General features: G+C 46.6%; 2 protein-coding genes and 2 long non-coding RNA genes across 5 annotated transcripts; 2 read left to right on the top strand and 2 right to left on the bottom strand.

Annotated features, from left to right (window-relative positions):
- Window positions 1-8,455: 8,455 nt before the first annotated feature.
- Window positions 8,456-15,293, top strand: LOC116942680 (tribbles homolog 3-like). Its single transcript, XM_032954903.2, has 3 exons — window positions 8,456-9,541; window positions 11,977-12,269; window positions 13,836-15,293. The coding sequence occupies exons 1-3, from the start codon at window positions 9,278-9,280 to the stop codon at window positions 14,383-14,385; spliced, it is 1,107 nt and encodes a 368-aa protein (XP_032810794.2). The 5' UTR covers window positions 8,456-9,277; the 3' UTR covers window positions 14,386-15,293.
- A 2,850-nt stretch (window positions 15,294-18,143) lies between these two features.
- On the bottom strand, window positions 18,144-33,330 carry LOC116942679 (uncharacterized). Of its 2 annotated transcripts, none has more exons than XR_012941765.1 (5): window positions 32,963-33,330; window positions 30,148-30,251; window positions 27,796-27,871; window positions 24,882-24,939; window positions 18,144-19,536 (listed from the first exon to the last, which is right to left on the bottom strand). It is a non-coding gene; the product is annotated as an uncharacterized LOC116942679 (long non-coding RNA). The 2 variants fall into 2 exon arrangements; XR_012941764.1 differs by having other exon boundaries at window positions 33,046-33,314.
- Window positions 33,331-34,053: 723 nt separating this feature from the next.
- LOC116942678 (arf-GAP with SH3 domain, ANK repeat and PH domain-containing protein 2-like) lies at window positions 34,054-121,372 on the top strand. The gene is made up of 28 exons (XM_032954901.2): window positions 34,054-34,423; window positions 76,607-76,679; window positions 77,462-77,607; window positions 79,235-79,309; window positions 81,517-81,566; window positions 82,623-82,752; window positions 86,627-86,712; window positions 86,940-87,015; window positions 91,650-91,736; window positions 92,786-92,886; window positions 94,845-94,914; window positions 95,708-95,795; window positions 96,435-96,483; window positions 97,218-97,402; window positions 101,998-102,131; window positions 104,872-104,966; window positions 105,830-106,019; window positions 106,164-106,249; window positions 107,208-107,323; window positions 108,011-108,078; window positions 109,542-109,649; window positions 110,441-110,756; window positions 111,237-111,422; window positions 112,632-112,713; window positions 113,232-113,314; window positions 114,260-115,005; window positions 115,386-115,511; window positions 116,453-121,372. Exons 1-28 carry the CDS (start codon window positions 34,301-34,303, stop codon window positions 116,525-116,527), a joined length of 3,750 nt encoding a protein of 1,249 aa, XP_032810792.2. The 5' UTR covers window positions 34,054-34,300; the 3' UTR covers window positions 116,528-121,372.
- LOC142924650 (uncharacterized) lies at window positions 104,100-104,872 on the bottom strand. Its single transcript, XR_012941763.1, has 2 exons — window positions 104,209-104,872; window positions 104,100-104,133 (listed from the first exon to the last, which is right to left on the bottom strand). It is a non-coding gene; the product is annotated as an uncharacterized LOC142924650 (long non-coding RNA).
- Window positions 121,373-121,639: the final 267 nt, after the last annotated feature.

The raw sequence follows: 121,639 nt of genomic DNA, 5'->3' as shown, positions 1-121,639 counted from the left end.
CTGTCGTTTTATTAATAGTCAGGCAGACATGGCAATTTCCTACTCGTGTTATAATGATTACGGAGCATTGCTGCAATAGGGCCCTGCAAGGTTCCTGCAATAAGTAGTGCTTTTGTATTAAAAAAACAGCCCTGCGGTGAGATCACCATAACAGTTGACATCGACAAGGGTCAAACGAATTTTGACGAGGGTTAACATCTTCTCCTGCACACCACGTCATCGTTTCCCGTAGTTGTTACACAGATGGCACTAATACGGTGGGGATGGGGGGGGCAGTTGCTGGAAGATTTGCTGATTTATCCCAGGATGTTTCTGTTGCACGTCGTCGCTTTAAGATGTTTCTCTGTTCATATTTTTGTTTGTTGCGGTTGCACCCGACTCGAGAGCCGCATGGCTCACAGGGCTATACCTAATACATGAAACTTGAAACCTGTGGCGAGCCTGCTCCTAGAGTACGTGCCACATGCGTCGTTGGGACCTGTGCTTGGTGGCCGGCCTCTGGATTCCGCTAATAATGCCAGATCTGGACCACATGCTGCCCTCTCCCATGATGTACAACGTGTTCCGCCCATGGGATCCGCCTCTTCCTGAAAAATATCCGGAACATTTTCTTGACACGTGTGAGGCCTGGACCTCCAAATTGCGAAACGTAAATTCTGCAAATAAATTCCTGGGGTACTCTTTATGTTGGACCGTAGTTGCTTTGTTAAAAGTCTAACTTCCTTACTGAGAGTGCCACGAACACACATTTTAACACTAAAGTCAGTGAATGCTGTAGCTTTACTCATCCATAGTGGTTTATTTAGCCCATCAAAAACCCATATTCCTACTCACAATTCCTGTATTATTACTATATGCACGTTACTAACTACGAAGGTGGTTCAAGTTATTCTCTGACTTTTGTCTCGAGAAGAGGGTTTTAATTCCAGTATGACAGCTCGCAAATTTCTCAAGACGGTCTCCATTTAAACCACAGTACTTCTGCCACAATTGCATAAGTAACCTGAATGCATTTAGCTGAGAAGTGCCAAAATCCGTCACTACCATTCTTATCTTCCCACTGAAACTCCTCAAAAGAGAACGTGCATGGGGCTCTTACCTAACTACTGCTGTTAAATAATATATGCAGTACTGTATATACAATGTAACTGGTATTGGGCAAACATCCCAATGTTGAAAAACTTCAGTACAGTACGGTACTTGAAAATTATTTAATTGGTATTACACGTGGCAACATCGCCCCCTGCTGCAAACACCTTGGCAGGATCCTCCTTGAAAAAGTTTCTGAAGACTAAGGCTTTTCCGGATAAACAAGCGTATTAACAAATCCATTGTTGACAGTACCTATGAACTGAAACCATGTCATCACCATCAGCCTGAGTCGTGTTGGTCGTTGGTTCAGCAGTGATGCTGTGATAACTCAATTCTCTCCACCTCTTGCAGTCTTTTGCCATCTGCACGTCTGCTGCTTACCTCCCTGTTCACTATCCAGCTAGTTCTTGGCTTGCCTCTATTGCTCGCCCCTTTGACTAGGCCCTCCCTGTAGAATGGCCGTCGGAATATTTATGGAGGGCCAAGACAAAACAGCATGGAATGTACTGTAAAGCGCACTGACAGTGAGATACACGAACTGTTATATTGCAAGGCATCGTGAAGAACCACCACGTGGCCCTCCCTGCATGCCCTCTGTTGGGCGCGTATTCGTGGGTGCAACATTGTGCACAACCAAATTATTTTCCACCGATTTAGCGAAGGTGAAAGAGTAACCAACTTTTTAAATTCATGGGCGTAAAAGCAACATGTCAGCTCTATAGCTGTCTCACACTTTCAGACACTACAAATGTAATCTAAGTCGAGGTTATTCCATGCTTCGAGTTGTGCCGAGATTACTGTGCGCATCCTTCTAAGAAACGGGTGAGCCATCTGTGCAAAAAAGGTGCTCAGTCGAAAGGCTAACGTCCTTCTCAGCCCTTGACAATCCCCATCACATGAGAAAATGTATCTGTGGAGGCCACCATCATCAGCCATGATCAATTCACTGCTGGATTAAGGCCTCCCCATGCCACCGCCACCTTTTCACGATCTTGCAATACACAAACCAACCAGTACCTACGGTCGACCTCCTTTCGGAAAGCACTTATTAAATAGTTTGGCTGCAACACACCAGCAGCAAGAAATACAGAGTGCTTTAAAAAAATGTAACACTTATATGGGACTATCGTTTTTTAAAGGAAAAAGAACGGATAATACACAGTAAAATAACAAATGTATGTTAATAGCTTCAGAAGGTCAAAGTCTCCACTTGTTCGCCATCAATGTCAACACGTGCCTGGAATATTCTCCAGGTGGTCTCCAGAGCCCGGAGGCAGCACATTTATTGTGGTATTGTTGTAAATTCTCAGAAGTGTGAACATTTTGTTGAAACAACCTGTATATAACAAGAGGTGGGATAGACATGCCCTCTTCTGGTGCGTGCATGCATCGCAGTCTGATCTCGAACCATCTCTTCCAATACGATGCAGCTGTTACCACGACATGACAATACTACGACATACAAGCCAACAACACAATAGTCTTTTTTAAATACATTAATATCGTGATTATTGTTGCTCTTGTTGTTTTTCTAAAGTATTCCAATTCCCAAGTATATAATTGACCAAATAACCAATGCCCCGAGTTTCCTGGCTGGCTGCTGGCTGGGATCCTCGCCACTGCCACGTGGCGTCAGGCGAGCCCGGTGACTGAGCGGGAAGCACGTGGAGTTTACGGATCATGAGGATACCGGATACAAATCTCATTTTTTATTTTAATAATGTGTTTTGTTTGTAATTGAATCATGAAAACATTAGTAAAATCTGACAATTATTTTAAGAGAATATCATATTTATGTATTGTCCTTCCCGGCACCTCCGATTAGCACGGTTGGCTACGTATCCGTGCGAAAGAAATTCAACATACGTACATATCAGACGACTGTATATATCACACAACTAGCTGGATAAACGGGATGTTCCGTGTAACAAATACACGTTCAATCGAATTAAAACGGCGGAAGAACTTCGGAATAGATAATAGATAGCGACACCGAAAAGGTGGGAGTAAGTAAATGATACAAAAGGCTGGAATGGTTCACTTAAAATTGTGGCACCTGCGATTTAGCACGGTTGGCGAAATACACAAAAAAAATGCTCTAAAGTTAAAATTTGTGCTCTTAAAAGTAATTATTTCGACAGAATATTCTTTAAATCCTAGAGAATATTAGTTTTGTTCAAACCTCACAATTCGTATTATATTGGCTTTTTATTACATTACATCAGCTGATTACTTTTAGTGCTCTCAGTACAGGATTGTATGGCAACAGCTGTTTATATTATAATTACATTGGCATGCATATGCGTTTAATGCCTCAGCAAATCCAAGCGCCTTACAACATCTCGTTTCAAACAATTCGCAGGGCACCCCCAGTGGCAGCTGTACCCTATGCGACGCAAAGTGACTTCAGCAACAGGGCATTAGTCTTACCAATGGGTGGGGGAGGGCGATTGTTGCTGCTTTGTACGTGTACATTACAACTGAATAATTGTGTATGTGGCGATGTTGATGCGAGAAACGGGATGCGATTCTATCTAGGGTTATCGATTGCATCATTATCGACACACCATTGCGCCGTTATTGCAACATGCAAATGGGTCGCTATGCGGTTGAAGAGTGGCGACCCATCCAGCATGCGCAATTGCAAAACAACATTCGTCCACTTGAGTGAGCAATTTCACGGAAGCTCCCCAGTAAACATGCCAACGTTGTGTTCACGTAATGAGTACGAGTGTATGATTGTACGAGTATGTGTGAACGTGTGTATGTATGTATGGTGGGTGAATAAGAGCGTTGTGTTTATCTTGTAATCTTAACGTAATGGTACGGGAGTGCCAAGATTCCGGCTGTCACCAGATCACCCGGAGTGCACCAGATCACGGAAGCTCCCCATTAAACAAGCCAACATTCGTTCAACCTTGACGTGTGGTTTGGAACCTTTGGACGAACGTTGGCCCAGAGTCCGATTATTTACTGGATAATCATGAATGAGCCTTGGTAGTGCTTGGATGGGCGACCACCACGCATTAACGCGTTGCTATCGGCTGTTTCGGGGATACATCGTGAACAGCATGGGGCAAGGACACATTGCTCCTCCACCTCGACCAACCTGCACCTTTCAGAGTGGTAAAGTATGGCCAAATAACCCCCATGGTCCGCACGGCGTAGTGACAGCTCCTTACTCAGCAGGTAATTTGACAACAGGCCTGTAAATGTACGTTTACGATTCCAGTTTTAACAGTAAAGTTGTACTACACAGTATCGCGTTGACTTGTTTACTAAACTGATTTTACGATGTTCAGTGATGCGCCTCAACTTCGCTTTGTGTTCACTAAAAGGGACACGGATTAATCATCACAGTCACAATGACCTGGAGGTGTTCCAGCCTCCACAGCTGACGACACTCGCCAAGTGATTTCTGGCCATGTGGCCTCCCCTCTGACGTGTGGTGGCTGTTGTGCCTTGTGGGGAGCGGTGGCGCAGTGATTAGCGCACTGCGCTAATAAGATTCCCGCTCACGGCCAATACCCGTAACGATTATCCGAACCGGTCCCGGGACTCGCCAAGGTCTACTCAGCCTCAAATGAGTAACTGGTGCGGTGTGTAGTAAACATCGCCACTGGGGAGACAAAGGCGGCCGGGCGTGGTGCTGGCCACCCACCACCACGTGTGCCGTGCCGGCCTTTATAGGTGCTGCTCGCTAACAGCACTTGCCCCTACAGTCTGTTACAGGCTACACGGGGGATCTTTGTCTGAGTGAGTATCTGAGTGTCTCTCAGTGTGTGTATGAACGAGTGTGTGTCTGAGTGGGTGAGCGAGTGTCTGAGTGGGTGAGCGAGTGAGTGTCTGAGTGAATGCGTGTCTGAGTGAATGCGTGTCTGAGTGGCACTGTGTTTGAGCGATACTGTGTCTGAGTGAGACTGTGAGTGTCTGAGTTGAGTGTCTGAGTGGGTGAGCGAGTGTCTGAGTGAATGCGTGTCTGAGTGACACTGTGTTTGAACGATACTGTGTCTGAGTGAGACTGTGAGTGTCTGAGTTGAGTGTCTGAGTGGGTGAGTGAGTGAATGCGTGTCTGAGTGACACTGTTTGAGCGATACTGTGTCTGAGTGAGACTGTGAGTGTCTGAGTTGAGTGTCTGAGTGGGTGAGTGAGTGAGTGAATGCGTGTCTGAGTGGCACTGTGAGCGATACTGTGTCTAAGTGAGACTGTGAGTGTCTGAGTTGAGTGTCTGAGTGGGTGAGTGAGTGTCTGAGTGAATGCGTGTCTGAGTGACACTGTGTTTGAGCGATACTGTGTCTGAGTGAGACTGTGAGTGTCTGAGTTGAGTGTCTGAGTGGGTGAGTGAGTGTCTGAGTGAATGCGTGTCTGAGTGACACTGTGTTTGAGCGATACTGTGTCTGAGTGATTGAGCGAGTGAATGTCTGAGCGAATGTGTGTCTGAGCGAGACTGTCTGAGCGAGTGTCTGAGTGGGTGAGCGAGTGTGTGTCTGAGTGTGTCTAAGTGAGTGTCTGAGTGAGGCTGTGTCTGAGTGAGACTGCGAGTGTCTGAGTGTCTGAGTGAGATTGCGAGTGTCTGAGTGAGACTGCGAGTGTCTGAGTGAGTGTCTGAGTGAGACTGCGAGTGTCTGAGTGAGTGTCTGAGTGAGTGAATGAGTGAGTGTCTGTGTGAGACTGTGTCTGAGTGAGACTGCGAGTGTCTGAGTAAGTGATTGAGTGAGTGTCTGAGTGAGACTGTGTCTGAGTGAGACTGCGAGTGTCTGAGTGAGGCTGTGTCTGAGTGAGGCTGTGTCTGAGTGAGGTTGTGTCTGAGTGAGACTGTGAGTGTCTGAGTGAGGCTGTCTGAGTGAGGCTGTGTCTGAGTGTCTGAGTGAGTGTCTGAGTGAGACTGTGAGTGTCTGAGTGAGTGTCTGAGTGAGGCTGTGTCTGAGTGAGACTTGAGTGTCTGAGTGAGTGAATGAGTGAGTGTCTGAGTGAGACTGCGAGTGTCTGAGTGAGTGAATGAGTGAGTGAGCGAGGCTGTGGCTGAGTGAAACTGTGAGTGTCTGAGTGAGGCTGTGTCTGAGTGAGGCTGTGTCTGAGTGAGACTACGAGTGTCTGAGTGAGTGTCTGAGTGAGTGAATGAGTGTCTGCGCGAGTGTCTGAGTGAGGCTGTGTCTGAATGAGACTACGAGTGTCTGAGTGAGTGTCTGAGTGAGACTTCGAGTGTCTGAGTGAGGCTCTGAGTGAGGCTGTCTGAGTGAGACTGTGAGTGTCTGAGTGAGACTGTGAGTGTCTGAGTGTGGCTGTGTCTGAGTGAGACTGTGAGTGTCTGAGTGAGTGTCTGAGTGAGACTGTGTCTGAGTGAGACTGCGAGTGTCTGAGTGAGTGTCTGAGTGAGTGAATGAGTGAGTGTCTGAGTGAGACTGCGAGTGTCTGAGTGAGTGAATGAGTGAGTGTCTGAGTGAGGCTGTGTCTGAGCGAGACTGTGTCTGAGTGAGTGAATGAGTGTCTGAGTGAGACTGTGTCTGTGTGAGACTGCGAGTGTCTGAGTGAGGCTCTGAGTGAGGCTCTGAGTGTCTGAGTGAGTGAATGAGTGTCTGAGTGAGACTGTGTCTGAGTGAGGCTGTGTCTGAGTGAGTGTCTGAGTGAGACTGTGTCTGAGTGAGACTGTGAGTGTCTGAGTGAGTGTCTGAATGAGACTGTGAGTGTCTGAGTGAGTGTCTGAGTGTCTGAGTGAGTGTCTGAGTGAGACTATGAGTGTCTGAGTGAGACTGTCTGAGTGAGTGTCTGAGTAAGACTGTGAGTGTCTGAGTGAGTGTCTGAGTGTCTGAGTGAATGTCTGAGTGAGACTATGAGTGTCTGAGTGAGTGTCTGAGTGAGACTGTGAGTGTCTGAGTGAGACTGTGAGTGTCTGAGTGAGTGAGTGAATGAGTGTCTGAGTGAGACTGTGAGTGTCTGAGTGAGTGAATGAGTGTCTGAGTGAGACTGCGAGTGTCTGAGTGAGACTGTGTCTGAGTGAGACTGCGAGTGTCTGAGTGAGACTATGAGTGTCTGAGTGAGACTATGAATGTCTGAGTGAGACTATGAGTGTCTGAGTGAGTGTCTGAGTGAGACTGCGAGTGTCTGAGTGAGACTATGAGTGTCTGAGTGAGACTATGAATGTCTGAGTGAGACTATGAGTGTCTGAGTGAGTGTCTGAGTGAGACTGTGAGTGTCTGAGTGAGTGTCTGAGTGAGACTGTGAGTGTCTGAGTGAGACTATGAGTGTCCGAGTGAGTGTCTGAGTGAGACTGTGAATGTCTGAGTGAGTGTCTGAGTGAGACTATGAGTGTCTGAGTGAGACCATGAGTGTCTGAGTGAGACTGAGTGTCTGAGTGAGACTATGAGTGTCTGAGTGAGTGTCTGAGTGAGACTGTGAGTGTCTGAGTGAGACTGTGTCTGAGTGAGACTGTGAGTGTCTGAGTGAGACTGTGTCTGAGTGAGACTGCGAGTGTCTGAGTGAGACTATGAGTGTCTGAGTGAGACTATGAATGTCTGAGTGGGACTATGAGTGTCTGAGTGAGTGTCTGAGTGAGACTGTGAGTGTCTGAGTGAGTGTCTGAGACTGTGAGTGTCTGAGTGAGACTATGAGTGTCTGAGTGAGTGCCTGAGTGAGACTGTGAGTGTCTGAGTGAGTGTCTGAGTGAGACTATGAGTGTCTGAGTGAGACTATGAGTGTCTGAGTGAGACTATGAGTGTCTGAGTGAGTGTCTGAGTGAGACTGTGAGTGTCTGAGTGAGACTGTGTCTGAGTGAGACTGTGAGTGTCTGAGTGAGACTGTGAGTGTCTGAGTGAGACTGCGAGTGTCTGAGTGAGACTATGAGTGTCTGAGTGAGACTATGAATGTCTGAGTGAGACTATGAGTGTCTGAGTGAGTGTCTGAGTGAGACTGTGAGTGTCTGAGTGAGTGTCTGAGTGAGACTATGAGTGTCTGAGTGAGACTATGAGTGTCTGAGTGAGACTATGAGTGTCTGAGTGAGTGTCTGAGTGAGACTGTGAGTGTCTGAGTGAGACTGTGTCTGAGTGAGACTGTGTCTGAGTGAGACTGCGAGTGTCTGAGTGAGACTGCGAGTGTCTGAGTGAGACTGAGTGATTGAGCGAGCGAGCACTCTGACGTCACTTCTCGTCCACAGAGGCTGTTTACCTCTTGACTTATTACGTCACCGCCGCACCAGTTCTGCTTTCATTTTGCGCGCCCGAGGGGGGGCTCGAGTGCGGGGGGGGGCGCGAGTGCGGGGAGGGGGGCGCGAGTGCGGGGGGGGGGCGAGTGCGGGGGGGGCGAGTACGAGGGGGGGGGCAAGGGCGGGGAAGCCGAGGGCTGGGCGCCGAGGGGTGGGGGCGAGACGGGCTGACTCAATCGCTGCCTCGCGTTTCACGATGTGGCCAACGAGAGAGAGCGAGGCGAGTGCGTGGTGGTGGTGGTGGTGATGATGTTACACACTCCCTCCTTGCTCCTCTCTTCCTCTATATCTCACTCGTTACACAGGAGGTTGCAGCTCAGCCTCGCCGTGTGCGTGGTGGGGATGGGAGCCGCAGCTCATGTTGTTTGTTGATTTTAAGTCACGAAGTTAAGAGACTTCGTCGTTTTGTGGTAAACGGCGTTCTTTTTTTTTGTGTGTGTTTCGATAACGCTGTGCAACCGGAGTGCAATACCTCGCAAACGTCACTTGTCTTAACTTATTCAGAAAACCTCGACGTTCGGAGTAGCGTTTCAGTTAAAAAAAGAAAGTCTCATGAAATAGAAACGTAGGATACAAAATATAAGGTAGTAACGGTGTAAGTCTATGTGCCACGTGCCTTTGTGTGGTCCAAAGAGTTTGGAACTCGCTCCTGTCGCGGACGCAATTAATGCGCAATTAAAATTAGGGGCTGATGCAAGGGCCGCGTTTGACCTGCCGGGGGTCGTGAAGGTCAACTCGACGATTACTTCACCACCGTTGGGTCAGTGTGTGCGCGTGTGTGTGTGTTTGGTAGCTCAGACGTGGCGTGGCGAAACCACCAAGCCAGCCGCAGATTGACAAAGCTTTTGCGAGGGGGGCGGGGAGGAGAGCTGTTTACAAAGAGGCGCTCGCTCGGCCTGGCGGTCAGAGTGTCCCCCGGGCATCACACGTAGCACATCGACACGGGCACCGCGCCGCATTTCCTTCGGCGACATTCACTGCGACCCGATGGAAGGGACTCGCCGTCTCCAGGAGGCCCGGCCGACTTCCCTGCTCGGCAAGAGGGCCCGGCCAAGCTGCGGTGGTGACGGGGCCCTCCACCAGACCCCTCGGCACCACCCGGACCGCGAGGGCCTCCCGCCGGCTTTGGCCGCCGTGGAGCCGCGTAGCCACTGCCCGGCCAGGGTCGGCGAGTACCTGCTGGTGGCCCCGCTCGACGTCGGAGGCTACAGGGCGGTGCACGAGGCCACGGGAAAGGAATTCATCTGCAAGGTGGGTTGTGGGTTTGAGAGAGGAGAGACGCATGAGTGGTGGTGGATGGGAGCCACAGACACCCGGTTCAAGCCTCTACTGTGGTTGAGACGTAGCTGGGTAGCTTTAAAGGACACCCATTGGGTTTTTTAATATATAATCAAAGACATGTGTAAAAAAGCTGAGTTCAAGTGCTGAGCCCGGGTGGATTTCGCAAATCAGATTGCTGTCGGGACGACGTTTCAGTCCGAGTGCGTTTTGGTGAAAATCGAATAATTATTTAGGTCATGAGCTGATTTCACGTATTTTAAATGGAATGCACTGACTCTTTATCGGTTATAGATTATATCTCCTGTTCTTTTCAACTTCAATTCTTGACTTCCTTTACAATGCAACGATGATTTGTGATTCAGTGCTGGGCGGGTAAGGGAGTTTCCACGTTGATTATTGGAACCAGCAATAAAATATTTAACCTTGATGGGCACGATCTGTTTTGATGCCTGGAGACTGTTGTGCTGAACGGCTTGAAAAAAAACGCGTTTTAAATAATCCACCATTAAATAGACACCACCATCATTAGCTTTATTTTATTCACTGGTGGATGAATACCTCCCCCCTGAGCTCTTGTTAGCTCTCAACAACCTCGTGATGCAACAATACTGCAACACGTACGTCTGCAAATATTTGGTGGTGCTGCTGATGCTGCGTTGGTAGTGGGTGTCTCACTCAGCACGTCGCACAATAACAACCCCAAACACATTCGTCAATAGCACTGCCATACAAAGGAAAACAAATACGTAATAGGCAACGTTTCGGTCAATGCCTCTTAAAGCAAATCGATGTAATACATTTGACTCTTGCATACAAGCTGATTTAATCGCTTCGTATTTGAGACGGGGAAGGGGGTGGGGGGTCGTTTCGGGCGTGTTGATTTGGCTCCACTCCCACGTTAATATGGACCACCGGCTATCACCAATATAAGTGTCCTGCCCAAGCCCAATTACTTTCTTATCAGCCATGGACTTGTGTAACGTTTGTAACTTGTGTATGTTATCTGATCCATTGTGTTCCTCTTGAGACGAACGTGCATATTTTGCCACCAAAAAAATCCGTGGCACAATAATATACGCGTGAATTATACTGTTAAGGAAACAATAATTACCAGTCTTTTGTTACTTTTTAACTCAAGTAAAAAATATTGGAAGTTTTGTAGGAATTTTTATACCTTGCAAATATATTGCTTTATTCTCTGAAATAACCCTGCGCATTCTTAGTATTGAAGTAATTATGGGAAAGAATAACCATAAGTGCAGTACTGAACAGAACTTTATTCATATGTCTGTGGTTATACGAAAACATGAGACTCAGATGGTACAAGTGGACACGATAATGTAAAACTATGGACGCCCTCACCAACCCAGAATATTGCAACAGGGTTACGCGACTCACGGAATGGGTGAGTGAACACACGGGGACAGTTTTGTAAAGCGAAACAACAAAGTGTCAAGCGCAAGTCAGCGTTGCACTGCAGATTGCGTACTCGACGTAGCCCACCACAATGTGGTCGGGTTTTTCTCGAACAGAAACTATAGTATGATATTACACTTGCATACATTTCACCCTGTGAGGAGAGGGGGTAGGCATTTGACAGCGGGTAGTTAGGTAGGCGGAGTGCAGAGTTTTGTCAGGATCTAATTGATTCAGCCGAGACAATATATTTACACGAGTGCGTGTTTATAATGTTGCGTCGATTGGTGGTATACACGATAGAATTATTTGGAAGAGGGGTGATCGTTATATCCTTCAACCAGAAATACCCTTGACTCAAGACTCATTTTCAAGTCTCACTTGAGTTATTTAGCTAGTTATTAATTTGATATTAGTGATGACAATCATTTAAATGGTAGTGAAAATGAAAATAAGTTAGTAGGGGTTTTTTTTTTATTTATAAGCAACGCCACTCAGTCTCAAGTTTATTATCCAAGAGACGCAATGTTTTACTACTTACTGTTTTATTGATGATGAAAATAACGAGTGATAGTGATGGCGAGAATTGATAGTGCACATCAGCGATCAATTAAGTGCTTTTGAGGCATGGATTGGTAGATCTCATCGATATATCCTCAATTCACTACCTTCCTGAAAGAGTTTTAAAACTCATTGAAGCTTTCGTTGATACGTGCTTGACATCATTATTATTATCATCAAAATGATGATCATGACATTGCTGGTGATCGTGACAATAATGACGATAGTAATGGTGATGTTGATGACATTGATGGTGATCACAAAAATGGTGATCGTGAAAACAATAACAATCATGGTGATGATCGTGACTGTTGAGATGATCGTGATCATAATAACAGTGATGGCGATGATTGTGCCAATGGAGGTGATCGCGACAACAGTAACACCAATGACGATGACACACTCCCCGTCGCCTGTGTCGCGCGCAGGTGGTGGAGGCGGCCCGCTGGCCGACCCTGCTGGAGGCGTACCGCCGCGTGTGCCCGCACGAGCTTGTATCCTCGCCCGTGGAGCTGCTCGTGGGCTCACGGCACACGTACGCGCTGCATGCCCACGCGCACAGCGACGCGCACGCGCTGGTACGGGCGCGGGGCCGCCTGCCGGAGCCCGAGGCGGCGCGACTCTTCCGCCACATGGCGGAGGCGGTGGCGCGGTGTCACGAGCGGGGCCTGGTGCTCCGCGACCTCAAGCTGCGTCGCTTCGTCTTCAGGGACCCCGAAAGGTGAGTGTGTGTGTGTGTGCGCGCGCACACACACTCACGCCTGCGTAGATGCAGCAGGGCAGGTGGCACGGCTGGATTTACTATGGGGTACATTGGGGGTTTCAGGTTTCAAGTTAGGTTTGTTTAACCAGGTGTGGAACTCTCTAGGGAGACAGGAAAGTTTCTCATTTGCAAAGGTTACCTGGGTCACCGATATGACAAGAGCAACAATGCCAAGACAAATACAAGAATGAAAGGAATATAAATCGGAGCAAAAACAACCAAATAGAAATTATAATTTAAATGCTTCAAATCTGCTCCCAATTAGTGAAATAGACTCAATTAATGTTGCTATTTAAGCAGTACATTTTCCTTTAAATGCTTGGAGATATGTGGTCTACCAACGAACCAGACAATATCTAGGATACCAAATATGATGATGGTGGTGAATACATGCGAGTTAATGTTTACAGCAATTTGCGTTTTTTTCTGTTCTCGTTGTTACAATACCTAGGGAGGATGGGACCATATCATGTGTGCTCATGCCATGTGTTGTGAGTCATGTGTATAAGGGTCAAAGTTTCTTGGCTTTTGGAAAGCGAGTTGGAGTGAGGGCAGTTTGCCTGGCAGGCTGTCTTAACAGTGCATGCCAAAGCCAGCATGAGGGGGGGAGGTCCTGGGGTGGGTCCTGGGGTGGGTCCTGTCCCACTATATATCCATTTGGCCCACCAAAATTATTTCCCTTAGCAGTATATTACTGTTCTGGTTGTCCTCCCGGACAACTGCGCTATGCTCCCCCCAATCCTCGATGAGCTGGAGCTGGGCCCGGTACGTGAGGGGGCACAGGGCTGGATATAGTGCAACTCTTCTGGCCCTTTACCCCGTATGCTTCTTGCTAAGCTCAATAATGTTGGTAATTTCTGCCTTCGACTAAACACCTTTGATCGGGGACAAAGTGCGAAAATTACAGCTTTAGCTGTAATTTGACACGTTCACTTACATACATTCATAGCCTAGAGGCACTACGTTACGCACACACCCTTGTTTTCAGTTTGAAATAATACCTTGAAATTATTAAAACATTAAAATAAAACGTGAACTCACGCGCTCATTTGCAAACATGACTCATTACTTGAACTCGTGCTTGTTATTGATCACAGAAACTTGGGGGAAATGTTGAAGTCAACGCGTAATGGGTTAAAACCCCTAAAAAAGTTCCGGACAGTCTTAAAGTTGTCCAAACCCATTTTTAATACTCTGTATTTGTTTTGAGTAAACTGTAGTGTAAAGTTGAGCTTCTATAAGGGCTTTATCCTATTAAAACTAGGCAAAGTGATCAGAGGATTGACCAAACTTTGACAATACAAACCAGAGCAAAGAAGACTTATTTGCAAATATTCAAACGCTTACTGCATTGACTACTACCCATCGATTTCCGCACTGCTATTTCAGTACTTTCAAAGACAAACCCACATTGGAAACCATTACATATTAAACACACATTTATGATTTTCCATAACTTTTTTCTATAACAGTGGAGCATTTGTAGAATAATGAAAGTTGTAATGATCCATGTCCACGCTGCAGGACGCAGCTGGTGCTGGACGGGCTGGAGGACGCGCTGCTGCTGCAGGGCATGGACGACTCTCTGACCGACCGTCGCGCGTGCCCGGCTTACGTGAGCCCCGAGTTACTGCGCTCGTCGCCATCCGCATCCGCCGGCGCTCCACGGCCCGTGCCGTACTCCGGACGTGCGGCTGACGTGTGGGGGCTGGGTGTCGCGCTGTATGCCATGCTCGTGGGCCGCTACCCATTCCATGACCCCGCACCCTCGGCCCTCTTCCGCAAGATCCGCCACGGCCGCTACGCGCTACCCGAGTGGCTCTCGCCGGCGGCACGGTGCCTCATCGGGGGCCTGCTGCGACACGAGCCGTCTGAGAGGGCCACAGCGTGGGATGCCCTCCAGCACCCCTGGCTAAGAGTTGGCGACACAGGGTCAGCCACGGCCACCGCCACAAATTCCAGAACTATGCCCGTGAACCCAAGTGTGAATACAGGCTGTGTCTGGTCAAGGAATGACGACCAGACGGTGCCTGATGTGGAGGTTGAAGAGGCTGGCGACTTGTTCTTTAGCTAAATTCATGGAATGTTTATTTATCCAGCAAAGCCCGAGTCTCAGGATACTTGACAGGAAAGTCCTGGATTGTGATGTGGCCAGTTCTAGACTGGGTACTGTTACCTGTGGGATTAAACCAAAGTACCTTGATAAAACCCACATGCATGACACTCAGTCCGTATATAAACGTCGGAAACTCATTTGTGGACTGCCATTTAGCACGCTTGGATGGATGTCTTGCACACAAGTCTGCATGAATCTCCAAGCTGCCAACTTGTATCATCGTGCTGTGTGTGCATATGCAGTATACGATACGTGATGAGCAGTGGTGTAATATGACTTGGCATCCGGAGGCACTAAGCATTAAGCACTGTCTTCAAAACCTCTGGAATTGACAGTCAAACCAAGTGCGCTCAAGGAGGCAGACACCATCCCATTTCGCATTAAATATAGAACGCTGCTCCACCCTCCCATGGAGGGTTCATTGCACAGCAATATTACGCAAACTTGCAGAATGTGATATGGTGTCTGAAACGGACCATGGTTGTAACAGTTCCGAGGGTGAGGTTGTTTTTACTTGTTTTTATAGCAGCAGGTTTTGGAAGAGGCAATATTACGATGTGCCCATGTTTTAAATGCATGTGTACCTGCTTTTTATCGCCATGTTATTTGCTTTATCAACGTATGTATGTTGAAATTCTTTCGCACTGTGCGTAGCCAAATGTGCTAATCGGAGGTACGCAGCCAACCGTGCTGCACTTGACATATACGTTTTTAACGGTTAAGAGATTGGTTTTTAAATTCTTTATAAAATGTAAACTCAAATGGTGCAAGCAGTGTTGTTTACTACTTTGAATGGATTGTTTTATCCATTTTGCATTCATGTACAGGAATTGATTGTGTTTTATAATAAAACACGTTGACTCAAATTACTCGGTGGTATTGATGTGTAAAGTGAACTCAACATGCGCTGGAAGGCCCGTACATTTGTCTACTTAGTAACACATCCACGTTAAATAGGGTTGTTGCGTGATGGCTGTGGTATATCAGCTCTTCTTAAGTATGAGAAGCATAAGAGTTAAAACGGGGTGGACCGGTAGTGCAATGGATAGCGCACTGCAGTGAACCGGGAGATGTGAGTTGAGTTCTGAACTGATCCTGGGCATCTCCTTCACCAACCCACACTGACCAGCATGGTCAAGTATGGTCAAACAACTGCTTTGACTAATATGACAAGGGGACGCTTTCATTGTCCCAACGGGCTTTACATTCACTATGTAACACGATTTTTGTTCCTGGGTAGTAAGTGTTATTTTCTAATTGCTTATGCCTCAAAAGTATAGAAACTGGCTTTTATTCCACACAAACTTTGCTTTTGTGACCAGGACTTTACGTGAAGGAATTACACAAATTCGCCCGTTTTCTCATTGAAAATAGGTCATTTTTTATAATATCACTGTCCTGATCACAAAAGCAAAGTTTGTGGGGAATAATAGCCATTTTCTGTACTTTTGAGGCATAAGCAATTAGGAAATAACACTTACTACCCAGGAACAAAAAATATATGTTGTTACACAATGAATTATTAACAGTTAAAAGCTATACATGATGTGTATTTCCATACCATGAAATGATTAAGCAAATATTGCGCACCGTAAATATCACATTGCACATTGTTAAATTACAGGCGGTATGACATTTCATATCCTGATGAATGTAAGAATACATTTATGAGTGTGAAATCCATTTACACATTAAATATATTTGTTCACTGGAAGGCCTTTATTTATGAAGGTCAAAGTGCAATAATAAACATTTTCTCTTTAGCAACGGAGACCAGTAAAAATAACTGCGTAAATTGTGTATTTTGTACTCAATTTTATTCAAATTATCGTATAATGCAACACGTCCATGTGGTATGTCTATGTGGTATGCGTACAGCTAGCAGTGCACCACCCTGTGTCAGAATAGACCTAGAAAATGTCAGCTATTACAGGTCACCGCGATAACAACACAACAACAACCGCCATTAACTTTAAAGTTGCGGTGATGTCACCATAGCACTTGTGCCAGGATAGATGTACATTGAGACCACGTGAAGTGGCTCCTGTATTCACGCCCAGTATACCATACCATTTATATAAACTGAAAAGTTGTCATCGCATGTCAGTCAAATAAAAATAGAAATCCTCAAAATAAGAATGCATGTATTTATAATTAAGTGAAAATACAAATTAATTAATATTTGTGTTGTTATTTGTTTACCAGGCTTAAACCATTAAGTCGCTTCACTTGAGGACTCACTTTAATCACAGGTGGGTACCCAGATTTAAACCAAAGATTTCATCTGTGCCAGCTCAGTGCTAGCAACCCAGCCACCCAGCCAATTAGTAATGTCTGTAACGTTTATTGCATGGTCTTTTAAACTGTAGCCGTTTGGGCAACAGCACTGGCAAATACATTAATTTATATTGTGATTATGTTATACGGCAGACGGCAAGATCTGGAAATTTAATCAAATATTTTTTTCTCCCCTAAAAAATACCGAAATACTGTAGACATTTAACCTACTAGTCCAGGCAAAAAGAAGTGTTATTTTACCAGGTAAGGCCCAATGAGCTATATAGCTCTTTTTCAGAAGCGACCTGGTCACAAATGATAGCTCAACGAAGTGGAACTTTAAAGAAGCCAAATACTCTAAAAACATGTTTTTAAAAGTGGACGGTTTTGAACCTGGTGAAAAATCCACGTGACCACTAGGAGAGACATGAAAACTCCAAATATACAAGCTTCAGGGTCGGGATCGAACCCATGACCTGTATACTATGCGAGGTAGTCAACGTGGTGACCATGAACCCAATAGGAACCAGGTTAACTGGGCTAGGCTTCTAGACTGAAGAGCAGTCATGTAGGGCAAGCCTCAATTTTGAGCTCCACACTGTCTGGACAGAAGCCCCAATCCGTGTAATTAGACCCACTTTTGAGACAATCAATTAGGGGTTTGTCATTGTGGGTCAGCTTTACGCGCGCTGCATGTCCTGTTCTCGAGACCTGACCCCATTTCTCTGCGCTTCCCAAGGATGGTGATTTGCTTTGTGGTCAAACTGCAGATCCCCATTAGCATGGTGGCTTTTAGTTTACATCATTAGACCTCTTTTGCCAGTACCAAAATATAATAATAAGGTTTTTCCCCTTTTTTTATGTACTCACCCCGAGCCCTCATTACTTTGATAGTGCATTGTCTTTGAGCTGTACGCCTTTTGGCGTCATCTGGTCGAGCACCAATTGGGTCGAGGCTTAAAAGAAAGCCGTCCCTTGGTGTGGACCAGTTTCAAGGACAATGCATATATTATCATAGTATGTTTTTTGTTTGCATTTTGACTGCAGGTATTATGGTTAATGCAGACATGAATCCTTGTAAAAAGGTTTCAGTTTTCTTGCTATAAAAAAGGGGAAAAACCTTATTATATTAGGCTTTTAATCTACCCATCTGCCCTGTGTGAAGTTTAATGATTGGAATCTAATCTCCAGACGGACCACTGCCGAAATGTTGACTTTGAATATGTATAATTTGGTAGTGAAATATAAAAACATGACTACTTTTAATGTTAAATACTGCCTGAAAATTGAATATTTTTTAAGATGTTTCATGAAATTGCATTATTTGATAAGTAGAGAAAATTAGGCAGTCTTCTTTATTTTATATGTGAGCTGCAATTGTATATTGCAGTTGTACAACATAACCAGATATATGTAGTGGTTGATTTCACTCGGACAACTTTTGTCTTTCTTCCAACACCACTTTATTTACAGTTCTCCACATGTCCTCAATGCTCCACAGTTCCCTTGTTGTCACGGCTCGCTCGCCGTGCATCACTCGACTCGCTCGCCGCCTTTGTCTCTCCAATCTCCACTTCTCCGTCAGCTCCGATGTCTCTGTGCTCTCTCCACTGCTGGCTGCTTTATCTCTGCTGCCCGCTCTCCGCTATCACTGTGCTCTCTCCACTGCTAACTGCTTCGTCTCTGCTCTCCGCTATCACTGTGCTCTCTCCACTGCTGGCTGCTTCATCTCCGCTCTCCGCTATCACTGTGCTCTCTCCACTGCTAACTGCTACGTCTCTGCTCTTCGCTCTCCGCTATCACTGTGCTCTCTCCACTGCTAACTGCTTCGTCTCCGCTCTCCGCTATCACTGTGCTCTCTCCACTGCTAACTGCTTCGTCTCTGCTCTTCGCTCTCCGCTATCACTGTGCTCTCTCCACTGCTAACTGCTTCGTCTCTGCTCTCCGCTATCACTGTGCTCTCTCCACTGCTAACTGCTTCGTCTCCGCTCTCCGCTATCACTGTGCTCTCTCCACTGCTAACTGCTTCGTCTCTGCTCTCCGCTATCACTGTTCTCTCTCCACTGCTAACTGCTTCGTCTCTTCAGCTGCTCCACGTCTTGCCTCGTCCAGCCCCCCGACTCCAACTCCCCGTTTCTCCTCACGTCTCCCCAATTTATCCCCGCTCTCATTACACCCCAATTAATTAACCCGCGTCCCAACGACGCTCCGCGTGCCCGTGCGCCTGTTACCTCGCCAGACTTCAAGACGCCACTCCAGCACTGACAACAACACCAGCCAATCACTGCCGTCCCTGGCTCCCCCGGCTTAATTGGCCCAATCGTTACCTCATCGTCCCAATATGACCCCCTACTGTCCTGCTCCCGCGCAAACTCACCAATTACCCCCATGCGCCTATTTATTCCACTACATCACCCCCCCCCCCCCCCCGATGAAAAAATCTAGCCGTCCCGGCTACGACCATACTTCGACTTCCGGGTAGTGGAGCACAACAAGGACATAACAATAACAACAATGCATCACAGAACTTTGTACAACAACCATAAGAGATGTAGAGTCAACGGAAGGTTCTTCCTTGAGAGCGAGTTCCAGCTGCCGGCCCATTTCCCCTGAACGGGACACTGTGGGGCAAGCGCGGGGAATGCTCCCCTGTTAATTCAGGGCTGCGTCCGGTCCTCGACGCACGCCCATCCCTGTCACAGCGACCATCCGCCGGCGGGACCGCCCATCGCCCCTGTGCGTTCCGGACAGTATCCCGAGGTTGCGGCCGGTCAGCCGGCTTCCGGCCAGTAAATCTGCCAGAACCCCCTCTCCGAGTCACTAGGGATGGTCCTGCAGGCACACGGGAGGCAGACTTCTGAGACGCGTTCACATGTGACCGCGTCACAGGTTCGTCGGATACATCCAATACAGGCCGCTCTGGGATGGGAGATGACGCGTCATAGGGCGATACAAATTACTTAAGGCGCGATGGATGAACATACCATATTTGACGACCAAACCGAATCCGTACATTCTGGTCCCGGAGCCCTGACAACAACACCAGCCAATCACAGCCGTCCCTGGCTCTCCCAGCTTAATTGGCCCAATCGTTACCTCATCGTCCCAATATGACCCCCTACTGTCCTGCTCCCGCGCAAACTCACCAATTACCCCCATGCGCCTATTTATTCTACTACATCTACAAAAGCGCATGAGGACACGTCGAGCAATAGTAGTGACTTTTCTCGTGAACACTGGATGTCATCATCATTCACCATGATCTGCTGGATCAATGCGTTCCCACACTAACCCCATTTCTCATCGTGTGATGATGCTACAATCCTGTCCTTTCTGAGCTCATTGTTCCGTTAGAAATAAATATCGATTCGTGCATATTGCCTGCTATGACATGGATAAAAAAAATAAAGAAAATGGAACAAAAACGGAAGTACATAAAGAAGCGTGGGAAAGAAATGTGCTGAGAATTACTACGATGAAAAGAAGAACACATGGGTCAGTAGAAAAATGCATATTCGAGACATCATATTGACTGTTAATTTCAATATATAAAATTGGGCTTTGGTAGAACACATCCCTCGAAGGGATGAAGATCAATTAATCCGATTGGGGGTGGAATGGCAGCCAAAGTAAGAAGCAAACTGGACAGGACGACTGTGTGATGTGGTGATGGTTAAACTAACAACATTGAAATGCTAAGCATAAGGCAAGATAAGGTCTTTCGGTGTCATACAAGGGGAACCGAATTCCATGCACCACCTTCCCATGCACACAAGCAGCTCAGCGAGGGGGGGGGGGAAACCCCTACCAGTCGAAGTCACATTCGCGTCTAATATTGTGGCGCTATCGTGCTCAGCCCCAAGCATTAACGACCGCCGCCGGCAGACGACCCTTCAGATCATTTTGCAAGACTAAAGCGGCGTGGTGCCGGCGCTCGTCAAGTCAAGCCCCAACTGTGTAGCGACATGTGTTAGATTAGGGATAACAAGCGAGTGCGGGATTAGCTACAGGGCGCGACAGCCGCATTGAAATCCGCAAGTAGTGGTCCCCCGCCCCGCACCACCAGACAATCTCCATCACCCTCCCCTGCACGTGCAGTCACCATCACGCAGCAGGGCTGGCCCCAGGTGTGCTGTATCACCCGTACATGATCCAATTTCACTGCAATTGTGAAGCTAAATATGACCCTGCCTGCATGACGAGATGTTAACTACCTCGCGTGGTATACAGGAGGTCGTGGGTTCGACCCTGACGCCTGCTGCTGTATATTTGGAGTTTGCGATGTCTCTCTCTCTCTCTCATCATCATCACGGTGGCTAGAAGATGTTAACTACCTCGCCTGGTGTACAGGAGGTCGTGGGTTCGATCCCGACCCTGACGCCTGCTGCTGCTGTATGTTTGGAGTTTGCGGTGTCTCTCTCTCTCTCATCATCACGGTGGCTAGGAGATGTTAACTACCTCGCCTGGAATACAGTAGGTCGTGGGTTCGACCCTGACGCCTGCTGCTGTATATTTGGAGTTTGCGGTGTCTTTCTCTCTCATCATCATCACGGTGGCTAGGAGATGTTAACTACCTCGCCTGGTATACAGGAGGTCGTGGGTTCGACCCTGACGCCTGCTGCTGCTGTATATTTGGAGTTTTCGTGTCTCTCTCTCTCGCACCGTGGTCGAATGGACTTTTCTCGGGGTCCTCTGGTTTTTCCCTCCACATTTAAAATCAACGTGCGTTTCGAGTATATGGCTGCTATAAATTTACACGCGATAAGCCACTTCCTTCAGCTATAATTTGTGGCCAGGTCGCTTCTGAAAAAAAGCTAGATAGCTCAGTGGGCCTTACCTGGTAAAATAAAAAATAGTTTAGTTTATGTACAGATCTTCCCATTCATTACCTGCTTCAATCTGCTCGTGAAACACAAGTTTCACGAACAGATCCAATATACTGGTTGGCAGAATTCTCACCCAGATCCGTAAACAAGACCACTTCACACCACTATTCCAATCCCATTGAATTCCGCCTAATAAAAACCTGGATCACTCATCTTCGTCAAGATCCTCAATAGCCTAGCCTCTGCCCACTTCTCCAGACTGCTCCATGCAGCAGCGTCCATACCCTCATGTAGCCTCCTGCTATCCACATCTCTCCTGCCCCTTTGGTCCCGTTATGCCGTTCTTTTTCCACGCTTATCCCCCTATTTCCCATTCTTTCTCTTCTTCAATTTCTCGTTCCTCTTTCTTTTTCCCAAACATTATCTCTTTGATACTCTTTGGCTCTTTCGGTAAAGTCACGTAGGTAAAGAAATTATTTTATATTTTCTTTACCTACGTGACTGCAAGGATCCATACTCTTTGGTTCTTTCGGTAAAGTGTTAAGATGTTAAAACACCAAACTGAAACCTTTTGCAAGGAATCATGTCTGCATTAACCACAATACTTGTGGTATATATACATGTCAGAGCATGTTTTTTGTTTGTATTTACACAAGTACGTAGCTGTGGTTAATGCAGACATGACTCCTTGCAAAAGGTTTCAGTTTGGTGTTTTAACATTTTAACACAGCTGTTTTGTGGCCAGAATAAGTAATATTAAAAAAACTTTTTTTAAAACACGCTTTTATGAAATGTACTAATAACGGCAAAACTCCATGACTCCAGGAAGTGGCCCCGAAGCTTGCCACAACGTAAGGGGACCCGTGGTGATTTACAGCCAACGTGAGTTGACCCTGCACAATTAGATCCAAGCCGAAACATAACATATAACAAATAATGTTTAAAAATATATATATTTTTATGATACAATATAGTATCGTCATCAGTATGACATAAGTATACCAAGTTTGCAGTCGATACCACATTGGGAAGTGGGTTAAAATTGAGTTACAAGATTTGAGGATACAACAACAACAGACAGAGTGAGTTAAAAGAAAGCGTGTAAAAACGGGGAAAACCATATTCTTAAACCACTTGCTTACTTATCAAATTCAACGGAGAGGAAGAAGCCAAGTTGTTTAAACAGTTGAGTCACCGACCATTGTGATAAAATACACAGGCCACGTAATTTGAATTGCACTGCATCAGTGGTGCCAACTTCACGGTCAGCCGAAGTCAGCGGTGGTTGCCGATGTCGCAACACATGCCCACGCGCAGGCGATTCGTACTGGGTGGGAACAGGCACAGATTATCCTGACGTGTCGTGTAATTACAGAGCGCGCTACGCAGATTAAGAAGTAGCGGTTATTTTACCCCCGGAGTGCCTGCATGAAACGGGAGAGTTTTTGGTTCTATTCGCTAAAGTCACGTAGGTAAAAAAATAAAACAACAAAAATCACGACGTTTCGGCCACAACCACAAGTGGCCTTAATCAGGTGAAGGGACCAGACTGTCTCGAGGACAGCGCTGGAGTGAACACAGCCAAGCTCAGACCGCGACCTTTAAGCTTGTGTGAGAGGAATTAAGGTGCCTTGACAAAGGAATTAGCATAAAAAATAGCATTCAATTGGCGGACTCTACACTGTTCACTATGCTAAGTCTGCCAATTGAATGCTAATTTTTATGCTAATTCCTTTGTCAAGGCACATTAATTCCTCTCACACAAGCTTAAAGGTCGCGATCTGAGCTTGGCTGTGTTCACTCCAGCGCTGTCCTCGAGACAGTCTGGTCCCTTCACCTGATGAAGGCCACTTGTGTTGTGGCCGAAACGTCGTGATTTTTGTTGTTTTATTTTTTTAACTACGTGACTTTACCGAATAGAACCAAAGAGTATGGATCCTTGCAGTCACGAAAGCTTCAAATCTAGAATGGGAGAGTTTTGTTTGTATGCCTGTCGTGTGCACATGTGGGTGGGTGGGGGCGGGGAGTGTTAAAGTGGTCTCTGTGTTTATGAGAGCCCAGGCGACGTGAGGACGTCACCATCATTTAGGTGTGAATTATGTCGTGGGGTTTTTCTGTTGTGTGATGTGGTTTGCAACCCCACACTTTTATCACAGTGGCCTGGGGTTGATTCCTGATCATAACTCAGACACAAGTGCAAATTGATACAACGGAACCAGGTCAAATCGACTCAGTCTAAACTAAATATAACATGAGGGATCCTTTAGCACAGGGGTGGGGAAACTTTTTTCTGCCAAGGGCCATTTGGAAATTTATAACATCATTCGCGGGCCATACAAAATTATCAACTTAAAAATAAGCCCGTTATATTTGGTCAAACATTAAATTAACTCACCCCTAATGCGATGGCTGGAACTGCATCTCTTTGGTGAGGCGTGTGATGATGTTAGCTGGTATTGATGATGTTAGCTGGTATTGATGATGTTAGCTGGTATTGATGATGTTATCTGGTATTGATGATGTTAGCTGTCATTGATGATGCTAGCTGGTGTTGATGATGTTAGCTGGTATTGATGATGTTAGCTGGTATTGACGATGTTAGCTGGTATTGACGATGTTAGCTGGTATTGACGATGTTAGCTGGTATTGATGATGTTAGCTGGTATTGATGATGTTATCTGGTATTGATGTTAGCTGGTATTGATGATGTTAGCTGGTATTGACGATGCTAGCTGTTATTGATGATGTTAGCTGGTATTGATGATGTTAGTTTATGGTAGCGGGTAGTTTGTGATAAACTACCTCTGGGCGTGACGACCCTGCCTTACGCGAGTCCCAGGCACAGCTGGCCCGGCTGTCAGTACCTGGTAAGGGCCCCTCCCAGGGTTACACGGTTTTCTCACTGCCTTGTGAGTGTCTCGGGAGAGTCAATGGCTAAGGGAGTGAACCCCGACAGAAAATCAGGAGTGGGGCCCCTCAGGCGGTTTTGTGACACACTGCGGCACATTCCCGGCAGCCCCTGCAGCCAAACTGGACATCACCAGCAAGGCCGAGGGGGGGATCCTGACGCATGGGCAACCCAGGATTTCCAGAATAAACCTGCCCGGGCTTTGCACTAACAAGAGGTGCAAAAATGGGGGGAGGACACTCTTCGGCCACCTAATCGTGGCCAAGAAACACGGATGGCAGTAGTCACAGGTTATGAGCTCATTTTAGATTGGCGTAAAAAATGGGCGCCACGGGTTGCCATCGTCGGTGGGAGGGGTCATTGCACCCCAATGGATAGCTACCGCCACCCGCCTCAAGCTGGGTAGCCCCCAGCCAATAAGGTGCTTTCCCGCCACGGCTCACCTGCTCCAATGGGTGCTTGGAGCTTATGGTTCATCACCAGACAAGTGGGCTGCAACACCTGCACCAGACAAAAGCAAAACAAAACGAAAGAAGGTTCCAGCCCTTCATTTTGCAAGCTGGAATGTATGCACAATGTGTTCTAGACTCTCCGAAAGATCTATTGCAGATTGAGGACATCCGCAAGACTGCAGTTATCGACAGGGAGTTGGCGAGACTCCATGTTGATATTGCAGCACTGCAGGAGACCCGGCTTGCTGGCAGTGGCTCACTACGAGAGAGTGACTACACTTTCTACTGGCAAGGAAAACAGCAGAACGAACCAAGGCAACGCGGTGTTGGGTTCGCCGTCAAAAACACTCCTTGGCATGATAGAACCACCGACTGCAGGCTCGAAGCGGATTCTGCTCATGAGACTGCTCACTGCTTCTGGCCATGTAAACATCCTGAGTGTCTACGCCCCAACACTCTACTCACATCCGGAGATTCATGACCAGTTCTATGAAGAGCTTCACAATATTATTCGCAAAATCCCCAGCTCTGAGCACATGTTTCTGTTGGGAGACTTCAATGCAAGGGTTGGGGCTGACCACGATGCGTGGCCCGCATGCCTTGGCTATCATGGCATTGGAAAGATGAATGCCAGTGGCCAAAGACTACTGGAGCTTTGTTCATACCACAATCTCTGTATTACAAACTCATTCTTTCCCACAAAACCATGCCATAAAATATCATGGAGACATCCAAGGTCTCTTAATTGGCACCAACTGGACCTCGTCATCACCCGACGAGCCCTCCTCAACTCGGTACTCATCACACGCAGCTACCACAGTGCAGTCTGTGACACCGATCACTCGCTGGTATCCAGCAAGGTCAGACTACGCCCCAAAAAGATACACGGACTCAAACAAAAGCGCTACCTACGCATCGACTCTGCCAAGACCTCCCTCCCAGAGCTCATTCAATTATTCCAACACAGCCTTGAGCAGTCCCTACACGACACACCAGATGGAAGCGTGGAGACAAAGTGGGCATACATCAGAGACGCCATCTTCAATGCAGCCATCAATACCTTCGGCAAGCAGACAAGGCGGAACACAGACTGGATTGAGGAACACCTGGCTATATTGGAACCCATCCTCCAAGCCAAGCGCATGGCGCTCCGGAAGTACAAGCAAGTCCCAAGTACAGAATCATTAAGGGCTCTGAAACCTGCTCGCAGTGCAGCTCAAACGACTACCAGATGCTCCGCCAACAACTACCGGGTGAATCTCAGTAGTAGGATCCAACTCGCCTCTGACACTGGCAATATCCGTGCCATGTATGAAGGCATCAAGACAGCCTTTGGTCCAAACATCAGGAGGACTGCCCCCCTTAAATCCAGCACAGGGGCCATCATCACTGATAAACAAGAGCAAATGAGCAGGTGGGTAGAACACTACTCAGAGCTCCACTCGCGAGACAACGGTGTGTCAGAAGCTGCCCTTGCTGCTGTACAGCCCCTACCAACGATACACGAACTGGACAATGTTCCAACCTTGAAGGAAATTGACAACGCCATCAACTCACTAGCCAGCGGCAAGTCACCGGGACAGGACGGCATCACACTTGAGGTACTGAAATGTGCAAAACCCGCCGTCCTCACAAAACTCCATGAACTTCTCTGCCAGTGCTGGGAAGAAGGAGCAGTGCCTCAAGACATGAGAGACTCCAACATCATCATCCTATATAAAAACAAGGGTGACCGTGGGGACTGCAATAACTACCGCGGCATCTCCCTTCTGAGCATCGTGGGGAAAACCTTTGCCCGTGTGGCCCTCAGCAAGTTACAGATACTATCTGAGAGGACGTATCCTGAGGCTCAGTGTGGCTTCAGAGCAGAAAGGTCTACAATTGGCATGCTCTTCTCCTTGCGTCAGCTACAGGAGAAATGTCGAGAACAGAGAATGCCCCTGTACTTGGCATTCATTGATCTTACAAAAGCCTTTGACCTCATCAGTAGGGGATGCCTTTTCAAACTCCTCAAAGTGATCGGCTGCCCACCGAAGCTGCTGGCAGTCCTCTCCTCTTTCCATGACAACATGAAAGGAACAATACAGCACAGCGGCACCACCTCAGAGGAATTTCCCATACTCAGCGGTGTAAAGCAGGGGTGTGTGCTTGCCCCAACACTACTTGGCATCTTTTTCTCACTTATGCTCACACATGCCTTTGGGACAGCAGAAGAGGGAGTCTTCCTTCATGCAAGATCTGATGGCAAACTCTTCAACCTTGGCCGTTTCAGATCCAAAACCAAAGTCCGCAAAGTCCTCATCAGAGAACTCCTATTTATCTGATGATGCTGCGCTGACAGCTCACACAGAACAAGGTTTGTAGACACTCATCGACGACCTTGTCAATGCCTGCAACAACTTTGGCCTGACAATCAGTCTGAAAAAGACCAATGTCATGGGCCAGGATGTCAGAGACACCCCTTCCATAAACATTGTCAGCTACACCCAGGAAGTCGTTCAGGACTTCACCTACTTGGGTTCTACCATCACCTGCAATTTGTCCCTTCTCACAGAGATTGACAAGTGCATTGGGAAGGTGTCTACAGCTATGTTCAGGTTGACTAAAAGAGTGTGGAAGAACAAATCCCTAACGCTCAACACCAAAGTACAAGTGTACCGGGCCTGTGTCCTTAGCACCCTCCTCTATGGGTCTGAGTCCTGGACAACATAAACCCATCAAGAACATCGACTAAACACATTCCACCTCCGATGTCTCAGGCGCATCCTCGATATCAGATGGCAAGATCGCATTCCCAACACCTCAGTTCTCAACTTGGCCAACATTCCCAGCATGTACTCTCTACTCAGTCATAGGCGCCTGAGATGGCTTGGACATGTGCGCCACATGAAGGATGGCAGAATACCCAAGGATGTCTTGTACGGCGAGCTGGCATCAGGCACACGGGTCACTGGTCGCCCGGTCCTGCGCTTCAAAGATGTCTGTGAACGGGACACGAAGAGCTGCGACATCAACCCCAATGACTGGGAGGAAACTGCCGGCGACCGACTCGGCTGGCAGCAGGCTGTGAAAACAGGCCTCAGGAGAGGCGAGGAGAAAAGACGCACCGCTTGGCAGACCAAGAGGGAGCGACGTCAAGAAAAAGCAACAAACACCTCTGGAGCTGCCACCGCATTCACTTGCAATTGCTGTGGCAAGGATTGTCACTCAAGGATTGGCCTACTAAGTCATTCTAGGCGCTGCGAAACCTACAGCTGACCTCGTAAGGCGCAAAAAGAATTGTCTCTCGAGACACAAAGGCCGATGTGAGTGACGAATGTGTTGAGTTTTTGCAATCTAAACTACTGTATAGTACAGTACTCCTGTGGCGTAATAAACATATTGACTAGCAGAGGCAAACCACACCGCACACGTGTTATTTTATCCTGCATATGTGCACACTAAACTGGACGTGCCCTGGCGATCTTACCAGCGCAAAATAAAAAATAAGTCCATGGGCCAGATCTTTATTTGGTACCATGGGTAGTGGCAAAATATTGTGAAACCAGTTTCTGTATATGACTAATACAAGCGAATTATGTAATTATTGTTCAATGAAATAATTGCATCATTTCACTTCAATTGGCAATGTAATGATGCTGTTGTTGGTACAACTCAAGTGTTGCCAGATCGGGTGGTACCAAAACAGTAGAATATTTGGCCTGGGCTCATGGTCCATTGTCTTTTTTTAATGTGTTCAGTGTGTGCATGCACGTGATACTGATATGTGCAATGTATGAATGTACAGTACAATGCTTAATAAGGGTATGAGCACGGATAGCTACGCACGGTGCAAAAGAAGTTCGAAATACATGAGATTAATTCGATTCTGCTTACAATGCATGCATAGAATTGTGTTGAGAATTGTAAAAAAAAATGTCTTCGTATGTTTTATGCAAATACTTGACGTGACCTGTGAAGCCACTAGCAGAGCTGAAATGCATCGCGATAAAATATTTTATTTTTAGACACAATCATAACCCCCAAATCATGACAATTCATCTAAACTCAAGGGGGACGTTTCAATCCTTACAGACGTAATGCTCAATGTGTGTGTAACCCAAGCACAAACTATGTGGACACGTCATGTTGGGCTGTTGCTGTGCTTGGCTGTGATTCATCAGAGCAAACATTTAGGATTTATTGAGATTTCAAAATCCTCCAAGTGTCATCTTACCACAAATATTTACCACGAAATGGTTGCGTAAATTTCAAAGGTGCTCAATGAAAAGCGATATAATTTTATGTGTTGAATGAAGATGGTATTTTACGGTAATAACAGTAATTGTTAATTCACACAGTTTCAAAGTGGCAAACTTACCCGATGTGTGAATTGCGTACAAATAAACTTGGAAACACTACGGTACTGTATATATATCTGTTTTACTTCAAATTAAGTTAAAATAAGATAACATTGATCATGGAGCTGAACACCGAGGTGTTTGACATTTAAGTTTTGGCATTTGAGCATTGGTGTCTGAGATGGATGCTTGGAATTTCATGGCAAGATATGATAAGCAACGCGAAAGTTCGGAAGAGAACATGGAGGGTAAGTGTTGTAGGCATGATATTGGCAAACACATTCTGCTGGGTAGGATAGCTGTACAGGATTGAGGAAAGCAGTGTTAACGAGGCAGATGTTGGAATAGTCTACACGAGTCTAGCAATCAAGAGGAACACTTCAGAGCAACTGGTGGGATACTGTGACGGCAAATCTTGAAGGTCGCGTGTCTACTGTGCAGCAGATGTGAGATATAGGAGAAGGCAGAACGCATTGGATGTGCGGTTGTTATCAACGGTTTTGGCCATGACAACGTCTTGATATTGTAAATGCAATATATCTGTAAAGTATGTGAAAATAGATTGGTCGAACAAACGCCGTACATTAATACTATGTAGGTTATGAATAGCATTGGTGAATGTTTACAGTCGTAGCAATGAATCTTGATGATGCTGACATGAAAGTGTTAAAGCCCCATCCACAGGCATTGGGCGTGCAATTCAGTGTGTGTGTTGCTGTGCCCCCTAGCGGAATGTAGCCGAGAATCCGGCAAACTGATGAATGCCTTGAGCAGCGTTATCCCCTGCGAATCTCAAGGTCTTCTATCTGCTCTTCTTATCTTACAAGTTACAACACGCAATTTTGCTTTCTGTACATGACATCGCATTTTATTATGGGCGACATTCGTATAAAACTGTGGCTTAGAAATGTACACACCCGGTGTTCGCCACAGGAAGTGGCCATATCTCAGCACACCGCTCAGTACGGGTTTAAAGGCGGGGAACCCAGGATAGGGGCCGTCCATAAATGACGTCACGCACCTAGGGTGGGGGGGGGGGTCAGACATTTGTGACGATGTGTGACGAGGGGGGGGGGTGTTTGAGAAATGTGACGTCACGTAAAAATGCGCAACGTTTAATTAATATATAGAATTGTTATAACAACACTAATTGTTATAACACTCCTACAACATCAGAGTGTAGCGCCACATTAAACACGCACTACAATGACAATAGTTTAAAGCGATTTGTGAGCATGTTTTATTTTCAAAATGGAAATATGGTTTTGGGGGGGGGGGCAGAGCTTTGTGACGTCATATTTGAGGGGGGGGGGGGGTCTGACTTTTTATGACGCCGTGTGACGAGGGAGGGGGGGTCAAAAATCGTCCAAAATCGCGTGACGTCATTTATGGACGGCCCCAAAGGTTCAGATATAATTTCGCCACTGATGTTAGCCGTGACTGAGAATTAAAACTTAGGTTGCTCGCCTTATAACGGAGTTCACTATTACCCGATAAATATGCAACGTTGGCCCAACTTTCCATGTTTACTGAGTCATGCCTTGCGTCCCTGCATGGAAACGTGCGTTTTGTGTTCTATTATTGGTTTTCATTTGTCTGTATTTAGAGGCCGTCCATAGATGACGTCACGCACCTGGGGGGGGAGGGGGTCAGACATGTGTGACAATGTGTGACGAGGGGGGGGGGGTTGAGAAATGTGACGTCACATCAAAATGCGCAACTTTAAATAAATATAGACAACACGTTCCACTTAATTTAAATAGACTTTTTAATAAATGTTTTCTCCTACAACATCAGAGTGCAGCGCCACATTAAATACGCACTACAATAGTTTAAAGCGATTTGAAGCATGTTTTATTTTGGGGGGGGGGGGGGGGGGCAGAGCATTGTGACGTCATATTTGAGGGGGGGTCTGATTTTTTGTGACGCCGTGTGACGAGGGGGTCAAAAATCGTCCAAAATCGCGTGACGTCATTTATGGACGGCCCTTACTCTCTCCCTTTCTCTCTCCCTGGTCATATTGTTCATCTAGGATGATTGTGTAACACGCTCGGAGATACTCTTTATATTTAAGTGCTGCATAAATGCAAGTCCTAATCACCATCCCAATCAACCGTGCTCCTTTTATATAAGCACCCCGTCTATACTTTATTAAATACAACCAGTTTTGTTTATCTCTAAACATTTATACCTGGAACATCTCTTGTTATATTACTGAACTTAGTTTGTCCTTATCCAACAACCACTGTTGACGAAGTGATAGAATGTCCCACGTTCCTATTGTTGCGCTCAATCAAGTACAGCGTATCTTTAAGTAAACTAAACGAAAACTGCTCATCATGGTATGTGTCGCACCTTGCTTTGGCAAGACTCATCGTCTTTGTGAGGACGGCATACGTGAACTGCACTTATTGCTATATATCAGCAGGGGGTGCTCGTTCATGCCTACAGAATTTGGTTTTAGGGGCCGTCCATAAATGACGTCACGCTATTTTGAACGATTTTTGACCCCCCCCCCTCGTCACACGGCATCACAAAATGTCAGACCCTCCCCTCAAATATGACGTCACAAAGCTCTGCCCCCCCCCCCCCCCAAAAAATATATAAAACATGCTTAAAATCGCTTTAAACTATTGTCATTGTAGTGCGTATTTAATGTGGCGCTGCACTGATGGTGTAGGGGTGTTGTTATAACAATTAGTGTTGTTATAACAATTCTATATTTATATTCTTGGTTCTTTCGGTAAAGTCACGTAGAAGGGAAACAATAAAATAATAAATATATAAAACAATACAATTCTCACGACGTTTCGACTGCAACACAAGCAATCATCATCAGGTGTGAAAACCACAGCAAGAAAATTTGAAGTGGCGTTTTTTTAACGTTAGCACCACGGAGAGCGATTTGGCAGTTTGTTAAGATGGACGAGTCCATCTATGTTCGGAAAAGAGGAGGGGAGAGACGAAAATAATGGATGCGGTCTGAAAGCCACCGTAAGCGTGAACAATCAATTAAGACCCGAAATGGTTTATCAAATCCTTCCAATGATTACTAAGCCAGAATCCATCTTCTCGGTTGAAATTGTCTCTGTGTTTGTATATGTGGATAGCCTCATGAACGAATCTCTCATGGTAGCCAGATGGCTTGCAGAGAACATGTCTTAGAGAAGTCAATGTTATGTGAGCCTACTGAATTATAACAGTGATCTGCCACGGCTGAGGTGTTGGTCCTACCGTGTTTTAGGTCTGCTTTGTGTTCACGAATTCGGTCCGAGAAGATGGATTCTGGCTTAGCAATCATTGGAATGATTTGATAAACCATTTCGGGTCTTAATTGATTGATCACGCTTACGGTGGCTTTCAGACCGCATACATAATTTTTTCGTCTCCCCCCTCCTCTTTTCCGAACATAGATGGACTCGTCCATCTGAACAAACTGTCAAATCGCTCTCCGTGGTGCTAACATTAAAAAAACCGCCACTTTTTTCAAAATGTTCTTGCTGTGGTTTTCACACCTGATAATAATTGCTTGTGTTGCAGTCGAAACGTCGTGAAAATTGTATTGTTTTATATTTTATTATTTTATTGTTTCCCTTCTACGTGACTTTACCGAAAGAACCAAGAATATGAATCCCTGCAGTCACGAAAGCTTTAATTACAAAGCAAAGCTTTAAAAAATCGACGGCGTCTCATCATATTGTGATTTATACGGGGAGAGTAGAAAGAGGACACCTTTGCAGCGACGAAATTCTCGGTAGTTAGAGGTCTTAAAGGGAGAGAGAGAGAAGGCGTGGTAACTCCAGTATTTAACTCACACCGGGACAGGGAGAACGCGGCACCTCTCGCACAGAGGCCGACATCACTCGGCAGCCATCTTGCTCAGGGAAAGCAATGCAACTTCCGCCTTGGCCGACCCATGCGTGCTGACGTCACCCACCCCTGCGTGGTGACGTCACCCACCCTGCGTGGGAATGTGAACCACACCCCCCGTCCTGCGTGCCGACGTCAACCCACCCTGCGTGCCGACGTCACCCCACCCCCTGCGTGGTAACGTCACCCAACCTGCGTGGGAACGTCACCCATCCTGCGTGGTGACGTCACCCAACCTGCGTGGGAACGTCACCCATCCTGCGTGGTGACGTCACCCAACCTGCGTGGAAACGTCACCCATCCTGCGTGGTGACGTCACTCAACCTGCGTGGGAACGTCACCCATCCTGCGTGGTGACGTCACCCAACCTGCGTGGAAACGCCACTCAACCTGCGTGGGAACGTCACCCATCCTGCGTGGTGACGTCACCCGACCTGCGTGGAAACGTCACCTACCCTGCGTGGGAATGTGAACAACACCCCCCACCCTGCGTACCGTCATCGCCCCAGCCCTGCGTGGTAACGTCACCCAACCTGCGTGGAAACGTCACCAAACCTGCGTGGGAACGTCAACCCATCGTGCGTGGTGACGTCATCCAACCTGCGTGGAACCGTTACCCAACCTGCGTGGTGACCTCCCCAACCCTGCGCGATGACGTCACCCCCCTCCCTTCCGACCAACCTTGCGCGCCGACGTCGCCCTTTCAGCGCGCCCACATCACCCCGCCTCCTGCGTTGTGACGTCACAAACCCTGCGTGATGACATCACCCACCCTCCGCGTTTTACGTCACCCCACCCCCTTGCGTGGTGACGTCACCCCACCCCCTGCGCGCCGACGTCGCAACTCGGGCCCCCGTAACCAGGGCGACGACGGACGCGCCCTGCCCACCCCTCCCCTGCCTCCTTTCCCGCTCAAAGCGAGGCGTGACGTCACACCGCGCGGGTATGACGTCACGCGCCGCGCTGACACTGCGAGGTTCACAACTCAAGAGGAGGTGGTGGTGGTGAGGTGGTGGTGGTGGGGGGGTAACGATGGTCCGGGCCGGCCGCCGCTGCCGCTGGTGTCCCTGTTGCCGCTGAACCTCTTGCCGCCGGGAACCCCCCACCCCACGCTGCTCCCGACTCCCCCACCACCCCATCCCACCCCCCTCCCCACTCCTGCGTTCCCTACCGCCAGAGCAGCGAAGAGGTGGCCACACAATGACGCTCATAGGAGCGAGCGATTTCGTGGCGGAGGCGATGGATGATTACAGCGCGCCCACGGCCTCGGACTTCGGCAGCCGGATCGCGAGCTGCCGTCACACCGTGAGCACGCTTGAAGAGGTGCGCGCGTGGGTTCAGTGGTGTGGGTTCAGTGGTGTGGTGGTTGTGGTGTGCGTTCAGTGGTGGTGGTTGTGGTGTGGGTTCAGTGGTGGTTGTGGTGTGGGTTGTGGTGTGGGTTCAGTGGTGGTGGTTCAGTGGTGGTTGTGGTGTGGGTTCAGTGGTGGTGGTTGTGGAGTTGGTTGAGTGGTGGTTGTGGTGTGGGTTGAGTGGTGGTGGTTGAGTGGTGGTTGTGTCTTTGTAGAGAAGTCTGTCGTGAGGGTTTGTGATATTGTTGGGATCGCGCTGTTCGGTGGTGGTGGGTGGTTTGGGTTGTCGTGGTTACTGGGTTGGTGGTTGGAGGTAGTTCGTATCAGTGGAGTACTCTTACGACAGCTGTGATTTTGTTTTTGGGATCGCGTTTTTCGGTCGTGGTAGGAGAAGGTGGTGATGGTGGTGGTGGTGGAAGGAGGAGGTTATCAGTGAAGTCAATGGAGAAGTTGCTCTGTTGTGATGGTTGTGATTTTTGGAGTCTCTAGTGGTGATGGTGGTGGTGGAAGGAGGAGGAGGTTATCAGTGAAGTCAATGGAGAAGTTGCTCTGCTGTTGTGAGAGTTGTGATTTTTGGAGTCTCTAGTGGTGATGGTGGTGGTGGAAGGAGGAGGAGGTTATCAGTGAAGTCAATGGAGAAGTTGCTCTGCTGTTGTGAGAGTTGTGATTTTTGGAGTCTCTAGTGGTGATGGTGGTGGTGGAAGGAGGAGGAGGTTATCAGTGAAGTCAATGGAGAAGTTGCTCTGTTGTGAGGGTTGTGATTTTTGGAGTCTCTAGTGGTGATGGTGGTGGTGGAAGGAGGAGGAGGTTATCAGTGAAGTCAATGGAGAAGTTGCTCTGCTGTTGTGAGAGTTGTGATTTTTGGAGTCTCTAGTGGTGGTGGTGTTGGTGGAAGGAGGAGGAGGTTATCAGTGAAGTCAATGGAGAAGTTGCTCTCTGTTGTGAGGGTTGTGATTTTTTGAGTCTCTAGTGGTGATGGTGGTGTTGGGGCGTGCGCGCGGACCCCGTAGCGAGATGTCAACAACGCGAGCGCGCGCGTGTCCGTGACGCCTGTTAACACGTGCGGTTATACACAATGATTGTGGTATACACAATGATAGTGTTATAACACGTATTATACACTCATTGTGTTTTAACAGTAGTACACACACAGTAGTACACAGTAGTACACACACAGTACACAATGTTGCCCCACGTCCGACCGCATAGTCGCCCGCATACGAGTGAATTCAAACCACAGCAAATTTAGGGTAGAAATAGGTGAGCCGCATCTACGCGAAATCGCAAAAACCCAACCCGCATAAAGCTAGGGAAACCTGCATTGAAGGTATGGAGCAGTGGCGTAGTGGTTAGCACATTGCGCTATGAACCCGGCCACCAGAGTTCTAACTATTTTTTTTATTTTACCAGGTAAGACCCAATGATAGCTCAGCGAAGTGGCTTATGTGGAAATTTATAGCAGCGAAATGCTCGAAACGCATGTTTCTAAGTGTGGAGGGGAAAACTCAAAGAGGATCCAGAGAAAAATCCACGCGACCACGAGGAGAGCATGCAAACACCAAATATACAGCAGGCGTCAGGGTCGGGATCGAACCCACGACCTCCTACATACCAGGCGCGGCAGTTCACATATCCTAGCCACCGTGGCACACCCGTTCGGTGTCCGGCTGCCACTAAAATCAGTGACGAGTGATATCTGAACCAGCCCTGGGTACCCCTTCACTGACCAGCGTGGTAAAGTATGGTTAAACAGCCCATGTGGCGACACGGAATGGGAAGGGCTATCATGCTATTTATTATATGAATATATTAAACTGCGCACGAATACTTGTGTGCACAGTCAGGTCTCCATTTGAAAAGTGTCAATGAAACTGTGTGTGTTCTAGCTTGTGGTTGCACAACCATGAAACAACTTGGACTTCAACATGCCTGGCCTTCAACAGCTACAGCTACTTCCAGTAAATGCATTACGCCAATGAAATTGTTACCTCGGACATGTATACCAATAATATCGCCGCAGGATAATTGCTCGGCAGCAGCTACACGAGTTTTGGCTCGTAAGTAAAGTAACCAAATCAGAGTGCTTGTCATGTCTACCCTTTGGCAGTCGCAGAGTCCACCGCGGTTAACCCGAGGGTATAGGTGGAGCCCTGAAATTCTCTATGCTGTTCCAGTGGTCGGGTCTGGAAGCAGTAATGCATATTTTCTCAGAGAATATAGCTTATTCATCCCTTTATGCAACGATGTGTTACATGTCTTGAATAGGGTCATACACGAGCCTAGAACATGTATACCAAAGACATCATGGCCAGGTCTTTTGAATGCCAGGCATGCTTGCATCCTAGGGTTAAAAGGTTAACATGTCATACTGTGTGTTAGTAATAGTTGCAATTTATTTTCACTTGCGTGTTATGAGGAGGGTGCCTTGGCTTGGCTCTCTCAAGAAAAAAATCATAGATTCTGAACCCTAATAGCATATTATATTACTCCTTGCAGCGTGTGTTTATATGTGTGTGGACTGTGTGGTGTCTTGGGTGACGTGGTAGTGAAGTGATATGCCCAATATCCGACGAACTTGCCAACCTGAGTTCAATTCTTGGCGATTTGCAAACATCATTGGTGGACATTTGAACTGGTCCTGATCCTTCGCTAGGTCGACTCGGTCTGAAATGAGTACTTGGCAATGTGGTGTACCACTTGACCATGCACACACAGACCATGGTGTTTTCAACATTGCAGCGTTGAAGCATGTGCACGTGTCGTCTTGTATTACGTAGCCATGGGTGGTGTCAGATTGGGGTGTGTTGGTTTTCATGTATTACTTAGCAGTGAGCAATAATGGTGTTGTCATACTGTTATTAAGTAGGGTGTGCGCCTATAAAATAGTGCTTATTACAAAAGAGGGATGGCCCATCACCAGCTCTTTGGCCCTGAAGCTGTTTGCCATTCTGAAACGTAATATCACAGGAACTAATTAATGCGTTGGTGGAAGCTGCTTTTCAACAGAATGGTGGACAATGTTGCTTTTATCACCAGCAGTAGCAACCATGATCTCTCTATTGCTCAATTAATGTCTCCTTAAGCATCACCTTCTGCCTCACGAAGCAACAATCATCCATTTGGCTCCTTCACACGAGTCGAGTAAATTGTTCCATCTCCATGGTTCTCCATCTCCATCATCTCGGGCATGTTTCCCTGTTTGACGTCCCCCAATGACGGTGCCTTTCCTGTAATAACAGGAGTTTGGGACGAAGTGTCCCCCAAATAAGCATTCGGTCGCTGTTCAGTTACAATGTTAGTTTTGTGCCACTGGTGTGAATTCTGCACTGCGTGGAACCATGTAGGTCTGACCTCTCGCTCAGCGGAGATTGCCTTAGGGTCTTTCCCAATGGTTTTTGGCGCTGGAGAGGAGAGCATGTGAATGAGAGCAAGACAAAAGGGTTAGAGATAGACGGGGTCCAGTCCATGGAGGACCTTCAAAACACTGATCTTGTAGTTCACTCAGTAATGAATGTGGGAGCCAGTGGAGTTATCCGAAGATTGGGGTGGTGAGTCTTCTTTACGTGTTAAGGTGTCTCTGATCCAAGTACTCATCAGGGTTGACCTGGCTTAACCTCGAGATATGACCGGTGTATTCAGGGTGATTTTTCTATAAGGCAAATTGAAACGTCTTATTTGCACAAAAGTCTAATTGTTATCGAATAGCCTTTGAAGGGCACAAACACACCATGCTCGTGCCATTTATATTTGTTCGTCTGCTTGTTTTTATTTCAATTGGAGCTTCTGACTTTAGATAATGTAAGCATGTGTATCAGTTAATATTTTTCATACCAGACAATACGTCTTTTAACTTATAAGAGGGCTTTAGGTATTTCGTGGCACATATTTTGAATGACTGACAAAGGCATGCAACGATCCGGACATATTTCTCATATCCGAACCTAATGCTCTGTCATTGACATGGAAAACGAGTAGTGTGGGTGCGGACAAGCTGTTCTCAAAAAAAATGACGGTATGTGAAGAGTGGTGTTTCATTATCTCGGTTCTGGAAAGGCGTATTGTAGCACTCAGGTTACTGGTCACACTGGACTATTATATAATAACCCGGGGGCTCTCCCTACAGGTGCGATAATTGATCAGCAGGGTATCTGTCATTGGAAATCTTGCGTAAGCTTAAGCTGTGCGTTGATTCTATATCATCTAGGTATCATCAAACATTTACCGATGTCTCATTGACATGTCCGGTCGTGTCCCTTAAGGAGAGCCACGATTTAATTATTTTGTGCAAAAACACTTTACAGAGATGCATCAGACCTCGGGGTTGCTGCTGAGCGTGACTAAGGTACTGCACCGTTATAATCTCTGACAAGTAGAGCTGGAATCGCATAACAAAGGCTCGTAGTGGAGGCATTTCGAGTGCCATTAAGCATTGGCGCTTGTAATATCGCGCTGCGCATATGCTGTTAAGATAGCGCGTGCGGCACACACACGCTGCAAGTGCTCTTCCTGGCTGGTTTATTCGCCGTGGCACACATTCCGTTTTGCAGCGGAATGATGAGTGCAGCCGTTAACATTTCACTCTGCTAACCGCAAGCACGTTACCAACTCCGATAAAAAAAAATTACCCTCAAGATAGTGTGAGAGAGCTCCAAAACAGGATAACATCTGCAGTTTCTTTTAAATTGTGCACTGTAAACCGTTTTCTTATGGTGTCACGCTGGGCTTTTTTGATTGGAGAGTAACTGCAAGGCCATTGGTGTCATGACAATATTTGTAGAAATGTTAGCTCATTTTAAATTTAAAGCACTGCTTCAGGACGTTAATATGCAACGTTGCATTGAAGCACTCAAACCAAGCTGAAAAGCAAAGGAGGATTTGCTGCGACGACCAGTCTCCAAATGCTTACACCCAAGCCCCACATTCAGCTGGTCACGCATTCCACAGGCGCAAGGATTCGGTCCGTCCATTCTTTACACAAGCGCCGAATCAATCGTGCAGCATCTCTTGTCGCATTCACCGCAGATTCATATGCTCCAGAAGCAGTCCATTTCATCCTTGTCCAGTCTGCCTCTGTTTATACATATTCACACGCTCCAATGTGTTTGCGTATTTATCCATTCACCACAGTGAGTTTGTTAGAATACAGCACAGCGGTGTTTCCCACCGCAAAGTGACATTAGCACTTAGCCTGGGTGGCACGATGTTCATCCTCCTGCGAAACGGATGTAAATAAAAACACTAGTGTTCGGTCTAATACAGCCCTAATGCATTCACTCTTCAACGTTCATAAGTATAAATTGGTTTCCTCGTTTTTGGGGTGAAGTAGGCTTGTTTGGGCTGGTCTGGCGAGTCCCAAGTCGGTAAATAAGGTCTACGATGTCGATGTTGCTGATGGTGGTTGCATGCATTCCTTAGCTGCTTTCAGCAAAAGTGTTTAATTTCATTTGGTTTTATTTACTCTGCTATAATTTGAAATGTTAACCCAGGAAATCCCCACTGAGTGTTCACTTGTGTTTTAGGAGGGCTTCTGCTAAGGAGTTTTAAGCCAATTTCTTTCTGGGTACATTTTTTATGCTATTTGAGCCTTAGCAGGCATTTCCGCAGAATCCAAAAAAATTATTGCATTTCATTTTGGTTCTGTACGAATTTTGTTGAATATAGTTTTTTTTTCCAAAGGCCACTTCCTGCGACCCACCACAGCGTGAGTGTAGGTTCCCTCTGCCTATTTCCAATGCGGACATTATGGAACGAATCTATTTAAATTACGTTAAGAAGATGTGAAAACTTGGAGGGACGGGCGGCAAGGTTGAGGGAAGAGTTCGTTTTCAACCCCCCCCCCCCCCCCCCCAGTTAATATTCTTTGGGCATTTCTTTTTGATCTTTAATATGTTTATAATATGACTGCGTGTCGGGTAGCAGAGGGAAGTGAAGCACTCATTGCATTCTAATTTTAAGCTCAAACATCTATGCTGTCTTCACCGACCCGCAACTGACTGACCCATTTCCTGAACTGTAGTAACAAAAAAAAACCCGACGATCCGCATGGTGTGGAAAGGTCCTCATCCAGCAGCAGATTGACGGGGCCCTACGCGGACATGGGCACTGAAGGGGATGATGGTGGTGTTGGCTGTTGTCCTCGGCTAAACATGGGAGACTGGTTGCACCCTCGCTGGGAGCAGCTCCCTGTATTAGTACCCTGTTCCATTGTGACGTGGTTCACCACGCTCGTGGACCCCGTGGCCCCCCGCCCGACACGTGCGCACCTCTTTGTGCCCGCGGTCGTTGAAGCACGGCGTCTGCTGTGCCGAATGACGAGAGGAAATAACTTAAATTAGACATTTTGATAGTAATGCTCACTGCTGACGGGGGATGTATTTTGTGGGCAGTGATGATGGGCCATGCAGTCAATTTGAATGAAAAAAATGTGTTCATCCATGAAAGCCTCACTGGGGCGTAGGAATAAATTGGGCACATTCCTCCGCTGCTTTTTCTTATGAATTGAGATTTCTAAAAGCGCTCCAAACTTATATTCTTAGTTCTTTCGGTAAAGTCACGTTGAAGGGAAACAATAAAATATATATAAAACAATAAAAATAAATAAAAATATATGGGCACTGCTCTCGTTCGCCTCTTTACTTGCTATCACGTATCAATCAGAACTTTGACGTTAATAAAAAAAATGGAATCAAAGCTGAAAAAGTGCTCAAAGAAGCAGGGCAGAGATGAATCTCGAGAGTTCCACTGAGAGACGGGGAAGAGGCTCACACGGATTCGATGGATCATTTGGGAGCAAAACTCACGCATGCTTTGTGATGACACTCAAAGTTTTACACAGATTGGTTTCCTGACCCACTTGCTGTGCTGCCAGCTCCCAGCATGTTTGGAGTCATATTATTTACGGGTCTCTGTGATTCACTAACTCCAGGCTCCAGAGTTCTGGATCACAGGCATGCCAACAATCATGCCCAAAACTTGCATTGAGTGGGGCAGACATCCTCCTGCAGGAATGGACAGCAGAAGAGGGACGTTGCTTTGATGCAGGACCGTCATTTAATTCGGAGTTTGAATGTTTGAGGTTTGCTTGATCGCCTTGCCTGTCGGCTAACAGCTGCACTGAGCTCGGTAGATTGGCTCTGGTTGCCCCTTCCAACTGTTACACAAGTACCAACGTCAAATGCAGCCGCTGCTTTTAATTAATGTCGATTTCACGGGAAACTATAAATAATTATTAAGCTGAGAGCGATGCTGCAAGGAGATTAAAGTGGAGAAACTCATATCTCATCCCAAGCTGAGAACGAGCAATGGGATTGTCTTTACACGGACGCCTTGTGCTATGATTGATTCGATTTTTATTATATCCTGTCTTGTTTATATATGTATAGCCCTTTGTCACATCATGCAGGTTTTGGAGTGTTATTTGACTAAGCTTCACCACACTGGTTAGCACGGGTTTGTGAATGCTGGAGAGCACACGTGTGGATCTTGCTGCACAGCCTTCTGCTACCCACAACGTAGCCCCAAAATCGATAACACCTGTTTATTAAACAATTTTATTTTATTTTACCAGGTAAGGCCCACTGAGCTCTATAGCTCTTTTTTCAGAAGCGACCTTGGCCACAAATGATAGCTCAATGCAGCGGCGTATCATGTGGAAATTGTTAGCAGCCGAATACTCTAAACGCAAGTTGATTCTAAATGCGGAGAGAAAAACCAGAGGGCCCAAGCAAGGTAGGTAAGTTAACATCTCGCCACCGTGGCGCCCAATGCATGATGGGTGCAATTTGCAACACCTATGTAAACACTGTCCAGGTTGAAATTTGCTTAGCCTGCGAGATCTTATGAGATTGGATGTGTTTCCTGGTGATTTGGTCACAGGATATACACCACTGTGTTACAAAACGTTCATTCTTTTCGAGTAATATTTCCGGCTTTGCTTTCTTCCTCTCGATCTGGCGCAGAGGGGACAAATGGAAACATTGTTCTTAAGGGACGGGGTGACATGTTTTTGCTCTGTGTAGCAATTCCACGCTGGCCTCCCGGGGCCGCTGATGGTGCGGGCGGTAAGAGCTCGCGATTGATGCAGGTGATCTCTTTCGGCTCGCCACAGCTTGAGTGGAAGCCAGAGCAGGCGCTGGGTTCGAAAAATCCACAGCCGTCGGGAGATTTACCACTGCGCATTGGCGCTGCACGGTTAATGCCCAAAGCAGGGAGTAATGGGAGTCAATAATCGATGGAACGTTTCGTGATTCGGATAATCGGATCATGCGCCCTCTTACAATTGATGTGGGTCACGTGACCCCTCTCTCTGCCTTGTTGCTGTTATCTCATTCAGCTAAACTGAGCGATGTGTAAATTCACTGCTCTTCAAAAGGGATTTTCAGATTCATCTGAAGATGGAATCCAAAGAACCATACAGCTCTTACCTTGTAGATATGAACCCAGGCTTTTGTGTGCCCAGGCTCTGGGTTTCGACTTTGAAGTTCTCTGATAAGGTATTAGACTTTAAAATCACGGCCAAGCAGGTAAGCATAGCTTACTCTCATAATGTCACTGCATTGCCGAATCAAGAAGTACAGGACTGACGTCACTAAAATGCCGTAAAGGTTGTGCCTGACCATGATTTTAAAGTCCGTGTCGTTATTAATGCTGCTTCAAACCAACGTTAGGCACCCCAGGACACGCAGACGAAGTGCGTAGCTACAGAATATGTGTTGTGTGCTGCGTCTTCCTTCAAGCATTACATTGACTGTTTTTCTGCTTCCTCTACGGTTATATTTGCAGTTTTAACCATTAAACCCCGGTCCATGGATATCCCCGTGGTCAGCACAGTTGTCACTGCGCCAGTTTTCACCTGATGAAGGCCGCTTGTGTTGTGGCCGAAACGTCGTGATTTTTTGTTGTTTTATTTTTTACCTACGAGACTTTACCGAATAGAACCAAAGAGTATGGATCCTTGCAGTCACGAAAGCTTTAAATCTAGAATTGCATGAAGCTGTCAGTTTGATTTCTGCATTGGCCGCCAGATAACTTCTGCACACAATGAATACAGTTGCTGAGGGTAACAAGTGTGGGTTGAAACCGCGCACTCTTTTGCTTGACATGATCCATTTCTCGTCTTCCCTTTTAAACTTCCTCTTTGCAATCATCTTCGCAATCGTCTTCTTCTCTCATTGTGCTTTCTTCTGGCATTCCCCTTGCATAGCTCTTTAGATCCCCGCGAGTTTCCATACATCATGACCAAGGATTACACGGAAATATCTCTCGTATATACTTTCTACTCGTATTAATGTACTGTATTACACCGGCCTTTTGTTTGTCGTTGTTACTGACCGACCTAAATAAAAATGTAACAGCGTGATTCATGAATATACTCTTGAAAACTGTTAGTCTGCAGTTTTGAAGCTGAGCGGTTTCATATCTATTTTTTTAAAAAATCAGCAGCCAATGACAAATTGATGATTATGATAATGGTCAGCGGCTGCCCTGGTGCAAAATAAATCGTCTAGGAGGGCAATGATTCACTTTGGTGCTGTGCTGTCCGTGGGCTCCACACTGCCGCCCAGTAAATGATGGTTGTTGTGTGTGCGGAACCCCGTGACCAACTGTACTGTATGGAAAGGACGGCATCCTTCCCGCACGTCACCCATGTTTATTGTTCAAAACATTTTTTTTTCCGGGCTTGTGCCCAATCGCTCGACCACAGGGGGCTCAGAGAGGCGGGCACTTTCCGAAAATGCGTGCAGCCCCCAGCCGCAGATAAAGGGCATGGCTCTCACCGGAAGCGGAGCTTAATCGGCGCCCGCTGAATATTATTTCTCTGGGGCACGTTTCGCACATTGCACTGCTTCTCACACTCCAAGGCTGTGAGCCATACAACAGTCCGCCTTCCCGTGTCTATCCAAATTTGTGTTGAGTCGATCGGTGTAAATGGAAATGTGCTCTCGATTTACACTAGGGATTGGTTTGGGTAGGCTATGCGGTATTGCTAGCCATTACTTGATTAGTTTTTGGCGATTGCCACCAGTTGGCTTGGAAACATTAATCCTGCCTATATATAAAATGAAAATAATTAATAATTTCCTACCCTGTGTCAATCTACTACTGGATAAAGACCTTCCCACCTAATTATCAGTCATTGTGGTTTATAAAATGTAGCGCAGAACTGCTTCAGATGTGTGTCTCCGAATGCGATGCAATTTTCATGAATGATGCTATGTAAAATAAAATGATTATCATTGGCATCAATGACAGCCATCGTTAGGAATCAAATCATGTTGCTGGTGTCAGAGTGCAGTGGACACACTGCCACCACTGCTAATGTTATTGTTCTGATAGTCAAATGAGGAATACTTTATATTCTTGGTTCTTTCGGTAAAGTCACGTTGAAGGGAAACAATAAAATATATATAAAACAATAAAAATTATCACGACGTTTCGACCATAACACAAACGGTCATCATCAGGTGTGAAAACCAACGGCAATGATGATGACCGTTTGTGTTATGGTCGAAACGTCGTGAGAATTTTTATTGTTTTATATATTTTTTATTTTTTTATTGTTTCCCTTCAACGTGACTTTACCGAAAGAGCTAAGAATATGAATTACTGCAGTCACGAGTCCATGTATGTTCAGAAAAGTGGAGGGGGGAGACGAAAATAATGGATGCGGTCTGAAAGCCACCGTAAGCGTGCACAATCAATTAAGACCCAAAATGGTTTATCAAATCCTTCCAATGATTGCTAAGCCAGACCGCATCCATTATTTTCGTCTCCCCTCTCCTCTTTTCCGAAGATAGATGGACTCGTCCACCTGAATAATTGCTAAATCACTCTCCGTGGTGCTAACCTTAAAACAAAACACCACTTTTATCAAATTTTCTTGCTGTGGTTTTCACACCTGATGATGATTGCTTGTGTTGCAGTCGAAACGTCGTGAGAATTTTATTGTTTTATATTTGTATTATTTTATTGTTTCCCTTCTACGTGACTTTACCGAAAGAACCAAGAATATGAATCCCTGCAGTCACGAAAGCTTTAAATCAAGAGGAATACTTTGTATAAATGTGTAATGCCAACCATGAAGGGTTAGGGTTAAAATCAGAAACGTGGCTGTTCCAAGTATATTGGTACGATAAGTGGATATGGTTTAGACTTAAGGTCACTGCACACAGTAAAAAAGAGGCACCATCCCTTTTTAATCCTTGGTATCGAGCTGGGATATATGACGATGACGTAACCGTCGGGCCAGTGACAGGGTTCTTGTGGAACGTGCAGTATAAATAATAAATGAGGATGATGGTTGCGAGTCTGGTTGTCTCCACACCCAACCTGTTGGGGGGCATTAAACCTGGCTGGCTGCCTCTCTGCAATCCATAAAGTAAATTTCACAGCTCTCGCTCCTTATCTTGACACCGTCTGTTAGGAGAATGCTGCATTTCTTGTTCATTATTTCCCAGTATACTTCTGCATGGGGGGCAATCTCGCTGGTGTTTTGTGGAGTTCACATGAGTGCTTGCTACCCTTGCCCTGATTTCACCACTCGACCTGCGTAGCAAAATAAGAGCACACCAGAATACAATTTGGATTCATATAACTTGTAAATGTAACCACAGCTCCAAAGCCCTGTACAAAACCAATGTGCGTATTTATTTAGTATCTAGAAGCAGTGTCAAGTCTACACTTGAGGTTTTAAGTGTGAACTTTGAACAAGGGGGGGGGGGGGGCTTCACAGCATGGATGGCTAGGGGATGTAAGTTGCAGACTGTGCGGACAGCCTAAGTGAATGAGCGACCTCTCACTGGCCAAGTGTTGAGTGGGGACCTTAGTTGCTGAAGCAGAATGTGCGTGGAGGGGAGTAGAGCGAGATGAGAGGGCAGAGGCAGGCAGGTTCGAGTCTCTGGAGGATCTTGAAGACCGTTAGCAGATTCTTGAAATTGATATTCGTAACCACTTTGGCAAAAATTACACCTCGGTGTCTCATGGGTAGAATCACCTTTATTTTTGTTCAGCTACATTTTATTATTTGTGAATGTGTTTGAGCCGATAAAGCATGATGGTGTGTAACCACCTCTCTTGCCATGCGAGCTCCGCTGACGCATTTTAAGGTTGGATCAAATTAAATAGTAAACCCGCATATTGTCTTGCGAACTGGGCGGTGGACTATTCCCCAAGGAGCATCATCCACGTCGCTCTGAGCTGCTCGCTGACACAGGGCCATGTGGCCACCACCTCTGCACACTCTTCCAGCAGGCCCATTGTCGTTACATCGCACTGTACATACAAGACTTGCGTGATTGAGGGTTTTGGTTGCTGTTTTGGTGAGTGTTTGGGTCAGGGAGGGTTTCAGGGTTACATAGTTCGACGAGGGTTATATTCACTTAAGTTTTGGGGTGAGGGTTAAGTACGTGAAGTGTAAATGTTCGGGTGAGGTTTGGTCAGGTGTCGAGTTAGAACCGTGGTAGTTGTGACTCAAGGTTAAATCTAATGCCGAGGCTTAACTTGAGCAATTTGTCAATGCATAGTTTTTATCGATAACAAAAATATTCATGCACTCACAATACGTGCTTCGAATCATGCTTTCAGAATCGTTATTTATCTCGTGCGTCTAATTGGTTCAAATAAACCCTGCAGATACCAGAGATGCCACTTTCACCGCAACGGTAAAACGATCATTTACCCTTGACTCAAAAAGCCGTCAAATAATGACAATTCCTCAAAACCTTAGGGGGGATTTAATCCTTACATGTTACACGCCTGTTAATGTGAAGGTTCAAGAGTTAGGCTTGGGGTTGCTCGCCGTTCGGGTGACACGGAGCCTAGCTGCACATCTCAGAGGCACGGACGTTTATGTATCTGTGAATAATGGTGTGCGTTTATAAATTGCATTAATATTATAATTAGTATAATAGTTTTTTACCCTTTTTTCCTGTCAACAAAAAAAAACACCTTTTACACGGAATCATGTCTGCATTAACCACAATACTTGTGGTCAGAATGCAAACAAAAAAATACTCTGATAATAAATGCATTGTCTTTGAAACTGATTGGTCCACACCAGAGACAGCTTTCTTTTGAGCCTCGTCTCAAACGGTGTTAGAGCAGAGGAAGCCAAAAGGCGTACAGCACAAAGACAGCACAAAGACAATGCACTATCAGAGTACACAGCACAAAGACAATGTCACTATCAGAGTAATGAGAGCTCGGGGTGAGCATCTACATCATGGGACCTCCGTTGCCAGTACCAAAATATTATAATAGATTTTTTCCCCTTTTTTCTGGCAACAAAAAAAACACCTTTTACAACGAATCATGTCTGCATTAACCACAATACTTGTGGTCAGAATGCAAACAAAAATATACTCTGATCATATATGCATTGTCAGAGTATGTTTTTTTGTTTATTCTCATATTTTGGTACTGGCAAAGGAGGTCCCATGATGTTGCATTAGTATTCTTAGGTTCACTATAGCCACAGCCACCTTTGCTATTCGTAGAACAAATACACACATCAAAATAAAAAAAAGTAAAGCTTCGCTATAGAACATGATGGATGCAGCAATCAAAGGCAGTGTAGTGGAAAAGCCTTTTAAAACGTACATAAACAGCCCTGATGCTGATATAAAACTGGCTCTGGCCGACTTGAACAAAACTCACGTCACATAGTGATTGCACCCTGCCTGGGGGATATAGAGTGCATATTTTTGTTGTTATTTTGGTTGGTTCTTCTAGGCGCCTCAGTGGCAAGATGTGAATGACCTCTTCTAGTATACGCGTGTTTGTAGGTTCCTATCCTGACCCTGACTCCTGTATATTTGGAGTTTGCATGTTCTCTCTCCCCGTGCTCATGTGGATTTTTCTCCACGTCCTCTGGTTTTTCCCCTCCATGTTTAGAATCAACGTGCGTTTGGAGCATTTTTCTGCTATGCATTTCCACGTGATGATAAGTCATTTCATTGAGCTACCGTTTTGGCCAGGTAATGTCTTGAAAAGAGCCATATAGCTCAAGTAGGCCTCACCTGGTAAAAAAAAAAGTGTAGTTTCTAGATTATTTTGCGGGGAGGAACGTATCTCGCGTGCTTTGTAGTGGGGGCTGTCTGGCCGTGAGGCAAGCGTGATAGCCACGCTGGCCACCGCACCCAGGCCCGTGCACGCACGGCAATCTGCCTGTGTCTGTGGCTCCCTGGCAGCCTCTTTTACTGCATCGTAATTGTAGTCGCTGTGCACACGTCGTGGCTTGCAAAAGAATGGATGCTGTACCCGCTGATGGACAGGATGGAGCCAGTGGTTGGTGTTTGAGCGAGTGCGCGCGAGCACCTCTGTGACTTTGAAATTGATCGGCAAAGTCAGCCACAGTTATGTCATTTTGCTTGTTTAGGATTGATTTTATTTATTTATCACAGTTATTCTGCTGAATTTGTTTATAATGATAGAAGTAATGGAATTTATCCTGGAAAGCCTGACCGAACCTTAAGACCTTACATCAGCTGTGCCTCGCATTTTAGATATTTCGCCAAATCCTTTTTGTTTTTTTTTGGCATGTGCGAATATTACCCATTGTACAGACACAGTGGGCATATTTATTTTATAGAGAGAGGCAATTGGTCATAGACAGATGAAAAAAGGAAGTTCTTGAGCCTGGACTTGAATGTGGGCAGGAAGTCAACAGCACGGATGGCTGGGAGAAGGGACGCTCAGACAATGGGACAACAGAGGAGACAAAGCAACCACCCACTGAGTGGAAGTTGACTAAGATCTTCTATATAAAACCTTGGTTGGATTTCATTCAATTGTGCAAAGCTTCGTGTGTTATCTGCACATATTTGAGGGTTTTCTCATATTTGTGGGTTCTATAGGTGTTTTGGTTTCCTCCCACACGAATCCAATACACACATAGATGTGATTAACCAAACATCCAAATGCAGGACCCTCCTGAAAAAAAATGGTGTTGATACTCGATGAGGCGATCCAGGATACTCAAAGGGCGTTATTGTTATGATGTTTATCTGGTGTGTTACCTGTGTAAAATGTGATAATAACACCCACACAGCACTGCTGTTAACATCAGAATCTCTATTTATCCTGGAGGAATCCGATGAGCTAAAAATCTCTTTTTGCACATATGTCCAGTGGGACTGTGTCAGAAATTTACAACAATAAACAACACGAAAACAACGATATGAGTGCAAAGTAGAGAAAAGGTAAGCAAGTCACCAAAGATAAATAAAAATAAAGTATATACTTGAAAGTACAAATTGCATAAAAATTGAATAAGCTTTGCTCACATGCCACCACTGATGCGCACAGCATGCACAGGGGATGTGGGGGTCTGCCTACAAATAAAACGCCCCCACATTTGAATCTAGAATTCGTATTTTAAAAAAGTACGCCAGTAACAATTAATTCCGCCCCCCCCCCCCCCCAGTAATTCAATTGTAATTGTCACCCCAGTCGGGGGCTGATGTGACTGTCATGCCGATTCAGATATTTTTCTGGTAATCTTTCAGCATTGGGATGTTTGGCCAATACCAGTTGCAGGGCCAGAAAACCGGAGAGCCGGGAAGAAACCCATGTAGAACAGGGGGAGAACATACAAAATCCACACAGAAAGACACCCCGAGTCAAGAATCGAACTGAGGACCTTTTTTTCTGTGAGGTGCTAGTGTTACCACTGCGCCGAACCTGAATTGTCACTAATCAGCTTCGCTATTTGACTGAAAACTAAAAAAAGTTTGCCTTGCATTTACTTAAGTCTCGCTGTGGTGGCGAGATGTTAACTAACCTCGCCTGGCACGCAGGATGTCGTGGGTTCCATCCCAACCCTGACAATGCATGCATATTTGGAGTTGGCATGTTCTTCCTGTGGTCGCGTGGATTTTTCTCTGGGTCCTCCAGTTTTTTCCTCCAAATTTAGGATCAAAATGCATTTAAAGCATTTGGCTGCTGTAAATTTCCGCGTGATAAGCCACTACGTTGAGCTATCATTTGTGGCCAGGTTACTTCTGAAAAAGAGCTACATAGCTCAGTGGGCCTGTCCTGGTAAAATAATAAATAGTTTATCGTTTATTTACAGTTTTGTACTCTGCATAATTGCAACATTAGCTTATCATATGCTTATAATTTTCATTAATCATACATCATCTGGTCTCATGTGGGAGGGCCTTCATCCAGCACCCATCGCTTTTTCTCACGGTCTTTGCAGCGTAATAATCCACGGAGCATCTGCACACGAGATGATTTCGTCGTTCCACCTCCCACCCTTGGTGGACATCTCCTTGGGTGTGTTCCCACCTTTGGCTGTCACTGTCATTAGTGTCAACGTTGCGGCCATCATCCCGTCTGGCAGCGCCTTTTCCTCAAGGCCACATACTTGTCTTAACAGTCACCGTTTCTCCCAAGTTCCGTAAATCTATCCATTCCTATTTTCGTCTCTCTGTGTAATTTCAAGCATCCAGTCTTCCATACTTGTCTTAGCGTTTTGCAGTTTTTCTGTTTTCTTTGTCAGTTTTTTGTTTCTGTATGATATATCTTGGCAGGTGATACGAAGCTAACTTTACACTTTCGGCACATTCATATGTTACTGATGATGGTAATAGATTGTTATAATTGTGACAAAGTCACTGCAATAATGAGAACTCTTATAGTTACCAATTGAAATAAAGTACGATATGAAATGATATGTGTACTTAATTCAAAAGGTTGCAACATGGGCTCAATATGGACATGAGCATGACAAACATCAGTAACAACAAATTCACCGAGCAATTGAATGTATCTGACGGAGGGACACGTTGCCAAAACACATTCGTCTATGTATACCGAGAGCAGTTATTGAAGGTGTACTGGTAGCTTGGCTACATACGTTGTGAAAGAAGTTCAACATACATGTATACATATTCTTTGTTCTTTCGGTAAAGTCACGTAGAAGGGAAACAAAATAATAAAAATGACTGCAGAGATTCATATTCTTGGTTCTTTCGGTAAAGTCACGTAGAAGGGAAACACTAAACAATACAATATAAATAAGCACCAAGAATATGAATCCCTGCAGTCACGAAAGCTTTAAATCAAAATATATTTATATTTTTATTATTTTATAGTTTCCCTTCTACGTGACTTTACCGAAAGAACCAAGAATATGAATCCCTGCAGTCACGAAAGCTTTAAATCAAAATGTAATACATATATACGTAAATATTAGGAAATAAAGAGGTTGACAAGAGCTGCTTGGGTTGCTTTTGTAAAATGTAACTTAATCTTGAAAGACAACAGTCAATATAATATAAACGAATCAAATAATTTTGATTCCCCTGCATAGGCAATTGAATGCACTTATCGTGAACTACTGTTGCCACTTTTTTTTGGTATTATGTCACTGACACATGTAACAATTTGGGTACCCAAAATATATGATTCACATTCGGCCCAAAAATGTCCTCTCCTGCCCCACCCCCCCCCGTGTTTATGGGCTGCTGAGCATGCACAATAGTATCGTTTTGCCTGTAAATATCCAATGCTCTACTTAAAAATGAAGTGGAAGCCCCCTTTGACAGCTTGGTGGTAAATTGTGTTTGCAGACAGTGATGGGGTAGGGCAGGCTGGGGCATAAAGCAGTTAGCAGCACAGTGGCAGTAGTGGTGGTGGTTGATGGTGGTGGTGGGGAAATTGATCGCGACCTTGCTGTTCCACTCTCCCACATTCACTGTGCGTCCCCCCCCCCCCATCCCGGAGCGTTTGTGCGTCGTTTTCGACACCGAGCAAGTTCGTGGAATGGTCCGCGCGGAATGAATGTACCGAAGAGAGCTCAACAAAAGATAAATATACAGCAATTATTATGCTTTCTGCTTATTCTATGCAATGTTACTCGTCCCGCGTTCATGAATGGCTTTTTTTTTGTCAAAACACCAAGCAATTCAACAGCATTTGGTTAACATGCCCACACGCTGCTGATAAGGTTCGGAGAAGGCGAAACCAGTACACAGTTTGACCACATGCGCAAATGCTACTTGAACATTTTGATCTAAAAGCCGTTTGGCTGATGGGACAGAAATTTTCATCTTGTGTTTTTATAGTGAGACACATTTCTGTATGTTGATTTGTTTATTTATTATTTTATCACAGACAATTCTCCAAGACGGCGCGTAGTGTTTTATGCATAATGTGTGGCACTTGGCACGTGGTTCAAACCCCATTTATCTACCGGCACAGTACGAACATGCGACACGTGACACACAAGGCGAACGCAGTTCTGCACAGTGAATAGCGTGTGCTGCGAAATGCGGAGACACAGCACTCAACCAGTAGGTACGGATGGCGCATGCCTGCTTCAAGCGTTATGTATGGCATTGTCTACTGCACAGCTTGAGTAAGCGACACTTGCATGTACTGCACACGGGGGGTGCCAGAGCATAGGCAGTGCCCCCCCCCCACCCTGAATTATGAGAATATTTATTTATACTGGAGGAATCCGATGAGCGACAAAGCTCTTTTTCACAGATGTCCAGGAAGGGTGGGTCAGAATGTTACTAGGGGCGGGTCAAAAAGATTAACCGTCTATTTTTTTATATATAAATAGAGAAATATAAAAAGAGAATATTTGCAGGTTAGGGATATTGTTGACTGTTGATGGATATTAGTGGGGCTTGGGAAGGACACGTTGCTAGAAGGGACGCTTGACCGGTGATCGAGACTTGCTTACTATGGAGTGGCAGCCGAGAACGTGCCAGAGGTAGAGGGAAAAAATGGGCTCGTGTGCAGGCACGAGATGGATTGTTACATGGCCGGCATCGTAAGAGATGGAGATGGCATTGGGAAGGTCTTAATGCCATAAATGGACTGCTTAAGGTGGATAAAGATAAATCTGTCCTGTATGAATAAAAATCTAAATCTATACAGTGCTTTAAACAATCGTTCACAGGGCGTATCACTGCATCAATTAATTTCATTTCAAAACATCACTATTCGTGTATAGACAACGAGTGTATTGAATCTTACGTGATAATTGATTCTAATTTAAACAAATCATAAGCAAATGTTATGTTAGTATGGCATTTTAGCTAATAGAGTGAGAAACAACTGTACAAGCAAGACCAGGAAGAATGATAAGCGATTACACGATATTGTGTAAACGAGGAAACACAGAACCTAGCTTTGAATTTAATTGCATCTCCAAATCGTGGCAATTCCATCAAATCGTAATAGAGAGAGAGAGAGAATAGTTTCTTGCCGACTAATTAGTCTCCAATCTATTACTCTGTAATTAGCATCCAGGAATGCGGTCTGTAACACAATACTCCAACTCCCCGACTCCTCATTCATACTCAGCTACCACGAAGTCTCAGTACGCGTACGGCAATGACAACACGGTATGGAGTACACGTACGCAGACTTAATGAGTGCGGTTTAACGTAGATACTATAGGAACAACATCACCCAGGCAGGCATGTATACTTGGTCAATCCCGCTCCGCTCATGTAAGTTTTTACTCCTGCACGAGACCTATTTTTACAAATCAATGCAGAGCTCATTTCCAGTCACGAGTCCTGCTGGCTACCATCTCAATAGTCAAACCTGTGAACACGCTTTTTCACTCGTATATTATTTTACCGTTCTATTATTTCCACCACACTTGGATTTGTCCATAAAAGCGCGTTTGATGGTTACCCATCCACGTGGCTTAACTGGGTGTCAAGGAGAACGCCTCCCGAATCACCTACACGTTGGCACGAATTACGATGCTGCACCCTTGCAAACATCTTGAACCACCGGTTACACTAAGAACTTGGGCTGGCAGGTTGTGTGTGTGTGTGTTGCCTGGTGTCCTTGGGACACTTGAGCTGCTACGATGCAGAATATAATCTTCAGTGTTCTGGGTCTTTTGATCTCAACCCTCCCATTCCCTTGCTTATATAACCAGATTGACTTAATTATGAATAACAACATAGATAAACAGACAATATCTGGTTCATACCTCTGTATATCCACTTAACAGTTTGCAGTATTGTTTGTTCACATAACCCAATGGCCCCCACATCCTTCTGATAGTGCGTACATGTCAGCAACATCGATTCCATTAAAGCAAACCCTAGACCAGTTTCAACACTCATTGTCCCACCAGCAGTATCAGGTTTAGTTGAATCAAGGCTGGTGAACTGTCAACTGCTACAGGCAAGGACAGTCTCTTTTAAGATATTGGTTAAAATTTTGATTTAAAGCTTTCGTGACTGCAGGGATTCATATTGTTGGTTCTTTCGGGAAAGTCACGTAGAAGGGAAACAATAAAATAATAAAAATATAAAACAATAAAATTCTCACGACGTTTCGACTGCAATACAAGCAATCATCACCAGGTGATGATGACTGCTGTGGTTTTCACACCCGATGATGATTGCTTGTGTTGCAGTCGAAACGTCGTGAGAATGTTATTGTTTTATATATGTATTATTTTATTTTTCCCTTCTACGTGACTTTACCGAAAGAACCAAGAATATATTGGTTCAAGTTTATATAAATACGTTGTACGAAGTATATTGATCTATTTCGTTACTTATGTTCACCACAGCGCTGCTCATGACTTGTATTATTTTGTTATGAAGGGCTCACGTGTTCACTTGCATTTTCCTGTCTTATCTTTTTTTTTGCTTTGATGGCTCTGCAGCACTGCTCTCAGGATTGAGCCCCCTCTTGCTCCTTTAATCCAATCCCCTCCCCCCCCCATTTTACCTTCCCATTATTTTGTTCTCCCCATTTAAACACATCTCTGATTAGCAATGTTGGCTACGTGCGGTGCGAAAGAAGTTCAACGTCCATACGGCCCTGCAGCCGCCTATAGCAACTAGCCTATGACCAAGGTGCCCAGAATGCACCCATCTTGTCAGCCCTCGGAAGCTAAGCAGTTGAGCCTGGATAGTGCCTGGATGAGCGGCCACCATGGTTGCCTGCGATTTACCAGGAATTTAACTTTTCATCTCGCAATTCAAAGCCCTGTTATCTCTATGAGCTCGGATAAATCATGGCTCGGGGAATAAGGTAGGATACATACAGTATTTTCTTAAATGTAATTAACATAATGGTTCCATGAAAATCAGTACCATTGAAGTAAAGCAACATTTATATTTCTGTTTCTTACGAAAAAAAAACGTGCAAGCACGTGTGTATTTATGTCTGGCCAACATACATTTAGACACGACTTTCGACAGCATAGACAGAGTCGGGTCATTGGAGCTGAAACGGCACTCGGAAATACCCAGATTGCATTATTTATGTTGTTATTTCACTGAAGAAGTTAAAAGAAGTCTGGCTCGTGCAGGAACCCAACGTTGCTTTTAAAGCGCATGAACACACGCCAGGCAGTTCACAAGCGGTGCACGCAACACCGCGCGTTATTATTTAGAGTGCGTGGGATTATAGCGGCTTCTATAAGCGGCGTATGCATTAGTGGCGCGCACGTGCGCTCCAAACCGTATATCAGCCGCGTTGTCGCATTCAGAAAATACGCCCCGGCATATGCTGCACTTAACATCCAGTAGTATTCTGTGTGTGGTGAGCGTACGTGTGTAAAAATGTCCGTGTGTACACGGTATGGCGTATACATTTCTTATTTATCGCATGCATACAGGTTGGCGTACCGTATTACACCGCGCGTTTGCATTACGTGGGGCATGAGAATTGATTTTAGTTGCGTTTGCCAACGTAATTTTTTTCATGGCTGCCAAAATGTCTCGGATTACTGCACCTAGGGGGTCTAGCAGTGATGGCTCTTATTGGCATTGTGATTCAAGTACAGTACGTGTGGCGTGGCCAATTGAGCTCAAGTTGATCTGAATGTCACTTTGTAAGCACTTTTTTACCGCTTACACATTTCTTTAAATATAAACCTTCATTCTGAACTTTGGAACCACGCGACTGAAATGTATCATTCACATTAACTATGCGTCATCGTGTAGCATTGAGGACAACACTTATAAATACACGAGTCCCATTTGTACATTTTTAAATTAAATAACATTTTAGTTTTATAGCCTTTGAGCTTTCAAGAGCGATGTTGCCCGACATCATTTGTGAAAACAACTGGTCTACACATGGCTGATTAAACAGTCGCGAATGAAAATATTGGTCCAGAAAGCACATTCGCTGATGGGACAAAAATTTAATATTCATATGAAGAGACAGGCACTTGTCGATTTATTTGCATAACTTGTCATATTTATACAGCCAAACTTATAAACATGTATGGCGGCCAATGAGGGCTCCGCGTCCATCAACGCAAGTATTCTCCCCGAGTTTCACCGAGTCTCGGAATCTCATCGAGTTTCTGAATCTCGCCGAGTCGCGCCACAAGTCTCTGAGCCTCACTTGCGTCTCACCGGGTCTCTCACTGTGCCTCACTGCTGCATCTGCTGCGAGCAGAGCCCACGTTGAGTGAGTGGGGTGGAACCATGAGAGAAAAAACACACTCGGAGAAAAAGCACTCGGGAGCCGTAGGAATGCATGGAATTTGAAAAATGTGTTCCCTTGGAAGAAGCTCGAAAGTGCAGGGAAAGAGCCACAGAATGTATGAGGAGCAGCGCGCGTGATGCAACAGAAATGCGTACGGCAGTGAGATATCACATTGCACGTGGCAGGGTGGTGTGTGCTGGCAAGCCGCTTGCGTGCGGCAGGGTGGTGTGTGTCAGAGATGCACACCGTGTGGTGAGCCAGTACAAGCCGTACATAGCAGGGTGGCTTGTGCGATGGTGGCACGCTACATGTGGAGGGGTGGCGCTGTTAGGAGATGCATCCTGCATGTGGCAGGGTGGCTGTGTAAATTCTGCAGGTAGCTGTAGTGTAGCGGGTTAGCGCGCTGTGCTACGAACCTGGGGACCCCACGTCGATTTCTGCTCACAGCCAACACCAGTGATGATTATCTGAACTGATCCTGGGCCCCGTCTAGATCTACTCAGCCTCAAATGAGAACCTGGTGTTGTGTGTAAACATCACCACAAATGAGACAAAGGCGTCCTGGCGTGGTTCTGGCCACCCACTTCCTCGTGTGCTGTACCGGCCTTCATAGATGCTCGCTAATAGCACTTGCTGGCCCAACATTCTGTTAAGGCTCTACGAGGGATTCTTTTCTTTGTATAAATTATTGTGAGCAATATGCATGTGGCTGGACAGTGAAGTGGCGCTGTTAGGAGATGCATCTTGCATAAGGCAGAGTAGCTGTATATATTATGGTGACCAAAGATGCATGTGGCAGAGTAGTGAAGTGTCGCAGACGTTCACACTCCCCTGTGGCAGGGTTAATATTCCACAAGCAGCAAACTGCACGTGGCAGGGCGCTGGTGGTGTGACACAAAGGCACGCTGACTGCGGCAGGGTAGTGGTGTGTAACTTAAGGCACACTCCACGTGCCAGTGTGGTGGCATGTCACGGTGGTACACCGCGGGTGGCAGTGTGGTTGTGGTATGCCACAGGGGGCGTGCTACAGCACGTGGCAGTGGTGGTGTCACAGGATGGGAGCTGTGTGAGCAATGCGTCACGGCGTGCTCCTGGCTGTGCCCAACTCTGAACTCTCAGGCGCTCCGCATAGCTCCTGTCGTCGCCCCCCCCTCCTCCTCAAAGCCCCGGCACTAAACAAACACGGCACCCGTGGCGGCACCAATAGAAGTGCTCTTTTGGCATCAGTATTTTCTCCGTCATTGGCAATTTTTTTACGCAGATAAATCAAGTTTATCGAACTGACGGTGTGCCAAATCCGATCTGTATTAATGCGTTTACAGAGCTCGCACTCGTGAACAGGATAAAGATTTTGACAAGTGATGGGAAGGGATGATTAAGCAGTTGAGCATTGTTTTGCTGAAGATGATGGTGTCACCGGGCAGACATCAGAAGTTCACATGGAAACGGTGTTTTGCAAGCAATGTTTTTAGCTTTCAGCGCACTGTGAAGTCATATGAAGCCATTTAAAGTGCAGTCACCTTTGAAATAACTTGAAGTGAACTCGCTCATAAGAAAATAACTTATGTAGGGGGACACATTGACATTCACGTCCAACCTTTGTAAATCTCTTTTCTGCGAACTTATAGTTTCCTGCGTGGTGTCATCTTTTCAAACTGACCGCTGAGACACATGTTTGTGATGCCGTTGGGATCTCATCTGTCAGCTGTAAGATCAAGATCACAGCTGTATTGCGTGTATTATGTGCTCCAAATTTAAACTTGCATCTCTGCTCTGAAGAAGGACCATTACTAAACACGGATCTTATTTCGGTTACAATGCGATTTAATGATTTTGACGATTCAGGGTCACGATTTTCTTTAAGAATCACTTAGCTGCCTGTATTTGCTGGATAAGTCATGTAAACCCTTTACATATAAAATAAACAAATCAAAAACATCAAATTCTACATATGTTATATGATGCCTGTATTGTATTGGTAATGGCAGTAATGTATTATCAGTTGGTTCCTATACATAATCATGGCTTATTCAACTGGGTTCTTTAAATGTATTTTGGCTTGCTGCATGAGAGTATCATGTGCTGATGGGCCACGTGACATCACGGGTCACGCATACAGACGTTATGACTTCACACAATATAACGTGTGCGCACGTTACCACCGATGTCTATCTCTTGTCTCCAGCTCGCTCATTCTCTCTCTCTCTCTCTTTTATCTGGCCATCATCTCACTAATCTGTATCTCTTTGTCAAGGCGAGTCATATCTCTCAGCAGGCCATAGCTCGGTGGACCGCTACAATGTGGCCTGCAGGCCACCAATGCAACACCATCTTGTACAGAATTGCCTTGCCATGCATTTCCTGTGTCATGTATTTGCACTCGCTTGCTGCTGTCCCCACGCCAGCTTAGACTGCTCTCCCCACTAGCTAATTGATCCTCTCCCGCTTGTGGCTAGCATCGAGAGCTTGACCGATTACTTTTTTACATTTCACTACCTCAATGCAATTCGCACAAAACTTTGAGGCTGAAAAACCCGCACGGCCTCTCGGGAAACGCCAGGCGGTGATTTTCCCCGTTAAAGAAAGCGCTCCGTTAATGATCTTTGTGCATTTTTTGTTCTGCCATGGCTCCCTGGGGAAATGATCCAATTGCGCCCGGTCACGGAAAGCCCCGACGACACTGACCGTGGAGTGGGCGGGTGGGATGGGTGTGGTGTGCGAGCAACAACGCCCCGTGCGTGTGTGTGTGTGTTTCTCTCTCGTTGCCATGTTTATGGGCAAAACGCCGGTCATTCCTCTTGCAGATGAAGGCCTGCTTAAGTAAGTTTAGTCCCGGGGGTTGTTTGACCATACTTCGACAAGCTGGTTGTGCGGCTTTTTTGAAGGGCATGGCCTAGTGCTGGTAAAGATGGCTTTCTGTCGTTGGTGTTAACTGTGGAACTGAGATCACTGGGTTCATGGCGCAGTATGCTGGCAACTGCACTGCCATTTCACCCCAGGACGTATAGTAAAGTGGCATTCACCTCGACAGCGTGAGCTCATTATGCCAAACCTAATTACAGTCCACCATATACATGTATATATATTTTTTTCCCGCATGAGTGTATTCCAATTGTGCTTTTGGCATATTGTCAAAAAACAAAATCAATTATATTAAGAACTCGCATAGCAGTTGCATCATCCTATATCAGAGAATGGCCTTGGAAAATTACGTCACAGAATTACTCATGAAGTTACTTTCATGGATCTCTTTATCAGCAATAGGGTCAGACTTTTAATATCTATAGAGATAGTTAATCGCTTGTTAGTCTAACATGAAAACAAATCTCACATGGAATTCAGCCAATTTAAATGAAACCAAATTTAATATTACAGGCTTGTTCATTGCAATATTTGGTGACTTGGCTGAGACCACCATCTCATTACACATAAGAACTCACTCTAATCCTTGGTGGCCTAAATCTGGATTTGAACCCAGGGGCTAAGTTTGCTGTCTCAGTACTCTGATCCCTGAGCCTCCTGGATATCTACTTATTAAATCCAAATCTTATGCTTATAAAACCTAATAGGGTTTTTCCACTTTTTTCTGGCAACAAAACTGAAACCTTTTTACGAGGATTCATGTCTGCATTAACCACAATACCTGCAGTCAAAATGCAAACAAAAAACATACTATGATAATATATGTGGCATTGTCCTTGAAACTGATTGGTCCACATCAAGGGACGACCTTCTTTTGAGCCTCGACCCAATTGGTGCTCGACCAGATGACGCCAAAAGGCATACAGCTGTATGCCAAAAGCCGAAGGCGGTCTAATGATGTAGGTCTTATAAAACCTGTTAAAAATATCCCAGAGTCCAATGCTACCTACCAGTGTTGGATCCCATCGGGGACACGGTTAGGCGTGGCACGATAGTGGGTGGTTTTAAAATTTTAGTTCTTTAGTAGACTGTAGTCCTGTGGTCCACAACCGCCAGCGTGATATTGTATTTGACACAGGCGTGGCTATTTACAGTTTAAGTGTTCAGTGGCGGTAGGAGGTTTTAACGTTTTGGCCCTTCGGAACGGCGCCCTGGTCCAGTGCTGCGAGCGTGGAGTTCCTGGAGATACGGCGAGGCGTGGCTGCGTGGGGGGGTCGCCGTGTTCCGCAGCGGTGGTGACGACGGTGGCGGCGGCGGCGGCGGCATCCGCACTGTCGTGCGGTGTTTAGGGAGAGGGGCCGGCCGGTTAGGAAACTGCTCGTCTTCTGGTTTCCTGTTGTTTGCTCGTGGGAAGGAAGTAGCCCGTCCTGCCTTAAATGCCCCCCCGCCTCCCCCCAGAGCGAGGCAGAGAGACACGGCTGCGTGCAGTTCGAACCCTGCATGTTCGGTCACACTTTGCGCTCGCATCAAAATGGGGTGCCACAGTGGCGAAATGTTAACTGCCTCACCTGGTACACAGGAGGTCGTGGGTTTGACCTCCACCCTGACGCCTGCTGTATATTTGGAGTGTGCATCTTCTTCCTATGGTGGTGTGGAGTTTTCTTCAGGTCCTCCCAGTTTTTCCCTCCACATTGATAAATATGCGTTAAGAGTATTTGGCTGCTGTAAATTTCCACATGCGCTATCATTTGTGGCCAGGTCGCTTCTGAAAAAAGAGCTATAGAGCTCAGTGGGCCTTACCTGGTAAAATAAAAATAGGTATAGTTTTAAGTTTCAAAATATTTATTTTTAATAACTCACTGCAGTCATCATTTTTTAATGTCAAAGCTGTTAGAAGAGAATGTGCTTTCTGGTGCTAGACGTCTTTGAGCCCTCTTTTTACATTGACATGAAGGGTGTGAGAACATTACCTTGCTAACCTGAGGTACAGACCATAGGCACACAACTGGCCTTTGCGGAGTCGATGGGTTCACTTGGAGTGAAAGCGTTAGGGAAAGTAAACTGCAGACACTCAATGGGTGTCTAATGAACTCTTTTAGGCAAAAATAAAGTGTTTTTTTTTTGTATTGATATTTTTATAGTAATAGGTTTTTACCCTTTTATCTGGCACAAAAACTGACACCTTTATACAAGGGATATTTTTAATTAATGAGTTTACGTGACGCCAGTAGCAGGCCTTGTGCTATCCTCCCGCAATTAAACCGCCTTCGAATAACCTCAACCATGACACTAGGGCTCTCGGCTATTGTCATTCGGTGTAACCACCCCACATTCACAGTGATAGTAACCTTTATCGAGTGGAATAAAGTGATTTGACACGAGGCTCAACACCTGTGAGAGTTACAATACACTAATTGCAGAGACATGAATACATGGTGACTGAAACCATCAAGGATGTACCATTATTACGCAGTATTACAGGATTCTGCATCACAAATAGACATCGCATTGCCCAAATCAATGTCATCACCAAAGAAACAAGAAAAAACTCGCAACAACCAGTCACATTTACTCATACGACCACCAATAAGCAAAAATGCCGTAAAACACAAATCACACAATCAGGATTCAACAGGCTTCCCCACAGATTCCAGCCAAGCTGCTGAGCCTAAACCCACATGCCACCACGCACACTCAAAGGCACAGCCAAGCCACTGAATCTGAATATCATTCACACCAGCAGCAAGGATCTAAAGCAAGCAATAATAATAAATAGCTATAATCTTGATTTGAAGCTTTCGTGACTAGTAACAGGCCCGGCGCCAGGATGAAGTCTATCTGTCTATTGATCTCCGAGTTTAAATACATCTTAGATGAGTAGTTGTTCGGGGGCGCCTGAGGCGCTCCCTCACAAAAGCATTTCCGACCTTCGGCCAGGAAAGTAACAAAACTTGCACACGAACGACGCATTCCCGCAATCACCCGATGCTCCGTTTAGAAGTTTTATCTTATATTATATTATTCATCATAGAAATATAGATACAGTTGTGCGCTTAGCAACGTAATGGAACGTCTGTCCCTGCGACTTGTTGATTGTGATAGCGTACACGGGGAGAATGGGAAATATTGTCGTCGTCGTCCTCATCGCAAAACAAATGGCAAAGTCGTGTCGGTGGGGGCCAAGTCGATGCAGATCGATTCCAACGTAATCGAACGTCCACGCCCCCTGCATGAAAACGACGGGAAATGCAGCATTCATCACAGATAAAGTTAGGCGTTTATTCTTAGATGATGGTGATGATGCTACGTTACGTGCTAGCTAGTTTTACTTCAGTTAGCTAACTGGCCCTCCGATTACGCCACTCAAAAAATGCTGACGTAGGCGGCGAGGCCAGCTTGAAGGCTCCTGGGCATCAAAGAACCACGCCCAATTTGGCAAACTCGAAATCTGATTGGTTAAAGAATATGACAACAACATCGTCCCCATTTGTTTCAACAGCAGAGGAGATTCACTCGAAATTCTGAAGGCCTCAGGGTAGATTTTTTCACCCGGAGACAGCACAGATGGAAAATCTGATTGGGTAAAAGCTCTAATTTATATCAGCTGCACTGGAAGCAGCGCAACTGAGGGAGAGAGTAGAAATGAAATGACGTTAGTAAACTGATGGGAACGAACTTGGTAAAATACATATAGCATTAATGAAAATTTTGATAAAATTATAAAAAAATATAATTTTCTGATTCTGGCGATCTCTAGGCCAGCAGAGAAGGCCTTGCTGGCCCTGAGGGCCCTCCTCTGCGTTACCCCGATTGCGCCATCGGCGTGACCCCTACAGCCACTAGAGGAGCTATTGTTCACCGCAGCCTTCAAAAACAGATCGATTGTTTAATAAAAAAAAAATCATGGCCCTGATTCGTAATAATGAATTTAATCTCCGGGAGTGAACTGTTTTCAGCCGGAGTATTTTACAACACAGCGGAAAAGAAAGGGAAACATCTTTAGCTTTGTCGGGGTAGAATTGTTTCTCCTACTTAAAATTGAAAACGCAGCTTGTGGTTGCAATGCGTGCCCATGTAATCCATCGACTTGGCGGTGGATTTCGTTGGACCTTGTAGTGATCTCAGCCCTTGCGGTGCCTGCAGGAGTCTGTACAACCAACGAGCAAGGTCTCTGGTTTCTGACAGGCGCGGCCAACGTCAACGGAGCAGCAATCCTGCCGACCGACCGTGTGCCGTGCGTTTGTCACACGCCGGGCAAACAACGGCATGGGGCAAACAACGGCATGGGGCACGCACGTCGGCATGGGGCACGCACGTCGGCACAGACAGCACTCGCCGGGTCAGGGCGAACAATGGCAAGCAATTGCGCTTGGGGAAAAAAAGAATGAGGGAAGTGGGAGGATGGACGGAAATTAGTGTTGTGCACAAAATCGACTGGAACGCGCCTTCTGGGAAGGTGTAACGTGACCTCCTGTAAAATGCGTGGAATCTTATTTTATTTTTTACTTGTTCTGCTCTTGCGGCATTGAAACGCTGTACAGTGTAAGGGCAATTGTGCGTGCGCATTCTGTGGGCTTGTGACAATGCGTCTATTTTAAATGGGATTGTGCTCTCGCGATATGCCCATTGAATTGTGCGTGTGAGAGTCGATTGTTTTCGATTAATCTATATCACATCGTTTGTTCAAGCCAACCCTGCAGCTACTACAAGTGGCCACAATGGCACACAAGGAATCACTACTTGCATGGAATTATGACCCCAAATTGTGGTAATTCAATCTAATTAACGGCACAGCTTACTTTAAATAAAGGCACTTTTCCCAATCCACTGCTGGAAGAAGGCCTCTCCATGCCATGTTGGTCATTGTACCACATTTTTACATGCTGATAAGTAGGGGTTGGTGAAGGTGGGGAGCAAAGACTTACAAGCATAGTAATGTACAACTAAAATAAAATGCACTTCCCCCTGGTGACAACATGACCCCACAGCAGCCTGCAGCACCTCTTCTATGCTTGGTGGCCATCCATCCAAGCATTATGGACACTCAAACCTGCTTAGCTTCCGAGATCAGGCACATAGCAGGTGATTTTGTGTCACAGACATCCCACACCCTTACCCAATTTAACCAACTTCTTAAATACATAAAGCCGTTAAAATCAGCTTTGTCGACAGAAGCGTTCCATTTCTGCCCATTTAATTGACGATTCAACCCTTCGTGGTTTGACCCTAAACTTTAAATGTAACTTTCCTTCCCAATGGAGGGTGGCGCCGAGGCCAGGCCGGGCCAGGCCGGACCAGGCCGGGCCGCCCGAGTGAAACGGCGTTGCGCTCGACAGCGTTTGCAGGGACTCTGCAGCCATGTGCCGGCACGGCTACTCTGCCAAGGCCGTGGTTTTCCTGCCTTCTCCGCACTGAGCCAAGCGCCATTTCCGGCTCCATAAGAGGCAAGCCCGACTCGCTGTGCCGGGCCCAGCTGTCCCGTGACCGCCACCGCCGCTAAAAACTAAGCTAGACTAAAATTAATTTTTATTTTACCAGGTAAGGCCCACTGCGCTACATAGCTCTTTTTTACAGAAGCAACCTGGCCACAAATGGTAGCTCAACGAAGTGGCTAATCACTTGGAAATTTACAGCAGCCAAATGCTCTAAATGCATGTTGATTCTAAATTTGGAGGGAAAAACTGGAGGACCCGGAGAAAAATCTACACGACTACGGAGAGAATATGCAAACTCCAAATATATAGCAGGCGTCAGGGTCGTGATTGAACCCACTACCTCCTGTATACCAGGCGAAGTAGTTAACGTCATGCCACCGTGGTGCCCTTGGCTGGGCAAGAGGAAGGAGACCGCTGTGTGTGTGGCTTGGGAATCTGATAAATAATGATAGTAATGATAGTCGTCCTCGCCATCATCAGCCATGATCAATCCACTGCTTGATGAAGAAGGCCACTTGGAGCCGCCACCTCTCGCGGTCTTGCAGTGCAACAGTCCATCTTGCCCCCGCGCATTCTCTGACACGAAGGGATGCCACTGCTCTGCGGCAGCTCTCAAAGGATAATTCATCTCGTGACGTGACGCCGATGGCGCAATCGGGATAAAATTGGGGGAAAATAACCAAGAGCATTTTTTTTACTTTCTTCTTTATGTGTGCATTGGTATGTTGCTTTTTATTGTGGAGTTATTTTTTCCTGACAAAGGGCTGCACACCTTCGTCCCGTTGAGCAATGACAGCGTGAATATTTGTGTCCTTGGTTCATATATATTTTTTTAAAGGCACAGCCCACGAAGCATTATCGTTTAATTGAAGAGTAAACAGGACGTAGCTAAAACGGGCAAACTGCCGCTTGCTGTAAATAACGGGCCTAATCAGAGCGGTGTGTTTATGTTCAGAAGTGTCTGGCACGTCTTGCTGGGTACATCGATAGAAGCACGGCACTCTTCATCACCCACACGATGCCTCCCGTTGTCGTCGCCTGCTGAAGCTTTCCTTAATGTTACACTTGATGTCCTCTGCTGCAATTTTGTCATAAACCGATCATTCTTTTGCAATCCTTAATCCACTACTGGATAAAGACCTCATCATGCCATGTAAGTCATGCAGGGGTCGTTTGACCATACTTCACCATGCTGGTCATTGCGGATTGGTGAAGATGCCGCCCACGGCATGATCGGATGCCAATGGCAATGACCGGGAATCAAACTTGGGGCCAGGTTCATAGTGCGGTGTACTAACCACTGATTCACTGCTCCACTCTAAAACTAATTTAACAAAGTTCCTGAAGAATATTCACTGTACTGAAGATATTGAGCAGACATTGTGTAACACGGGACTGTGGGAATTTGTTGGAACAAATAAATAAACACGCATGATTTATGTTTACAGTACAGCATCTAATTTGCCACAAGAAGCCAAACATTTTGATTGTTTGCTGCCACTGCAAGTAGGTTTGCAGTTTTAGCCAAATAGCTGTAACTTGCGCACAATCTTTGTCGATGGCTCATTGTGCGTGTGGGTTTGCTGGCACGTACATCATCGCTGGTTTTACATTTTACGTCTCACCACGTATGTCATAAAATACTCGGCCCTTTGTAAATTCACTGCTGGATTTCGTCCTCCTCGTAGCGTGTCAGAGATGGAGGCTTTAACCATACTTCACCATGCTGATCTGTGCAGATTGATGAAGTAGGATAACCCAGGACTGCTTTGGTTTTCATTCGCCTCTGATGCCCTGATGGTAGACGTGGCTGGGGATCGACTTCAGGTCATAAAGTTAATAGTGCAGCATACTAACCACTGCCGCCACTGCTCACCCAAATATTGAATGCTTATCTTTGAGCAATGTTGCATTACCTTGTGCCTATGTAATAGAGTGTACACCAGGGGTAATAATGCGTAGAATCATGCATTATTATTGATTGTTAAGGCTCAATACATGCAATCATGAATTTGAGAATCAGTGATTTTTTTTTATTTGTGCTAATTGTAAGCATCCAAGCTTATGCAGTAAACAAAACAATGAGATGGAAAAAATGAGAAACACAACAAACGGAATGGCAAAAGCAAGATTATTAGATTCTTATGGAATTGTGGCCCTGAATCATGACAATTCAATGAATCACTGGGGAAGCGGAAGGGTGAGTTGGCGCCCCCCCCTCCCCTAGTATATACACGCTATGTGTATGTGTCAGTTGCTCATGTGAATTGTAGTGTGTGGGTGTGCGTGTTTATATTGGGAATCGTCGGCTTGTTGTTACGTCCGGGGTCAAGTCCAGAGCTTTCGTTGCGTCAGACGTTTAGTGATGATTTAAATGTTGGGTGCTATCACGCACATTTCCTGAGGGGCGGAACGCTGTCGCAGTGTTTAACGTACCGCACCATTAACCCCCGGATGCCTGAGTTCGATTCCTGGCCAAGGCTAACATTAGTGGAAAGTGATATCTGAACCGTGCATGAGCCCTCCCCACCCCCTTCACCAACCCAAACTGACCAATATGGTGAAGTATATTCAAATAACATCAGCTTCCAATATGGCATGGAGTGGCCTTCGTCCAGCAGTGGATTGACAAAAGGGCTGTATGCGTATTTCCTGAATTACCAGTAGCAGGAACCTGGTGAGAAGTTCGAGTCTGGTTTGGCCTCCGTGGTTTATGAAAAATAATTTATCATGGCAGGTGGGACAAATGATCATAACCTTATGCAAAATGTAAACACACACCTTGTTTATGCTTGGACCCAGCTTACAGCCACACCTGGAGGCAGTGAATAAAACATTGAGAGGTCATTGTTTTCTCAAGCTTTTCTCTGGGCCACGAGGTGGATGTTGAGTTCTAGGTCTGGTGAAGCCGTATTCGGTTTAACACGTTAAATTGACGCGATCTAACCCAAAAAACCTGTTATGGATGAAGCCACATTGGCGACTCGTTTTTGCCTTTCGCTTGGTGAGATGCCCGCACAGGGCCAAGGAGTGTACTGGCACCCAAACTCACCTGACCGCATATTTACACTTGTGGGTAATGTGGGGATTTGTATACGTACACACTCCCTATATTAATGACACTTCGTCATGCTTAATGTTATTTTTACGTCTCTCACACACTCCAGCATTGTAATGTCAAACGCAACATCACTGTAATGTATATGTCGTACCTTTTGCCTTTCACTTATAAACCATCCCGATTATTAAAGGGATTCCATGCTGCATATTTAGTACATAAAATGTTATATTTTGTGTTATATCTATGAAAAAAAACTTTAAAATCCCACGTGTCATTACAACTTTGCATGTCGGCCAGTTTGGGTACACAGATGTACCTCGTATTTTGTGTTGTCATTAATGTCAGTTTCAGTACACACGTTTGACCAGTAAAGAGGCTTCAATTGCCTAGGCATTTCTTTTTTTTCCCCCGAGTGACTGTCATCGGTAAGTCTGAGAAATGGCGACGGTTTCGGGAGACCTTCATTCAGTCGTAGACAGATCATGGCCGATGATGATGATGATGATGATAGCTGGACGGCGGTGGCACACGCCTGTAATCCAGCACTGTGGAGGAGACAATGGTTGGCAGATCACGCAGATGAGAAACTCCCTTCCTGTGGGCTTTGAGGTGTCATACTCTTATTTTCCAGGCGAGAACAGTACAGCAAAATGTGGACTAATATAATCTCTCTCGTCTGTATGGAATAAACTGTTGCCCTATCGCATGCGTGGGTTGTTTTTCCCGGTGCTCTGATTTGCTCGCACATGTATAAACACTCGTTCATTTCTAAAACATCTTAATATTTTGAGGATCGCAGAGCTTGGGTAACTGTTAGTGCCGGGTCACTGCCTGACAGCCTTTCCGCATGTCTGTAGTTCCTTGTACCTCTTGAATGATTCGCTATCGTCGAGCGTGAGTCAATGCTGTGGGCGTTACGAGTTGAAATTATTATGAGTGATTATTATTTGTGTTTCATATATGTGTAGCATATACGTATAACCCTGCAAACAGCCACAAACCTGTCGATGGAGTACATGCATAAAGTAAGTGTGTCGTGTCCCTGATGTCTTGTTCACGTTTAAACGCCGCACGCTTACCCCATGCTGGAACAACCAACTCATTGTTGCACCACACGGTTTAGTGAAGTCATGTTTAAAATGTCTCATCAAGGAAGCTTGCTTGTTCCTGTGCGCAGTGACCTCACATCTCCCCTGCATGAAGTAACTCTTATTTTTTGCTCTGCATTGCAGTGGGTGGATGTTTGTTTTAAGACTCGAACTGACTGGTCATTGACTTTGTATGAAGATTACCAATCACACTTTCTGTGGTGCTTGGGAAGGCTGGGAGAGATGGCAGGGTTGAGGAATGGTGAAAGGTGGGAAGGGAAGCGTAAACTGAAACACTGGACTGAGCAAGAGTTTGCACATTTCATCGTAATTCCCTAAGTAATGCGGAGGCACGTAATAACTTGCTAACTTTACAGCCAACTCCTGGGGACCAGTAGCTAATCAAATTTAACCATTCCTCCGTGAGGCATGTATGGTTAAACACATGTTCATAATTAATCGTTAACATTACACCACGACCATGAGCGAGTCCTTGTTTGCGTGCACATGGGAGGGAGAGTGAGAGAGTGGGCAGAGCGGGTGAGTGTTAGAAAACTGCTGCTCAAATTTTGATTTAAAGCTTTCGTGACTGCAGTAATTCATATTCTTAGTTCTTTCGGTAAAGTCACGTTGAAGGGAAACAACAAAATAATAAAATATATAAACAATACAAATTCTCACGACGTTTCGACCATAACACAAACGGTCGTCTTCAGGTGTGTTGGTTTATATATATTTTATATATATTTTATTATTTTGTTGTTTCCCTTCAACGTGACTTTACCGAAAGAACTAAGAATATAAACTGCTGCTCGTTGAGTTTGCGGCGTTCCCTGGTGTCCACACCGCCTGGCTTCACTGCTTGGCTTTGCTGCTGGCTACAGGTAGCGAACGAGCGCGTGTCTGCCACCCTCCCTTGGCCCCGAACAACATCTGCTTCCCTGCCTAATAACGTAAATGCACATTTCTGAATGTGGAGGGCAAAACCGAAGGATCCGGAGGAAAATCCACGTGACCACCACGGGAAATTCAAGCGTCAGCGTCATGATGGAACCCACGATCCCCTGCATAGCAGACTAGGGAGGATAACATCTCCCCACCGCGCCGCCACATGATCATGACCACACATTTGCGGTGTGCCAGGTTTGACCCTTGCTCGAGATCATCAGCACTGATGCTCATTTTGGCTGCTGAATACAAGCGACTATAGAGTCTACTATATTATTGTTTCTTTCGGTAAAGTCACGTTGAAAGGAAACAATAAAATAATATATTATTAATATATGTTTTATATATTATTATTTTATTGTTTCCCTTCAACGTGACTTTACCGAAAGAACCAAGAATATGAATCACTGCAGTCACGAAAGCTTTAAATCAAAATTTATAGAGTCTACTCTTCGTTTGTTGTCCTTCCCTGCACCTACGAAAAGGCACGGTTGGCTAAGTACGGTGCAAAAAGAAGTTCAACGTACATACTATCATTACACACAACTCCAGCAGTGTTCTCTTTAACTTTAATGGTCTGCAACATTTACCTTTTTGTTATCCAAGTTACATTTAAAATATTCTACATTTATCCGGTTATCAGATGAATAAAGTTCAAATTGGGTACTCTTGCAATGAGCGGTGTGCCACATTGTGTTTTGTGAGCCCCAAAAATGTGGCTTTGCAGAACTATTTCCAAGGTCTCTCCAATAGATATCCTTATTTGCATTAGGGTAAAAAACCTATTGTTGCTTTGTAAACAGTGTCGAATGAAAACACCGAACAATTTTATTCTCACAGCTGGAGTGTGCTATAAGTGACATCAATGACAAATGCAATACGTCGTGTTTGTGCAGTCATTGCTGCTGGGTTGACCCCATCAACTCCACTACAAGTGAAAACATCTTTCGATTTAAAGCTTTCGTGACTGCAAGGATTAATCTTCTTTGGTTCTTTCGGTAAAGTCACGTCTCGTCCTCTTCACCTGATGAAGGCCGCTTGTGTTGTGGCCGAAACGTCGTGAGAATATTATTGTGTTATTTTATTTTATCAATTTATTATTTTATTCTCATTCTACGTGACTTTACGGAAAGAACCAAAGAAGATGAATCCTTGCAGTCACGAAAGCTTTAAATCAAAAGTGAAAAACATTTAATCATGGGTGGTTGCCCTCATTGGCACAATCCCAGTGGTGCCAGCTCAGGCCTCTGACATGGCATTCGTCCCCTTGAGCCACCTGGCCCACCTCTACAAGCACTCACTTTTGGCCACGCTATAATTTCCTCCTACCCATAATCCCATGAATTGATCATTGGTCTATAATCCTAATGCTACCATCAGCCCAGCCAACAGCTGACCAGCTCTCCCTCTCTCTTCATCCCTTAATGATATTAGTCGTAATGACGGCTGCGATTGTTTTCGCTCGGGGTGGCTTGCAAACAAAGCGGTGCATTAAATACACGGCGGTGGCGAGCAGGAGCCCTGGCAGCACAGACATACACCGGGTGGAGTTTATCGAAGCAGTGCTAATGATGAAGGCGGCATGCCGTTCTAATGCGAGGCGCCCCCTGCGGAGAGACGCCCCCAGTCGTCTCGCTCGCGTTTGCCCCCGAAGCGGCGAGGTTCTCAGAATGTCTCTCCCCGTCGTCTGCGTTCACACGCGTCAACCTGTGATGAGCAGATCGTGATGCTCGCTCTCGATTCGCAAGAAGCAATTGTTGAGATGTAGCCTAGGGTTAATGGGGATGGTAAGCTTGTGTTTATGTACGTATGAATGTTGAACCAGTTGTAAGTCGTAACTGGCTGTGATGTTTCCATCCTACCTGCCGATGTTAGTAGTTATTTTCGTCTCTGGTGTTACATTAACAGGTTAAATGTCTTTAAATTAACAGGTTAAATTTCTCACTAACACAGCCACCGTTGCTCGTTTTCCTCGATGTGGCGGTGGCTCTACAATCTTACATTGACATGCTAATCTCTCACAATACAATGGCCACCTCCGCAGCTTCGTCGTCGTGGAGGTGGCTGTCCGATTTACCAGATCTTACATTGACATGCAAATTTCATCACTAGCCCCGCCCACTTCGCTTGTGACCCTTAGGCTACACCCATCTCAAACCTTTATAACATCCTGCCTCAGCAGCTCTCCCGCTATTTTTTCACCTGATGACGATTGCTTGTGTTGCGATCGAAACGTCGTGATATATATTTTTTCTATCTACATGGCTTTACCGAAAGACCCAAAGAATACATGACCTGTATTTGGAAAAATAAAACATTTAAAGGACTAAATACATTTTTTTATTTTGCATTTGTTATTAACATCCCTTTATGAAAGAACTTTGTACAGGAGGCAAATGTAATATTATTTTCTTTTAACCTTATACATTTACTTATCTTCTAAGGCAGTGTGAATGACAAACATGGTGATTTTCTTGTGTCCACATTTGGAAGATGTGAGTGTAACTCTTGCCTGGTGCCCATCTTTCATCTCAGGTCAAATACAAAAGCACTTCTTTGTGGGAAGACAACAGTGGTGGTTCTGTGATGCGGCTGGTGATGATTATGAATATAAGTGCAACGCTTTCCCTAAAAATAGATCACTTGTTATATTGTAGATGAGGCATGCAAACAGACCGTATTTAAATTCAGTCGGTGTATGCTTGACCTTTTGGCCCACTGCTCCTCCTGCCTCTTCTCCACCCCTCCCAGCTCCTCACAACCCAACCCATGTATACCATGTGTGTGTGTGCCTGTGTTTGTGCATGTGTGGGGATCGGTGGTGTAGCGGATAGCGAGCTGCGCTATGAACCCGGCGACCTGAGTTTGAGTCCCGCTCACGGCCAACACCAGTGACAATTATTTGAACCGATTCTGGCCCTCCACTTAGTCGATTTATCCTCAAATAAAGTACCCGGTGCAGTGTGTAAACATCGCCATTGGGGAGACAAAGGTGGTCGGGCGTGGTGCCGGCCACCCACCCTCTCCTATGCCGTGCCGGCCTTCATAGGTGCTCGCTAACAGCACTTGCCCCAACAGTCTGTTCAGGCTATATGGGGAACCTTTGTCTTTTTTTGTGCCTGTGTTTTCAGTTGGACTGGTGCCGATAGGGCACTTACGGGAAGTGTGCCGCTTCAGATACCAGGCTGTATCGGTCGTGTGTGTCGAGCCGCCTGTTGTATCCCATTTGCGTAACATTTGACGTTGAATTTTCACTCTCGTTGCTTTGTCTGGTGTGGCCTGAGAGCGGATCAGGCATGGGCCTCTTGCTTCGGGATTAGCGTGAAAGAGAATCGGAGCGTTTTCATTTGCACAAATGCGCCTGCTGATTCTTAACGATTAAAGAGTTCCACGATTATTAGTAAACTTGAATTCTGGATCAGCCAATCAGGCACTGTCTGCAACATTCGGGTGTATACTTAGAGGCATAGCATTTGCCTTATTAGTCTTACGCAGTAAGAGATTACACTGACCACTAACATCGCTATTATTAAGCAAATCAATATATCACATGGTGCTATTTACATTCAAATATGGACCTTGGAATGATGCAATGGACGGGGGCATAACGGCTTTAAAGAAGCTACCAAAAGTGGCCGTGTCTGATCAATCAACCTCATTGTTCTTACAAACCTAACTCCCTGATGACATCATCGACATCATCAACAGCCATGATCTATCCACTGCTGGATCAAGACCTCCTTTACGTCATAGCCATTCCTCTTGTTTGTGCGATGTCGTAACGCTTCTTGCTCCTCTCATATGAATGGGAGAAAAACACGCTCCCCATTTCCCTTCCATTTCATCATCAGTGTTGCCCATCGTCCGTTACTCCAGCAAGTGATGCGTCCTGCCCAAGCCCACTTACTCTTTTTAGCAGTCAGTATGATTGACTGCTGTTCCTAATTTCATTTGTCTCCCAATTCCTATGTTTCCGTCTCTCGGCGTGCATTTCCCCATGCTATTTTTGTAGTTTTCAGCTTTTGTTTCATTTCCTGTGTCAGTGTCCATATATCACAGCAGAGTAAATATATATATAGGGTCATTAATGAAAGCAGAACGGGGTCGAAATTATGAAATAAATTTGCAATCAAGAGCAAGTTGAAGTGCTGTCTAAAAAAAAATTGAATTTTCCGATGAAAAGCGACATAGGAGCATGCATGAACGGGTAACATATCAATCAGTGCGGATTACCTGCTAGAGATTCCTGATGTAATTCACGTATAGTTATACAGCCAGAGAAGGCTGAAGCCAGATCACTGGGGGAGATATTGTGCGTAACCTGGCTTGGGTGGCTCCCTTGTTAATGTTTGTCAATCGAGCAATCAAATCACTCCGTATGTATGTATGTATGCTGAACTTCTTTTGCACCGTACATAGCTAACCTGATTGAGAGCCACTAGCTATGCTTTTTTTTTATCACAGTTTGCTGAGCGCAGGCCCAAAGGCCCAACGTTCCAAGCGTTCAGAAAACAAGCAACACAAATACATTTGCAATAGATGAGAGTTGATAACGTTTCTTGAATTGATCAAGGTTATACTTGTCGCATGTGCTGGATCTGATGAATTCCTTGTCCCTGGCGTCAAAGTCACATGTCCATACACTTGTGTGACTGTCGAAAGCACGCACAACCTCACCGATGTTGCAGAACATGGGTCGAGCAATAACCAGCCGATGGGAATCTCGCCGATTCCGTGGCAGTCTCTTTTAAAGGAAGACACTGCCCAAAAAACAAACAGCCCTTACCATTTATAAGCACACGGAGGCTGTGGTGTGACCTACACGAGCTTCTATATTTATTTCTTATGAGAACAAAAAGACTGCAATGTCGTGATCAGGCGCAGCAGTGTTGTGACGTCACTCCGTCGACAATTTATTGAAGTGAATAGGAGCGTGGTCTTAACTGTAAACTTAAATTTTCTCATTCATGTTCGTTCGAACACGCAGCCAACCGAGCCGAGGTAGTTGATAAAGGGTCTGTAAGATGAGGCTTCGTTGCTTGCTTCTTTCATTAATAATGCTGAGTGATACAGGCATTCTTAGTGCAGTAATACCTTGCCAATCACGGGGGTTACGTTCCTGGAAAATTCCGTGTTGGGAAAAAAAATGCTTTCGACAAATAATAGGCCTTATGGGAAAAAGTGGATTGCGTCCAAAATTATCACCCTCTGCCTTTATGTTTAACTAATTCTACATGATTTTCCCCCAGTTGGTGTCAAGTAAAAATAAAAACAGACGCATAATACGTGTCTAGAATAAAAAGACGTAAATTAATAATAATAATAAAAAGTGAGATTTAACATTTTTACTTATGATGAATGATGGTGGGGGTGTTCGAGGGGGCTGGTGACGCTTGGAGCGAGCCTACGTAAGAGTGTTGGGGAGGGAAGATGGGGGCAAGATATCCATCCGCAGCGTCTGCTGTACTGTACAATTGTACAGTGTACTACTTGTCAACGCGGAGATGAGAATCGTAGCGTCTAACCGCCTAGAGCCGAAACATCACACCCACGTTCCGGTGAACATACCTCAATAATTAAACCATGTATAGCCGAAACACACATTCTCTAAAACTGCGTTGGGCAAAGTATGACTGTACCATATATCTAAATATCTGCTCCATTACATTGCATTAACTGTCCTGCGTAGGGATGTTCGATTCCACATTGAGATCTTTGGCCCAACATTGAGATGTTTGGCCCAGCGTTGAGATGTTTGGCCCAGCATTGAGATGTATGGCCCAGTGTTGAGATGTTTGTTACAGCGTTGAAATGTTTGGCTCAGTGTTGAGATGTTTGGCACAGCGTTGAGATGTTTGGCCCAGCGTTGAGATGTTTGGCCAGGCGTTGAGATGATTGTTACAGCGTTGAGATGTTTGTTACAGCGTTGAGATGTTTGTTACAGCATTGAGATGTTTGGCCCAGCGTTGAGATGTTTGGCCCAGCGTTGAGATGTTTGGCCCAACGTTGAGATGTTTGGTACAACGTTGAGATGTTTGGCCCAGTGTTGAGATGTTTGGTCCAGCATCGAGATGTTTGGCCCAGCGTTGAGATGTTTGGCCCAGCGTTGAGATGTTTGGCCCAACGTTGAGATGTTCGGCCCAGTGTTGAGATGTTTGGCCCAGCGTTGAGATGTTTGGCCCAGCATTGAGATGTTTGGCCCAGCGTTGAGATGTTTGGTACAACGTTGAGATGTTTAGTCCTGCGTTAAAATAAATGCAACCTGCAGGGGTCACCCAGGAGGGACGTTAGCCTCCGCACTGACTTGGTGGATTCCCTTCTCTCCACAGTACTTGGACGTCGACCGCAATATCTTGCAGAAGATTAAGAAAGCCGTGAAAGCCATCAACGCGTCCGGGCTGGGTGAGTCGAGCAGCTTCGACCACGCATGGTGCACACAACGGCCCACCTGAAACGAAGAATACATTCACCTATTAAAATCAGTTTCTATTCACAAGGGGGCACCATAAATCTCATAAATGTCAATACAATTTTAGTGAAACTTTAGTATCATTAAATATGAACATTAATGCCTCTAATGTATTTGCTGTTTAAGCCAATTACTTATATTGTGAACAGTTATTAAAGTAAATTGTACCAATTTGCTGACCCAATTGAAAAATGCCAAAAGAGATCAAAGGGTTGCCCAACATACCCACTCGAGGCAATTGGGCTATTTGCAAATATACAGCTTCCATATTGCTAATTAGACAAATCCGGGGATAAATGCGTGTTGGAACTCTTTACATAATCCATTCTTATGGATCTTATTTTATATATAGATTTATATTGGACCATTTCCAAGGCGCTTTAGGGCAATTATAAAATAATATTTAAAATGAGAATGGTTTGAGATGGGGAATGGTCTTATTAAAAGTGGTGGTGTAGTTTTAGTGACAGTAGCACAGGCGGGAGTCGTTAAGGAGGGGTTGCTGTAGGCCTGGTCGTAGCTGGGTTAAGGGATGAGGGGTGATGGAAAGCTGAGAGGCGGAGAGGTATTGAGGCATCGCATTGGAAAGACAAAGGGGGTCCGCCAGGGGTGGGAGCCCGGCGGTGGAAGGGGGAAGCACCGCAAGCAGGATTTCTCCTAACTTCATTCGCATTCTCTCGTCGCCAACTCCTCCTGTCCCCTCTGACCCCGTCAGCCCACGTGGACAGCGAGGATGCTCTGTCACAGGCTCTGGACAAGTTTGGGAATACGTTTGTGGAGCGGAACGAGATCGACCTGGGCGTGGCGTTCACGAGCGTCGCCTCGTGTACCAAAGAGATCGCCGCCGTCCTCAAAAACATGGTGCGCAGGCTTGGGCCCACTCCCACGTGCCGTCGTGTGGCTGCCGTGTCCTCCCCCCAGCCTCCGCCTTCACCGTTCCCCCCAATCGCTGCTCGCTCGGCCGCTATAGTCGGCCGCCTTCCAGCCGGCCACATCGCGATTCGTGTGGCTGCCGTGTCCTCCCCCCAGCCTCCGCCTTCACCGTTCCCCCCAATCGCTGCTCGCTCGGCCGCTATAGTCGGCCGCCTTCCAGCCGGCCACATCGCGATTGTGCCTTTCCGTCAATTAAAATCGATGCTCGTGCGCACATTGAATTTGCTCCAATTAATTTGCAGCGAAAACAATTAAACGCGCGAGAGTCGAGTAACTAAAGCGACGCGTGTGTGGAAATCGGTGTCTGGCTCAGCGTGCAACGTGAACCCTGATTTGTACAATGTCTACTCCAGTAGAAGTTTAGTGTCATCGTTTTACTTCATCACTGCCATTCTGCGAGTCCTGTTCTGCATTTCATCACTTGATGAGCTCATTTATAGAATTTTTGCAAACTACGTCATCTTATCCTCATGAATAAAAAAAATATTCCCAAGTATGGAAAATAAATATTTGAAGCACAAGTGTTTCAGTTGGGTCATGAAAACCTTGCTTTACAGCCACCTGCATATATAATAAAATAAGGCTATCAAAGACTATTGTATACGTTTGGTCTCTGGCCTTGGCATTCAGTCAAGAATGTGTTAACGAGCATGAGAAACTAGGTCTGCAAACTCCAATGGAGTTACACAATTGAACTCTAAAATACTCTTACGTGGACATTAATGCCCGTAATTTATCTGTTCATAATAGCGCTAAGTGTTATGTTGTGAACAGTTATTAAAGTCTGAGAATTTATTTTCCTTCAATTTAAAATAAATTGTATTCACTACTTTAGAAATAATACTTCAAAACACCCAACTGGTTACTTTGCAGTAAATCAAGTTTCTGAATAAAAATGTGTTAATTATTTTATGAGTTTAATTTTTTTTGGGGAGTTGGCAATGATTCCCAAAGTCCAGTTTTTACCAACGTACAGGAACCTCCTTTAGAAGTATTCCACTGTACAATCCTTTGCCTTACTTATCTCCGTCTTCGCTCTTAGGAAGAGCCATTGCCCAACACTTTGGCTTGTAATGGAGTGTTTTGAACACTTTCCAACTAAGGTTGAAATTGTAAATGCGTCAGCTCTGTCTTGCCCATCTGCCTGCATGTCAGGCACGATAATAGGAACACAACTTTAGAAATAACGTTGTGCTGCTGTGAGCGACTTACCATTTAGAAAGACAGTCAAATTTATGAAAGGCTTTCCCAAAATGTAGAGATGCAATCGGTGCTTAAAGGGCCTGTCAGCTGAAGCGCCCCCTCCCCAGTAAAGCCACTGACCAAGCCCCCGTTGTCTCATCGTGAGCCCACGGACGCCCTGCCTCCTACGCAACTTCCACGAGCGCCACCGTTGCTATCCATGCTCCCAAGGACAAACGCGTGCTAGAAAGCGTTACATAATCCACGCACGTGCACGACGCCTTATCTTACTGCACACAGAGCGAGAGGCCAGGAGGCCGGCCCTCTGCGAGCTCAACAGGGGCCTTGGTCACCCTGGATTGTTATTCCGCAGATCTGCAACATGACCAACATCTTGGTGTTTCCGCTCGAGTCCGTGCTCAAGGGTGACTTCAAGGAAGTGAAAGGGGTGAGAGACGCGGGTCGCATGCGGGCACGATTTATTAAGACGCGGGCGAGTTGTATCAATCATGGTTCGGGCGGCGCGCTCACTAATGACTTGCCGATTGCACAGTAAGGGGCCATCCATTTAGTACGTACGCACAAATCTGTCAAAACTTTGACCCTTCCATGTACGCACGCGTACTTTTTACACCCCCCCCCCACCGCGTACGTATGCTTGACGCACCCCCCCCCCCACCGAAACCGATAGAACGGCCGATATTTAATTCACGCAGAAACGATCAAGGATGAATAACATTAATAACATTGACGTGTTAAAGAAAACAAATAGTCCACCGCCGGCTGCATTAAACAATTCAGTTGCGTACCTTGGCCACTTATTTTGCTAAGCTGCGTGATAGCTGGCAGTCTGGGGCACGGTGGCACACGAGGGACACCTCTACCACAGTCCTACTTCTCCCGGGAGTACTTGTTGTCTGACAGCTGAAGAAACTGAACTGTGGCTCATTTGAAGGCCAATGTAGACAAATTATTATCGAGGCTTCACCCCCTGCCCCCCCCCCCCGTTTCCTATGCGTACGTACATTGTCAGTAGACCCCCCATACGCAAGCGTACACATTTGAGTTAACCCCCCCCTCCCCCCTCCATGCGTACGTACTAAATGGATGGCCCCTAATGGACTGGTGAGGCTAATGGATGATCCAACTGTGCCGTACTGACAGATTACTAATAAGTTACTTGTGGCAGCGTATCTCAAATGCAACGCGGCACAAATTCCCATTTCCACTCGTGATTAGCTGGTGCGATTGTCCAATGAAAGTATTGGTAAAACCACAGAGGTTGACTGTTTGCCGGGGGAGAGGGACTGCCATTAATCAAATTATGGTCTAATGACTGCAGACAGCTCAAAATCAGTGCAGTAACAAGAATTGCAGTGGTAAAGTAGCATGGCTCACTGTCGTAAAGTTACGAGTTCAAGTCCCGGTCGTAGGGTCACTTAGACCTTGATTTACCGCGGGTCAATAATATTTGCGACCACTTTTATGGGAAGTGGCCGCTTTATCCTATGGATTCACTCTTCTTCGAAATCTAAAAGTGAATTTTCCCAAATCTCAAAACTGTAAACAGGATATGAGGGCCACCCCAAACTCATTTGAGTGAGAAACCACTTCGGATTTTTTATTTTTTCAAAGCACTTTTTTATATCCATATTTTTGTTCTTTCGTTAAATTAGTTTCGCATAAAATATACACATTAACGTGTTAAAGATAGTAACAACACCCGCAGCTCGCTTGTCTGTACGGTGTTTTGTAACGCATCGAGTGACTCCAAGGCCTAGACGCGAGTCTAAAATAGCGTGGGACTGCGTCGCTTGCCAACACCAAGCTGTAAACAAGATAATGCATCTCCACCGTGCATCCTGGCCAGACATAAATACACATGTGCTTGCACAGTTTTTTTGTTGTAAGAAACAGAATTTTAAGCTTTACTTCAATGGTAACGATTTTCACGGAGCCATTATTTTAATTACATTTCAGAATATATGTATCCTACGTTATTCCCCCGGCCATGATTTATCCGAACTTATAGAGATAACAGGGCTTTTAATTGTGGAATTAAAATTAAAATTCCTGGTAAATGGCAGGCAACCATGGTGGCCGCTCATCCAGGCACTATCCAGGCTCAACCTGCTTAGCTTCCGAGGGCTGACAAGATGGGTGCATTCCAGGCACTTTGATAATAGGCTGGTTGCTATAGGCGGCTGCAGAGCTGTATGTATGTTGAACTTCTTTCGCACCGTACGTAGCCATCTTTGCTAATCGGAGGTCGCTGTGCTACATTGTGGGCAGCAGAGGGCACATTGTGCTGTGCCTCGATGTCTCTGTTCCCCGCTGCCACCAGCCTGCATTGACCAGCAACGGTGAAGTATGGTCAAATAACCCCGTCGACCTGCAAGCCGTGCGGAGGCCCCCTTCCGGCAGCGGATTGACAAAAGGGTTGTTCGTTTTACAACGCCAAAGCACTGCCCACCTATTGTCTGAACATTGACTTTTGACTTACGTTGACCCCTCCCGTGTACTGCCGCAGGGGGGAGAATACGTAGGATACGTAAACGTGTAGCTATCCACACGAGGTGGGCGAGTCACATGGCCAACAGCCCTTGCCCTGAGTACTCAGTGGTTGTGTCTGTGCGCCTCTGCTTGTATGTGCAGGAACTAAAGAAGCCGTTTGACAAGGCTTGGAAAGACTACGAGACGAAATTGTGAGTGTGGTCGTCTGGTTTCATTGTGGTTAGATTAGTACATTGTTGTTTATTCATCGCATTCTATAATTTTGCTATTTATTCTGGAGCTAAATCGATATATATATAAAACCAGTTAAGAGCCCATTAAGATCGGAATAATATTTTTCTAGTGAGACCTGGGTGTAAATACCAACCTGGTTTCGACCATGTGTCCGTGTTCAGTTCAGTTTCCCGAATTATCCCAGGCCATCTACACTAGATAATCAGGCCACACAAGCTGTTGTGTTGTCACGGGTTTTTATCACGACCACAAAAAAATATTATTTCAAACATCACTGTATTATATTTTTTTTACTTTTAAAAAATCACTATTTTCAGTTTGTATTCACTACACCCATGTATATTGATCATTTTTTTTAATTTACCAAATATGAAGCACTTCGCCACTGAATCTAGCCTAAGAGTTTACCTAGCCCAGGTGTCGGCAACCTGTGGCTCTGAAGCCGCATGTTGCTCTTTAAGGACTGCTTCGTGACGTTATTTAATAAGGACCACCATCACGTATTCACATGCATTGCAGCTCTTCAAAATATGGAGCTTTTTACCGAATTTTTTATTTTAATTTGCTGACCCCTGACCAAGTCTATTGGAAGTGTTGTTTATTGGTGGCAAAATTGTGACTGTTGTTGTTGCCGCGTGTGTTTTTGTGTTGTATTTGTACGTGTATTTGTTTGTGAACCCGGCGACACGAGTTCACTTCTCACTCACAGCCAACACCAGTGACGATCATCTGAACTGGTCCTGGGCCCTCCCGTAGTTCGGCTCAACCTCAAATGAGTACTTAGTTTGAGCTTTAAACATCGCCACTCAGGAGACAAAGGCAGTCGGGCATGATGCTGGCCACCCACTCCCCTCGTGTGCCGTACTGGCCGTCATAGATGTTACTCGCTAGCAGCACTTGCCCCAACAGTCTTTTGAGACTTCACTGATTGGGGGGGGGGGGGGGGGGGGTGCCGATCTTTTGTGTGCGTGTGTTGTCAATGTGCGGATCGTGTACGTGTTCCGTTCCCGTAGCTTGAAAATTGAGAAAGAGAAGCGCGAGCAGGCCCGGCAGCACGGCATGATCCGCAACGAGATCACGGGCGCCGAGATCGCCGAGGACCTGGAGAAGGAGCGCCGCATGTTCCAGCTGCAGATGTGCGAGGTATCCGTTCGCCCGTCCAGGGGTCTCACCTGCCCTTCTCTCGTTCTCTTCGTTCCTTAACGAGCTCCTGCTCCCCGTCGTGAGACTGCGTTCCGGCCTCTGTTTGGCAGGTTTTGCGAGCGGTGGGCAGCGCTCCTTGGAACTGCAAAGCCGCAGTGTTTGGCTGAAATAGCAACGTATAACAATTGTAATGTTTTTATTGTTGTTGACATTTTTTTCCCCAGGCATGTAGAGTCTGCCTTCCTAGTTCTCTTTCTCCACCCATTTCTGTCCTGGGCCATCTCCACATCCACTCGCTAGTCCTTCATACCCTGGCTCACCACTTCCAACAGCCTCTCTCTCGGACTGCCTCTCGGCCTCTCTCCGAGTGCTTCCATGTTCACCACCTTTCTTTCGGCGTGGTGTTCTTTCTTCCCTTCGACATGTCCTAGCCATCTGAAGGAACTTACAATAATAATAATGATGATAGTAATTCCCTTTACTTCCCACAGGAGCCTTACTAAAGTTTCAGAACCGTTTTTCAACAGGATTCTGCTTTGGAACGTTTGCCATTTCCATAATTGAGTGTTTGGCTTTATGTGGGAGACAACCAGAATAACAAAATAACCCGTGCATATGTTCAATGCTTTATGCAGACAGTTTAAAAAAAAATCCATTATTGTGAGGCCTCTCCTTGCCAACATGGAGCTCTCCCCTACATCACCTCTTATTCCCAGGCAGTCTCCCACCAATGTACTAAGGAGACTCAAGTTTGCTTAAAATTCTGAGATCTGATGAGATTACGGTTATTCAGGGTGATTTGGCCATAGGCAATTTAACAGGTTGTGAAACTATGGTTAATGGAACCGGTCGGTCCTGTCTACATACCACGGTTGATGTACGTGTGCTGCCCCTTGATTTTTGGGCGCTGTGACCCCCGTGAGCGCTGTTGTTCCGAGTTTTGCCCACGTGCGCTGTCATCCACGTGATGAAGATGAACGTGACGTCCTTCCTCCTGCCCCCTCGGCAAACTGCGACAGCGGACTTCGTTGTTTGTGTTCTTGCAGCAGCTGATTTGCAATCAGAATAACCGAGAGAACACTTCAAAAATAGTTTTCCCGAGGATGAACAATGCATGGGGAATGCGGTGATTTTAGCCGTTGGTACTGCAGCAGAATAGATTTGGGCAGACAAGGGGGGGGGGGGGGGCGGGGGGGGGCATGAGCAGGGTTATAGTTGGCAGAGTTTGGCATTCAGCCCACGCAGCTCACATCAATACGGATCAAAAATCAGTGCCCTGCACACATTCACTCCTCTGGGAGACAGATTCGGAAGAGCGCAAGAACATACTCGGCACAACAAACCAGCCATGCACCCTCACCTACAGGCATGCATGTGATGTTTTATTATAATTATTATCGCACACTCCAACTAAGGTTCAAATTGGTAATGCATTTCCTCTGTCCGTCTATCTGTATGTATGTATGTATGTGACGTGGGTCATGATAACTCTGTTAAAGAACATCCAATTAAAATGTAAAATGTATTTTAAATATTCTTGCTGTTATGGATTTACACTATTGCAAAGCATGCAAATTGCTAAAAGGAGTTAATTGACGCTTGGTGATGAAAAAATAAAAAAACATCAGTAAAAGGTCAGCCTTTTTGGCCAAGACAAAGACACCACACGCCGTGGGCGAGCTTACCTACCCATGACGTAATTGTGTCATGTCACATGCCGTGTGATGTCATCTCATTTTGCGACTCGCAAGCTCACATTTTGGTTGTTCAACGCACGTTTTGAAAGTGTAATACAATCCATCTCTGCAGTGCCTGCTGAAGGCTTTGCTTATTCTGAGCGTATGGAAGATATTCAACAAATATCCTTCACATATTTTAAATTACGTCAGGTTGTTTGTTACATATCCGATCTTAGGCTTTGATCCAAAATATAGTGTGCAGCCTGTTTGTGATTGCCTGTGTTGTGATTACGTGATATTCGTATCTTTTTTCTCTTTTTTTACCTTTATTGCTTTTTTAATTGCTTTGCAAACTCGTGACTGCCTGCCAGGTTTACTCGCCTAGTTGATATAAACAAGCCTAGTTGATACAAATAAGCCTAGTTGATACAAACAAGCGTAGTTGATACAAACAAGCCTAGTTGATACAAACAAGCCTAGTTGATACAAACAAGCCTAGTTGATACAAACAAGCCTAGTTGATACAAACAAGCCTAGTTGATACAAACAAGCGTAGTTGATACAAACAAGCCTAGTTGATACAAACAAGCCTAGTTGATACAAACAAGCCTAGTTGATACAAACAAGCCTAGTTGATACAAACAAGCGTAGTTGATACAAACAAGCGTAGTTGATACAAACAAGCCTAGTTGATACAAACAAGCCTAGTTGATACAAACAAGCCTAGTTGATACAAACAAGCCTAGTTGATACAAACAAGCCTAGTTGATACAAACAAGCCTAGTTGATACAAACAAGCCTAGTTGATACAAACAAGCCTAGTTGATACAAACAAGCCTAGTTGATACAAACAAGCCTAGTTGATACAAACAAGCCTAGTTGATACAAACAAGTTTAGTTGATACAAACAAGCCTAGTTGATACAAACAAGCCTAGTTGATACAAACAAGCTTAGTTGATACAAACAAGCTTAGTTGATACAAACAAGCCTAGTTGATACAAACAAGCCTAGTTGATACAAACAAGCCTAGTTGATACAAACAAGCCTAGTTGACACAAACAAGCCTAGTTGACACAAACAAGCCTAGTTGACACAAACAAGCCTAGTTGATACAAACAAGCCTAGTTGATACAAACAAGCCTAGTTGATACAAACAAGCCTAGTTGAACCTATCTACGTGACTTTACCGAAAGACCCAAGCATATGAATTCCTGCAGTCACGAAAGCTTTAAGTCAAGATTTATTTATTACTTTATTAACTTTTCTCTGTTTTACTCTTGTATCCTGTATTGTATTTCTTTATGTAACTTGTCGACCTGCTTCTACTGGACATCGGTGCAAAGAGCTTCATAGCTCATCAGATTCCTCCAGAATAAATAAAGATTCCGATTATTAAGTGAATCTCTGGGAGTGCTGTTATCGTGGTTAATCCACTGCACTACAAGCCCAGCTACCTGTGCTCGATTCCCAACCATGCCTAATGTCAGTGGTGAGTGTGATCGGAACTTGCCCCGGGCCTCCCAAAGATCGACTCTGCCTTGAGTGAGTGCCTGGTGCACTGTGTAAACATCAGCACTGGGGAGAGAAAGGGGGACTAGGCGTGGTGCTTGCCGACAGGACTTGCCCTCAGCAGTCTATGTAGACTGCATAGGTGGAATTTTTTTTAGTAATTTAATATATCAATAAGTGAGTGTACAGCTTGGGAACATACATTGGTAAAGTGCTCATTCACTGGCCATCAACATTTTCACTCCCATCTATTTATTCGATATCCTCCAGATGCTCTGGTTTACTCCCACATGCAAAATACTCAATAAAGAATTGGCTTAAGAATAGGATGTACGTAACGATTTTTTGAGAGTCGGGTTAGGCTTTCTTATATTACTTATTCAGCGTGGCAGTCGCCGTTCTGAAAGCATCTGCGTGAAAGTTTATCTGAAACGCCAATGTGCTAATGTACTGAAAATAACTATAACTCGTGGCCTAATGCATAAGTTAGAGTGCTCAGTTTGTCTGGACGAGGTTTCACAGACGCGTGCTCACCTTGGGACAATGATTTGCATTTATAGTGCGTTTAAATGCCCCAGCATCTCAGAGCACCTTTACTATTGGTCTGCGGCAGTCGAGCCTTGGGGGATCCCACAGCTCAATTCTGCACCCTCTCTCTGCGTCCTCTCTGCTTGTGATGGTGCAGTATCTCATCAAGGTCAACGACATCAACACCAAGAAGGGCGTGGATATCATGCACAGCTTCATCTTGTATTTCCAAACGCAGTACAAGTGAGTGGCCCAGTACACGCATCAGAGATGCACGCACATTCTAACATTTACACGCGCGCACACACACATGTACACAATGACAAACACCATTTTGCCATACACTGTTGAGGCGGATGATTTCTGCTAATACTGCTGAAACGGTAATTTCCCCTATCATGAAGTTGCGTGGCGTGACAGCACCGCGTGCCCCGTAGCTCACGCTACCTACTTTCTGTTTGGTATCACAGTTTTTTTCAAGATGGTCTCAAGATCATGGACAAATTCAAGATGTACATCGACAAGGCCAAAACTGTGCTGGAATCCGTACGTACAGCAACAAAAACAAGTTGTCAAAATTGCGACCGCGTCTCACAATTCAGTGTCCTTTGTTGTGGCGAGGTTTGTTTTTGCCCCGATTTCTGTTTTACTTCATTGCTGTATTTTATTTTATTTGTTATTTTTCCGTTTGTTATGTTGGTGACCCAGGTTACTCTTGGAAATGAGATGCATCCGGGCGTCTTTGAGTTCTCACCACCTGGTTATACAAATAAACTTGACTCGACAAAACTTGTTGACTCAGGAAAGCTTCACTGAGGTTCACGACTCTTCCGGGCACAGCGTGCCCACTACAATTGGACGTTTGAACAATCCCATTGATGATGGAATTGTCTCTGCATGCTCATAGCTGATTCCCGATTACTATTATTACTACTACTATATTACTACATTACATGATGTGATTGTAGGCTTGCAGCAATTGCCCCCACCGCGCAACTTCCCAAGCAAGTACATTTATTGTTGTTATTTGAGATCCCAAATGAATTCAACAATTGTTTACGTTTCTACCTTCCCGTTGGAATTGTCTGCCTCGTTTTTGTGACGAGTGGGGGGGGGGGGGTGTTTGAGAAATGTGACGTCACATTAAAATGCGCAACTTTAAATGAATATAGAATTATTATAACAACACTCCTACAACATCAGAGTGCAGCGCCGCATTAAACACGCACTACAATGACAATAGTCTAAAGCGATTTGAAGCATGTTTTATTTTCAAAATGGAAATATGGTTTTTGGGGGGGGGGGCAGAGCTTTGTGACGTCATATTTGAGGGGGGGGTCTGACTTTTTGTGACGCCGTGTGACGAGGGGGGGGGGCCCAAATGAGCTTTCTTCCTCTTCCTGACATTTCCCCACTCGTGTGTGGGATCTGCCTTCGCTACTTTATTCCAGAGAAGAACAACAACACAAAAACAACTTATCTTCTTCCGGAAGATAACTGCGGTTTACCTGATTTCAGAAACCTCGTTTCTTCTCCCGCACGAGGCGTATGTGCAGCACACGAGCTTGTATGTGCTATTTGTAATGAATGTGAACATTGGCGTCAACACGTATTCTTCCGGAAACTGGCTTGTATGTTGGTACAAATCTACTTGGTGTAATTTGCAGGTCAGTATATTTAGACAACCTAGTTGAACATTTATCCACAATTTTGTACTGCAGTAATGCCCCAATTTACGTCTCCCCCTTTTACGTCGTTTCGCAAATACGTTGTTACTTTATTAACGCCACTATCTGATTTCCGTTGCCACAACCCACACTTACGTCGCTGACAGCATCATCCATCCTTTCTCGTATCCATCACCTCGGCCTTCGCTTCCACTCACCCCCTCTTAATTGCTTCGATTTGTGGCGTTTCGATATTCGGCATCGCACCTTTCAGGATCGCATCCCCGAAGTAAACCGGGGTATTACTGCACAATGTGAACAAAACAAAAAAAAAGGACTCGCTTGGCACAGCTAATGCTGGTACGTGTTGATGAAGTCAAACCCAAGAACTCTTGTCTCTCACCGATCCATTTCGTCGCTCGATCTTCATACCCACCCTGTTTACCCTGGCCACCTCCCCGCGTGGACAGAGCAGACGGGAGACTGCACGCTGGTGAAACGAGCATCTACTTCTCAAAGCATGCACCCAATGAATGTTATTTATTTGTAAAAATCCATACGTGGGACAGCTTAGTTAACCGAGTTTTACAGCACGGCTGCCATGGACACGGTGTGAGCTGTAAAAACACGTTTTTTTTATTGAGAAAATTGCTGCATTCAATCTTAAACAAATGTGGCACTCGTAATAATGCTGCGAATGGAAGGCCATGCGTGGGGAATGAATTTCCAATATTCTGTTAATACCGTGAAATAATATGAATTTGTTAGCTGCAATCAAACTAAGCCTTGCTGCTCTGCCTTTGAAGCTCAAGTGCTAATGTGTAAACCGTGAGGTTCGCTGATTCCCTGTGTTTGATCTTTTTTGTCTTTTTGATTTGTAAGCTGTAGTGATAGCAGCTATATGAACTGAAAGGCTAGCTCTACATTTGCTAACCGTATAGAAGGCTGCATGGTGGTAGTGTAACAATTAGCGCGTTGCGCCAAAAACCCAGCAACCCGGGTTCGATTTCCGCTCGTGGCCAACACCAGTAACGATTATCTGAACCGGTCCTGGGCCTCCCCTAGGTCGACTCGGCCTCAAATGGGTACCTGAGGTGGTGTGTAAACATCGCCACTGGGGGGAAAAAGGCAGTCAGGCGTGGTACTGGCCACCCATCCCCTCGTGTGCTGTGCCGGCCTTCATACAGTGGGGGAAAAAAGTATTTGATCCCCTGCTGATTTTGTACATTTGCCCACTGACAAAGAAATGATCAGTCTATAATTTTAATGGTAGGTTTATTTGAAAAGTGAGAGACAGAAAAACAACAAAATCCAGAAAAACGCATGTCAAAAATGTTATAAATTGAATGGCATTTTAATGAGGGAAATAAGTATTTGACCCCCTCTCAATCAGAGAGATTTCTGGCACGCAGGTGTCTTTTATACAGGTAACAAGCTGAGATTAGGAGCACACTCTTAAAAGGAGTGCTCCTAATCTCAGCTTGTTACCTGTATAAAAGGCACCTGTCCACAGAAGCAATCAATCAATCAGATTCCAAACTCTCCACCATGGCCAAGACCAAAGAGCTCTCCAAGGATGTCAGGGACAGGATTGTAGACCTACACAAGGCTGGAATGGGCCACAAGACCATTGCCAAGCAGCTTGGTGAGAAGGTGACAACAGTTGGTGCGATTATTCGCAAATGGAAGAAACACAAAAGAACTGTCAATCTCCCTCGGCCTGGGGCTCCATGTAAGATCTCACCTCGTGGAGTTGCAATGATCATGAGAATAGTGAGGAATAAGCCCAGAACTACACGGGAGGATCTTGTCATTGATCTCATGGCAGCTGGGACCATAGTCACCAAGAAAACAATTGGTAACACACTACGCCGTAAAGGACTGAAATCCTGCAGCGCCCGCAAGGTCCCCCTGCTCAAGAAAGCACATATACAAGCCCGTCTGAAGTTTGCCAATGAACATCTGAAAGATTCAGAGGACAACTGGGTGAAAGTGTTGTGGTCAGATGAGACCAAAATGGAGCTCTTTGGCATCAACTCAACTCGCCATGTTTGGAGGAGGAGGAATGCTGCCTATGACCCCAAGAACACCATCCCCACCGTCAAACATGGAGGTGGAAACATTATGCTTTGGGGGTGTTTTTCTGCTCAGGGGACAGGACAACTTCACCGCATCAACGGGACGATGGACGAGGCCATGTACCGTCAAATCTTGGGTGAGAACCTCCTTCCCTCAGCCAGGGCATTGAAAATGGGTCGTGGATGGGTATTCCAGCATGACAATGACCCAAAACATACGGCCAAGGCAACAAAGGAGTGGCTCAAGAAGAAGCACATGAAGGTCCTGGAGTGGCCTAGCCAGTCTCCAGACCTTAATCCCATAGAAAATCTGTGGAGGGAGCTGAAGGTTCGAGTTTCCAAACGTCAGCCTCGAAACCTTAATGACTTGGAGAAGATCTGCAAAGAGGAGTGGGACAAAATCCCTCCTGAGATGTGTGCAAACCTGGTGGCCAACTACAAGAAACGTCTGACCTCTGTGATTGCCAACAAGGGTTTTGCGACCACGTACTAAGTCATGTTTTCCAGAGGGGTCAAATACTTATTTCCCTCATTAAAATGCAAATCAATTCATTACATTTTTGATATGCGTTTTTCTGGATTTTGTTGTTGTTATTCTGTCTCTCACTGTTCAAATAAACCTACCATTAAAATTATGGACTGATCATTTTTTTGTCAGTGGGCAAACGTACAAAATCAGCAGGGGATCAAATACTTTTTTCCCTCACTCTAGGTGCTGCTCGCTAACAGCACTTGCCCCAACAGTCTGTTAAGGCTATATGGGGGATCTCTGTCTTTTGTGTGGTGTATCAGTTCACATATTGCACTGATTCTGGAAACTTAAGTTCGAGTCCCAACCATGGATAACATCATTGGTGGATGGTATCTAAACCGGTCCTGGGCCTCATCCAGTTTGACTCAGTCTTAGATTCAGTTTGCCCCCTGAGCCGTATGCTATACTGGCCTTAAGAGATGCTTGCTAATAGTACTGTACTTGCGCCTATGTTTTTTAACATAGGTGGGGAACCTATAGCCAATGACTTAATTTCATGCGACCTGTGGCCACATGAGGACCTACCGCTTCGAAACAGCCGCAAAAAATATTTATTTGAAACTGCGAGCATCGTCGCCACACTACACGAATCAGATACCCGAGGGGAATATTTTCGAAATTAAAACCAACACTTTTCTTGCAGTTTTGGCATGCGATGCAAGGGCCTCTTGTACGTATGTTGAACTTCTGTCGCACCGTACGTAGCAAACCGTGCTAATTCGAGGTGCGATTGACAGTCAGTGACAGCCTCGACCGAGGCGTGCCTGCAACGCGTGGTTACCCCGCCAAGAGGCATTTGACAGTCCCGTCCATCCCTCGGTGAGGATGAGGTTCCCCAGGCCCCATTGTGTAAGGTTAAGTGGGCGATGCTTTGCGTCTCCTGCCCTTGGCGTTGCACGGCAGGTGACGCAGATGCAGGACGAGGAGAGGAACCAGCTGTGCGTGCTCCGAGACGTGCTCAAGACAGCCATGCCCAGGGAGTCTCGAGAGGTGAGCCGGTGCCGTGCGTTTGCCACCTGTGTAGTTGGCAACACCCACCAGTGCTGGGATATTAACTTCCTCGCCTGGTATGCAGGAGGTCGTGAGTTTGATCCCGAACCTGACGCCTGTATATTTGGAGTTTGCATGTTCTCTTTGTGGTGATTGCGTGGATTTTTCTCCGTGTCTTCCAGTATTTCCCTCCACATTCAGAAGGAATGTGCGTTTAGTGTAATTGGCTGCAATATATTTCCATGGACTATCATTTGTGGCCACGTCGCTTCTGAAAAAGAGTTATATAGCTCAGTGAGCTTTAACTGGTAAAATAACATTTGTATAGTTTAGAAGCAGTAATAGATTGGCACGTTTGTTCATGTGACAGTGTTCTTAATTGGCTGAGCCGGGTGGAAGAGGGTTGACAACGCGCATTTTATTTGCACGGTTATGATCCGAAGATTAATTATGAATCATATTGCATTGGTCGCGAAAGCCTGTACGCGTTTTGCATGCCCCAACGTATGCCCCGCTCGCATCATTTGTCCCATTGTGCGCCCTTCATAATAATGACCGATCTCATACCAGCAATGCACAAACAGAAATGCTGTGAACTCGTAGACATACAAAATTAATCGTTTTACAACTTGATCCTCACCTACAAGATCGGCGTGTCAAATTGGGCGTTTGATATATAATCAATTATAATAGATTGGTGGAACATACCAAGACAAAACAAATGATACAGACTACAATAGAAACATGACAGAACAAAAACATGCATTCTAGAATCGAATCCTTACCCTGAATCATAACAGTTAATTTCATATTGAATCACTCGGAGTGGGTGGGGGTGGGCGGTTTGGCAGGGGATGGGGTTGAATCTTTCTACGCCTGATTTCTAAGATGCAACATTGCCGTGCTAAGTTCACTCCACGGTTGGTTCCCAACTTTATTTATAGGCGCTTAATAACAACACTGGTCAGACAAAGGCGGACAAATGTTTGTGTTTGTGGGCATATGGTCCCGGCTGATGCCAATTCACGGATCGCTGTCCGTGTGCACAGGAGTCGCAAGCAAAGTTGGCCGGATACAACCTGCATCAGCTGCAGAGCAACAAGAACTTTGGCAATGAGAAGACGGGCTTCCTGCTCAAGAAGAGCGATGGGTAAGGCAAACACAAAGCCTCATGCTCACTCGGTCACCAACCCATGCAATTCGCACTTGCACAATCACCCACCAGCTCACTCGCTCTGATTCTTTTACCCACTCAGCCCCCAACCCACACACCCACCAACTCACTCACTCTCTCACTCTCTCACTCACTCACTCCCCTACTCGCACTTCTAGCCACTCACCAATTCACTAACTCACTTACGCCCCCACACCCTTATCCACTCGCTCACTTCGAATATATTTTCTGTATCGTCTGCACACTCGTCCTTTCTCGGTGTGTAATATTCACCATAATTGGTCCTCACTAACATCACTTACCCCAATAGCCTGAAAAACATAAAATAGGCTTCTTGTATATGTATGAGTGTGTGCCTTATTCAAATCCTCACTTGTGTGTGTTCATCTTTGCACGTATTTGTGTGTTTTTCTTTTGAGTGTGTGAGAGTGCATATGTGCACGAGAATGCGTGTTAGCGTGTGCGCTTTTGTATATCATTGTACACATTGAAATGTCCATCATTGCGGCTGTTTTTGTGTCAGGTGCTTAAATTCTTACTCGACTATGCCTATAGGTGCCTGGACGTGACCCCTTTGTCTGCGCGTGCATCCAAGTCTGCAGCTGCCATTCTTTGTGCCGCTTGTTTTTCCGCATATTCGCATGCACGTTCGCCAGCGTGCATGTGCGTGCACGTTGTGTGCACGCACGTCACCGCCACTCCCAAATTGAGCTCAGTCATTCCACATCACAGCGCCATTTACTGCCGCCCTCCCCACCTTTAAGTGTTGACTTTTTCTCGGAAATCTACTTCCAAAATCCCCGGCTCTACACCACTGTTCTCGGAGCCATCGACCTCCTTCAATAAATTGCCCGCTATATTTAGACCTCTCTGTTTTCCTTTGGGATGCGTTTCTAGAATAACAGGAGGATGCCCTCTGACCTGGGTAACGTGGAGTCCAGACCACAGCAAGGCGTTGGAAGTTGCGTCCGAGTGCAGTTAGAATAAGAGGGCTGGCCTTCTTGCCAAGTCAACGTATTTAGAAGGGCGCTAGCACGGCCCCTGAGCACGTGTGTGTGCAGGATTGTCGGCCGCCTGGTTCTTCGGCTTGTCAACAACACGCAATTTGAAAACATTATTCAAAAATAACTTTCTTAAGTAAAGGTTATTGTTTGTTTTGTTATGTCTTCCTTCGTGAGCGTGTGGCCCAGCGCGCCGATTTAGTGCGGCATCGCTGCAGAAACGCCGCCCCTCAGACCTGCGGCATCTCTATTACGCACGATGGTTGTTGCCCTATCCAAGCTCTATATCTTAGCTCAACCCTGCTTAACTTCTGAGAGCTGACGAGATTGGGAGCATTCTGTGTGGTTAGGTCACAAGACTACGTTGTGGGCAGCATCAGGAAAATTAGTTGGTTTACTACGCGCCGATGTCTGTTCTCCCCGCCTTCACCAACCCACACTGAGCAACCTGCCGAATAATGGTCAAATTAATCCCCACAACCCACGTGGCGAGGTTAGGCCCTCGTCCAGCAGTGCATTCACAAAAGTTCAATATTCCAGGTTAACACTGCGTTTGTGCACTGAACCAGCACCACTGAGACCCTAGGTTCGAATCCAGGCAGTTTTCATATGCAAAATTGAGTGAAAAACTAATCTGGATAACCATAGCACAATTTTAATATCACTTGGAGAATAAACTAAATTAAGGATTTTTATAAAAGCTCGCATTGCAAAATTGTACACGTGTTTCTTATGGGTTGGTGAAGGCCCCTCCTAACTGCTGGGTTCTTTCAGTTTGTTTTAAATTCTGTTCGTTTACCAGTATAGAAGTCGAGCGTGTGATTATGAGAGACTGAATGCCATTTCACTCTCCCAGCTACATGAGCCATGCCCGTGTGATCGATATGGTGTCCTTGGCCAATTGATGCGACTTGTTAACCTCGGCTCTTACAGGATACGGAAGGTTTGGCAGAGACGGAAGTGCGCCGTGAAGGGTGCATACCTCACCATCTCGCATGCCACGGTAAGGGCCGATATGGAACCTACGTCCCATTCTCTGTGTGTGTGTGTGTGTAATCAACGTGCTCGATTAAAGGGTGACTCATTGGGTTCAAAATGCCGGTGTCAAGAGCACTGAGCTCTGATTGATTGATGCTGTGCAGCCAATCTGTGGATATAAAAGCTCTCAAGTGTCGAGCGAGTGGATGGTCTTTCAGCCGGTAACCAATGAGCACACAGTAATATCACAGGAATATGGTTTCTCGCATGAATTTTAGTAGGCCTTGCCCAGCTCTAAGAGTGAGTTTGGCAGATACACGTACAAGAATTATAGTCTTGAGATTGTAGCAAGGTAAATAAAAAAAATAGGCTATCCACTTAAATACTAAATAAACAACAGGCCAAATTCAATGATCATTTATGAGGCTATAGAGCTGAAATATATCTTTATGAGGATGCTTGTGTGTGCTTGTGTGTGCACACGTGGGGAGCGGTAGTGTCGTGGTTAGCGCACTGCGCTACGAACCCAATGATCTGAGTTTGATTCCCGCTCATGGCCAACACCAGTGACGATTATCTGAACTGATCCTGGCCCTCCCCTAGGTCGACTCAGCCTCAAATGAGTACCCTGGTGCAGTGTGTAAACATCGCCACGAGGAGAAAAAAAAGGTGGCGGGGCATGGTGCTGGCCACCCACCTCCTCCTGTGCCGTGCCGGCCTTCTTCCTAGGTGCTCGCTAACAGCACTTGCCCCAACAATCTGTTAAAGGCTATACGGGGGGGGGGGGGGGGGGGTCTTTGTCTTTGTGCGCACGTCAGGCGAACCAGCCGCCTGCCAAGCTGAACCTGCTCACCTGCCAGGTGAAGCCGTGCCTGGACGAGAAGAAATGCTTCGACCTCTTCTCCTGTAAGTTGCCACTCCTCAGCCGCACCCATAAACGGGTCCCCGTTTAGCCAAACACTCCAGTTGCTCCACCGGATCCCAATCCAATCCCACACGGATTCCAAGATCACGCTCACTGTCTTCTAGATCCTCCAGCCCCTTCCTACCTCTCATCCCACTCTACTACCCTCCACACACCCTCCGACCTCCCCCCTTTCATCCCACTCGACTCCCCTTCACAGATTCTCCGCTCCCATTCTAAATTTCACTCGGTGAGAGGTCACTCACTCTCCTCTGCTGCCACCTCCTCTGCTGCCCCCGTGGTCAGGAACTCCCCCCAGCCCACTGTGCTGTCAGCGCCATGCCCCTGGTGAAGTCCTTGCTCAAGACCCTCCTTTTTACCCTGGCTATGATTGATTGACTGCCTTACTCCCTAAAACAAATCTGCGAACTGGTTCTGTACAGCGTCTTGACATTTGGTCAAAATCAGATGCCAAATAAATCCAACTGGTATTGTACTGTATGACATCCAGCTCCTATGGAAATTACCACCCAGCATGGCAGAGGGATAGTATTTTGTTCAGTGTTTTTGTGTGCCAATAGATGCTTATATGGTTGAGTTGCTTGCCTCTAAATGGCGTTGTCTTATTTTTATTTCTGCAGACAACAGGACATATCACTTCCAGGCCGAAGATGAGCTGGACTGCTTGAAGTGAGTGTTTGTCTTTTAATTTATTCATTTGATTTGATTGTTATGCTGGTTAGAGTCCATGCTGAAAAGACAAATTCATTCCGAAGCATACTCTTTGGGTCTTTCGGTAAAGTCACGTAGATGGGTTCAAGGAAAATAACAAAAAAACTACGACGTTTCGACCACCGCGCAAGCGATCGTCATCAGGAAGAAAAAACAAGTGAGTGTTTGTCTCTTTTTTCTTCCTGAGGACGATCGCCTGTGTTGTGGTCGAAACGTCGTAGTTTTATGTTGTTTTTTTGTTATTTTCTTTGAACCTATCTACGTGACTTTACCGAAAGACCCAAAGAGTATGAATTACTGCAGTCACGAAAGCTTTAAGTCAAGATTTAGAATGAAGCAATTCACGTCATGGCATACACTGCCCTCTGCCGACAACATAGCCCCATAGCAGCCTAAGACTTCAATTTTCACGCATGGCAGTGGCCATCCAAGCACTCTGTAGGCACTGCTCTGCTTAGCGTCTGAGATGTGCGGATATCGGGCGCCATTCCCTGCGTAGGTGCCTGCTGTATAGGTGGTTATTAAAGGTGCTGCCACTTGCCTGCACTAGAGGGAGCTCAAGCGAGCCCCCCCAGACGGCATTGTAGCGTGTGTAGGTTCGCGTTTTGTGTTTAATGCACACTCCATTCTCAGCCTCTTGTTTTTAACCCATGCGCTGTGCCCCCCTGCACCCTGCCCCACTCTGCGAGCAGCTGGATCCAGGTGCTGGTGAACGGGAAGGAGGAGGCGCTCAACAAGGAGTTCTTCAACGACAGCGGTGGAGGCGTCGGTGGTGGTTACGTGGAGGGCAGCAGCGCCGATGACCTCACCAAGGCCATCATCCTGGACGTGCAGCGGCTGCCCGGCAACAACATGTGCTGCGACTGCTCCGCACCCGGTGAGGCCCAGCCCTGTAATCACAGTTCAGACGTTGTTGAACAAGAATGTGTGCGTGCATCTGATGGGGAGCAGTAGTCTAGCGGTTAGCACGCTGCGCTATGAACTTGGCGACCAAAGTTCGATTCTCGCTCAGGGCCAAAATCGCTGATGATCATCTGAACTGGTCCTGGGCCTACCCTAGGTCGACTGAGCCTCAAATGAGTACCTGGTGCAATGGGTAAACATCGCCACTGGGGAGACGAAGGCAGCCGGGCGTGGTGCTTGGCCACTGAGCCCCTTGTGTGCCGTGTCGGCCATCATAGCATGTTTAGGCGATAGGGGGGGATCTTTGTCTTGAGTGTCTGTCAGTGTAAATTTTGATTTAAAGCTTTCGTGACTGCAGGGATTCATATTCTTGGTTCTTTCGGTAAAGTCACGTAGAAGGGAAACAATAAAATTATTTTGAAAATATATAAAACAATAAAATTATCACGACGTTTCGACTACAACACAAGCAATCATCATCAGGTGTGAAAACCACAGCAAGAAAATTTGTTTCCTTCTACGTGACTTTACCGAAAGAACCAAGAATATGTCTGTCAGTGTGTCTGTCTGGCTGTGGCTGTGTTTGCGTGAGAGTCAGGATTGAGCAGTGGTGCAGCGATTAGCACCCTGCGCTACGAGCTCAACGACCCGAATTCAATTCCCGGCCACATCTGACATCAACGGTGATTATCTGGACCAATTCTGGGTCTACTAGGTCAGCTCAGCCTAAAATAAGTACATGTGTAGGTTTTGACTTTAACATAGCCATTTCCGTGACCAGTCACAAGCTAATCCCTCAGTTATTTGCACAAGCTAATCCCTTAGCTATTTCAATGCTAAATTACTAGTTGCCTCTGTGGATGTGTAGGTTTTGACTTTAACATAGCCATTCCTGTGACCAGTCACAAGGTAATCCCTTAGCTATTTCAATGCTAAATTACTAGTTGCCTCTGTGGATATGTAGGTTTTGACTTTAACATAGCCATTCCCGTGACCAGTCACAAGCTAATCCCTCAGCTATTTGATATGTAAACCCCTTTGTCAAGGTGCCTCACTTCTCCCAACCAGCTTAAAAGTCTCTACGAATCTTAACAGCGTTCATTGAAGCTCTGTGGATGTGTAGGCCTTTACTTTAACATCTATTTCTGTGACCAGTCACAAGCTAATCCCTTAGCTATTTCAATGCTAAATTACTAGTTGCCTCTGTGGATGTGTAGGTTTTGACTTTAACATAGCCATTTCCGTGACCAGTCACAAGCTAATCCCTTAGCTATTTCAATGCTAAATTACTAGTTGCCTCTGTGGATGTGTAGGTTTTGACTTTAACATAGCCATTTCCGTGACCAGTCACAAGCTAATTCCTCAGCTATTGATATGTAAACCCCTTTGTCAAGGTGCCTCACTTCTCCCAACCAGCTTAAAAGTCTTTACGAATCTTAACATCGTTCATTGAAGCTCTGTCGTCCCGACAGTTCTGTACCTTTCACCTGAAGATGGCCGCTTGCGTTGTGGCCGAAACGTCGTGAGAATTTTATTGTGTTATTTTATTATTTTATTCTCATTCTACGTGACTTTACCGAAAGAACCAAAGAAGAAAAAAACAAATTTATTGTCGTGCTATTTTAAATTCAGGGGGTTGTGTTTTAAATATTCGCAGCTGTAGCACGCGACTACCGGACAAGAAGTACGATACTATACTGGCACATGGTAGCGGCGTGGATGGTGAGAGCTCTCCCCATCAGTCTGCCTTTGCCTTCACCAACACGCACTGACCAGCGTGGTGAAGTATAGTCAAATAATCACCCGGCTTGGGAGGCTGTCGATTGACAAAAAGGGTTGTACATATACAATTTTTTTTGGTATTTAATTCGAGCTGAATCTCATTTTGTTACATTCATCTTGCTGGTGTTATAATTTTAATCATAAATACATTTTCTTATCACACCACTGATGTTTAGCTGTGGCCAGGAATAGAACTCAAGTCATCAGATTCGTAGCGCAGTGGGATAACTACTATGGCACCATTCCTCCCCTATTGGCACCATCCACAGGACTCTTTACAAATTGTATTTTAGCATTTCACACCCGAGTCAAGAACGCCAAACACAACACACGTAGGAATAGTCGTAATGTTACCGTATTCTCCGGATTACGTGACACTCGGGAAAGTAAGACGCACTCCAGTATCAATAAGTTCTACAACTTTGGCCATACACAGACACACAGACCTGGTGGATTATAAGATGCAAGACTGGAACACCCTGCTACTCGTGGTTAGACAGGCAAGATCACTCGCCCCGTTTAGCTGTTTTATAAGTGTAGGCCAACTGTTTCAGCTGGCCTACACTTCCCATGTATGATCAGTGGGCTCCAGACTACCTTTTAGTATTAATATTTTGTAACTTCTCGCATGGCACACTGAGATTCCTGGATGAATTGCGCCTTATAAATGTCAATTATTAATATTATTTGGGTCTTTCGGTAAAGTCACGTAGATAGGTTCAAAGAAAATGTTTAAAAAACTACGAAGTTTTGGTCGCAACACAAGCGGTCGTCATCAGGAAAAGGGGGGTTAGCTTCTAAAGGCAAACTGTTTATAAAGGTTTGAAATGGGCGTTGCCCAAATATCAGCAGCATGGGCGGGGCAGCTAATGTTAATGTAAGTGGTGGGCGGCGACTGCGGCGGTGGTGGGTTTTCCACCAATCAAAGGTCTGCCAGGTAAAAATTAGCATGTTAATGTAAGATTGGTGAGTGGCCTCCACGGCGAGCGTGCCAAGGTGGCTATGTTAATGTGAGAGATTAGCGATTAGCATGTTAATGGCAGATCGCCAAGCATCCTCCACGGCGAGCTCACTGAGGTGGCTATGTTAATGTGAGAGGTTAGCATGTTAATGGGAGATCGCCGAGCATCCTCCACGGCGAGCGTGCCAAGGTGGCTATGTTAATGTGAGAGATTAGCATGTTAATGGCAGATCGTGAAGCAGCAACCTCGAGGATGGCACGCGCGAGGTTGGTTAGTGGGGAATTTAATCTGTTCATGTAAAATATCAGAGAGCCGAAAATAACAACTAACATCGGAAGGTGGTAGGATGGGAATATAACAGCCAGTTATGACTTAAACTGGTTGATGACGTCCTTCCAATGATTGCTCAGTTTGTCCCCATCTTCTCGGTTGAAATTGTGTCTGTGTCTATATATATGGATGGCTTCATGAACTAATCTGTGTTGATAGCCAGTGGGTTTGCAAAGTACCTTCGTCTTGGAGAAATCAATTTCGTGTGCGCCCACCGCATTAAAACAATGATCAGCCACGGCTGAGGTATTGGTCCTACCGTGTTTCAGATCTGCCTTCTGTTCACGAACACGGTCCGAGACATGTTGCTTAGTTTCCCCAATGTAACTGCTGCCACAGACGCAGCTTAGTTTGTAGAGGCCGGGGTATTGCATGTCAGGAATCACATCTTTCACAGATGGGATCAGATCACGAATTTTATGTCCTGTGTTAAATCGAACTTGGATCTTGTGTTTTCTCATGATTTTGGAAATCTCTTTGGTGACCCCTGCTATGTATGACAAGGTGATGGTTTTGATTGGATCCTCAGATGGTTCTTTACCAACGGTAGGGGTGATAGCTATACAGATTGTGTAGTCTGAATAACCATTCATCTTGAGAGCTTGGTGTACATGTTCCAGTTCAACGGCTAGGTGATGATGGTCAGAAATACATCGAGCTCTGTGGTGTAGAGTTTTGATGAGGGAATTCTTCTGGGATGGATGGTGGTGGGAGTCAGGTTTTAGGTAGGCATCCGTATGGGTGGCTTTCCTGTAGACAGAGTGTCCCATTGAGCCATCTGGTCTCTTTTCGATTAAAACATCCAAGAATGGTAACTTGCCATCCTTTTCCACCTCCATGGTGTATTTGATGGCTGGGTGTATGGAATTAATGTGGTTGAGGAATTGGTTCAGAGCTGGTAGGCCATGTGGCCAGATGACGAATGTGTCATCTACGTACCTCTTCCACAAGGACGGACGTAGAGTGGATGCCTGGATGGCATCTCTCTCAAATTTTTCCATGAAAACATTGGCTACAACTGGAGATAAGGGAGAACCCATTGGGGTACCTTCAACTTGTTTGTAGAATGTTCCGTTCCAGGTGAAGTAAGTGTTGGTGAGGCAGTGTCTCACCAGGGCCGGTACATCAGCATTCATGTCTTTAGAAGCTAACCCCCATTTTCCTGCTGACGACCGCTTGTGTTGCAATCGAAACGTCGCAGTTTTTTGTTGTTATTTTTTTTGTTATTTTCTTTAAACCCATCTACGTGACATTACCGAAAGACCCAAAGAATATGAATTCCTGCTGTGACGAAAGCTTTAAGTCAAGATTTATCATTGTTAATATTATTATCCTAAATGTTCCCTTAAAATACAGGGGGGGGGGAAACGTGCCTGCCCTTATAACGTGGACAATACGGTTAGTCGTGGTCGTCAGGATATCGTCGCGTCTCGAGCCGTTGACGCGGTCCGCGCCGGTGGTTTTGCTCACGCGCGGTCAACCGTGTGGCGCGCAGACCCAACGTGGCTGTCCACCAACCTGGGAGTGCTGACGTGCATCGAGTGCTCGGGCATCCACCGGGAAATGGGAGTGCACATTTCCCGCATCCAGTCTCTCAAGCTCGACCGCCTGGGCAACTCCGAGCTGCTGGTATGGAGCAGCAAAGCGCGTGCACGGTGACACGCGCGCTCACACATTCACGTGTCCACACATACACGCACAAATGCACACACGCACACACACACGCGTTCACACATTCACGTGTCCACACATACACGCACAAATGCACACACGCACACACACACGCGTTCACACATTCACGTGTCCACACATACACGCACAAATGCACACACGCACACACACACGCGTTCACACATTCACGTGTCCACACATACACGCACAAATGCACACACGCACACACACACGCGTTCACACATTCACGTGTCCACACACGCACACATTCACGTATCCACACACGGGCGCACAAATGCTTGCACGCACGTATGCACACTGACTCACATGGACAAAGTCACGATAACAAACGTGCGTGCACCTGCGTATATTCACATATGTACCGTACTCCACGCACTTATGTACGTGCATATGCAAATGTGTTTACTCCTGCGTCCATACACAACACACATAGGAGTACATACACACACACGAGCTCAGTATTCCCATCCGTTGATACTTAGTCACCCCCTCCCCCATCCCCACACGGTCAGCCCCCCCCACCCCTCCTCCAGCTCTCTCCCACCCCGTTCCTATGCTGTTGTTTGGGCTGAGCAAGTTCCTCCTCCCCCAAGACCTCACAAAAATGCTCAGGAAATCTGCAGACCTCATCCTGGGGCTTGGAGATCAGGTTGCCAATCTTCCCCTTTAGAAGTGCATTGCGAGTGATTTTTTTTTTTTTTCCCCCACGGTTTCAAAGCGTGCTTTGTGATTGCGGGCTGCCGATGCATTTTTCATCTCCGCGGCAGTCGGCGACCGTAGCTCATCCTCGCAGCGCCGCTCGGCTCTCCGAAGGTTGCGATTGAGCCTTCTCATTCTTGAGAGCGGGCAGTTGTGGATGCTGAGAACAGTTCCATTGCTGTTCCGTTCCAGGTGAAGTAAGTGTTGGTGAGGCAGTGTCTCACCAGGGCCGGTACATCAGCATTCAGTCCTTGTTGGACCAAATCTTCAAAGGTTGCAATGGTGTCAAGCACAGGAACTTTGGTAAACACCAACACTTCACCTAGGAATGGAACATTCTGCAAGCAAGTTGAAGGTACCCCAATGGGTTCTCCCTTATCTCCAGTTGTAGCCAATATTTTCATGGAAAAATTTTGAGACAGATGCCATCCAGGCATCCACTCTACGTCCGTCCTTGTGGAAGAGGTACGTAGATGACACGTTCGTCATCTGGCCACATGGCCGACCAGCTCTGAACCAACTCCTCAACCACATCAATTTCATACACCCAGCCATCAAATTCACCATGGAGGTGGAAAAAGATGGCAAGTTACCATTCTTGGATGTTTTAATCGAAAAGAGACCAGATGGCTCAATGGGACATTCTGTCTACAGGAAAGCCACCCATACGGATGTATACCGAAAACCTGACTCCCACCACCATCCATCCCAGAATTCCCTCATCAAAACTCTACACCATAGAGCTCGATGTATTTCCCACCGTCATCACCTAGCCAGTGAACTGGAACACGTACACCAAGCTCTCAAGATGAATTGATATTCAGACTACACAATCCGTAATACCATCACCCCAACCGTTGGGAAAGAACCATCTGAGGACCCAATCAAAACCATCACCTTTACTTGTGCTTCATGCCCATTTCAAACTTGCGCTTTCACTGTCACTTCGCACGCCGACCCCTTGGTTGCGGCTCTGCGGTCTCCCATTAACATGCTAATCTCTCTTTAACATGCTAATTTTCACCTGGTAGCCCTTTGATTGGTGGGAAACCAACCACCGTCAGGCTCGCTGCCGAACACTTACATTATCATTGGCTGCTGACATTTGGGCTACACCCATTTCAAACCCTTATAAACAGTTTCCCTTGGAAGTGAACCCCCCTTTTCCTGAAGACGACCGCTTGCGTTGCAAACGAAACGTCGTAGTTTTCTGTAATTTTTTTTATTATTTTCTTTGAACCTATCTACGTGACTTTACCGAAAGACCCAAGAAGATGTAAGAAGCGCGATAAGAGCATCGTCCGATTTGTCAAACATCGGCAGATTATGATTTTCGTTGCTCATTAATAGCTCTGAAATAACCGTAAAGTTCACAATAACAGTGAAAGTAAAAAAACAATATTACTGTAAGCCATTCAATTAGTGCTTTGTATAACATTTTCCATAGTCGTTTACAGCATGGAGATTATATTACGTCATCATTTTCTGACAGAATGGTCATTGTAAATAGATTATAAAGTATCACTATTTAAAATAACCTGTGGCTGGATTATGTTAAGTGAACTTTCAGTTAAATAACAATTTGAGCATCTTTAGTTGTACTTAAAATACATGGAAGCAAAAAAACAGGGAGATTAAACGGTGAAATACAACGGCAAATTTAAGGGGAACTGATATCACGATAATAGTCGAATCGTGAATATTCAATACCATGTCGTGAAAAATGACACCGCAACAACTTTACCAGCCACCCAACGACCAGCGCCCATAGAACGTGTGTGCGTGCGTGCGTGCGTGCGCGCATCCAACCTGGCAGCGCATTCAAGTGTCAGCAAGCATATGTGCATGGCAGCGTGCAACAGCGCGTCATTGTGTGGGCGCGTGTAGGTGGCATTGCGCACGTAACGATGGCAACGTGCGTGGGGCAGAGCGATGACGACGGGCTACACGTGTGTTCCCCCTCCCCAATCCTGCGCAGTTGGCAAAGAACGTTGGCAACACGGGCTTCAATAAAGTCATGGAGGCCGAGCTGAAGAGCACAAATACGGCCAAACCCACGGCGATGAGTGACATGTGAGTGTCTGCTACTCCCTCTTGTTTTGGCTGCGAGCCTCGGAAGGCAAAAGGCAGGTAACGCTCTCCGTTATCCAGGGTTGTGGGGCGAGCGGTGGCTCGGATCAAACAGTAAACACGAAAAATGCAAAATGTATGCGAGTTGGGCTGTAAAATGTACGCATTGTTTAGCTTCATGGAATGGGATTGAATAACCTGAAATTCTTCTGTAATCGGTTTGCTTGCCGTCATGTTTGTGGTCACGTGGTCACCTAGTCACTGACCATCAATGAGTGTGAGAGGTAGCTGATAATTAAACAAGATATTCTATGAATGTCTATGGAGGCATGCGAGAGTTGATGACGGTGACATGGCCCTGCGTGGCGCATTCGCCGCTTGTTGTTGCGGAGGTTCAGATTTTAAATCAGGCAGGCCTGTCTGGTTAATACTGCGGTGTATGTAACCTTAAGTCACTCCGCGCCGTCTGCTTCACATCGGACATTCAAGAGCCCATGCCAGCAGTAGGAAGAAGAGTAGGCTGTGCGTGCTGGCATCAAGGTCTAAATTTGACAAATTTGAAAAATGACTCCCAAATTACGGAATTGGGAAACGCATAGCGCCCCCTACTGTGAAAAATTAGCACGACCCACCTGAAAAAGAGTCGAGGCTCTCTGTGATGCTTTTCTGGGTAAACAAATGCTAAACTCATGGTAGCTTCTCCATCCATCGTGAGTTGATGCAGAATGTGGAATTTCCAGCGCTGGTTCAGGACCATCAGCAGAGAGAGAGAGAGAGAGACAAGAATGCCACCCAGCGCTCGCTGAGCACGGGCGCACTCCATCCTGCCCTTTGACCTGAAGCCTGTGTTGCGTGGGATGGCGCAGGGAGGCGAGGAAGGGCTTCATAATGGCTAAGTACGTGGAGCGGCGCTTCGCCCAGAAGCCCGAGGCGACTGCTCAGGACCTGCGCGGCGCCTTGGTGGAGGCGGTGCACGAGAAGGACGTGCTCAGGCTCCTCGTGTTGTCCGCCAGCGGGGTCGACCTCTCCGGCTCGCTGCCCAGCACGCGTGGACAGGTGTGGAGCACCGGGCTGTGTAGGCGTTGCACGCGCAAGTCTCCCAGTTTCCCCCGGCAGGCTGTGGATGCGACACGAAGGAGTGGGGGGGGGTGGGCAATCCTTATCCTTGTTTTTGTCTCTTGCATGCTTGTGCAACACCAGGAGGCGGGCGAGACTCCACTGCACTTGGCCATCCGGCTGGCGGATGTGTCTCTGCTGCACATCGTCGACTACTTTGCGCAGAACTGGTGAGGGGCACCTCGCTGCATACTGGAGCAGCACCCGCGGGTGGCCTTTCTGGAGGCTTGAGCCAAACTGCACGAGTCAGCCTTTTTGCGGCACTTACGTGTGCAGGAGCTCACGAGCCGAGAGTCCATCCGCGATCAGTCTGCAATGTTTAAAACAAAATACTGCAATGGACTCTGCCTTCGGTAGTAACTTGGCATCCGAATATTGTCCAGTGCGTAAAAAAATTGCATTTACCATCGAGAAGGCTGATCTTCATTTTTTGCACCACCATTTTAACCAGAACTCCAATTAGCAGAGCCTCCAGTCAATCAGCGATATATATTGTTAGCCACAAATGAATTCTTATTATCTGCGTTATTACATGGGTTTGAAGATTTCCCCAGAAGCGGTCTGCCGGAAGTAATATTTTTGTCCTAGGATCCACATTTTCACGGATAAAAGAGGTCAAATTTTGACTTAAAACTTTTGTGACTGCAGGAATTCATATTTTATGGTTCTTTCAGTAAAGTCACGTAGATAAAAATAACAATAAAATAATAAAAATGAAAATAAAGTGAATTAAAAAAATAATAAAAATATCACGACGTTTTGATCACAACACAAGCGGTCGACCGCTTGTGTTGCTTGACTTTACCGAAAGAAACATAGAATATAAAAGAGGTCAGTTTGAAGTGATGGCAAATTAATCCGATTGCTTTTAGCCACAGCTACTCGCGCAGATAGAGCATTTTCTACGGTTAGACTCTTGTAATAGAGCTCCCCCTGCATCAATGTGGATTAGAGGAGTGTCACTGTGTTTTGTCAGTCTCGCTGGAGATTAAACACGTTTGGCACAGTGCTAACTTTACGCGCGCTCCGAGTCGGATGCACTTTCATAAAAAAAAAAAACTGATGTTGCTTTAGTAAGCACTGCCTCCTCTTCCCCGTACGCATTCCTGCCGTCGTCGCCACGCGCAGCCACAACATGGACAAGCAGACGGAGAGCGGCAACACGGCGCTGCACTACTGCTGCCGCCACAACCAGACCGAGGGCCTCAAGCTGCTGCTGCGGAGCAAGGCCCACACTGACATCAGTACGCGAGCGCAGCGGGACGCACAACCCCTGAGGACCGCCATTCCGCAACCCCCCCCCCACCCCCCGAAAAGAAAAAAACCACGCGGTTTAAAATGTTTCAATCGGAACACCCCTTAGGTTGGGCTACGCGGTGGGCAGCAGCAGCAGACGGCAATGCAGCGCAGTTGTACCGCACTTTTGAACGCCTTCGCCTGTGCTCCCCGCCTTCACCAGCTCGCACGGAAGCAGCGCTGGTGAAGTACGGCGAAAGAGCTGCCGCTGCCGCGCAGCATGGGGAGGCCGTCATCCAGCAGGGGGATTGACAAAGGGCTGCACGTGTGCTTATGCCGTGCTGTCTGACATGGGTTTGAAGCTCCGTTAACGAGAAATAAGCATTGGATGTGACGGCATCGTTGCCGTTCTCATTTGTGTCCCGCTGGGTGGGGAGGTGATGTTTTTGGGCTTGGTGACATCTTTAGCATCATCAGCCGCTTCACCCTGGGATCATAGGGGTTTTCCTGCCTTCACAAGGCACAGCTGTGGGGGGTGGCTGCCATTGTTTAACCAAGCCGAGTAATCAATTACGAATTAATCGACTTAATCATCTAACCATCCCATCTCTCCCTGTAGCTACTACCACGCTTTATATTCGTCATGCGGGATTAAACGAATGGCGCTTTGTTTTTTTGTAATCCCCTCTGCACAGAAAACGCCGATGGAGAGACGGCTCTCGATGTGGCGCGGAGACTCAACCACTCGCAGTGCACGGAGCTGGTGAGCTCACACACGGTTCAGTACACTCGAGTCGCAGTTCAACACTGTGCAGTTGTAGCCGGTCTATCCTGTCGTGAATCCATGCAAGGTGGGGACAGGTTGACTGCAATTACGATCAGAGACACCCTCCACGTCACAACACCGCAGCTGAATTTCTCGATCCGGCGGTCAGCCCAAATCTCAATTTGGGACGTGTCTCATACTCCACTGTGCACTTGGGTGCTCGGGGTCCAATCCCTGGTTACCATTGCCTTCTCTTAAATAATAATAATTTTCAAAAACGCAACAGGCTGTCTGTAGCTGTGCAACATAGTTTCTTAGTTTCCGGTATGCTACAGAGTGTACAATTATATAGATGCCATTAATTACAGGCAGGTAAGCCTACACAAAGTTACCATGCAATTGGCCTGTGACTAAATCACCTGGAATGCACCCCCCCATCCCATCCCATCAGACGGAACCCTCCTTAAAAAGGTCTTGAGACTAAGTGAGGCTTCCCTGCACATATAAATATTGTAATTATGAATGCAATTTTAACACGGCCATTTGTCCCAAATACAGCGGCATGTCAGAATCAGAATCGGCCACTATGTGAAGGCACTAGAGAAAGGAACACGTGCATTATAATGAGATTGTATGTATGTTGAACTTCTTCCGCATCGTACGTAGCCAACAGTGCTAATCGGAGTTGCCGGGGGAAGGACAACAAACTAAACACAAAAAGCAGTTCTAAAGAAATTAGTTTTCGATCTAGATTTCAAAGTGAATAGCTCCAGTGGCTTCCTAATATCGGAAGGAAGAGCGTTCCAGACGGCCGCAGAAGTGCATCTGAAAGCACGCGTGATGCAGTGGACCGTCTTTGTCCCATTGCGCTAAAGATGCGGGATTTTATTTGAAAGACAATGAGAGAAATCATGGAGAGGTGAGGAATCGTGTACTCAATGAGGCACTAATAGATGGAAGCCAAACGCATTGTTTGGTGGTGATACTGCGTTGGCAGGGGTGCACACAAATAAACATAACAAACAAAAAAACTCTGTGGCCTTATGTGGAAAAATATATAATTGGCGACATGTTAAGCAAAGCCCCTTCTTTAATTTATCATTGAATAAATCATTTACGTGCTATGACGAAGGGTCATTGCCCTGAAGTGTCGATTAACATATATATTTCCTTTTAATTCAGCGTTCTCAACGAATGTTTTGAGTTTTTTGTTGTTCAGGTATGCCTCACTTCGTCTCAGTAAGTGAGACGAAGTGAGGCAGATGGAAGTGGTCAGTCATTGGCTTCATAATGAATTAAACAAAAAACAAAGCAGTGCCCTGCAGCGTATGTTAATTCATCCCAGCCTAACACAGCATTATCGTACTTTAAAGCAGGTGCTGTGTGTGTATCCCATTGTGCGGCGTTGTACGTGATGCTGAGATGGCTGTCTCTGTTGTGCTGCTCACACCCCTCTCCAGCTGGAGCAGGCGATCGCAGGCACTTTCGGCACCCGGGTGCACGTGGAATACAACTGGAACCTGCAGCAGGATGACTTTGATGAGAGTGACGACGACCCAGATGAGAAGGTGACACCTGCTGTGCTTGTCTTTGTTGTTGTTGTGTCGCTGTTCACTCGCATTGTCTCGGCACTCGTCCTGCAGTGTGTGAATATGTGTGTGTGTGTGTAACTCGCTGTAGTGTGAATGTGTGTGTAACTCGCTGTAGTGTCGCGGCTTGCACGCTGCGCTACGAACCCGGAGACCCGAGTTCGATGACCAACACCAGTGATGATTATCTGAACCGGTCCTGGGTTTCTCCTAGATCGACTCGGCCTCAAATGAGTACCTGGTGCAGTGTGTAAACATCGCCACTAGGGAGACAAAGGCAGTCGGGTGTGGTGCTGGCCACCCACCCCCTCGTATATCATTCCGGCCTTCATAGGTGCTCGCTATCAGCACTTGCCCCAACAGTCTGTTAAGGCTACAGTATATTGGGGATCTTTGTCTCGTGTAACTTGCACGCACTTATGTAACACCTATGGGCAGCAGTGGTCGAGTGCTTAGTGCACGGTGCTATGAACCCGGCGGCCTTAGTTGCCACTCCCGGCCAACATCGGTGACAAATATCTAAACTGGTCCTGGGTCTCCCGTCTATCAATTAAGGCTTAAATGAGCACCTGGTGTGGGTGGTGGAAAAAGGCAGCCAAGCATAGTGCTGGCCGCACCACCTCTACGTGCACCGCGGTGGCCTTGACAGTCGCTCGCCAACCGCACTCAGAAGTCTGATAAAGGCTACATGGGGAGCTGATGGGGGGGGTGGGGGTGTTTCTCGTTGTGCAACTCGCCCTTGATGCCACGCGTCGCTGCACCGCTCGCAGGTGAGCCCCGTGCGGCGCGAGCGTGGCGCCCGCCCCGTCAGCTGCTACCACTGCCCATCGCAGCAGCACCTGAGCCGCGAGCGGCCCGGCTCGACGCGCGAGCGGCGCCCCCCGCCGCTTCACGGGGTCGACCCGGGGTCGCGGCAGCTCTCGACGCTCGCCAGCACCGCCAAGCGGGTGGCGGCCGAGGTGGTGGCCGCGGCGGCGGCGGCGGCGGCTGCTGGGACGGATTACAGTAACGGCGGGCAGCAGACGGACGTCTGCTCGGCACCTCCGCTACCTCCTCGCATCGCCGGCAGCACTATCAAGGGCCCACGTGAGTGATGCTCCAGTGTCGGGAAAAGAGGCAGGGAAATGCTTCAATAATATGCGTTTCTTTTATTGGTCTTGACAGCGGTGCTGGTAAATTATGCTCTCGGTGATTCCTAACAGCGGTTCTGTCTGGGATACTCGCTTAATGTTTTTTTTTTAAGCGGTGGTTCAATTGGTGGCGCTTTCAGTGATCAAAAGAGTGGTCCCGTCAGTGGTGTTATCACGAATTGATTGAATGAGTGAGCCTAACGATTGATTGGTGATCTCGCCAGTGATGGGACAGGAGACGATTTTTAGATCCAAGTGTGCGATTAATAAAAAAAAAACCCCACTGACTGAGCACCGCTATTCCTGATTTACCATCACCCCCGCTGTGACTCATCCGGTCACCCGTCTCTGTGGACTCCCTGACGCTCGGGTGCCGTGCGGTGTCGCTGGGTCGGGTGCCTCTTACTCTCCGTTGCGCTGCTTTCCGGGCGTGCAGCCGTGCCGGGCCTCCCCGGCCTCGCCGCTAACATGGTGGCGGGCAGCTGCAACTCGATGTCGCGGAAAAAGCCGCCTCCTCCCCCGCCCGCCAGCAGCCCCGGCTCGGGGCACAAGCGGACCCTGTCGGAGCCGCCGGGGGTGATGCCGCCCACGCCGCCCGTGCGCGGCTCCTCGGTGCTGCGCGGTGAGGGCCCCGGGCCGGGCCGAGAGGCTCGCGACGAGCCCCCGGGCCGCGTTTCCCTCCTGCGACCGACCCCTTGCCCCGTGGTCTCTGCGGCGAGCGCAGAATCGGCTCGGATTGTTAGCCGCATCTGGCATTCGTTGCCATTTGTTACGTCCACGACGGGTGTAGTCACGGACGAGTCGAGTCTGCCAGGAGTTGCACAGAAGGGGGCGATGTTGCGATGTGAAAGTTAGATTATTTTGCTTGTAATTGGAACCGGAGGCAATCACGTGTGGCGTGCGTCTCCCTGCTTGTGTACCGTTATACAATATTATTTGTATTCATATAGCCCCTAAATGCGGCAACAATGGATTGTCTATAGCTGAGGCGTCACTGGTTCCCCCCGCAGCATTGCAGTTAAGAGAAATAGTTATATAGTGGTGGCGACGATTAATAAGGGCAGGAAGTCGGCAGCATGGATTTCCTGGAGTACTGAATTCCAATCGAAGGGGGCAGCAGAAGAGCGGGAGCGACCACCCAATGAGCAGAGGTTGGTGCTTCAGGAGGAGGCTTTGGATGATTTCATACTTAGGCTTTCACGACCAATATTTTAGTTACTGAAGTAAAGAAACGCGTGGGGAAGAGAAGAGTGAGATGAGAGGGTAGAGGTGGGGCAGAGGCAAGTCCGTGGAGGATCTTGAAAATGTTGATCTTGTTGTTGATTCGAGATTGGCTTGGGCGCCAGTGAAGGAATCTGCGCACCGAGGTGATGTGGTGGTCTCATTTATGGGTGTGGATGAGCGGCATTTCGGCAGCGTTCCGGATGATTTTTCAGTTGGGAGATGAGGGATTTGGAGAGGCCATCGAGAAAAGAGTTGTGGTAGTCAAGGCACGAGGCAATGAAGGCATGGATAAGAGTCTCATCAGTGCAGGGGGCAAGGAAGTAAGATGTTGCAAAAGCTGCTTTCTCATTTTTGCATGTAGTAGAGAAACTGGAGTACTCGAAAAAAATAAATGCATCGGAGTTGATAATACCCAAAAGTGTGCTTACTACTTGCTACCCTTGAGGAGGGTGTCCACCAAACCCGCCCCGACTTTCCTGGCCTACAGGCGCGCACCACGGCGGCGACGCGACCAGCGGCTGTCTGTGCGGCTGTGGTTTTTGCCGGCTGTGGGTTTTGTACCGGGGAACGGGATGAGACGCAGCGTCTCGGCCTCCTCTCGTTTCAGGGTCCAACGAAAGCTCGCCGCCTCCGCCCCCTCCCGTGGCCAAGCCGGCGGCGCTTTGCGACATCGGCAATCGGCAGCCAAGGTGAGCCCCCCCCCCCCCCCCCGAACACCGGATCGGTTAACACTGCCACGCACAGAGAAGAGAAAGCCCCCGTGCATATTTAGCGACGTGTACCCGATGTCTGAGCAAGAACACCGTTATCTTCATGTTCGCCATAATCTATACGTTGTTGGATGAAGGCCTCCCCAAGGCTGTCTCCATCCCTCATGGTCCCGCGACGCAACAATCCGTCTTGATTCTGCACACGAACCAATTTCATCGCTCTATCTCGTCAGTGGACATTATCTTGGGCGTGTTCCCTGCTTTGGCTGCCACTCTTTTATTGATCTCGACCATTGGCCATCATCTCCTCTCTCTGTTGTGCTATAAAGAAGGACCATTGCCCAAAATGTCAAGTGTTATATATTTTGTTGTCATTTAAGGCAGTGTTATTGACGAATGTTTTGATTTGTTTTGTAAGTTTTGCTTAGGCAATGGGATTAGCTAGAGTCATTCAGGTTCGGTTTGACCACGAATGAATCGCGTGTTACCGTGAACAGCCCTGACAACAAGCTGCAAGCTGGGAAACGGCCAACCATCCACGGCCTGCGTGTTCTACCCAAGATGCCTCCTTCCGCCTCAGGTAGTGACAAAATTTGCTGTATGCCAGGAAGCTGGCGCACCACAATCTAGCGATGGAACAATTTCTTGTCTCTCACCAGAAAGAACATGTGTCCCATTAGAACAGGGCGTGCTTTTGGCCCTTCTCTCCCAGTTATACACCGTGGATTTTTCTCCGGGTTCCCTGGTTTTTCCCTCCGCATTTAAAAACATGCGCCTCGAGTATTTGGCTGCTATGAATTTCCACATAATCAGCTACTTCATTTGTGGCCATTGTTGCTTTTGACCTTCCCTGTTAAAATAAAAAATTGTTTAGTTTTGAAGTTTAACACTATCGGTATCACATCATGAGACAAATACTTTGCCAATTGGGATTCCTGCCCCCAGCACTGCTCTTGTTTGTCAGAGAAGCCCCAGAATACGATCGCAGAACTGTGGCTCGAATTATTTGGCTTTTTATATCCATACTATCGGTCCGTCTTTTAAATGCCCTGCACGATGCCCCCATCGCATCTTAATCAAACGAACATGTTTTACACCTCGGAGCTGGACTAAGTCCCGTAAAATAAAACAATTTAATACGATGGATCTTCGCACAGCTGTTGGTGGCTGGACAGATCTCAGAATTTAGCTACTCTCGAGAACCTGGCTTATAATCACAGGTGGCTGATTCTATTAGATATTGGAAGCTAAGCAGGGTCAAGCCTGACAAATGCTTGAGTGGGCAACCCCAATGCACACACAAAACAGGTGCTGTAGGCATTGTGAGCAGCAGAGGGCAGTGCAACAAAATTAAAATATCGTTCTGTATTGTACCTCACGTTCACCAACCCACAAGCACCAGCGTGGTGAAGCAATGGCGAATGACCTCTCATGACCCACGCTACGTGGGGAGGCCCTCATCCAGCAGCGGGATGACAAGGGGCTGCGCGTGTTGGTTACGTGTACGTGCTCTTGTTCTGTGCAGCGTTGAGGAGGAGGTCCGAGACGACGGGGAGCACCGAGTCGCTGTCGCAGCAGCCTCCCGTCAACCCGGCCGCCAGGCCCGTGCTACCCGGCACCGCGAGCCGCACCCCACCGCTGGAACGCCTCGGAGCCAAGCCTCAACTGCCGGACCACCCTGGACACAAACCGCTGGCTCCGGATCCTGGAACGAAGCCACAGTCTATGAATCACCCCATGCCCAAACTGATTCCGCCCGATCCTGGTACGAAGCCTCACCTCCCGGATCTCCCTGGAGCCAAACCTCAGGCCTCCGAGAGCCGGGCCAGACTGCAGATGCCGGAGCTTCCTCTGAGCAAGCCGCAGACTCCGGATCCTGGAACCAAGCCCCAGCTTCCGGATCAGAGAAGTAAGCCACAAGCTGCAGACCAGAGCCTCAGGCCGCAGCCGCTCGCGTTGGCGCCCAAGCCTCAGCTGCCAGATCCGGCAACCAAGCCACAGCTCGCTGAACTCACGCCGGTCCGGCCCCGAGCCCCCGAGCAGTCGGCCAAACCTAGCCGGTGGAGCACCGAATCTGAGAGAGCGGCGAACAGGATTTCCCGTGGCCCCGATCCTCCGATGCGACCGCAGATGCCGCCGCCGCCACCGCCGCTGCAGCGGCAGCAGCACGGCAAGCGCGTGTCGGGCTCCACGGAGGAGGTGCAGGCGATGGAGGAGCAGCTGTCGCCCTCCTCGCCGGCGCCACTTCCTCTGCCGCGCAAGACCGTGCAGGTGCTGAGTTTATCCAGCGTCGTGTGTGCTGGCTCTGTGCTGGCTGTGTGCTGGCTGGCTACACTGGCAGTGTGCTGTGTGGGCCTCGCCCTGCTGCGTTGTGCCCCTGTGCTCTGCTTTACTAACGTTCTGCTCTGTACTGGCAATGTAAAGGTTTCACCCACGCACGGTAAATCGATAGATTGTCACAATTTGTCAATTCAGTCTGCGTTGTGCTTTTTTTTGCATTCTTTTTAAAGTCTCTTTGTCTGTCTCGTATTCTGTGCCTGACTCCTTCTGCCTCGTTTGTTCCATTAACCAAAAGAGAAATGCCTCTCACCCCACCATGCTCTCACACATTTGACCTCTCACCCCCACCCTCCGCGGCCGTCGCCCCACAGCGAGTGAAGACGAAGCAGCGGCGTGTGAAGGCCATCTACGACTGCACAGCCGACCACCCCGACGAGCTGACCTTCCACGAAGGCGAGGTGTTGCTCGTGGTGGAAGAGGAGGATGCGGATTGGTGGGTGCGTAAATCCATCTCCTCTCTTCTCCTGCACACGGCTGGAGCTACCACATGTCCCAGTTGGGGCTGTTCGATCCAGGCCACGCCAGCTATTCTGCCTCCAAGCTCCCCTTCTAAAGACCCCGTAGGATAGAAAACGCTGTTTTTGTTTTATCACTGTGCTGATGAAATGGGGAGGAAGAGAGAGGGAGTGACGTGGGTGCTGCCCAGGCCTGCAGAAATCTATTTTTACTCGAGCAGGAATGCTTATATTTCTGTATGGCCTGGCAGAAACCACAGCCATCGCTTGTCGATGCAGTGTCTCCACCAGAGCTCATTTTAACAAGGGTCCGGGCAAAAGCTGCGTCGCTATGAAACTAGAGCGGAAAGCACCACAGCCTGTAAGCCATCTCTGCCAAAGACAGTACGTGTAGAGCCCGTTTTATTCATCCATTGCTGGATGAGGGCCTCCCACCCAATGCGGGCAGTGAAGGATATTTGACCACACCTCGCCACGCTGGTTAGTGTGGGTTGTCTTGTCCCTTGAACAACAACGAATTTTTCTGCACTCTCCTCTGCTGCCCACGACATCCCTTCTTACACCTGTATTTTGTGCTTGGTGGTCACCCATCCAAGTGCTATCCAGGCTAAAACATGCTCAGATTCGAAGGTCTCGGGCGCATTCCGGATATTTGGTCATAGCTGAAGCCACCAGATCCAGCACGTGTTGTTGGATGATCGTATGAGGTGGTGCCCAAGCGATATCTATAGGTCCCACTGACCCATGAGGTCACTTGTGTGTTACTCCTCCACGCTTGCCCATAGCTACAGCTGAAATTCATTTAGCCATGAGGCTGCTTCGCCCGTTCCATTTTTACCCAAACAAGACGAATGGTTGTTCACCGCGCATCAAGTCGCTGTGGTGTTGTGCTGGATCGTGACCGATTGATTCTCTATCGCCAGATCGGCCACGTGGAGGGTGAGCCGGAGAGAACGGGCGTCTTCCCCGTGTCCTTCGTCCACATCCTCTCTGACTGACAGCGCAGCAGGATCTCACGTCCGTCTGAATCGTAGCTGGTCTTAGATTCAGGGGACACACTTGCCCGCACACGCACACACAAGGGCCACAAACACACGAGCACACAGCAAGACTTCAACCAGCGTACCTACGAATAACACAAACGAGTGCAAAAAATATGAATCTTTCCACATGTGCTCTCACATGATAAAGTGACATGGGAATTAAATTCAAATTCCATCCAGTCCTGTCTTGTCCCTTTAACATTGACTCTTCCCCCTAGTACCCGTCCCAACAAACATTGTCCCATTCTGCTCTGTAAGCCTGTCGCACGCACACACCACAAATACTACCACAACAACAGCCACCATTCACTACTAAGTGGCGGTGACGTCACCACGGCGCTTGTGCCAGAACAGGTGCACATACACGCAGACACGTCTATATTTCACCATACATTCACATACTAACAAAGACACACTAACATGCGCACACACGTGCCATGCACACACACACAGGTGCATGCAAATAATAACATGCATACACATCGTAACATGCGCACTCACACACATACTTACGTACACACAAATACCCAATGTTCCTCCTCTGTCTATTCCCTTTGCTCAAGTCCCATCCATTCCCATGGGTTTTGATTCCATTCCTGCATGCTCATGTGGTGCATTTTCTCATTCCAACAGCACTTCTGCACGGTTGCCTTCCTTAACTTCACTCCCCAAATGCACGTTCCCCAAGACACAGTGAGGCCTAAATGTTTCCAGCATGTTCCACCACGGTTTTTAGCTGATAAGTTTAATAATTTACTGCCCCTTTGTCGTTCCACTGCGAGTTTGAATGCTTCCTATCGCTGTGTCGGTCATGGAGGTTGTTTGACCATACTTCACCACGCTGGTAAGTGCCGGTTGGTGAAAAGGGGTGACCCAGGACCGGTTGAGATATCACCCTGTTACTACTCCTCTTCTTGCGTATGGAAACATATTCAGGGGGCTAAATGCCATTGTCGATCTTGCTAGCCACGAGAGGGCTTCTTTTGAAAGAGCGCAGACGGTGGTTTACTGCATGGTCCATAGTTACTGACGATAGCCGTGAGCTGGGAATCCAACTCCGATGGCAGTGTGCGTATAACTGCGCCACCAAGGAGATTATGAAGAGCCGTGTACATTTAAACTAGGAAGGTTGCATGACCAATCTGGCTGTGCAATGATGAAGCAGCAAAGACGGCACAGTTGATCAAAGATGCCGTCTAGAGGCTCGCTTTAACCACGGGCCGTGGTGTGTGTATGTACAAGTGTGTGTATGCTGTGTAAATAGATATGGCCTTTCCATTTGCAACCCACTGCAGATGCTGCCTTTGACTCCAGTTTTGGCTGGTCACCGAAACTAGTCTGTTGTACCCGCGTCGCAGTAAGACTTGGGGGGGGGGGGGGCAAGCTTCCCAGTCAATCGCCTTGTTTCCACGTTCAATGTTAATTATAGAAGAACAATGATGATTATAAGGAAAAAGCAATGCAATGCATACGTATGGGTGATAATTTGTAATCTCTTTACTGCAATGCCTCCCACGAGCCTCCTTTGTTGTGATCGTACCCTTGCTGACCCTTACCCCATCACGCTGGCATTTCAAAACTTGAGGGCTCAATGCAGTGATGGGAACACAAAGCACAATTAATTGTGGGAGACGCCACCTTGGTTTTTTTGCTTTATTATTTGCAACCGGGGTTTAATTGCTTACGTTAAACCCAGTTTTCATAACCCTCCTCCAGACGACTTGAATCCCGCCCCGACCACCCACCTCCCAGCAATCTCTTTGCAAAGATAAAAACAAATTGCTCCCCAGGGGCGTCGCCATAGCCACAACGTAGCCATTTGATTATCACTGCCTGGGGCTCCGCCATTAGTCACGTAACTAATGAATCCATCGTTGGGAATAAACTTTGCGAGCCCCATCACGTGTGTGGTCGTGCGAGTGAATGAACATGGAGTCGCGTAGGCTTCTTCAACTGGTAGCCCCGTGGGTCAGACCTAGTGGTCCACTGAACTGTGGCCCGCCGAGAGATGTTGACTCACCGAGACCTAAAGAGATTAAGATTAATGTACTGAAAGCGAGGTTCACGAGAGGTATGCGACTTGGAGATAAGAGGTATAGATTTGTGGTCACATGCACAGACGTTAAGAATATCGCGACGCCACGTGACTTTATCCCGTGTGTTTACATGACATAAGGTCATGTGGTCCACAGCAGATGCACATTTTTTGGCCCTCCATAAAATGCAGTTGAAGAGTCCTCGAGTGAATTGTGTATGTATGTTGAACGTCTTTTGCACCGTACGTGGCCATCCGTGCTAATCGGAGGTGCAGGAGATGGAACATGGGGCTGATCCTTCGTTGCACTGCACGCATTGCCTATCAGAGATTTAAAAGCTCTTAAAGTCTCGTCTCTTGTATTTAGTTTTATGTCAATTTTAAGTGTATATTGACTTTGTGACCGAGTATAACAATCTCGCAGTTACTCAATAACTTTCTGTTGAAAAGTCAATTACAGTTTGAAACGTACGAGCAGGGAGGAGGAGGGGTTTTGTGAATTAGGAGATGTGGTGAAGCTACCTAGTGATGAGCGCTGTGCGTCATTAATTTTAACAAAATTCAACAAAATCATTTTTCCACCCTCGAGTGTCCACGTTGTACCGCGTGTTTGTTCGGCTCCGCGCACCGGGTGGCTCCCTGTGCCAGGTGGCTCCGCGTGTCGGGGGGCTCCCTGTGCCAGGGGGCTCCCTGTCCCAGGTGGCTCCCTGTGCCGGGTGGCTCCCTGTACCAGGGGGCTCCCTGTGCCGGGTGGCTCCCTGTGCCGGGTGGCTCCCTGTGCCGAGTGGCTCCCTGTGTCGGGGGGCTCCCTGTGCCGGGTGGCTCCCTGTGCCGGGTGGCTCCCTGTGCTGGGTGGCTCCCTGTGCCGGGTGGCTCCCTGTGCCGGGTGGCTCCCTGTGCCGCGTGGCTCCCTGTGCCGGGTGGCTCCCTGTGCCAGGTGGCTCCCTGTGCTGGGTGGCTCTGCGTGTCGGGGGGCTCCCTGTGCCAGGTGCCTGCCTGTGCCTTGTAGCTCCGCGTGCCGGGTGGCTCCACGTGGCTCCCTGTGCCGGGCGGCTCCTTAGCACCGGAGAGATCCACCACGTGGAACGAAACGCTAGACATCAGAGCTACACTGTAGCACAAACCGTGACAACCTACGGAGCCTAATTGTTTTCCTTCTGAGATTCAACAGGTCAAGGAGCGCGGAGCACTTTTAATTGTAAGCTGCCTGTCACCGTTTCACCGCTATTCGTGTTTTTACATGTACACATTTTTAATGCCAGCTATTAATTTCATTAGAATAGTTTTACTGTATTCCTATTCCGTTTTAATTTTCCACCATTATCATCACGTTATCTCATAATTATCATTGAATTATTGTAATAGAAAAAACATTGTAAGCAATGCCAATTAGCACATTTCAAGATTGTTTCTGGTCCAATAATGACCTTCACCATCGACGACATTGTCCGTAATTGTCACGAAGTCTTTTTTTTATCACAATATCATGATCGAATTATCAGGCCCGTCTTCTGGCCACATTTCTGAACTATCATTGCATTATCATGTGCATCCATCCATATCAACATCACGCCACGATTACATTACATTTAATACCTTCCCCTTGTACATAGCCATTTACTTTATTGTTCAAAATCCCATATCGAAGTTTGAGTAAGCTCTTGTCACTCAGCACTTACATATTCAAAATCCAAGTCTTGTCGTTGTCTAGTGTGCATACATATACATCGCTGTTCCCACTCACACGGTTTAGTTTGATCTCCGCCCTCCCCTCCGTGGGGAGATGAATGGGAGCGTTCGCATAGTCGAGCCGCGTGTACTTAACCCAAAAGCGTGCCCAGGATCACGGCGCACGCCGCATATGAATGAAATATTAATGTACGTATGTATGTTGAACTTCTTTCGCACCGTGTACGTAGCCAACCGTGCTAATCGGAGGTATTGATACAGTACCTGTACATTGCGTTCGGTTATTATTGTACTTGATGGCCCAACAGTTGGGAGCGCAGTGGGACGCTGCTGTCAGACCTCCCGTGTGCACGTGTTTTATTGGGACGCCTCTTCCGAGTGCACTGCGTCAGTGCTTGAGAATTCTAAGAATCGGCGGAGAGAGCCTGGCAGCACACGTGTGTACCGTGCACACATTTGCTGAAAATGTGGTGGAGACAGTTCCAGGCGCCAAACCCACGTTCGGTTGGCACATCGGTTTGTAAATGCATTTGTGAAGCCTGCAAGCTTGCCACGTCGCGTATACAATGCCATTTCTGTCTGCGTCCCATGCCCGATATAAATTAACCTCTTGAGAGTAAAGCTCGACCCATGAATATCATCACTACACTATTCCCAATCCCGCCGACTTTGAGAGGTTGAAAGCGCTTCTTCCTATTCGTTAATAAGCTAAGTCCGGTTTATGTTTTGGGCGCCTGATCAAAACTATTTGTGTGTGTGTGTACACGCCACAGCCAGCTTAATTGCCTCGTGTGTACAAGGTATTTGGGCTCTGTTGGTGGCAAGCAAGCCCATGGTTTACACTGTGTGGGCAAAAGCAATACTATTCAAGACACGAATAACACATTGCCAGTAAATGAACAATCCATGCAGTCGCGTGTCGGGGAGGGGGGGGGGCACGAACCCCCCCCCCCCCTCCGGATGGTGTGTTGTTGCGCACGGTTAGCGTGAAGCATGTTAATGCCTGTATCCTGCCAAACTTTGTACATTGTATTAAATGCATTAAAAGGAAGCATATGTTGCGATGCAAGGTCCTGCCCGTGCCTCTCGTCTCGCGTGTTGTTTTAGTGTCTCCGAGTTGTTTGATGGAGTCCACTTCAGCCGCTGTGGTGCACATTGAGTTGACGTGATCGCCCCAAGAAATGTGTCTTGGCCTCTCTCAGCAGTCTTATCTCCACCGCAAACCTATAGCATTCGGTAAAGCAAATGCAAGCGGTTAACAGACTAGCATAGGGCTCAGAGACGTTTATCGCTGGCGAGTGTGCAGGCGGTGCAACTCAAGGCCGTAATTATAATTTATATTG

Source organism: Petromyzon marinus, chromosome 15 (genome assembly GCF_048934315.1).
Source record: "Petromyzon marinus isolate PM22_M1 ecotype Great Lakes invasive population chromosome 15, UKy_Petmar_22M1.pri1.0, whole genome shotgun sequence".
NCBI lineage: Eukaryota > Metazoa > Chordata > Hyperoartia > Petromyzontiformes > Petromyzontidae > Petromyzon > Petromyzon marinus.
This window is presented reverse-complemented; position numbering and strand designations above follow the sequence as displayed.

Excerpts from the sequence above, each read along its gene's own strand:
- LOC116942680 (XM_032954903.2), top strand. The coding sequence starts at position 9,278 with ATGGAAGGGACTCGCCGTCTCCAGGAGGCCCGGCCGACTTCCCTGCTC. Across the intron at positions 9,542-11,976 it reads GAAAGGAATTCATCTGCAAG|GTGGTGGAGGCGGCCCGCTG; the intron begins GTGGGTTGTGGG and ends TGTCGCGCGCAG. Across the intron at positions 12,270-13,835 it reads GTCTTCAGGGACCCCGAAAG|GACGCAGCTGGTGCTGGACG; the intron begins GTGAGTGTGTGT and ends TCCACGCTGCAG.
- LOC116942678 (XM_032954901.2), top strand. The coding sequence starts at position 34,301 with ATGACGCTCATAGGAGCGAGCGATTTCGTGGCGGAGGCGATGGATGAT. Across the intron at positions 91,737-92,785 it reads TGCCCAGGGAGTCTCGAGAG|GAGTCGCAAGCAAAGTTGGC; the intron begins GTGAGCCGGTGC and ends CCGTGTGCACAG. Across the intron at positions 115,006-115,385 it reads TGCCGCGCAAGACCGTGCAG|CGAGTGAAGACGAAGCAGCG; the intron begins GTGCTGAGTTTA and ends GTCGCCCCACAG.